The 139107-nt window shown below is 36.1% G+C and overlaps 38 protein-coding genes across 38 annotated transcripts in view; 16 read left to right on the plus strand and 22 right to left on the minus strand.

The window, feature by feature from the left end:
- Positions 1-4354: 4354 nt before the first annotated feature.
- MONOS_13761 (uncharacterized protein) lies at positions 4355-5281 on the minus strand (the record flags this gene model as incomplete). The annotated part of the gene is made up of 1 exon (XM_067866495.1): positions 4355-5281. One exon carries the CDS (start codon positions 5279-5281, stop codon positions 4355-4357), a length of 927 nt encoding a protein of 308 aa, XP_067732584.1.
- A 3168-nt stretch (positions 5282-8449) lies between these two features.
- MONOS_13760 (uncharacterized protein) lies at positions 8450-8689 on the plus strand (the record flags this gene model as incomplete). The annotated part of the gene is made up of 1 exon (XM_067866494.1): positions 8450-8689. One exon carries the CDS (start codon positions 8450-8452, stop codon positions 8687-8689), a length of 240 nt encoding a protein of 79 aa, XP_067732585.1.
- Positions 8690-11240: 2551 nt separating this feature from the next.
- On the minus strand, positions 11241-11960 carry MONOS_13759c1 (uncharacterized protein; the record flags this gene model as incomplete). The annotated part of the gene is made up of 2 exons (XM_067866491.1): positions 11241-11649; positions 11764-11960. 2 exons carry the CDS (start codon positions 11958-11960, stop codon positions 11241-11243), a joined length of 606 nt encoding a protein of 201 aa, XP_067732586.1.
- Positions 11961-19610: 7650 nt separating this feature from the next.
- MONOS_15580 (uncharacterized protein) lies at positions 19611-21140 on the minus strand (the record flags this gene model as incomplete). Its single annotated transcript, XM_067868465.1, has 2 exons — positions 19611-20544; positions 20785-21140. 2 exons carry the CDS (start codon positions 21138-21140, stop codon positions 19611-19613), a joined length of 1290 nt encoding a protein of 429 aa, XP_067732587.1.
- Positions 21141-28222: 7082 nt separating this feature from the next.
- MONOS_17212 (uncharacterized protein) lies at positions 28223-30167 on the minus strand (the record flags this gene model as incomplete). The annotated part of the gene is made up of 1 exon (XM_067870110.1): positions 28223-30167. One exon carries the CDS (start codon positions 30165-30167, stop codon positions 28926-28928), a length of 1242 nt encoding a protein of 413 aa, XP_067732588.1. The 3' UTR covers positions 28223-28925.
- Positions 30168-30659, plus strand: MONOS_15810 (uncharacterized protein; the record flags this gene model as incomplete). The annotated part of the gene is made up of 2 exons (XM_067868710.1): positions 30168-30277; positions 30470-30659. 2 exons carry the CDS (start codon positions 30168-30170, stop codon positions 30657-30659), a joined length of 300 nt encoding a protein of 99 aa, XP_067732589.1.
- A 167-nt stretch (positions 30660-30826) lies between these two features.
- Positions 30827-31546, minus strand: MONOS_15811 (uncharacterized protein; the record flags this gene model as incomplete). Its single annotated transcript, XM_067868711.1, has 1 exon — positions 30827-31546. The coding sequence occupies one exon, from the start codon at positions 31544-31546 to the stop codon at positions 30827-30829; it is 720 nt and encodes a 239-aa protein (XP_067732590.1).
- Positions 31547-33241: 1695 nt separating this feature from the next.
- MONOS_15812 (putative Glycosyltransferase family 25 (LPS biosynthesis protein)) lies at positions 33242-34763 on the plus strand. Its single transcript, XM_067868712.1, has one exon. It carries the CDS (start codon positions 33297-33299, stop codon positions 34146-34148), a length of 852 nt encoding a protein of 283 aa, XP_067732591.1. The 5' UTR covers positions 33242-33296; the 3' UTR covers positions 34149-34763.
- A 3544-nt stretch (positions 34764-38307) lies between these two features.
- On the plus strand, positions 38308-38577 carry MONOS_15813 (uncharacterized protein; the record flags this gene model as incomplete). The annotated part of the gene is made up of 1 exon (XM_067868713.1): positions 38308-38577. The coding sequence occupies one exon, from the start codon at positions 38308-38310 to the stop codon at positions 38575-38577; it is 270 nt and encodes an 89-aa protein (XP_067732592.1).
- An 842-nt stretch (positions 38578-39419) lies between these two features.
- On the plus strand, positions 39420-41015 carry MONOS_15814 (putative mannosyltransferase). Its single transcript, XM_067868714.1, has 2 exons — positions 39420-39466; positions 39573-41015. Exon 2 carries the CDS (start codon positions 39584-39586, stop codon positions 40469-40471), a length of 888 nt encoding a protein of 295 aa, XP_067732593.1. The 5' UTR covers positions 39420-39466; positions 39573-39583; the 3' UTR covers positions 40472-41015.
- Positions 41016-46693: 5678 nt separating this feature from the next.
- On the minus strand, positions 46694-48325 carry MONOS_15879 (uncharacterized protein; the record flags this gene model as incomplete). Its single annotated transcript, XM_067868780.1, has 2 exons — positions 46694-47592; positions 47896-48325. The coding sequence occupies 2 exons, from the start codon at positions 48323-48325 to the stop codon at positions 46694-46696; spliced, it is 1329 nt and encodes a 442-aa protein (XP_067732594.1).
- A 203-nt stretch (positions 48326-48528) lies between these two features.
- Positions 48529-49407, minus strand: MONOS_15880 (putative Reverse transcriptase (RNA-dependent DNA polymerase); the record flags this gene model as incomplete). Its single annotated transcript, XM_067868782.1, has 1 exon — positions 48529-49407. The coding sequence occupies one exon, from the start codon at positions 49405-49407 to the stop codon at positions 48529-48531; it is 879 nt and encodes a 292-aa protein (XP_067732595.1).
- A 659-nt stretch (positions 49408-50066) lies between these two features.
- MONOS_15881 (uncharacterized protein) lies at positions 50067-50798 on the minus strand (the record flags this gene model as incomplete). The annotated part of the gene is made up of 1 exon (XM_067868783.1): positions 50067-50798. One exon carries the CDS (start codon positions 50796-50798, stop codon positions 50067-50069), a length of 732 nt encoding a protein of 243 aa, XP_067732596.1.
- Positions 50799-52734: 1936 nt separating this feature from the next.
- On the minus strand, positions 52735-53406 carry MONOS_17213 (uncharacterized protein; the record flags this gene model as incomplete). Its single annotated transcript, XM_067870111.1, has 4 exons — positions 52735-52854; positions 52898-52924; positions 53171-53250; positions 53310-53406. The coding sequence occupies 4 exons, from the start codon at positions 53404-53406 to the stop codon at positions 52735-52737; spliced, it is 324 nt and encodes a 107-aa protein (XP_067732597.1).
- Positions 53407-55726: 2320 nt separating this feature from the next.
- On the minus strand, positions 55727-56638 carry MONOS_16373 (uncharacterized protein; the record flags this gene model as incomplete). Its single annotated transcript, XM_067869283.1, has 1 exon — positions 55727-56638. One exon carries the CDS (start codon positions 56636-56638, stop codon positions 55727-55729), a length of 912 nt encoding a protein of 303 aa, XP_067732598.1.
- A 390-nt stretch (positions 56639-57028) lies between these two features.
- Positions 57029-58420, minus strand: MONOS_16372 (uncharacterized protein; the record flags this gene model as incomplete). Its single annotated transcript, XM_067869282.1, has 1 exon — positions 57029-58420. One exon carries the CDS (start codon positions 58418-58420, stop codon positions 57029-57031), a length of 1392 nt encoding a protein of 463 aa, XP_067732599.1.
- A 57-nt stretch (positions 58421-58477) lies between these two features.
- Positions 58478-59941, minus strand: MONOS_16371 (uncharacterized protein; the record flags this gene model as incomplete). The annotated part of the gene is made up of 3 exons (XM_067869281.1): positions 58478-58527; positions 59476-59657; positions 59709-59941. 3 exons carry the CDS (start codon positions 59939-59941, stop codon positions 58478-58480), a joined length of 465 nt encoding a protein of 154 aa, XP_067732600.1.
- Positions 59942-62084: 2143 nt separating this feature from the next.
- MONOS_13759c2 (uncharacterized protein) lies at positions 62085-62804 on the plus strand (the record flags this gene model as incomplete). The annotated part of the gene is made up of 2 exons (XM_067866492.1): positions 62085-62281; positions 62396-62804. The coding sequence occupies 2 exons, from the start codon at positions 62085-62087 to the stop codon at positions 62802-62804; spliced, it is 606 nt and encodes a 201-aa protein (XP_067732601.1).
- Positions 62805-68597: 5793 nt separating this feature from the next.
- Positions 68598-70164, minus strand: MONOS_14562 (uncharacterized protein; the record flags this gene model as incomplete). Its single annotated transcript, XM_067867374.1, has 3 exons — positions 68598-69531; positions 69670-69872; positions 70030-70164. The coding sequence occupies 3 exons, from the start codon at positions 70162-70164 to the stop codon at positions 68598-68600; spliced, it is 1272 nt and encodes a 423-aa protein (XP_067732602.1).
- A 62-nt stretch (positions 70165-70226) lies between these two features.
- MONOS_14563 (uncharacterized protein) lies at positions 70227-70472 on the minus strand (the record flags this gene model as incomplete). The annotated part of the gene is made up of 1 exon (XM_067867375.1): positions 70227-70472. One exon carries the CDS (start codon positions 70470-70472, stop codon positions 70227-70229), a length of 246 nt encoding a protein of 81 aa, XP_067732603.1.
- A 3708-nt stretch (positions 70473-74180) lies between these two features.
- On the minus strand, positions 74181-74576 carry MONOS_14564 (uncharacterized protein; the record flags this gene model as incomplete). The annotated part of the gene is made up of 1 exon (XM_067867376.1): positions 74181-74576. The coding sequence occupies one exon, from the start codon at positions 74574-74576 to the stop codon at positions 74181-74183; it is 396 nt and encodes a 131-aa protein (XP_067732604.1).
- Positions 74577-75560: 984 nt separating this feature from the next.
- Positions 75561-76141, minus strand: MONOS_14565 (uncharacterized protein; the record flags this gene model as incomplete). Its single annotated transcript, XM_067867377.1, has 3 exons — positions 75561-75730; positions 75812-75889; positions 76027-76141. 3 exons carry the CDS (start codon positions 76139-76141, stop codon positions 75561-75563), a joined length of 363 nt encoding a protein of 120 aa, XP_067732605.1.
- Positions 76142-78262: 2121 nt separating this feature from the next.
- Positions 78263-78562, plus strand: MONOS_14566 (uncharacterized protein; the record flags this gene model as incomplete). The annotated part of the gene is made up of 1 exon (XM_067867378.1): positions 78263-78562. One exon carries the CDS (start codon positions 78263-78265, stop codon positions 78560-78562), a length of 300 nt encoding a protein of 99 aa, XP_067732606.1.
- A 673-nt stretch (positions 78563-79235) lies between these two features.
- MONOS_14567 (uncharacterized protein) lies at positions 79236-79466 on the plus strand (the record flags this gene model as incomplete). The annotated part of the gene is made up of 1 exon (XM_067867379.1): positions 79236-79466. One exon carries the CDS (start codon positions 79236-79238, stop codon positions 79464-79466), a length of 231 nt encoding a protein of 76 aa, XP_067732607.1.
- Positions 79467-80257: 791 nt separating this feature from the next.
- MONOS_14568 (uncharacterized protein) lies at positions 80258-80533 on the plus strand (the record flags this gene model as incomplete). The annotated part of the gene is made up of 1 exon (XM_067867380.1): positions 80258-80533. One exon carries the CDS (start codon positions 80258-80260, stop codon positions 80531-80533), a length of 276 nt encoding a protein of 91 aa, XP_067732608.1.
- Positions 80534-81381: 848 nt separating this feature from the next.
- MONOS_14569 (uncharacterized protein) lies at positions 81382-81885 on the plus strand (the record flags this gene model as incomplete). The annotated part of the gene is made up of 3 exons (XM_067867381.1): positions 81382-81389; positions 81453-81519; positions 81646-81885. 3 exons carry the CDS (start codon positions 81382-81384, stop codon positions 81883-81885), a joined length of 315 nt encoding a protein of 104 aa, XP_067732609.1.
- Positions 81886-83833: 1948 nt separating this feature from the next.
- Positions 83834-85069, minus strand: MONOS_14570 (uncharacterized protein; the record flags this gene model as incomplete). The annotated part of the gene is made up of 1 exon (XM_067867383.1): positions 83834-85069. The coding sequence occupies one exon, from the start codon at positions 85067-85069 to the stop codon at positions 83993-83995; it is 1077 nt and encodes a 358-aa protein (XP_067732610.1). The 3' UTR covers positions 83834-83992.
- Positions 85070-88271: 3202 nt separating this feature from the next.
- On the plus strand, positions 88272-93868 carry MONOS_17214 (putative NAD-dependent epimerase; the record flags this gene model as incomplete). The annotated part of the gene is made up of 6 exons (XM_067870112.1): positions 88272-88550; positions 88640-88756; positions 88997-89236; positions 89449-91479; positions 91621-92252; positions 92522-93868. 6 exons carry the CDS (start codon positions 88272-88274, stop codon positions 93534-93536), a joined length of 4314 nt encoding a protein of 1437 aa, XP_067732611.1. The 3' UTR covers positions 93537-93868.
- Positions 93869-100273: 6405 nt separating this feature from the next.
- MONOS_14948 (uncharacterized protein) lies at positions 100274-101152 on the plus strand (the record flags this gene model as incomplete). The annotated part of the gene is made up of 1 exon (XM_067867791.1): positions 100274-101152. The coding sequence occupies one exon, from the start codon at positions 100274-100276 to the stop codon at positions 101150-101152; it is 879 nt and encodes a 292-aa protein (XP_067732612.1).
- A 330-nt stretch (positions 101153-101482) lies between these two features.
- On the plus strand, positions 101483-102579 carry MONOS_14949 (uncharacterized protein; the record flags this gene model as incomplete). The annotated part of the gene is made up of 2 exons (XM_067867792.1): positions 101483-101933; positions 102038-102579. The coding sequence occupies 2 exons, from the start codon at positions 101483-101485 to the stop codon at positions 102577-102579; spliced, it is 993 nt and encodes a 330-aa protein (XP_067732613.1).
- A 965-nt stretch (positions 102580-103544) lies between these two features.
- Positions 103545-104009, plus strand: MONOS_14950 (uncharacterized protein; the record flags this gene model as incomplete). Its single annotated transcript, XM_067867794.1, has 1 exon — positions 103545-104009. One exon carries the CDS (start codon positions 103545-103547, stop codon positions 104007-104009), a length of 465 nt encoding a protein of 154 aa, XP_067732614.1.
- Positions 104010-105108: 1099 nt separating this feature from the next.
- MONOS_14951 (uncharacterized protein) lies at positions 105109-105360 on the plus strand (the record flags this gene model as incomplete). The annotated part of the gene is made up of 1 exon (XM_067867795.1): positions 105109-105360. The coding sequence occupies one exon, from the start codon at positions 105109-105111 to the stop codon at positions 105358-105360; it is 252 nt and encodes an 83-aa protein (XP_067732615.1).
- Positions 105361-107050: 1690 nt separating this feature from the next.
- Positions 107051-107936, minus strand: MONOS_14952 (uncharacterized protein; the record flags this gene model as incomplete). The annotated part of the gene is made up of 2 exons (XM_067867796.1): positions 107051-107811; positions 107927-107936. 2 exons carry the CDS (start codon positions 107934-107936, stop codon positions 107051-107053), a joined length of 771 nt encoding a protein of 256 aa, XP_067732616.1.
- A 656-nt stretch (positions 107937-108592) lies between these two features.
- On the plus strand, positions 108593-109337 carry MONOS_17215 (uncharacterized protein; the record flags this gene model as incomplete). The annotated part of the gene is made up of 2 exons (XM_067870113.1): positions 108593-108599; positions 108787-109337. The coding sequence occupies 2 exons, from the start codon at positions 108593-108595 to the stop codon at positions 109335-109337; spliced, it is 558 nt and encodes a 185-aa protein (XP_067732617.1).
- Positions 109338-110787: 1450 nt separating this feature from the next.
- Positions 110788-116024, minus strand: MONOS_17216 (putative NAD-dependent epimerase/dehydratase family protein; the record flags this gene model as incomplete). Its single annotated transcript, XM_067870114.1, has 8 exons — positions 110788-111802; positions 112040-112671; positions 112814-113832; positions 113871-114057; positions 114116-114844; positions 115058-115402; positions 115539-115655; positions 115746-116024. The coding sequence occupies 8 exons, from the start codon at positions 116022-116024 to the stop codon at positions 110788-110790; spliced, it is 4323 nt and encodes a 1440-aa protein (XP_067732618.1).
- Positions 116025-120198: 4174 nt separating this feature from the next.
- MONOS_17217 (uncharacterized protein) lies at positions 120199-120900 on the minus strand (the record flags this gene model as incomplete). Its single annotated transcript, XM_067870115.1, has 1 exon — positions 120199-120900. The coding sequence occupies one exon, from the start codon at positions 120898-120900 to the stop codon at positions 120199-120201; it is 702 nt and encodes a 233-aa protein (XP_067732619.1).
- Positions 120901-128245: 7345 nt separating this feature from the next.
- On the minus strand, positions 128246-129447 carry MONOS_11285 (putative Glycosyltransferase family 25 (LPS biosynthesis protein)). The gene has a single exon (XM_067863802.1). It carries the CDS (start codon positions 129435-129437, stop codon positions 128625-128627), a length of 813 nt encoding a protein of 270 aa, XP_067732620.1. The 5' UTR covers positions 129438-129447; the 3' UTR covers positions 128246-128624.
- Positions 129448-134745: 5298 nt separating this feature from the next.
- The window catches only part of MONOS_11284 (uncharacterized protein), a gene marked incomplete at both ends in the record, with an annotated part of 5928 nt that continues 1566 nt past the window's right edge, over positions 134746-139107 (minus strand). The window contains 3 exons of the mRNA XM_067863801.1: positions 134746-135739; positions 135971-136157; positions 136317-138679. Of these exons, the coding sequence (XP_067732621.1) occupies positions 134746-135739; positions 135971-136157; positions 136317-138679 (3544 nt within the window). The remainder of the gene's footprint in view (positions 135740-135970; positions 136158-136316; positions 138680-139107) is intronic.

A 139107-nucleotide genomic window follows, 5' to 3' on the forward strand; every position in this document is an offset into this window, starting at 1 on the left:
ATTTGCTAAAGTGTATTGAGAAAAAGACATTCTTAAAATTTCCACTTTGAAAAGTAAGTGTGATTTCCCAAGCACTTATGATGACATTTTCTATGCTTTAACTTATTAAAGCAATTAAAATTATTAATTTTTTTGGAAATAAGAAAATATTAATGAACATATTTGACAAAACAGAGCAAGCGATAATAGAGTTTGTCCAATCGTTTTCATTTTGTGAACAGGTTGATTGCACATCACCTCAAATGAATGTGCTTATTGTTCTGTTAAAATTCGTTGCCATAAGATATAAAGCAACTTCTGCAAAAGGAGACGGAATTCAATTAGAATTTATTTATGCTCAATCAATGGTTGACAATTGCTCTTTTCAAAGCTGTTCTTCAGGAAACGATGCAGGTGCAATATACGTCATTGAGCCAAAAACTCAAAGGCAGAAAGAATGCATTATTAATTCGTTCTTTTATAACTGTCAATGCTACGGAGCAATCGATGGGGCGGGGGGAGCAATTATTCATTGGTATCCAACGGACAAAGTCATTGTATCAAATTGTCTGTTTTGCAACAGCTATTCTATGTGTGGAGGTGGAGCTGTTGTACTGTTTGTAACATCAAATAACAATGGAATTTTATTATATTTCTGCTTTTTCCATAATAATACGTGCAGAATAAGTGGACATGATATTATTCTTCAAAATTCTGCTGCAAATAACATCGATTCAACCTGCTACTCCACAAGGAATACATCAAATAGAGTCAGTTTAGATTATTTGAGAATTGTTGATAAAAGCGAATGTCTTCGAAACGATTTTGGAAGAGTCGTGCTTATCTCTTTTTTTCTGTCTCAACAAATGCCTTGACTGTTATGGACTTTGCCTTATTCATGGCTCGGCAAATACAAATAATAATGGTTCAACGCTATTTGATTTCACATAAACAGGAGTAATGGGCAATAACAAACTGAATACATCTTCTGGAAGTGGACAATCAACAGAAACAGCATTTTCAACTGAGCCGGCGAATGTTCAGAAAGAAAAGAAAAGATGGGAAATGTTCGCTAAACAATGATTGTTTCTGTCACGTTATTACTTTTGTGATGTTTTACGAACGAAGCCTTTCGAATTTTTTTGAATTCTTCTTTTATGTGATAGATAGAACAAACATGGAAATACAAAATACCACTTGAAAGGAGGAAATTTACATAAACTATCTCGATGCCTGAAAGCAGAAAATATTAAATCCACCGTATTTCCATTGACACAGCCAGAGTACATTTTTGCCTACAAACACACAATACGAAACACAAAACACTCCAATTTTATCCCTTTCCATTTGCACAATTCCTCGATCTAACACGTCTCATCCGCGGAGCTATCGACGGCGCGCTTTCCTTCATCACAACCGCACCAATTTTAACAAATTAGTTCATCGTCTTTCTATCTCTCTCTCCCTCCCTCTCCCTCTCTGCCAATTACAATTTTCACTCATCAATTATCAATTAGACACGAAGCACCCACTCCCACCGCCTTTATCTTCTCTTTGTTTTTCTCCTTCTTGAAATTTACTGATTTTCCGCATTTCGCCCTTCTCCGTTTTTTTTTTCCTTCCTCTTCCTCTTTTTTTTCTTCCTCCTCTTCTGATTCCACTTCTGCTCCTTCTTCTCAATTTCTTTCGCTCATCTTTGTTATATTCCTCATTCAATTTGCAACCAATATCATCATTACAAGCAAGACTTTCTTAAGCATCCGCTATTTTTCTTCTTATCATTCGTTTTCTTCTTCTGCTGCTGCTTTTCCTTCATCTTCTCCTCTATTTCTTCTTCAATTTGATATAAATCGTGTCATTTCCTTTTGACATGACTGTATTCAACTGAGTTTCGGAATTTTCTCCGGAAAATTTTGAACGGCCACGAACGGGGGAATTTTTTTGGGTGTCTTTTTTTTTTATTTTTATTTTTGAGTTCAATAAATATTTATATCTATCTCTCTCTTTCTCTCATTCGTTCCGTCGTTGCTTGTGACTTAAGAAGGTGCGGAGGAGAAGAAGGAAGCAATCCTTTAGGTGTGAGAAGAATGATGCTGAGTCATAAGACGAAATGGAAGAAGACAAAGATGGTGAAAAGATGATGATTGAACGATTGCTGATTCAGAAGATGAAGCTGCTTTAGAAGAAGAACAAGAGGAAGAGGAAGAGGAAGAGGAAGAAGAATCGATTTTCTACAAATTCATCATCATCTGAATTCACGCACGTTCTTCAATCATCACTTTCTCTCCTTGCTCTTCTTCATCATCTCTTCTTCTTCCTTCACCTTAGCCATCATTCGCACCAATCTATCGATGAATCAGCTTACACAATAAGGCCTTGCCTCATATTCACTTTTCCCTTCAAATGCCCAATCTTATGATTCATGTTCAAACATTTTGCTTTTTCCATCTATCAATGCACTGTCTTAGCTTTATACATTAGAATGATAGGAATTTGCAAGCCGAGGTCATATTATGCACAATGAAATACCAACTAGTTCACACCAACTTGTTATTGAACGACTTTCAACTTTATTTTCTGAGAAAGACCAAGCAGAATAAGATTGAGTAGTCTCTATAACTGCTGCTCTTCCATGTTGCGCTGTGCAACTTGTGAAATTAGATTTCGTGATGTTCACATTTGACAAACATATGCAGCATAATGCTCTACCATGATTTGTATTTGAACATTCGTTGAATGAGCAGGAAGTGATTGCAAGATTTGCATTTGCACAATAAACATGAAGTGCACCGCCATAACTTGATCCACCAGTTGAATCATTCCATTCGCACCATTCAAATTTATGGCTGCTCTCATCAAAAGAAGTCAACCTTTCAAGTCTCTTTCTATCAGTTTTATTTTCCAACATGATCCACAGCAGCATTTGGAAAAGAGCGTGTTTGACGGAGGAAAGATGAGTTGAAGGCAGAGAGAGAGAGTTGGATGAACTGTTGAGAGAGAGGAGAGGATGGCTCCATTGATAGCATTGCGAGAGCATTGGAAGAAAGAGAAAATGTTGCAAAAAGGATCAGGATAAGGGGACAAAGAAGAAGAAAAGAAATGCAAGTTTCTAAGCTGCCACGTAGCATTAAGTGCACTTTTGCAGTTATTCATGTTTTAGACAATGAAATTGTTCGGAGCATTTCACTTTTCCACTTAGCTTTTTTTCTCCAAATTAAAATTGCATCACCTGTGCATTCCACAACAAAAACATATAAATGTCAGTGAAAGGGGCATTCAACTCACAAATTCAATTAATATTAAAAATTTTGCAAGCTTAATTTGACGTTGTTATGTTTCATTTCCAATGAAAAAATAAAAGATAAAAATTCATGAAAACAGTTTTTTAACCAATAAAAGCAACATATGATGCTTCAAAAATTTAAGTCGAATGAAGAATCGCATTTATCAGATGGATTTTTGGTAAGATTTCTTAATTATTATGAATAAACATTCTTCTTTTTAAACAAAACAACTTCAATTGATTAAAATGGGTTTATGGAATTGAAGAAGTTTATTCAAGTTTCATCTAACACAGTGATGAATATTATCGAAATGACACATTTTTTATTTTGAAGAGAATGGTTTCCAAAAGAGTTACAATTTACAATTCTTTGGAATTAAGACTTCACCTGAACAACAACCATGACTTTTGCAATCTTCCACGAGGATAAAGTTATTCTCTTGCAATTTCCCCGATCAAGCGTGAATCTTTGATATCTATGTGCGATTGTATAAAGGAGGAAAAGTGTTGATAGAAGAAGTTGAAAAGCCTTACAACTTGTTTTAATTGTAAAATATTTGCACCTTAATTATCCTTGTTTTCAATTGACTTCGTTCCACTGATGAAACAAGATTAAACATGTTTCATCTGGTAACCTTTCAATGGAACTTGTGTAAGTTGTATCCAAACATTTAGAAATTGTTCACGAAATATTTGAAAGGTATTTGCTTATATTTTGAGTTATTTGCAACTTATTTGGATTCAATTGTTCAAGATGTTGAAATGTATCTTCTCATCAAGAAGGTCTTATACACTTTCTCATTTCAATGTTTTGTTTTTCAAAAAATGAAAATTTATCATTTCACAAAAAGAAGTTTCACTTTTTGGTTAATGTGAGATAAAAAATAAAAGAGAATGGCATAACTGTTTGTTTTCTGAAGTGGCTAATAACTGAAGAAATCAATCGATTTCTTTTGAGGAAAAGAAATAAATAAAAACACGCAAAGTGTCTAATACACTGAAAAATAAATCGAAAAGTTAAATTGGCTTTGAAACGAAATTAAACAATAAGATGATTGAGATTTCTTGCTCCTTGTTTAATGTGCCGTGAAATTAGGATTGTTTTTTAAAATGCCTCTTCTTCCAATTTGAAAATAGAAAAACAATGATAATAAGGCAAATTGCACCTCCAATAATAATCAATATCGGAATTGAAGTTGAAGTTGAAGTTGGAGATGGAGATGGAGATGGAGACGGAGTTGGAGTCGGTTCTATTTCAGGAGCTTCCGTATATCTATAACCAAATATACGAATTTTGTGAGGCACAAAAGGTGAAATCGACACTTCCACATTTTGTACCGTTGGCGTGTTATAAACAGAAATCAACTTTTGTGCTGCTTTTTGTCCGTTCACAATCGCCGTTCGAGTTCTTTCGGCAAGTAATAATTCACATATATCAGTTCCATCAATATACTCTTTGCACGGATTTGGAAAATTTCCTAAAGTGAACAAATCCCACTCTTCGGGCAACTTTTTCATCTTTGAAACGATATCATCAATTGGACGACGTCTGTTTGGATTGTGAGACTGAATCAGAAGAACTGGTTTATCTTGGCCAGTTCTCCTTGCTCTTTCAACAATTTCAAAATTTACTTGTAATTCGCTTTGCCAAATTCCACACTCGTCATATGGTCTTGTTGTGTTTCCCATGAATGATTTTGCTGATTCATAGGTAAATGTTGTGTTTTTGTGTAGTTTTGGCATTGATCGAAAATTTGGATGATCGTTTTGACACAATTTATATAAAAGCTTTCCGTTAACGCCTTCAAATAATTCAAAGGGAACTTCGCTTTGTTCAAGCGCCTTCATAATTTCATTTCTTTCTTCCTTTCCTTTCCATGGAGCAACAATATAAACATCTTGCAATCCAAGTTCTTCAAGTCTATTTGCTATTTTTTGTGATTTTATTCCATCAGTATATTTCCATTTGTATCCTTTGGTTTCAAATGTTGCACACAAAAACAACAAAAATCCAATCATGCAATGAGTTGAAAAATAGACCTTTGGATGTTCTAGTAAAAAGGAAAAAATATCTTAATCAAATTTTTGTGACCCTATTTTTAAAGTTAATTATTTAAAAATTATTTCTTTTCACATGAAGATGGAATATGTTTCAATTGATAAAAATCTATAAAGAATGATTTGAAACAAGTGTTAATATAAAAGATTCGTGGGTGAAGAAAATATAAAATCGTTGAAAATGAAACAATTTGAATCTTTTCTTGTTGCAACTGTTTGAAAAATTGATTTCAATAGATTCAACAAGTTCTGAATGAATAAAATGTTGATGTAGTTAAAACTTGTCTTGCTGTTTTTTTTTGATCAAGCTTCCATCTGAAAAAGAAAATCTATTTCTGAAAATAGAACTTTCCTTAAAATTCATTCTTCGCTAACTTTTAACTACTTTTGATATTTTGAAATTTTTAATTTTTCGTCTTACTTATCCTTAAAAAAAAAAAAAAAAAGTTTTTTTGTTTTATCCAATTATTTTTTTGAGCCATTATATTATTTCTTTAATTTTATTTGTTGAATTCTCATCAATTCCAATCTTTCAAAATGAATTGCAAAACGTTAGTATTATCTCGAAAAACTGTTCAAAATTTTGTTGTATTCACCCAATTATTTTCAGCGAATCACTGAAGGCAGCCCATGAAGTCGTTTGCGTTAAATTCTTAATTTGAGTGAATTTGTATTTCATATCAAAAATCTTAATCATCACGTTCATTGGTGCAAGCAAAAAGAATTTTTTCTTTTCAGTTTTAATTTTTATTTTGATTTTGTTTTTTTTTTTTTTTTTTTTTTTTTTTTTTTTTTTTTTTTGGTGGGAAAGAAGCGTCACTTGCTGGAAATGGTTTTATTTCACAAGAGATTCATTCCATTGAAAGAAAACTGCAGCTCTGAAGAAAACGCTTTTGCTGCTGTCTTCATCATTGCCATTGCCATTGCCATTGCCACTGCTGTTTCGTTTTGGGGAAAATGAAATGCAGATTTTCCTATGTGTTATTTTTTCCCCACTCTTTATGCATCAAATGCGTTATCGCGAATTTTTGACGAGCAATTGAGCACACATTGGAACTTCATGTTGATGATACAGCCCATTAAGAGATCATTTATCTGTCTGAAGACTTTCAACATGTTCTGCTCATGATGATGCCAAGCAAACATAAATGAGATGTCAAAAACTCTGCGATTCATCAGTTGGAAGCTGACAGTCCTTTTCATTTCGAACTTCAAAGACAAGAGCGCGAATTCAACACAACCAAAAAAAGCTAAGTGTTCAGCATAGCAAACTCCACTTTTGTTTTTCAAAGTCATCACAGAAACTCTTTTTTTTCAATCGAAAAATAGGTTTTTAATGTTCATGAGCTTTGTTATTAACTTTTCTGCTTTTGGAATCGCAGTGCCACGGCTTTATCTGAGTTTATCAAACCAAATTGCCTCATTCTTGAAGTCAACTGAGCCCGTGGCAGTTAGATTCAGCTGCCTCAAGCAAAAAGTGGCTAACGAATTTTGTAATGAGCTTTGAGAAGAGAACAAAGCCCAGCTGCAATTGGAAACGCAATTCATTGCAATATTGCGGAAAGCAGGACATTGGGCAATCTTTGCATCTGGCTGTTCCCCATCAACAATCCTTTGCTCTGCCGACTCGATTTCGCATCCCACAAACAGGACGTGAAGCGTCAAACGCTCGCGCTGAATCAAACACGCCGATGCCACAGCAGTCTTTCTTGGTGCACTTTTTGCTGTCCTGTTCGTCAGCTCAGACGTCTTCCGCTGCATGCAGTCCTTTTATATTATCTTCATTATCCTCAAAATCGGGCAAGTGTGATAGAGGATCTCAGTTGCTTTCATTTACCGATGAATAATCGGAATATGTTATGGCAATGGCAAAGACTAAAGTCGATGAAGTGCCAGAATTGATTTTAAAAAAAAGTCGTCTGAACGAAGTGCGATTCAAAAAGTTTTTATTCGAAAGACTATTCAATGCAAGGAGTCGGATTTTGAAGAGAGAAAAAAACCATGGCCCCTGCTCTTCAAACGAGCGAAGCTCCCTCATTTGCGACTCAGAACAAGAAACGAGCATCAGAGGGTTCTGTCCATTGCAAAATGAAAATTGTGATTTCTTTATCATTTCTTGTTCTGTGAACCAGCATGAACAGCGAAGCCAACAAATCCACAATCAGCTTCTCGAGTCGCAGCGAAAATACCAACACATTTGCTGGACTTGCATTGGCAAGGTGGTTGGGCTCAGTTTCTCATCCTCGTGAGGGCTGTTCCTGCACCACAGGTATCAATTGTTGGGGTGTGCGAAATGGATTACGATGCTCATTTCTGTGTTCTTGCTTCTCATTCTTTTTCACCAGCCTTCTTCGATGAACAACAAAAAATTGTCATTTCCATTTCATTCAAATTCTCATCGAATTCAGGGATAAGCCTCGTCTTTTTTTTCTTTTCAGAAGAACAAAAGGGATATTCATTCTATTACAAAATTTAGCCAAATTTAAGTGGCAATAGAGGTGATTTCGAGTCGAAAAAAGCTGATCAGTCGGAGCGAAATCTAAAAAGGAGGACGATTTTGCCTTTTTTTATTTGGAAGCTGAAAGAGGCGCAGATTAAAAAGAAAGAGTATTAGAGCAATTCTTTTATGAAATGAATGAGTTCAAAAATAGCATTCGGCAGGCTACACAACGTCACACGCCTTCAATATATCACAGAAGATGAAATGAGGAGAGGAATAGAAATTTTTAAGAAAACAAATAATCGAAGGATAGTTCAATGAAATAAGGGCGTTTTCAGCGCTCAAAAAAGGTGAAGTGAAAATAGCAAAAGAAATGGATAATTTTGAAGAGCTTGTTGATATTATTGAAGAAAGGAAAAGGGAAGATTCCATTTAGCAACGAGCGGAATTTGCATTTGATGAAAAGGAGAAAATAGATGAAGTAATTTTGAAGAAATGTTTTTCTCTTGTTGATGTTATGCTTTTTGTAAAAATTAAACTTCAAATGAAAAGAATATGAAAGCTTATATATTTTTCTTTGAAATGGAAATGAAAGAATTTATATGAGAACCTGAAAAAATTCATCTTTTCCAGTGATATTAATATTTGGGGCACGGAATGTGAGAGTTTTTGTTGGAGTGAAAGTTGAGATGAGAAGAGAGAGGGAGGCATCGCTGAAGGGAGCAACGCATCCGAGAGCATACTCCACTGTGGCACAGGAGCTTTGCTGTGTTTTGCCACAGGCATCGACATCACTTCCACCATTTGAGACTATTTTATTCTGGTTGATGATTGGAAGCCAGCCATTGTACACAGCGTTATCAGCTGTATTGCTGTTCCACACTCTTTTTACTTGGGTTGTTGAACCAAAATTTTCATATGTGTATTGAGTGATTCTATTTCCATTGAAAAACACATCGTTTCCCCTTCCATTTGTTGCAGTGATGCAATCGAAGAAACAGAATGTGATGAATTTGAACCCGCCCATCCAGGAATAAGTTGAATTGAAGAAAATGGCAGCGCCTCCATAATACGATGAACTTGTCAATTTATTATTGATGAACTGACAATCATTAACCAAAAACTGAGATGGTTTGTTTTGTGGAGGCCAACTGAATGTAAGAGAACCAGCAGAATCACCACCAGAATTTGCGATACACTTGCATTCAGAAAACAAAAATTGGCAAGTTGAGGTCATATTATTGAGCCAGAAATAACAACCGGTTCCACACCTACCAGATATTAAACAATTTTCGAAATTTTTTTCTGAATGGTGATAAACAGAATTTGTTTGCGGATAAGCAGTGTGGACTGCACTACCGCGAGCAGCAGAACAGTTTGTGAAATTAAACTTGACGATATTTACATTTGACAAATATACGATGTATAATGCACCACCAGCATAATCGCCTGTGATCGAACAATTGTTGAATGGGCATAGGTTCAAACGCGTTCCTTTTGCAATTTGCGTTTTTATACGCTCAATTTATAACCAATTAATAGATAATAATTATTTAAAAACTTTTTATGGACCGATTTTTCGAAAAAAATATTTCTTGTTGAAAAAAATGATTTTTGAAAAATGACCCATAAAAACATGAATTTCATAAAAAATTATTCAAATTTAAAAGAAAATGTAATTTTTACACATCAAAAGTGTTTGCATTGTTTAATAGACTTATTTTATTAATTAATTTTCATCATGAAAAAATATAAATCATAAATGAAAAAATTAATTTTATATCTTTGATCTAACCCACAATAAAAATTTTTATATCTTGAAAAATTGATTATTCCGTTTTTGTTAAAATAGAACCAAAAAGTTTGGGATACGTTCACTTTTATATGTTAATATAAGTATGTTATTATATGCGCACTTGTTTAATATTGAAAACAGCTCCTTTTAACAAACAGAAAATCATATTTTTTTTCGTTTGAATGTTTAAAAGCTGCAAAATTCAAATTTCAAAAAAGGTTGCAATGGTTCGATAAATATTAGCAAAACCTCCTTACGAATAAAAAATGATAAATTTATTTGAATCTTTGAAAAACTGACATATACTTTCATTTTTTTTTTAACTTTAAATTCAGAATTTCTCTTTTTAAATGCATTGAAACCGGAAATTATTTGGTTTTATTAATCTTTAAATGTCTCTAAAATCATTTGGAGTTGAGAATAATTGAGAATTTGTTTTTGATAAGTTTATTTTTTTATTCTTTTCACATTTTCGTTGATAATTACATGTTATAGACTTAAATAGAAATGTTTTTTATTAAAACATTGAAAAGCGAGTTTAGGTATTTTTTCTTTGTAATTTTGATATTGTTTTTGAAATAATTCTAAAATGGGACGAAATATTTGACTTCAGGTATATTCATTGAAAAAATATGCACTTTTCATGGACTTTTTGAGAACAAAAAAAACAATAAAAATTGGTCCATTTTTTGACATTCGTGAAATGTTGGAAAACTTTATGTTTTGATTTCAACGATGCCTGTTTGCAGATGTGAGAATCTAATTTATTTTGAAATCCGAGAAAACGAAACAAAGTGATAAGTGAAACAATTTTTTCTTGCTTTGTGCATAAAAAGCTTGAAAGTCCGTATTTTCCCCCAAATGTCTTTTTCAAATATATTAAAATCATCACTTTCTCAAAATTGAAAATAAAACATAAATCGAAAATGAATGAGATATTTAAAAACATGCAGCTCTTTCAAAACGATTAAAAACATTAACAACATAGTGTTTTGAAACAAAACAATTTGTTAATTGCAGTTTCAGCAAAGTGAAGAAGTCTCAATAAATAATGTTAAATGTTTTCTGATGCTATTCTAATTCTTTCTCCACTCATTGTTATTCCACGTTCTGGTGAATTGGTTATTGTTGCGTCTTTCATCAAAACAGAACTCTTCACAACATCCACAAGAGATCCATCCCATTTGCACATCTCCTCTTCTTCATTCAAATGATATTCATTTCTTTCCTTTGAACTCCCATTAAAAAGGCAATTGTCTATTTTCACATCCAAGCATTCACAAATCTCCATCATTCTTCCCTTCTCTTTTGTGCATTGACATTTCACAAAGGAACAGTTCAGCACACTCAATCCTCTTTCAGCTCCATCCATCTTTATCACGCTTCCTTCAATAGCCACTGAAATATTCTCAAACTTCATTTCCTTCATCTCTGCCTTCGCATTCTCCCCAACTCTCACAATTTCCCCCTCACACTCGATATTCAACGTTCTGGTTTCAGCAATTGACACACAAGATTCTCCACAGAATGACTAAGTGGTACAGCTGAATGAATTCCACTGAATGATGTTTCACTCATCTTCAGCTCCCCACTCTCGACATGAAGAATCATGCTCATCATCACAAGATCCATTGCTGACGAGCTGAAAAAGCAACCTGAAATCTCCAATCTCCCATCCTTCTCTTTCACAATGCTTTCCCCATTCTACCCAAACATCTCTCCATCACACTCTCATTCACAAACACAATCACAGCCCCTTCATTTCCCATCTCTTGAATTGTTTCATTAAAATGGACTATCGCCTTCATCTTCTTCATTGACTTCACACTCAAATCTCCAATCACACATCCCTCTCCCATCATCCCTTCCCCATCAATAACAATCATATTCGCAACACTCTTTTCAATGTGCCGAACTCCACACCAAATGCATTGGCATGGCTTCTCCTGTGCACCACACTGCCTGCTGTCACTCCCGTTCACACACACAAACACCTGAGAAGAACAATAGAATGTGATCAGCGGCATCAGATCAACATCATCCCTTTCCTTGTCTGACCCACATATCGAGTTCTCCTCCTTCAGTGCCTCCTGGCTGAAGTCCAGTCCAAACAGTCTTTCATTCAACTGTTACTCAATTGAGTTACACCGAATGAACACATCATTCCCAACGAATGCATCATTCATCACAAATCGGATGTTCTCCAACCTCAACCCAAGTGGTGGCATTTCCGTGTTGGTATTCTTCACTTTCGGATCAAGTGTGTTAATCATCATCCCTCTTCCCCTTCCATTCCCTGTCGAGCACACACACATCCCAAACGTACACCCACTCACTTTCACCTCCGAATCTCCTCTCTTCATCAGCATCTTCATCCCTTCTCTTTCCACACTCCTCTCACTCATTTCTTCGCTGTTATGCATCCTTCCATCACAAATCCATCAACAATCAGTTCTCACCCCTCAATGATTATCACATTGTATAGGATCTTTCCATTGGACAATGCCCCGCTCTCAAATGACACTGAACAGTTTGTGGTTTTGAGTGTTGATGTTGAATGAATGAATGCACTTCTTCTCAGATTCATCTGTCCTTTCACAACAAATGAAAGTCTCCTCATAGTCTGCAAACTCGAACATCCAAAAAGCCATTCTTATGTGAACGATCCTTCATCATTCACTTCCATGTTGCCTCCAATCGCATCCACAAATACACAATCAAATCCATTGTTGATTCCTGCTTCTGAATGGAATGAACATCCAGTTATCACCAATTCTCCATCTCTGTTTGAAATAATTGTTCTGTCCAAGTTGTCAAATCCAGACGCAAGTTGAAGTTGGATATTTGTCAATTCAAGATGATTATCATTTTCCATGAAATATTCCAGTTGACTTCCAATTGCCTTTTCAAAATTCAATATTGATTTCACATTCTCTTCTCCCATCTTCACATTCTTTTTAATCTTATAATTGGATATGTTGAATGGATCTCGAATTATTATGGATTCAGATATCTGAATTGTTTTATTTCCATTCCCCCTTTCCATGTTTTCCATCCATTTCCACATCATTTAGCATGGTTCTTCCTCGCGTCCACATTGCGCAACATCAAATTCACTGTTAGAGTTAAATAAATCAAATTCAAACAATTCTTTTTTTAATGGTAAAAAAAACCAAACTTTTATTTAGTACATGTTTTTATTTCTCAACATTGAGCTATTTTGTGTAAGAAATGTTTAATTTTGCAACATTGATTTATTTAAGCACGCCATGATCGAGCCTAATACAAAAAAATATTTATATACAAAAGAACAAATAAATATTTGCAGGAAAATAGCAAAATAAATATTTATTTGATGAAAAGAACCATACAAAACCTTTTGCGTTCCATTGCTACCAATTTTGAAATTTTAATCTTTCAGCTTAACAACATGGAAGTGAAAATGCATGCGTTTGTGTCACTGATAATAAAAGCTGTTTTCAATATTAAACAAGTGCGCATATAATAACATACTTATATTAACATATAAAAGTGAACGTATCCCAAACTTTTTGGTTCTATTTTAACAAAAACGGAATAATCAATTTTTCAAGATATAAAAATTTTTATTGTGGGTTAGATCAAAGATATAAAATTAATTTTTTCATTTATGATTTATATTTTTTCATGATGAAAATTAATTAATAAAATAAGTCTATTAAACAATGCAAACACTTTTGATGTGTAAAAATTACATTTTCTTTTAAATTTGAATAATTTTTTATGAAATTCATGTTTTTATGGGTCATTTTTCAAAAATCATTTTTTTCAACAAGAAATATTTTTTTCGAAAAATCGGTCCATAAAAAGTTTTTAAATAATTATTATCTATTAATTGGTTATAAATTGAGCGTATAAAAACGCAAATTGCAAAAGGAACGCGTTTGAACCTATGCCAATAAACTATTGCTAAAATTTCTTAAGACTTTTCAAAGCACTATGGATAAAATTTGTTGATAGCATCTGTAATATCTTGTCGTTTTTTTCTCTTATGTCAGTGACTGTCAACGACGGTCAATGACAAATTATAACAAAAATATTCCTCAACTGACATTTTGTGTCAAATAAAATGTATGTTGGTAACTTGATCATCAAAATTAAAAATTTGTATTTTTTCAAAATAAAGAGAATTGTTGTATATTTATTATCATATTAATTATTTTTGTAATTAAGAATTATGAAATCATTATTTATAACCCTTTTTGACAAGTCATAAATATCTTGTCAGTCATTTTGTCATTTTTTCAATTTTCTCTTGTCATGTCACAGAGGTTTATTCGCACCACTCAAAGAGATAGCTATTCAAATCAGTAAAGAACAACCGAGTTAATTTCTCTCTGTTGGTTTCATTTTCAATATATTCAACAGCGGCATTGGCTGAAGAGCGTGTTTGATGGAGGAAAGATGTGTTGAAGGCAGAGAGAGAAGTAGATGAGTTGTTGAGGTTGGGTGGGATGGTACCATCGATGGGGTTACAGGTGTGGATGAAGATGGTTGAGTGGACAGAAAGTGATGAAAGAAGAGAGATGGAGGGGATTGAAATATTATTGATATTGATGTAAGTGGAAATAAAAGAAGTGGTTGAGATTGTTGAGGCGAATGAGTTGAGAGAGTGAGAAGAAAGGGATTGAAGTGAGAGATGGAACGAGAAGGAAATCGAAAAACGAAATATATGCTTTGAAATTGATTGGTTTTATCGATACAAAATTTGCAATTTGCTATATTTAAAAAAAAGATGTTGATCAAACTGTTTCACTTTTCCTTTCAACATTTGTTTTTGCAAAAAAATTGAGCACTGCTTGTGTTTTTGCAATGAAAACAAAAATTGATCGGTTAAATCAATGTTTAACTCAAAATATTTTTTTTATTTTATTATTATTACTATTATTATTATTTGTGTGTGTGTGTGTGTGTGTGTGTGTGTGTGTGTGTGTGTGTGTGTGTGTGTGTGTGTGTGTGTGTGTGTGTGTGTGTGTGTGTGTGTGTGTGTGTGTGTGTGTGTGTGTGTGTGTGTGTGTGTGTGTATTTTCATCTAAAAACAAAAAGATCACATTTGAGAAAATATTTATTTCTGAGAAAACTGAAAACACAAGGTTATCAACAAATTGATATGAAACAAAAATTTTATTCTATTAATTTGTTGGATTAAACACCGTATTGTTCAATATTCATTTATTTCGTCTTTTTTTAATTTTTATTTTTATAGGGTGGTCCTTTTTATTTTGCATATGGAATTAAAAATGAGTTAATAAATAATGGATTATCAAAAATTTTTGATGTGGGGGAAAATATTGACTTTTAAGATTTTTTTGCACAGGGCATTGAAAAATTGCTTCGCTTATAACTTTATTTCGCTTTCTCAGATTTTGAAATAATTTTAATTTTCATATCTGCAAACAGGTTTCGTTGAAATCATAACATAAAGTGTTGAGGCATTTTTCGTATGTCAAAAAAAGAAAACATTTTTATTGTGTTTTTTTATTTCAAAAAGTTTATGAAAAGTGCATAATTTTTCAATGAAAATGAATGATGTGAAATATTTTGCACCATTTTTTCATAAATAAAAAAAATAGTTGTTCAATTTCTCATCTATATTTCGAACATTTTCTTAAAACAAGATATTAATTACTTTCTTTCATTCAGCCAATAATAAACTGATCTCAAAGTTTTGTTATCAAAAAAATACTCAATTTGATAAATATCGAATTATATGTTTAACAATTTTGAATAATAAGTTTCCCGTATTTGAATAACAAATGGACATAAATAAAACAAAAATACATACGTTCATATAAATTTTTTCTAAAAATAAAAATAATTGCACAAATGTTGCTAAACATAGATTACATATTTTCAATCTCCAAGATCAAAAACAACTTCCCATAAAAGCTGAAGAAAACATTTGATTCAATTGAATGAATGTTCGACATAAATGCAAATGAAGCAAGAATCTTTAAAGATCCAAAAAATTAAAAAATCCAACAACAACAAACAAACAGACAGACAGATAGACAGACAGACAGAAAGCGGAGTTCATTAATTTTTGGGAGCCATAAAAAGATATACGGTAAAACACATATAAAATTGATGATCTCACCAAATATTTTATGTTTTTTCGTAATTAAAACTGAACATTAAGGATGAAGTTTCTCAAAACAATAACAATGATAAGAAGAATTTGAAAAAGAGTGTTTTTCATTTTTTGTCTTTATTTTTTCTCAGCTCGTTTGTCAACTTGTATGTATCTTGCAAAGAAAATAGAGTTGAGAATACAAGTTTTGTATTAACAGATGATTTTTTAATTATTTTCATTTCAAAAAATTATGGTACCAATTAAGAAAAATGTTCTTATAAAAAGATGATCATAAGACGTAGTAAAAGAATCTGAAAAGCAATTTTGTTCTTGTTTGCAAAACAAAAAATACATACGAAAATTTTGATTATCTTTTTGTCTATCAGTTTTGAGGCTTTTATTTTTTGTAATCATCCCTTTTTCTGAACGAAAATTTTTCAAAGGTTCGATTTTTCTGAATAGAAACAAATAATTAAAAAGAAAAAACATAATAATTGTTTTAAAAAAACTTCAATTTTTGAGATCATATTCATTAAAAACAAATCTTCAAATGAAATTATGATTTTTCGAAGTTCATTTATCAATATTCAAAGTGAATTCTCTCACCAAACTTTTTGATATTGGGTAATTCTTTTTGAAAAGTTGCAAATGTTTTCTTTTCAAATAAATCAAAAATTTCCTATTTGGCTCAAATTTTCGTTGGCATACACCAAACTTCACTAATATGGAATCTATTTTAGGATAATGCTATTTCACACATTCTAAAGAAGATTCGTAAGTGGATACGAAAATTTGAACAAAATATGAAATTTTTGATTTATTGGAAAATTAAACATTTGCGACTTTTCAAAAAGAATTACCCATGTAGAAAATGTGGATATAAAAATTTTCACATAAATGCATACACATATCATAAATGTTTGCAACGGTGGATACTTTCAATTACTGTGGACAGTTACATTCTCTCAACAACCGTTGACAGTTGTTTTTTGATTATAAACCCAATTATTCACTCAATGAACACAAACTAATATGAATTATAAAAATGACTTATGCAACACAGTGAAATTAAAAACAATTAATCAAAATTTTTGAAGAAACTCGGAAAAAAAAGATTCTCCGAAAAATAATAACAAAAATATTTTTTTCTTGGAGACAAGTTGTTGCATTTTTTTTGTGATTGAAAAGTTTATGTTCATTGAAGGAATAATTGAGTTAATTGAAAAAATGAAACTGCCAACGGTTATTGAGATTTCTCTGCTTTCCACAGTTATAAAAAGTGTCCACCATTATTTTCACAAACAATAATCTTTTTCCTAATAGGCGGACACTTTCCTTATGTCAGGACAGCAGACTTTTCTCATCAGCGAATGATTGTTGAATAAAGATACTTTTCCACATCGCTTGTCAGGTGAATATGAGTACATGAAGCATTCTGAGAATACTTCATTCTTGTTCTTTCAATTTTCAAAATAATAAATTTTGTTTTTCGTAGAATATTGGAAAAACTTATGAGTTCGTGTTTATCCGAAAAACAAAATTAGTTTTTCGAAAAAAAAAAAGAATGCACAAGAATTCATCACTCTTGGAAAACTGCATGTACTCACATTCACCTGACAAGCGATGTGGAAAAGTATCTTTATTCAACAATCATTCGCTACAGAGAAAAGTCTTCTGTCCTGACATTAGGAAAGTGTCTGCCTATTAGGAAAGTGACAAAACAAATATTTTCATCACAAAAAAGAATAAATAACTCAACAAAAATATTTATCTTTGTATTTTGAAAAAATGTTTAAAAAAGATAAAAAATTCCTTTCTAAATTAAAAATCAAATATTGAAAATATCATATTTTTGAGCTATATGTCAAAATTTTTTTGAAAAGTTCCACGACTTTTATTTTGTCCCACAAAAGATCAAAAATGATCAATATATATTGAACATTCCGTACCCATTCTAGTTTGAAAATGTTATTTGTTGTTATTTATTTCGCTTTTAATTGAAAAATAGGATACAAAATTGTTCATATCATATGGGTGATTTTTTTTGACATCATAAAAAAAGATCAAAAATCAAAAAAATTAATTCTATTGTGGTATTTATTGATCAAAGAGTCAAATTGATTTTTCATGTATATTGAGCTTTCATTTCTGTTATATATATTAGTTTTATTTTAATATGCAGAAAATCATACCTTTTTTATACTTTTGGTGAAAAAGAATTTTTAAGATAAAGTTTTTTAAAAATTAGCATAAAGTAAATAAATGAAACTTCAGAAAAAAAATAGAAGTTTTTCAACTTTTCAAACAGTACTTATAAATAAAAATTAAATAGACATATATAACTGTATATAATTTGTTTATTTTAAATTTTATGAAACGTGTTTAATATTTATTGAGCTGAATCATCATTACGAAGTTCATGCTCCAGCAGTTCAGTTCAACGACTTTTAAAGACAATAAGCGAAATGGAGGCACAACAACAAACGATGATAACAATAGAGTCAATCTCGACTTTTCTTTCATAATTCTTCTTATGAAATGATTTCCTAATTTTCTTCTCCATTAGCTGCCCGTCTTTCTTCCGTTTCTACTCCATTTCATTTCAATCCCCCATTTGAAAATGTTGTCCATTTTGACTTCTTTAATCTCCAATGATTTCATAATTAATCTTTCATTGTACAGCTTTATCGCTTCTCAAACGAAAAAATAGAACTTGTGAAGCTTTTTCCGCAAATTCGCTTCGTTCATTTTCTTTATTTTCTTATCCTCTCAGCCATCCCCCTCTTCCTCGACCACTCCTTCATCATCAGTCTCATCTTTTGCAACCTCTGAATATTCAACCTCACCTCCCTCACAAACACCTTCTCCCTCGACTTCTTTAACAGTTCCAACTGCACCATGAACAGCATCATCTTGACGCATAGAAACCAGAAAACTTCCTCAGGCGAACGCTTTCCTTTACGTAAAAATAAGCCTGATCTGTGTGATGGAAGAGGTGACCGAAGGAAGAAGAAGAGGAGGAGGAAGAGGAAGGAGAGGAAGAAGACGATGATGAAAGAGAAGAAGAAAAAGAACAAGAAGAAGAAAGAAGAAAAAGAAAGAAGAAGAAGAAGAAAGAAGAAGAAAGAAGAAGACGAAGTTAGAAAAAGCATATTTTACCAATAAAAATGATAGAAATATTTTTTGTTATTCATTCTATTGCAAGTTACAAACGTATATGTCAATGGAAATGCTGAGGAAGAACAAGAAACAGGAAGATCCTTCAATTTTTGAGCTGACAGAAGCATAGTCTTTCTCATTAATCTCTCAAAATGTTCCGATTCATCAGATTTTGGAAACATTTTCACTTGTCTCTTTCGGAATCTTCGCTTTGAACAAAGGAATATTCAAGTTATTCTCAAACTTTGAGAGATGTTCTTCTTCCACACATTCTATTTGTTCTTCTTTCTTCTTTTTCATCTTTCTTCAAGTGGAGCAGCGTGGAGATCTGCTTCGCCATTCAGGAGGCGAAGAAGCGAAGAGAAAAAGGTGACAGGAGATAATAAGCAATCTTCATCTTCATCATTAGTGCATGCGATTGACCCTTCGTGTGCGAAGGTCTTGTCAGCAACATGCACGTGAGCATCAGTAATTGACGATATCGAAAGGCGGCTGAGGTGAATTTGAGTTGCATGCAGCTGTCGCTGCTGCTATTGTCGCCACGGGTATATGATGTGGTAATTTGCAATATGCTGAGTTAGGTTGTTGCGCATCCCTGCTATGTGATGCTTTGGAAATGCTTTCTGTTTTGCATTAGGAGCAGATTCTTTCGTTGACTGCTTCGATGTGAATTGTATTGGAGAGCAAATATTTGTTCTTCAATGGATGAGAATGAGTTCTTTGAGGTTATAATCTGTTTATCCCTTTGCTGCTTCAATCTGCGATAGTGTTGATGGAGCTTTTGTCATTGCATCCGATGCGTTTTTTTATGACGATAGACTACGAGGTGATTTGGAAAGGGATCACACAATCTTTTGAGAGGAAGAAGCTGAGGAGAGGGCGATGAAGAAGATCGGGTTGACAATGGAGGATGTGGTTCTGTCACCAGCAGCGATTGCTCCTGCAGTACTTGAGGAACAAGAAGAGGCAGAAGAGGATAAGGAGGAAAAAGATGATGAGAAGGAAGAAGATGAAGAAAGAAGAAATGGGAAATAGAAGTGAATGAAGATGATGTGCTTGCAGAAGCAAATGTTGAGAAATTGAATGGCGTTTCAATTATTTTCTGCTGAATCCTTCTTCGGTTTTTGATAACAGACAGAAAATCTGAGCAAAGCGTGGTTAGAATCGTTACAGGCTTATTCTTCTCTTTTGTTGTTTTCATCTTTTCTTTTGCTCCTCTTTCTTTCTGAGCCTTTCTAATGTCTTTGTCAAATCCATCTTCTTCTTCTTCCTCTTCCTCCTCCTCTTCTTCATCTTTCTCATTATCTATACATTTATCTGACAGACGCATTGAACCCTTTTCATCTTTATCACTCACAAACTCATTTGCACTCCTCTTCTCATCCTTCTTCTCTCTCTTCCCTTCCTTCCTCTCCTTCTCATAACCCATCAAAAACCACTTACTTGCCACATGAGCTGTGTGGTTCAGAAGGATGCTCTGCGACTCAAACACATCCCTCGTCGCTGACACGCTGCTGCTTGTCAACGCTTCTCCATTGTCAAATCTGATCTTCCTAAGAATCACACAAAGGATAGGTTGCGACAAGGAAGAAACAGATAAAGGAGAGGAAGAAGGTGATATGTTCGATGTGTTATGGGACTTCTGTGTTAGCGAAGAGGAGTCTGAGGCGGGAGATGATGGAGCATATGGCTTTGGCGGATTTCCCACAACAACAGAACTGATAGACAATTCAGCGTGTCACAAAGGAGAAAAAATAGGAGTCGCAAATATCGAAGAGGTTGTCATATTTTGAGTGCGCAGCTGGGCAGACGAGAGTGAGCTGTCGAATGAGCAGGATATCTGCTACTGTTCATCTTTATCATTATCTCCTTCTTCTCTTCCCCTGTCCCTCCTCCTCCTTACTGCTGCTGCCTGTGCAAACCTTGTGTCGAAAGCATCAATTTGCGATGTTCAAAACTCGTCTTTCTCCTTCGCCTTCGTCTTCGCCTTTGGCTCTTCCAACTGCTTCCCTTTCTTCTGCTCTGAGCTTAACTTGCTCCTGAAATCCACCTTTTTTGCCTCTTCCATTTGAACATGTACTTCATTCTCTTCGCTTCTTGGCGGTATTGTTTCGCGAGAGGATGAACGCAATGTGCCTTGAAGCTCCTTCCCTCTTCCACTGCCATTTCTCGTGAGATGCCAATTCGCCTCATTCACCCTGTTTTGCACAGCCGGAGCGCGGAAGCCGTATGAAGTGCTGAAGCGGAGCGGAATGCGCCTCTGGGGAAGAGGAAAACAGTTCAAATGCACATTCAGTGAAGCTGCAGAATGCATTGATTGCGATGATAGTGATGTTAAGAGAATAGAAACCGAAATAAATAACTTTTGGTTTGAAAAGTTGCTCGACCAAATTGAATGAAATAAATGAATCAGAAGATCAATGTTCTTGTCCATCACGAAGTGAGATGAGGCACAAAAGAAGAATGCAGAGAAGAGATGATTGAGAAATCTGAAATTTGTCGAATGATATTTCTGACGAAGATTACTTGACTTCATATGATGTTATCGAATGAATGCAATGCTTAATTTAACAAGTTTATTTCGCAACGAAATAAAAAACCCAAATTGCAAATATAATGGCTGACGTTATGTTTTTAATCAAAAAAGCTTGATTCCTTCAAAGTCATTTGTCTTCTTTCCGTGACTTCCTCTCCTTTCGCTTCAAAAATAGAAAATGAATACACCTCCCAATTTCTTTTCCTTTCCATTTTTCCATCATCCAATCAGCTCACAATATTCTCTGAAAATATCAATCCCATCCTTTTCTTCATCTTTCCCATTCTCTTCCATAAAATATTCTTCTCCTCTCAAAAAATATCCCTCTTCCTATCAAACACTTCAGAATATTCTTCTTCTTTCCCGCTTTTGACCTCTTTTCCTTTTTTTCAAATTCCATTTCTCCAATCACCAATCAGTCCTCTTTCATCATCTCCAACCACTTCTCTACATATTTACTATATTATCTTCTCCAAATCTCCACCTATTCTTTCTCCACCCCTTGGTCTCAGAATTTCTTTCATTCAAAAGCCCCTCTTGAAATATTAACATTCCATAAAATACTCAACTCCCATCCCCTGCCACAAATAATATTCTTCCATCTCTTCTCTGCCCCATATTCCTCCTGTGCAATGTGTTGATGAGATAGACATCAAATACTTCTTTTGGTGGTTGAGAATATTATTAAAGGAGATGATCATTTCTGAAACAGAAAAATACACCTCTGGACATCCACTGCACTGCAGATGGGCTGAGAAGACCCTCCAATGAGATACACGATGTATTTTGTGGAGATGCATTCAGTGCTGCAATTTGACCATTCTGAGACTGAAATGGTGAGATTGATTTATTTTTGGAATGATGATGGCTGTGGAAATGTGCATGATGGCAAAAAACAGTCGAAGGGCAGTTTGGTATTATTTATTTTTCTATAGATGAATATTTATCTGTTGAATGTTTTTGTGTAGTTTACAGGCAGGAGGTGGAAATGAATGAAAATGAATGAAAGCGGGATTTCTCGTTGTACAAGGTGACCATTGAGAAGGGGCAGCGTATTCATACGGAAAGTGCCAAAGGTGAAAGGATTTGGAAGAAAATTAAAGATATTAAATTTTGAAAAGAACCAGAACGCTTTGAATTGAGAAAGATGGATATAAAACAGCAAACACAAATATGGCACATTTCAGAAAAGCAAGAAATCGATGCATTTGATGGGGAAATGACTTCTGAAAAGAATTGTTGACGAACATGATAATGAAACGCTTGAAAATTGAATGTTTTCGTTTTATATTTTTCGATTTCAACTTATCTTATTCTATTCTTTTTCAATAACATTGTTTTACGAATTTTTGCTTAAGATATTGATTGATGACGTATTGTTATTATTGTTATCATGTTTTATTAACGATTAAGCAAGTATCTTGTTCTATTTATTAAATTCTCGATATTTTCAAATAATTATTTATTTTTTTTTGAAATAAATAACAAAAACAATTGGAAACAAATTAATATCAACAAATAATAAATAATAACTATATATTAATGAATATTATCGTATAATTAAACAAAAATATTTTCTTTTCAACATAACCCTTAATTAAATTTGTTTTTGATCAGACGTCGAAATTTTTTATGATATCAAAAAAAATCACCCATATAAACTTTTAACTTTATTATGAAATACACTAGACCTGTGCGACAAGTGGCTAAATTTGTCAGTAACAGACACAGGTGACCGACAGGTCAATTATTACTGATCACAACCATTATTTTTTTTATTATTTTCATTTTTGGGAGTATTTTTTCGAATATAAAAATAAAATGTTTTAATGATTTTTTTTTCAAATAATTGACAGAATGTTTCATGTTCCAACAAAAATTTCAAATTTTGTTGGAACATGGCAGGAAATATTTGGTTCAACAAAATGAAATAAAGAAAGTAAACTGAAAGAGAAGAAAAGAAATCAATAGAATTTTTATCTTTGTCGAAAATGATCAAAAATATTTGATAAAGAAATATATAATATTTTTTGCAATATTTTTGAAAATTCAATTAATCAAATTTACCAAAATATAATTTTCACTGACATGATCCGTGAAACAAGGAATTAAATATGCCACTGGATGTCACTTCTGTCACTGACAGTCAGTCTTGTCAATGAAATAAACACGCTCAAAAAAGATACAGAACAACAAAATAACTTGCCGAGCTTGTGAAATGTTCAAGATTTCATTTTTTCATCTATTGCAACCATAACTTTTTATTTGATATCTTGTTGTCCTTCTTTTTAAAAGCAAAAAGCATATACATATTCAAAAAATATCTGAAAAATGCATGTGTGAAGACATTTTCTTTAAACGATTGTTTGAAGATGGATATATTTGTCAATTTCATTATTTCATTAATTTTTTTTTGTTTGACTCATTTTTCAATTTTCTTCATGTGATGCGATTTTATCCTTGAAAATGCATATCTTATTTTATTATGAAAACATGTCTTTCTAAGTTTTTGAATGTTCGTTCCGGATCTTTTTCGAAATAAAGGATGAAATTCTTATTTTTTAAATGGAAGAAAAAAGCATTATCAATGACTTAATGGAGCATTTGAACAAGTGATGAAGATAAAAGTGTGTGCAGCCCTTGGACAAAGAAATCGAACAAATTCACTCATATGCAATAAGTGGGCAGAGTTTATTCTATTAGTTGAACAGAAAGCGCTGAATTTTAATCATAAAAATGTGTGTCATTCTAAGAAATTAATGACATAATGATCAATCAATACTTGCTAGGAGAATTCTGATTTTATTATATTTTTTTTTGATTGCTGGAAAATTGATATTTAAACAGAACATTCATTCAACTTCTCAGAATTCTTCACGAATGCAACACGATTCATGTTTGCTTGATATTTTATTCACATAGCTTATCATCCTCGATATAATTTTTCTTTCTTTGCACTCTCCATTCTTATGCAATGTGAAAATAAACAGATTCTATGAAAATAAATGGAAAGATTTAAAGAAATAATTTCAATTGAAAAGAATTGAGAAAAACCAGTATAAAAGAATGAAATTTTTTAAAAGGAGAAGACGAAAGGCAGCTGGAAGTTATGAAAGAAAAATGAAGGATGGAATTCATTATTTTTTCCCCCGAAACGTGGAAGCAACAAATTTCTTGTAGATGTTTACTGAAGAAGAAAAGAATTGCGTGGAATAATCTTCAGAGCAATTTTCTCTATATATTACTGTGATTGGGTTTCACTTCATTCTTTAAAGAAATTATTATAAATAAAAAAACATTCTCAAACCATCAAGCGCATGTTTTCAATTTTGTGAAATGAACAAGAAAGAAGACATTTTTGAGTCAAAAAATAAAATGAAATAGATCTGGTCAAACATTCACAAAATGATAAGAAATTTTCAATAACAAATCATCAATATTATTTTCTTCGTTAAAAAATCGAATCAATTCTCGGATGCAAGCTACGATATCTTCGCATCCTTCTTCTGTCATCTTTTCAAAATACTTCATTTTTGTTTCCTTTCTTTTCTCTTCCTTCATTTTGTCTTTCTCCTCTTCTTTCAATCCACTTGAAATTTTCAAAAAAAACTTCAATCCATTAAATGTCATTCCGTCATCCAACGTTGGCTGCTGAATCCCCTCAAAAACAGCATCAACAGCTCTGCCTTTCAACAGGTCTTCAACTTGCACACCTTCACTTTTTGCTGCTTCAATTATATAAATGCACTGCTAGTTGATTTCTTTGTATTTGATTCTTGATACTCCATGCACTCTTTCAACGCTGCTGAAAGATATAATAAATTCTTCATTCCATGATCAGTAATAGCAAAAATAATCTTCCAATGCCTAAAGCCATCTCATCAAAGCAAGCTCTTCTTTTGTCTCTTTTCCCTCTTTCTCCGCTTCCTTCTCTCTCTTCCAATCCGCACCCTTCACCGACTCTTCCAACTCTCTTTCTCCCTCACGCACAAAATGCAGCTCATTCACAATCACTCCCACAAAGCTGCTGTTATTGAATAATCTTTTGATAAAAAACAGCCAAGCGAACTGATAAGCAAGTTATGTCAGATTGTGATACTCCTGATGATTTGTGTTATCTCATTTAAATACAGCTCTTTTTTGATTTCCCAATCAGAGTCATATAAAAAAAATCAAATCGAAAAATAAGAAATATCAAAAATGAGAAAGAAGTGCTCAAACGTGACATCCAATGTTGCTCAATACCTGCAATGCTATTTCCACTTCATTTTGAATCTCCTCGTTTTCCTCTTTCTTCGATCCAACTTTCAGCAGACTGCGCACACAGACAGAAATCGATTCCAACGAAATTCTTACATTCAGAAAAACACAGCATTCGCTGATATCAACAGGAAGCTTTTCATTTTTCCCATTCTTTTCCTTTTTTTCTTCTTCAATAATCATCTTATGCAATCTTTTGCCCAGAGAAGATCTTTTTAAGAATAGATTCCATACATTTTTCAGCTTGATGCAACATCCAATGTGCTTCAGCAATACAAACGCATTTTCCAAACACATTTCCTTTTCTTCAATCATTTTGTTTATTTTATCAAACGATTCTGCCTTGAAAATGGATCTGAATTCTTCCTTATTCATTCCATGAACAATTTCATTCATTTCTTCGATCTTCTGCTTCTGTTCAGCCTCAGTGCAATGCTCAAGCTCAAGATTCAATTCCGAATAAAAAACAAGGAAAGAAATGCAATAACCATGAATTCAAAAGCAATAATGAATCCAAACCATTGAATTTTTATTTGGAATATATCTTTCGCATTTTCATCATTGATTTCATTCAGGAAACGATATAATTTCTTCATAAATGTTGTATTTGAACATGCTTGGATTTAATGAATTAAAGAAAAGTCGAATCAAAAATTGCTCATGACAACATTTGTGTTAGCACTTCTTATTAAAAGATAAATATGATTCACAACACATTAGTTGTAAAATAATGTTTTATGAATCTGTTCATGTAATAATGGATTGAACGATCAATGATATAAAAAAAGAAATATTTGAAATAAAATTTAATTGAATTGTTTCATGCGAAAAAAGCGATTTTGTGACATAAAAAAATTTTTTTTTTTTTTTTTTTTTTTTTTTTAGTGACCGACAGCAACAAAAATTTGCATGTCGTGTCGCACAGGTCTAAAATACACACTTGCTAGCAACTGCTATCGAGCTATTTGAATCAAGTGAGTTGCATGTTTTGATTTCTTCATTTTCATTTCATCTTTTCGAATATTCTTTATGATTTTATGAACAGGAGCTGAGATTTTTTTATTTTCCTTTTTGAAAGATAAATAATATTTGATTTGCTTGAATAATTGAATTTTTTTAAGAAATTTTCAAACAAGAAAAATACATCAAAACGACACTCGTAACAATCGAAAGATATTCGAAAAGTTGAATGTATTGAGCGATAATAAATGTTATCATCCAGATATGCAACATGAAATGTTATTATTCAAAACAAATCTTCATTGTTACAAACTCAAAAATACAATCTCTTCTCTTATAAAGATTCAAAAAGTTTGTATCAAACAACTTGTTTTCATATCAGCACGTGTTGTTTTCTTCGTCTATTTCACAGTTCTGGAAGCGGAGAAGAGAAGAGAAGAAGGCTGGATGGGACAAGCAGCCAGTATGCTCTTCATCTTCATATACATCATCAGCGCTTGCAATTGATTCTTCATGTGCATCTGTGGTGGAGGCATTATTCACGTTGGAAGCATCGATGGACGACATCCAGAGGCGGCTGCGGATTGTGGTTTCAGATACGACTGTGGTGTTTGCGCAGAACATGCCGCTGTCGCTGCGGATGCTGCGAGTATATGCTGTTTTGCTGCAGGTGGTGCTGCATGGGGATATGTTGTGTGTGTGCCTGCTATGTGGCACTTTTGGAGAAGCTTTCCGTTCCGCAGGAGGCGCAGCTTCCAACTCTTGCAGCTTCTGTGGGAAAGATGTCTGAGAGCAAGAGGTTCTTTTTTTCAGCGGATGCGAATATATTCCCATAGATCTTCGATCTGTTTGACCCGTCGCTGCTGCCGTCTGCGATAGCGCGGCTGGTGCTGCGATCGTCTCAGTCGAGGCTTGCGGTGGTGAAGCTGGACGACGAAGTGAAAGGGCGATGTGTTGCAGTGTATGAAGTGGGGAAAATTGTGGAGAAGAAGGTTGTAGGTGGAGGGGCTGAGGATGGAGGAGGTGGATCTGTCTCCAGCAACGATTGTGCTGGCTGTGCTGGAGGAGCGAAAACAAGTGGAGGAAGGAGAACGATTCAATGGGAGACTCAGAGGAATGTTCGATCATTTCTACAACGAAAAGTTTTATAGAAATGATTATTTCTGTGAAGCTGTTGTAAAAAAATGAGCGAACAATTTGTCAATAATTGAGAAAAAAGACAAATGTGATGAAGAAGCAATGGGAAAAAGTTGTTTGATTTATGCGGAGTGATAAAAAGAAGAGGAGGAAGAGGAGGAAGAGGAGGAAGAGGAGGAAGAGGAGGAAGAGGGAGGAAAAATTGAGTGCACCAGGAAGAAGGAGTGAAGAGGTTGTTCTATCTGGTCGATGGCTGATGAACAGTGTCTTGAACCAAAAAGGCAATCAACGAATGATGCGTGTGCGAATTGCACACGGGCAGACTTTTGATGTGCTGGGCGAGCTGAACATTCCGCTGTCATGAAGTTGTGCTAAGACGCAGGTGAAATGGTGGAGATGCAGCTGAGGAACAAAGCCGAAGAGGAATCTAACTTTGGAGTCGTGCGAGATCCTCGTGCAGCATGGGATAGAGAGTGAAGCAGTGATGAAGCAGGTTATTGTGGAAGACTTGGTAGTTATGTTTATCGTACTTGTTGAGTGACTCGAGTACAAAGCAGAGGAGTACGAGTTTGTGATTGATATCTTTATTAACCAAGTTGAGCTGATCCGCCTTGTGAATGAGCACATTGTGATGAAGTAGCGGAGACTGTGCTGAGGAGTGACAGCGTCTGTTGTGATGGAGCATAGATGATTCTGCGAAGGTGAAGTTTACAACTGAGAAGGAAATTGAAGATGCATGACAGAGCAGAGAAGGAGAAGAAGCAGGAAATGCGAAGGAGATTCTGAGCAATTGTTCAGCGACACTATCAGTGCATGCGTTTGAGGGTGTGTTTGATGGGGCGACTGATGCGGACACGCAGCTTATATGGTTTGGTGAGTGAATGGAAGCAGAGGTGCAGAAGGATCGGAGGCGGATTCATTCAAAAAGTCAGACAAGAGGCTTGGTACAGAAGAAGTGTTTATTTGAGAAGACAGTCAAATGCTGCACAGACGATGGGTTTACGCGGATATGATGCTTCGTACGCCATTTCTAACAGACCAAGCTTTCTCAGCGGTTGTTCCTATGGATGCTTCCATGGCATTGAAGATGGCAGCAGAGGATTTGCATTATAATTCTATTTCTTCTTCTTCTTCGTTGTCGTCGTCAATTTCTATTTTTTTGAGTGTCTGTTCCTTCTTCTCATCCTCCTCATCGTCTCAAATATCTCATCTGTCACATTCCTCTTCTTCTGTCTCTTCATCAGCCTCAGCGCATACATCTCTGGAAGCACCTGCTTTGAACAGTATATCGAATGCATGTGTTCTGACGAGTCGCCCGTTGATGTTTCTTGTTTCATTGGCTTTACGGCATTTGCACAGCTCCATCGACCTCCTCATCTCCTGATGCGACGAATGGGAAGAGTGTGACGAAGGAATTGGTGGATGCACATCATCAAGAGGAGTGGGGGATTTGAACAGACGAGGAGGCGAATAGAAGAAGCGCTTCTGCGACGAGGTGTGTAAAGATGGAGAGTACATGCCAAAGAAAAGCGGCGGCGCATCAGTTGCTGAAGAATAAAGAGGCGCAATAAGAGCAGATGAAAGAGAAGAGGATGAAGTGGTGGAGATGATAGCAGACGAAGTGACTGGAGCTGGCAAGTTTGATGAGGCAGTTGGGGCTGCAACAGCAGCAGATCGTTGGAAGCTTCCTAGATGAACCAAATGAGAAGGATGCAAGGGAGAGCTTGCCTGTGTGAGAGACAACTGCGATGTGGCTGAGGATGTGCGGGTGTGGAAAGAGTTCGTGTTCAAAGAGGAAGACAATGATTGAGATTGAGATTGAGACTGAGACTGAGACTGAGACTGAGACTGAGATGAAGGCTGAGGTTGTCGGGTGAGTGCGGGGCCAGGCGAGGTGGATGTTGACATCTGCTGGATGGTCTGAGAGAAGGAAAGAAGAGCAGAGAAAGAGGAGGAAGCGAGAGATGTTGGAGAAGTCAGAGAGGCCAAGGAAGAAGAAGCAGAGGAAGATAAAGGTGGAAGGGAAGAAGACGAGGACGACGACGAAGAAGATGCAATGGATGTAGTTGAAGATCCCCCAAGCACAATCGTAGGAGCCAATAGTGATGCAGTCACAGAAGACGATGTGTCATCAAAGAACGAGCGAAGCGTGGCTAACGCAAAAGTGGTAGATAATGGAGCGTTTGAGGTGCTTATCTCAGAGAGGAGAGCTGTTGATGAGTGTGTGCGTGCTATTGAAGTGGTTGTTTGAGTGATGGCAGGTGCAGGGAAGACGAGGGCAGTGGCTGAGACAGAGGTAAATGAGGATACTGTTTTTGAAGGAGAAGAAGAAGAAAAAGAAGGAGGAGGAGGAGAAGAAGGAGGAGGAGAAGAAGAAGAAGGAGAAGGAAAGAGAGGAAACAAGGGCTGGAGTTGAATGGCTTGGGAAAACGAATGAAGATGAAGCATATGGTTGCGAAGGAGTTTTTGAATGTTGTGAGCGAAGAGTGGGAGGTGAATGAGGAAGGCTGGAAGACGAGGAAGTTTGTGGAGTTGGAGAAGATGCATGCCGTGCTGATGTTTGCGTGTAATGTGATTATGATGAGCACGACAGTTTCGCAGAGGTCGACATAGGTCGACATAGGTGCTGATGCAAGCGACAGGATCGATCGCGTTGCAAAGTGGCGGTGTGAAAAGGACATAGAGCATTGCACCGGGGCATGATGGCACTCTTACGTAATTTTGTTCGTTACGCTTCTTGCCGAGAAAAGTGTTTGTGGTATATCAAGTGCATTTGATGATTCAGCAGTCGAACGTGTGTTGCAGCAGAGAGTGAGGGCTCATGGTGGGGAGAAAGCAGAACGGATGGTGCTGGAGGCAGAGTGGAGAGACAGGGGATATATGTCGCAGGATGCGGAGAAAGAAGTGCTGCTTGAGTTTCTGGAGTCGAAGAATCTCTAAAGAAAAGATATGGACTTGTTGATGATTTTATGGTAGTTAAAGGAGAAGAGCGCATCTGAAATTGTGGTTTTGATACTGTTGGATGCATGGAGGATTATGCTGTGGCGTAAATGCATGAGACAATTATGGTGAAAGGGAGGCAAGTGTGTTGGAGTTTCGCCATCTGATCAATGTGCATATTTTTGTGTTTGGAATTGAAGAAGAAGAGATGATGATGAAGAGAGAATGAAAATGGAGCGAAGAAAAAGGGATGACGGAAGAGATAAGATGAGTTTCGATAATTCCGTTTCAACACTTGCTTTTATCAAAGCTGAATTGGATGTTGAACTTGAATCAGAAACTGTCCAACCACTTTGATCATCATTTCCTTTGATTTCGTTTTCCTGTCTAGCAAAGTTAAGCTCATCACTCATCACAATCATTTCATTCACAACAACTTTTTTTGTTCCTGTTTGCCTTGTGAGAGAGCGCTTCATTGTCAAACAGGGGAATTGAACAATTCCACAATGTGAGTGATCAGATGCCTCGGTGCTTCTCATATATATTTCTTCTGGAGTGGGAAGGAGATAGATGCACAGAGGGATAGCCCCGCTGGTGTTTCCGTTGTAGTATCCTCGCACTCTGTCAACAGAATCCAAAGAATCTGTCACGCATGTGATGTTTTCTGATTTTGCAGTTTCTTCCAGATTGGGTGAAATGACAAAGATATCTCTTTTCCATTTGGCTGTGTTTGTTCCAAATGAGGAAGAAATGAGGAAATTGGGATTTTCATTCAACAGCTGGAGAAAAATTCCTCCGCTAAGTCCGTTGGATAAAGAACAAAAGCATCCATCAAAATTGAAGCCTTTCACTTTCACTTCATTTCCATTCCCAACACACAGCATCATCGACCCTCCGTTGGCTGATTTTGAGCTTCCGCATCTGAAAATGTTTTCGAAATCATATCTTTGTCTATAATGAAATTGAAAAAACAAATGTTGGCTATCAACTGCGAACTATTCAATAAAAAAAGCATGATTGAATAATAAATAAAAATTAAATATTTTTTGTTTAAATAAAATACTAACCACTAAATTTATCAAATTTTAAGATGCATCGTATATGTGTGTTCTATTATTGCAATCATGTTGAGTTCAGGCTCATAAAGCAAAAGAAAAATGCTATTCAAATGAAATTTTGAATTAACATTGAAAATCAAGTTTATCAGGATAAAGAATCGAAACGCACCTTGTTTATTGCATTTATTAGCAATTGCAAAGTGGTTCAATCAAGTGAAACTCTTTTTCATTGAAAAAATGATACTTTGATTTTTATCAAAAAATTTGATATATTATTTTTTGCTTTGAAAATTTTCTTCTTTGAAAGAAGTTTGCTATGAACTTGCTTACAATATTCTGCAACAAACATTTTTTAATGAAAATAATGGAAACGGATTGAAAATAATTTAACAACCATGGGTCAAATTTTTGATCTGATGTCACTTTTCAAAAAAATTTTGACATATGGGTAATTATTATTGAAAATTAATTTTCTCTGTCAAAAATTTCTGCTTGAGGTTTCTATTTGAATATTGATTAATGAACGTCGAAATGTCATATCTTCTTTTGAAGATTATTTTTTCATGAATATAATCTGAAGCATTATCTTTTAAAACAACATCAATGCATTTTTCTTTTTAACAAATAAAACCTCTCCAAAAAAAAAAAAAAAAAAAAAAAAAAAATTTTGAAGAATCGACACGTAGAAAAAATTGATGATTTCAAAAATAATCGGCATGATTTTCGATCATGGCATCTTACTGATCAACAACAAAACTTATTCAAAAATAATCTAAGGAATCCTTTTATTTTTCTAATATCTCTTTATATATGTTGAAACTGTTAAAGATTTTGAAGAAACTCACCCATCACATGTTCTCATAAAGTGAATAATCGTGGAAAACGCAGCTTTCAAATGTTATTAGAAAACTGCATTGTTTCCAAAACAAATAAATGAAAGTTTGCAATAAAGATACAATTTAATACGCTGATTAAAACGCTAGGAACGTCTGTCATTGTGTTTTCACTAAAGTCAAAAAAATATCATTTTTATTTTCACATTTTTCATAGGACAAAAGTTAAATTGAATAAATCTTAAAATTAATGGATGAGGATTGTGGTTCTGCTTCAAACCCTGGAGTATTTTAAATACAGAAATTCATGCAATTCACTTTTTCTTATTTCAACATTATCATTTCATCATCTGATAAAAAAAATAAAAAAATAAATAAAATTAACAAAAATTTTCAATTCAAAAGATTTATACAGGGAATGATCTATTAGATGCCGAGATCGTCAGTTGTGCCAAATAATCACCCATATCTTAATAACAATCTCTCTCTCTCTCTCTTTTTTTTTTTTTTTTTTTTTTAATATTTGATATTTGATTCGACAACGCTAATGTTTGTTTGAACAAACATCCTCTTATCCAATAAGCAAGGAGTTTTTTTGAATGAATTTAGATCAATAAAAAATAAATATTTTAATCAAATTATATTATCAACATATTCTGTTCGATCAAATATGCAATTTGTCATTTCATTTTTTCATTTTCATTTTCATTTGCTTTTTCTTTTAATAATTTGTAATTCATATCAGTATGAAAGCTACTACTTACAAAGCATTAAAAGTTATGCTTGCAGCTTTGTTCGGCGCATGCTCGATCATTGCTTTTATTTCCGTTTTATTGATTCATTATTTGCTTGAACAACAAAAACAATCTGCACTATCTCTTGAACAATGGAAAAAAAAGATTGCAAATATGCGCACTATTGTTATAAATTTGGAACGAAGACCTGATAGGAAAAATTTTATGATGTCTCAGCTGAAAGATACACAGCTTAAGTACGAATTCTTTCCAGCTATTGATGGAAAACTTCTAAATTCATCTGACTGCATAAACGAAAGACTTTCATTTTTGAGTCGAATACATCCTCGGACGAAATTCAATTTTACTGAAGCTTGCGAAACATTGGGTCCATATTTCTGGCAATATGGAGTTATTGGTTGCTGGCAAAGCCATCTTCAAATATATTTTGACATCGTTGAAAGGTCAAAACAAACTGGAATGGATGAGCCTGTTCTTATTTTTGAAGATGATGCAAATGTTCCTTCAAATTTGACACAAATACTACCTCAGTTGATGCCTCAACTCCCAGATGATTGGGATGCATTTTTCTTGGGAAGACATTATCACGTCTGTTCCGTAAATGTGACAAAAGACTTGTGCAAACTTGATTTTTTCTTCGGCACTCACGCTTATATTTTGAACGGAGCAAAGTCAGCAGAAAAGATTATAAGTATATCCAACACTGAAATGATTCAATTTGCAGATGTTGCATGGTTGTCGTATACCGGAGGCTATTTAAATTTCTATACTGTGAGTGGAGATCAAATCGTTAAGCAAGACGATGAAGTTAGGAAGGTCAGTGATGTTTTGTTTTATGGATAGTTATCCCTATTATTTATTTCCTTTTAATTTCTTTTCCACTTCAAAAGAAAGAAGAGATGTTTTTTAGGTTTCTTGTGGAATGTTGAGTTTGTCGAAGGACATTCGTTTCATTAGTTTTTTATATAAGGATTTTGCTTTTAATTAGTGAATAAAATATTCTTTTTGATTTATTCAGTTCTTCAATGTTTGTATTGGAAATTTGTGAGTACTCTTTTTCAAGTTATGCTTCAATAATCTTGTATTGTCTTCAACTTATTTAAAAGAATTTGGGCAGATTTTATTGGACCCGGTTTTATATATGTATTTATTTGGAGTTAACTTCACAGTCACACAAAATTAAATATTTGAGTTTTCTTTTTGAAAAAAAACTGTAGATAGAAAAAACATTAACTTCCATGATAATAACGGAAGCAGTGACTTTTTTGACTTCAGCAAAAGAAAAACCACGATTTATCTGTATTTCTTTATTTCAAAACAAATTGTTTTTTTATTTCTTTAAGAAGCATAATTTTTATTAAACAAAACAGTGCCTTTTTGTGATTATTCAGCTTTTGTTTCCTTGTGGCAGACATGAACCTTGTCGAAATGTTTAAAGACTGCATTGCGAATAAAGAACATGATTTCTCTCTTTTTTTTCAAATAAAATTTTTATCAAATTATTTTGAACACAATTACCCTGTTTAGGCTGTTTGAATAAAAGAATGATTTTTTATTAATCAACAAAAGTCGATAACAACTATCCCTTTTGCAAAAAACATTTTATAAATAAAAAAGTTTCCAAAAAGAACGTTTTCTGTTGAAAGGATATTTCTTCAATTTTTGTGGCCTTCAATCGAATTACGAAAAGGTCACTTGAATATCTATCTTCGTAATTCGTTCTTTCCCAGAAAAACCAAACTTAATTCTGGATTTGCAATTTTCAGGAGAAAATCGACCTTCTCGCTTCATTTGAAAGTTACTTAATCTGTCTCAGTGATTTATGTTATATTCCATGAAAGAATATTGCAATGCTTGCTTTGAATCCCAGAATTTCCTTTCTGTTGGCAAAGACACTCAAGCTCATTGAAATATTATCCAAAAGCAATGAAGCAGATTGAATAATATTTTCATGTGAAAGGATTACTACTGGAACTGAGGATGCTTGAATTCTAGTAATTTGCTCAAAAGTTATATTCTGAAGTTATCTTCCTTGTCTTCTTTTTCATTTTTCTGTTTGACTTGTGAATAAAGGAAAACAGAAGCATCTCAACTTTGAGATTTTTTCAAATAAATGGAAAATCGCATTTTCCACAATTATCAAATCAGATGAACTGAAAATGGAAGAAAATGAAGGGGAGATACAATTAATTGATATTTTGATAACAACTAATAAGTCTTTGCACATTGAAATTCAAAATTCTTTGGGCAGATGTTATCCTTTCTATTTCGCTTCGAAGTCATCACTCAACATTGAATTAGCACTTCTTTCTTTCATCCGCTGTCCATACGATTGATGCAACATTTGACAGCCAGCCACAGGATTGCTGCATTCAGCAACTTCATCAACCCAAGTGGCGGGACGCTTTGCCAGTGAGGAAAAAAAAAGGATATATTTTGTCGCAAAGTCAATCGTAATGTTGTTCTCCAGGCAGTTTGAAAAGAATAACTCATATTGCACACACAACAGCTCTCTCTTGCGGAACGGCTGCACTGGTTCAAAGCTGCACGTCGGCTCGAGAGAGACAGAAACATGAATGTGCAGAGGTTCCAGTCAAGCCAGACACCAGCTGAGGATGCAAGTTCCAAGCTCGTGTTCCACCTGGTGTGCAGAGACAGAGCAGCGTGCAGACTCAGAAGAAGTCAGAGGTAGAGCAGTTGCAGAACGTTCAGAGTGAAAAGAGGAAGATGCTTATGCAAAGCAGCAGTGTCTGTGCTTCTCTGAAGGAGGAAGTTTCCAGATGCTATTCAGAGACCTCTTGCAGGAGAAGCGATATCCACTGGAAAGCCGAATGCTATGCCAGTGGAGCTGCAGAAAGATCCTCCGCACACATCAGCAGCGCCTGCTTCATGAGATAAAATTATTTCATGTGAAAAAAAAAATATTTTCTGGAAAGAGAAAGAGGCGGACAAATGTGGGAGAAGCCTTTTGAAAGCAAAGGAACTTGCAGATGATGAAATGTCTGTGTGAAAAGCCATTGTTTTTCCGATATATTGCAATCTCCAAGATTGAATTTGAGTGAAAGGAAAGAGGAGACAGATGACGAAAAATGAAGAAGAAATGCTGGGGAAAGGAAACAAACACAATTTCCAGATTGAATTGAAGTGAATTTTAACGATCATGATGATGGTGATATTGCTTCATCATTGTTGCATTTTTGAGAATTGGAGAAGAACTTTCACATCGAAAACAATTATGAAAACAAATAACTTTTTTGGAAAAGGGAAATGAAAATATATTCACTGGAAACATTGTCAATAAAAGTGACGGATTCGAAAGAAAGGCACTTTCCAAACAAACAAGGATTTGTTGCTCGACAACTGAAGTGAAAGATCAAGAAAGCTATTTGAAGATCAGAATGTTAATGCGAATCTGAATGAAGTTGAAGCTGAAGCCGAAGATGCTGAAGAAGGAAAAGAAGACAAAGAAAATGATGAAGATGAAGAAACCGAAGAAGCTGATTTTTTGGAAGAACAAGATTTTGAAGTGGTTGGCGAACAACGCGAAGGCGAAGATGATTACGAAGAAGGCAAAGAAGATACAATTTATTCGAGCAATACAAACAGCTGGCAAAAAAAACTCATCAACTTTTTCTTTCTTTCTTTTATCGCTCTTCAAACATATTTCCCTTCATCATCATCAACGCTCAAGACATCTGCGTGCTTGCATCATATCTTGGCTAGCAATTCGCTTCGAATGATCGGGTTCAAATTCAACATGTTTGCTGGCTCCAATGATGCTCCCAACACATTTTGCGATTTTGAAGGAAATGATGCTGCCAAAACACAATCTGATGGGGTTTGATTGATCCGCGAAAGAGATGCTTGAAATTCGCTTCATGAACCTCAAATGCAAAGAATACGAAGAAGACGAAGAAGAAATTCGAGAAATTCCGATTTCTCATTCGTTCCAGATAGCTTTGTTAATTAAAATGTCAATCTCAATAATCATTTCTTGGAAGATTCTTTGAACGTTTGGCCTCATGAAATTGCGGTAATTGCACAATATACGACCGGCTTGGATATTTCATGAAAATGTTCATTGAGAAATAATATAAACACATACACGATTTGAAACGTGTCAATCAATGCGGAAACTCACAAAAAAAATAAAATTGAAATCAGCAAATACAAATATGTCTTGTGGGAATGATCATATTCTTTGATCAACACATTTTCTAAATAACAATTGTTTTCAATAAAAATGGAAGATCATGAAATGAAAATACATCATCTGAACAAGATGTTCCACAGCACTGATGATACATGGGATTGGTTTCAAAGGGATGTTTTGGATGCAAGGTACAAAGAGTGCAGACAATGCAGAAGAGAAATGTGTTTATATAAAAGAAATCCTAACTCAAGACAATGGAGATGCTTCAGATGTGATAGAACAATTAGTTTGCTTTCAGGTTTATCCATTGAAAATCAAAAAGTGGGATTGAACAAAATCATGCACATTTTGTTATATAAATGGATTAAATTATCTATCACACAAACCTCTCTTCTTCTTGGAATTCATAGAAATACTGTAGGTTTTTATTATTCTTTGGCTGCAGCTTCCATGTCCAAAATTGCAGTGAATTCATTTGAACCACTGGGAGGTCTGAATTCTATCGTAGAAATAGACTAGGCGATTTTGCACAAAAGGAAATTTCACAAAGGACGTTTAAAAAAGCAAATTTGGTTATTTGGAGCAGTCCAACGAAATTTAGAGGGAAAACAAGGAAAATTTTTCATTGTTCGTGTTCCAAATAGGAAAAAAAACACACTAATACCTATCATCAAAGCCAATATTTTGCCTGGAACGACAATTCATAGCGATGAATGGAAAGCATATGCCTCTCTGGAAGAGATAGGGTATACACATAAAACTGTTTGTCACAAGTATCACTTTCGTGATCCAGAAAGCGAAATTTGTACGAACATGATTGAAGGCATTTGGAGTCAGTTTCGCAGGGAAATGCCAAAAAATGGTATTAGAGAAAAATTTATTGACGATTACATATCCTCATTTGTTTTCAGCAAGACAAGAGAGCTATCATTTGTGGAAACTGTCAAAGCTATTTGCAGATACAAACCAGAAGAGTTTATTGAAGAAGAGGAGGAAGACAATGAAGAAGATGACGACGAAGAAGACGTTCCTGTCATGTTGACTGAAGATGAAGCAACTTCTGATAATTCTTTGGAAGTGAGTGACGGAGCTGAACATTCTGAATATGAGCCAGAATAAACAAGAAACAATTTCTTTCACTCATCATAATTTTTTCACATCATTCGTTTCATAATAAATACTGAAAAACAAAATTTTTTATCTTTTTCTTTAGGCAAATGGGATTTTGATCATTTTTTTTGTAATTAAAAATCTTCACATTTCCGCAAGGAATCTGCAAAAAAAATTACACGAGAATGATATAATGTATCATGTATTTGCTATATAAAACAGAATTTCAAACGGTCGTATATTGTGCAATAACCGAAATTGCTGTTGAAGCCAATCACTTCAAGCCAATGACAGAAACAACCATCGTCAAAATCCATTTCTGCTCGCTTGAAGAGCAAAGGGAAAGAAGTCAGATGAACGACAAATCTCGTATTTGGGCTTCTCTTCTTTTGATGGATTCCCTTTTGAATCTGCAACAACACATTCTGCCTGAAAAATCAGACCCATCGGAAATGAATGCTTCCAGATGGAGCAGTGCTTTGGAAGAATTTGATGTGCGATGCGAGACAAGTTCTGCAACTGGGACGATTTTTTCTCGAATTCGAATGCACATTTTCACATTTGGCAGAAATTCTGCTTTTTGTGCCTTTGAGCGAGGTTTGCTCATCATGCTTGGAATATCGCTTATTTTTCTGTTTCAACTTGGCATTTCCACAAAAGCTTCTGTTTGTGTGGAATTGTTGAAAATCAATTTTTTTCTGATTTGACACATAATTTTTCTTTCTCTTTTGATGATCTTTTGTTCTTAATAAATAAATGAGCCATTTTCATTTTTGGGTTTTCCACATACATATATTTGTCGATCAAAAGAAGTTTTTGAAATTTTGATTTTGGAGCAAGTTATGCATGAGATCAAATAAAATCGTTCTCTAAATCTTCAGCCCCAGCTGCTTGGGAAGTGTGCTTTGTTTCATTTTGTCCTGTCAGATTGATATGTGATTTTGTCAATGCTTTTATTAAATGCATAAATTTGAACACATTTTCAATTTTATTTCAAATAACAGCGTTTTCTTGGATGTGCCTGCTTATGTTTATTCCTTTTTTCTGTTCTGTAGCTGCACTGGTTGAGGAAGGATATGCCATGAAAACAGATGCGCATGCTCAGGATGACGACTCGTATGAAGTTCCAAAAATCATCTGGCTTTATTGGGAAGGAGAAATGAATCCGGAAGTGCGCTTTCTTTTGCACAACTTGAAGGAAAAAGTCAAGAATTTCACTCCTATATTTATCACAGATTCGACGCTAAGTTTGTATTTGGATCGAAAAACACTTACATCCGAATTGAAGAAACTTCCTTTGGCGAATCAAGCTGATTTTATTCGCTTTTCGTTGCTTTACAAGTATGGAGGTGTGTGGATGGATGCAACGACATATATTTGCAATGAAACTATTTTAGAAGACTTTCATCGAAATTTGACAAAGGCTAAAGCAGATGTGCTTGCCTTCAATACCCATTGGTCTCCCGCATATCATATCGAACTTGGGTTTATGATGGCACCTAAGGGAAGCCCGCTTCTTGGAAAAGTCTTGGAAGAATTCAAGATTATGTTGCCTATGGGACGTTTATCATACATGAAAGATCGAATTTATGGTGGAGTGGAAATTAAAAGTCCCGATATCCACCAATTTGGTTCGGATCCGGAGCATGATTACTGGGGGACTTATTTCATAGCTTATGTTTGCATGCAAACAGTTGTCCAGCGCGATTACAAAGGAAAGCCAAATGCCATTCTTATGGATTCGGAAGATTATTTTTACAAACTGAATATTGGTTGCAATTGGAATACCAAGTGTATTGCGGATAGGTGGGAAAACGATCCAGAAGTGCGGCAGTATCCAATCACAAAGTTTTATTCTGGAACAAGAGGGATTGTGAAATTCCCGGAAGTTGATGTTATTTAGATTAATTGTTATGCTATGTTTTGTTATTTTTCAAAATAACAGTCAGTTATGCTTGTATTTATCTTTTTTTAAATTCAATAAGTGATTGCCGTATTTATATTCCTTCCTTTTTTCACTGTTTGTGAGAGATTAATTAATCAATCAAACACACATCTTTTTTTGAAAACTTTTTATTTTATTTTGTTTTGTTTTCCTTTCATGATTCTTTTTGTATAAACATTTCGTCCAATAATCAGATAAATAGCAAATTTTTGAAAAATGAAATAAAATGTTTGCATTTATGTGATTCTTTTAATATTGCAATTGCAATTTCTCTTTGACAATTTTCCTCAGTATCATTTTTTGTGTTGTGTTTTTTCAAATGGAAAATTCTTTTTTTATGCTCACAAACAACAACAAAAATCAATCAGCTCATAAGTTTTTCAATAATTAATTTCAATTATTTTTTCAGTTAATTGTTCTCAGTCTTTGCTTCAATTATAATTTTTGTGAATCATGTTTGACGAATTTTTGAAAAGCAGTTGAAAGACAATTCTATTTTCAATCACTTTTTTCTTTTCTTTTCTTTTCTTTTGACTCGTGGACAAAGTGAACAGAAGTATCTCAGCTTTGATTTTTTCTTTTGATCATTGGAAAATCGTATTTTCCACGAATCATCTTCCAGCTTCACCACCACATGCTTGGATTGCTTTGATCGCCACACCAGCTGCGTTATTAATGATGGCAGCACAGACAAATCAAACAGATCAAAGAATGGTAAAAATGCATTTACATCAGTTGCTGTTAAATATTCTCTTGCTCCCCGTCTTCGTTCCCTTTAACGCTGTTTGTGAAGAAAGAAGCTGAAACAGCTGAACTGAAAGCATAGCCAAAAGTGCGTCAATACAAACTCACGCACAACATCCCCATACAACACAACCAGCTGTGTAACGCCATATCCCTCGAAGCATCTGCAGCGCCCGCTGCAACAGCAGCGGCAACAAAAGCAGCAGCAGCAGCTACAATCTGCATGTGCTGCATATACACCCCAGCTGCCTCAGACACCACAATCAGCAGCCGCCTCTCGATGTCTTCTATTTCTTCTGCAGATCTGCATGCTGCTCCAGTTGAAAAAGAAGAAGACGGCAAAGAAGAAGAAGTCTATGACGTTGACAAAAATGGAAACGATTGTGAATGTTCATCTCCAGCTGGTACTTATCTTCGCATCCTGACTGGAGAAGCAGACCAGTGGGCTGTTTCAGTTAAAGAAGAAGAAGAGGAAGAAGAGGAAGAAGATGATGATGAGATGGAAGAAGAAGAAGAAGAAGAAGAAGAAGAAGAAGAAGAAGAAGAAGAAGAAGAAGAAGAAGAAGAAGAAAAAGAAGGAGAAGAAGGAGGAGAAGGAGAAAGAATGGAAGATTACAACAGAACTGGTTGTGAAGAGGAAGAAAGTTATGTAACTGTTCTAACTGCTCCGTCGGCTTCAGCTTCTTCCTCAAATAACATGAGTTTAAATACAAATCAGATGGAAGATTCTGCAGGTTCAGTATCTTCTTTCTTTTCGGCTTTCTTCTTCTTCTTCTTCTTTTACAAATTCAATTTCATTAATGCCTCTTCTTCTTCCTCTTCCACTTTTTGTTTGCTTTTCAAAGATTCTCACTCCTGAAACAAACAAAAAAATCAGCTACAAACAGCGCTTGGCGTTCAATCTGAATTTAAAAGCGAAACTTCAGATGCACAGCTGATGGCTGAGCTGAAGGAGAAATTGATGTCTTTTTGCGTATTTTGCAGACATTCTCTTTGGAAGTGCTGAAGACAAGCTGCATGGAAATGTCCGCCTTGTGCCGACGGTTGGGACGACTTTCACAAATTCGATTATCCGTACATGAAGAAAGTGGATATGGAAGGAGAAAAAGATGACAATGAAGAAGGAGAAGGTGAAAAAGAAGAAGACTATGTTGATGATGGTAATGTTCATGAGTGAGAAGTAGAAGTAGAAATTGAAGTTGAAGAAGAAGAAGAAGAAGAAAAACAAGAAGAAAAACAAGAAGAAAAACAAGAAGAAAAACAAGAAGACGAGAATGACAGTGATTATGATATGGAAAAGGATAAGAAATGTTATTTTCTGAGGAAATTTTTGTTGTTGTTTGTTAGAGAGAAATATACAAATACATTTTGCTTATCTTTCTCTTTATCTTTTCCATTTTTTCCCTCTCTTTTTCACAATTTTCCTCATCTCCATTCATTTTTTTCCTTCTTTCTTCAACTTTATCAGTTCAATCTTTTCTCTCCATCTCTCTTTTCTCTGTCAAAATTCTATCCCTCTTTGCACAAATCATCTGTTTGCTATTTTCCTTCTTTCTCCTTTTCCTTTGATCCTTTTCTTTTGCTCCTTTTCCTTTGCTTCTTTTCCTTCTCCTTTGCTTCTTCTGCTGAAATCCTCAAAACCCCACGTGTTTTCATTTTTGAACCACATCCAGAGAATTATAAATGCTGCAGAAATATTTCCCTTCATTTAATTGTCCCCGTTTTCATTTTATCTTTCTGCTTCTTTTTCTTCTCATTCACTCAATTCATTTTTCTCTCTGGAGATTCCCCTTTTCAGAGCATCTTTTTGGTATTTTGAAGATAAAATTTATCCAAACGTTTTCTTCATCTTATCTCAAAGCGAATATTTTGGTGCAATACTTTTCTCTTCTTTCTCTGTATCTTTTCTTCTTTTCTTCTTTTCCTCTGTGTCATTCCGTTTTCTTCTTTCCAACTTCTTCTTTCTTTCTTTTTCTCTCTTTCTCTTTCTCTTTCTTTCTCCAATGGCATGATTCTCTCTTTCTCTTTCCAGAATTGTTCGGTTCTCCCTCTTTCTTCTTTAATTGTTATTCTTTCCTCCATTACCACTCATAGCAACTTTTCTTTTCCACAATCACTTTTTTCCTTATTTTCCAGTCAATTGCTGCATCTTCTCTCCGTTTTCTCTTCTCCTTTTGGAAATCCTCCTATTTTTGATTCCAATTCAAAGTTTCTGGAATCCATTTCACATTTTATTCATCCTATTCTGCTAATTGCATCAAAATTGTGAGCCTTGCCATAAAATCTTCCAGTTGCATATTTCCATCAAACAGTTTTCTGAAATGACAAAGAAAGATAAATAACATGAAAATTTTGTTGCTTTTTTGAATGTGAATGCCCAGCCAGCCCATCAGCCCCAACAAATAAGTCGCTTCTGCCAAACACTCTCAACAAATAAGCCAAACAAACTGCTTTTTCTCCCTTTCAAGCTCATGTCAAGCATTGTAAGGCTATGCATCACACAAACCAGATGGTAGAAGTCACGAATATCATCATTGAATGTAATGCAAATATGAACAATCTCATAAACTTCTGAATCTTTCGCGAAATGCAAAGAAGGCGTTTCTTTCTATGGCATTCCTGTTCATAGTCATTCTGTATTCATTCAAATATCACCTTTAAATAAAAATGAATGAAATAAAAAAAGTCAAACCATCTTTTTGGCCTCGAAATATTTTCCCATCTCCAATGCACTTGAAATGATCAATCCAGCAGTCTTCCTTGTTCTCCAAAATTGCCTCTTGCCACATTTTAAAAAAAAGAAAACTGGTCAATAAATGGCTGGCATAGATCGTCATCGAAAGCAGAGAATTCTTTATGAACCCGATTATGAAGTAAAGTGAAAGTTCACATAATCCAAATAAACAAGAAATCAACTCTTTTTTATTGATTTATTCAATGCCAAGTCTTCGCTGATGGCATGCCAGTAGGATTCATGCAAAATGCAAATGAGATTGTAATTGAGGACTGCTGAGTGCTTCGTTCTGTTCGCTTCCTCCATTGTCCAACCCCCAATTCCCTTTCCTTTTCCACAAAACCAACCTCCCAATAAAAAAATCACACAAAACAAGTCCTGCGCAAAAGATATGCCGAGTGAAACACATTTCCCACAAAATAAACAAGCCGTTGAATTCAATCCTACAGAAACATTCTACTCGCTTTTTCTGCATCTTGCTTGAGTTATTTTTCATTCAAAATCTTGCAGTCGATGTTACACCATATGTTTTGCAATATATTTATAAGTCTAAATATATGCAATTTCCCCTATCAATTTCCTTTTTGCAAGCAATCGTTGCAAACAGCCATCCGCTCCTCCTTCTGTTAACAAAATCCATGCCCTTCTGCAGTGCTATATCTCGCATGAGCGCATTTGTAATCGTGGTTCTAAGCACTTAAACACGCCCTTATTGCAGACAATCACCAATATAAAATCTTCACTTATAAAATTATAGGTTGTTAACCCTTATTTATTTGTTCAAAAACTAGATTATTTTGTTTCACAGATTAACTTGTTTTGAGACAAAAATCATTTATGACAAAAGAGGTTTCGAAACCTACATTATTTAAAAAATTTTGATTTGGTTTTTTTAATTCTATTGATTCTATTGCACCACAAATATTTCGAAAATGAATTTATTAACTGTTTTGAATTCAATTCGCAATTTTGCAGTCACCTTCAAAAATACAAATGTTTATAGGTTTGCAACGTTTTATAAGAAATAGTTTGTTTTAAAAATGAATGAATGTTTTTTCTCTTTTGATTTTTTCACTTTTTTTTGAGAAACTTTCACGGCTGGAACAATTCACTGAAAAAGAACAGAAACAGAAAATCGTTGAAATGAATGAAATACTTGATGAAATGAATAAAGAAGAAATTAAGGATATTTTCAGCAAAGAACTGTTCAATGAAATACATAAAATGATTGAAGAAAAGAAATTGTCGATGGGAAATGCAATTTTGCTGCTGAAGCACATTGGATATTTGCGAACCTCGAGAAGAATGTTTATTTGTGGCTTTGAAGAATCTTCATTGGGCAAAAGATTTGAAAATAGGATTTTTAACGAGAATAAGAAAAAAGAAGGAAAGAACGAAAAGCTTCTTGGTGATCTTTGCGAATGCTTATTTTTGCTTGCAGGCATGTTTTCTTCGGAATTGTTTTCAATCTGTGTACCCTGCCTGTTGAAATTTGCCTTGAAGAAAGATGAAGACGAGGAAATTCAAAAAGAAGTTGAAATGGCTTAACTGGCTTTGAGCAATATTGTTTTAAGTGTATGTTTATTTCTATTTCATTTTTGAAGTTATTGATTTTTTCCGATTTTTATTAGGAAGTGCCAAAAGAACTGCATTTGAATGAAATCAAAGAGATAATCCAATATTATCAAGAGCATCACAACCTCACTCGACTTGCCTATCAGTCTGCTTGGGACTTTTTGATTTTCAGATTGGTCAATGATGAAAGCTTGGATGAAGTGATTGCGAATGAGCTGCATTTTGGAAGAGAGTCAACAAAAGAACTGGAAGTGCTAACAAGAAATGTGGATTGGAAGAGGAAAGAAGAAGAAATGAAAAAAGAAGAAGCGAATGAAGTGCTTGTAATCACGGGATGGACGAAAACAACAAAGTCCTATTTTTCATGTTGTCAATTGCGGAATGAAGAATTTGTAGGGCTTCTTGGAAGCATTGTTCAGATATATCGAACAGCGAAGGATAATTACGAAGAAATTAGATACTGGTGCGTTTTTTCCTTGAGAAATGCCGCAGGTAACGGATTTGTACCAGTTGATGACTTGCTGAAAGGAGGAGCAACCAATACTGTTTTGGAGGAGATGCAGCAACGAACATTGAAAGATAAAATGGCAAGAGAAAACTTGCATTTCTTTTTGAGTGTTTCAGAAAGATTGAAAGAAGAGAAAAAAGATGAAAAGGCAGAAGCAGAAAGAAAGAAAACCAAAAGGAAGGTGCTTGAAAAGATAGAAGAAGAAGGATACGAGGATATCATCACAAGTTTTCATGGAACTTTTTGTTTGCTGAGCAGAAAACACTATCCTCTTTTGTCGTTGGATGTTTCAGTTTATTTTGTAAACGTTTAGCCAAATTCTTTTCATTTGGCTTTGTTTCTCAAATTTTCAATTTTTCTTTTTTTCATCATTTCACTGACGCCAAAGATCATTCAAAATGAAAAGCTTTCATTCAAGTTATTAATTTTATAAGCATAATTTAGTTAACAAACAAATAAATAAATGCAAAAATCAAATTCTCCTTTATGGATGGGCATTTATTCAGCATATAAATATTCTTTGTGAATGAGCGAACGATTGAAAGAAATTTCATTTTGAAAAAGAAAATATGAAATTCACTTTCTTCTCTTCGATCTGAGAGTTTGTAGTAATTGGGATTTATGGATAACTTTCTGAATTTTCTCTTTCCATCATTTCTTTTCGTCTCTGTGATCTTGTTCGAATAATAAACTGGATGCATTTTTCTTCGATGATTTCATTTTCGTTTTTAACATTTTCATTGTTCGTGGCATTTGATTGCTTTTCGTGGATAGATTGAGACTCATTATCATCTGGTTCTTCAATACGGTCTGGTTGTGAGATCTCTTCTCTTGCTTTCTCTGTTTCATGGCCTTCTGGCATACTTGATTGTTGATTGATGGGAATAATGGAATCCTTTTCGTCTGGTGTGGATGTGGATGGAGGAATTGTGGAAGGCTGTTGAATTGTTTCATTTGCCTCCTGATTCGATGAAATTATCTGTGCCATCTTGTTTGATATGTTGGATTTGAAATAATGCTTTATCACTGTGTTGCTTCTGGGGGATAATCTTGCGAATTTTGCCACCTGTTCGACTGGGGTTCCCGCCATTGTTAAGGCTGATATAGAGGCATGTTTCAAGGTGTATGGGCTGTTGTTCGAAGGGATTCTTGCATATTTCATCATTTCGCTGGCTGCTTTTCGTATTGCACGGGCCTTCATTGGATCATATGTTGAAGAGCTCAGAAATAGTTTATTGGCAGTTGGATTGTGAATTTTCACCCGATCCCATTGATCTTTAACGGCTGTTGCTGGACATATCAAACTTTCCTTGCTGAGGAATGGGATGACAATGTTGCTTCTTTCAAGTCCACTTTTGAGTGATGCATTCAGGTTAATTGATTGCTTATCTATTTCTGATTCCTTTAGATTAATTCTTTCCAGTTCTGTGAAGCGGCACGCAGAGAACATCATGCACAAACAAATTGTTTTCTTCGTAAGCTGTGAGAATGACAAATTTTCGTTCTTTCCAATCGTTTCTATATACGTGAATAGTTGTTGAGGGTTTTTACATATAATCTTGTCTCTTTTTCTTTCTGCATTCCGATCTCCTGAATGATCTAAACAGGATTGAAATCAAGGTGTTCTCCCCAAGTGATTTTCCGTATAATACTGATGTTAGGAAGGAAATTGCAGATCTGACAATTCTCAATAAAAAGCTTTCATTCCGTTGTTTTTCAAGGCGACAAACACATCCAAGCATCTTTTTTGCCAAATCTGAAATTTTGAAGGGATGTCTTTGAATTTCAACTGATCCCATCCGTCTTTGAAATGTGTGAAACCACAAGTGTATCCCATCCATGTGGCACTTGCGACACTGTTTTTGCACTCTTCGGCTTGTTCATGTGACATGCTTCTTGATGCCAAAATCTCATTCCACCACGATTCTCCCTTTTCGGTTATGGATTGATTACGCATATCCTCAGTCTCCCTGGAGGAAGCGTTGCATTCATTAGCTTCATCTATCTTCCTTCCCTGATTATCTCCTCCGTTCTCCTCCATGTCCAAGAGATGTGATTTGTGTTGTTCAGAAGTGGTTCCCATTTCTGACCCTTCTAATCGGGAAGAAGAAGGAGAACTCGAGCTCTCTCCATCGCTGCTTTTCGGATCACTGCTGGAATCAGAGGAACTGGTAGATGCGCAAGAACCGTCTCGTTTCTCCATGAAATTTGTAACCCGTCTTGACTTTGATTGCTTCCCTGCCCGCACCATTTCGTTGATTTTGAGTTTTCTTTTGTTGCGAAGGCATCGAGTGTGATGCGCATCTGAAGCTGATTGGGGATCTCTTCGAGTGCTTCTTGTTCAACTTCGTAATCTCCTCCTTTAACCAATCTCGATAGTCCATCTGCTCTGACGTTTCTCTCTCCGGAAATATGTTGAGCTTTCACAACAACTTTCAGCGCTTGGGTTTGATTTCACATTTTCTTCTGAAGGGTTCTGAGATTCGGACCCGCTCCCCTTCGATTCAGATTGCAAACTGCTGTTGTGTTGTCTGATCGAATAAGCAGATTTCCTATTTCTTGATTTCGAACGGAATTTGAGAAATGCGCGATGACTTGATTTATTGCGAATAGCTCTCTGTAATTGGAACTTTGGTTTCTAATTGGAGGTGGAAGAGGTTTGTGAAAGTCCAGCATTTGATTGTTGATTTTTTGTGTTGAGCCCATGGCAAACCCTGATGCATCTGTCGTAAGAATTGCTTCTGGTCGAAACACAGGATTCAATTTCCTTGGTTGGTTCTCTTTCAGCCTTTCGCTCCACTTCCAGAGGCAATTTGTTATCGATGCTTTCACGCGCATTTTTCCTTTCCATCCATTCAGACTCAAAGCTTTGTTTGGGAGTTTGTACAGTTGTGACAAATTCAGGGAGGCTTCTTGATACACGAATCTGGTTGCATTCAGTTTCCCTATCAACGAGGCAATCTTCTTTATCGAAACAACTCTTTTGTACTGGGAAATCCTCCTCCATTTCTTGCGATCTTTCATCAGCTCAACTCTCTTCGATTCCTTCATCAGTAATACACACTGATTGGTATCCCATTGGAAGCCCAAAAATTTGAACTGCTGACTTGGAATTAAATGACATTTTTCTGAATTGACTAATAGTCCCAATTTGTTGAACATCAATAGGGTTTTCTCCACAATAATATTGATTTCCTGTGGGTGTGAATGAAGAAGAACAATATCGTCCAGGTATGCAATTGTTCTCACACCCCATTCCTCCCTCATGTATTTTAGGACTTTTCTCATCACTTTTGTGAACGTTCGAGGAGCATCTTTGAATCCGAAAGGCATTCCGTGGAAAGCGTAGTATCTTCTTTTGAAAACGAACGAAAGGAATGGCGATAATTCTTAGCTGATTTTTATAAGATAATAAGCTTGGCTAAAGTCCATCGTGACTGTGTAATCCTTTTCTTGTATGATTTTCTCCACTGTTCTGTGGTCTTCTTGCTTGTAATAAATCGTCTTGATTGAATTATTGAGTCTTCGGCAATCCACGATTTGCCTCCAGCCACCGTCTTTCTTTCTGATAACAAACACTGGATTCAAATGCTTCACATCCTTCTCCTGAATCGGCTTGATGATATTTGTTTCCAGTTGCTTCTTGATCATCTCTGAAAAGGCTTGTTGGGCTTCTTGACTCTGATGCTCCAAAGGGTTGAATACTCCTGTTTTCTTGAGTGATTCCTTCGAGGCTTTGCTCCTCCATACTGGGATTACTCCTTTCCCAATAATTCGTGATCCTCCAATTTTTTCCCATTCTTCTCGAAATAAACAAGTTCTTCCTCCAACCATTGCCTCTTGTCGGACTTCTTCGGGCTGTTGAATGCTGTTCGTTTCTTCTATTGGAATTTTCGTTCCCCTGATTGTCTTCTTATAGCGAAACCTGAAGCTCTTGTCCGCAGCCGGCTTTGGTTTTGTTATCTTGACAACCAGGGAGCTGCTTGAAAAAATCACTTGCTTACTGATCTTCTGGTTGGAATTGTTCTGACTCTTATCGAACTTCTTCTCACAGGCCAACTTGTTGTTTGCAGCTTGAATTGTTGACTCTTTTCTGTTTTTCTCCATTCTTCAAGAACTTCTGATTGCCTTTGAGTAAGAAGACTGGTAGCTGCACTCTCCTTCATCTGTGCAGCTGCCCTAAAGCCGAATCTTCCTTGAATTCTTACAGTTCTTGCTTCCTTCGGAGCTTTTGAAACTAATAAAATTGTATCTGCAATTGATCCTTTTTCGTCATCTTTTTCTTTTAATTTCGCATGTGTGTAAAGCAGAATTTTAATGGCCGGATATAGAAACGCTTCAGTTCGCTCGCCTGCCTTATCCAATGCGTCGTTCATCCAATTATCTGTTCTCGAAGCTGCAGGAGGGGCCTTTGGCAGAAATGGACTTAAATCATCTTCCTTCAGGTCAATAATAAGATCTTCCAAATATCTTTCTGGTAAATCCATATCATATAAGCTGCAATCCGGATCTCTGAGAAATATTGTTTTAAAACGATTTTCCAGAAGCAAACAATCCTCGCCATGGCTTTCTTTTGCTTCTGAAGCTCCCGGGATCTGTTGGGAAAATTCAGAACTGGAATGAGAAATCATACTCGAAAATATCTCTCCCGGAGGTCCATTTGACATCATCAATGTGGTAGAATTCAACGCGGGTCCAGTGCTGAGTGGAGAGCTATGGAGCATTCTTTTTTCAGATTCTCCGTGACTGACCCTTAAGTGATACTCTCAGATCGAAGAGAAGAAAGTGAATGAATGTTTTCTTGCAAGTCAAAATGCTTGCGTTTTGATTAGTCGCAAAAATCACGATTATATTGAAATATATATTTTTAGAAAGAAAAAAAAATTAATTTGAATGCAAACGTTCTCATAATTAATTATTTTTGGTGTAATTGTAAAATAAATATCATGTGAAGCCATCTTAAAAATCAGAATATGAAAATAAGAAAGAAGAAGAAGAAGAAGAAGAAGAAGAAGAAGAAGAAGAAGAAGAAGAAGAAGAAGAAGAAGGAGAAGAAGGAGGAGAAGGAGAAAGAATGGAAGATTACAACAGAACTGGTTGTGAAGAGGAAGAAAGTTATGTAACTGTTCTAACTGCTCCGTCGGCTTCAGCTTCTTCCTCAAATAACATGAGTTTAAATACAAATCAGATGGAAGATTCTGCAGGTTCAGTATCTTCTTTCTTTTCGGCTTTCTTCTTCTTCTTCTTCTTTTACAAATTCAATTTCATTAATGCCTCTTCTTCTTCCTCTTCCACTTTTTGTTTGCTTTTCAAAGATTCTCACTCCTGAAACAAACAAAAAAATCAGCTACAAACAGCGCTTGGCGTTCAATCTGAATTTAAAAGCGAAACTTCAGATGCACAGCTGATGGCTGAGCTGAAGGAGAAATTGATGTCTTTTTGCGTATTTTGCAGACATTCTCTTTGGAAGTGCTGAAGACAAGCTGCATGGAAATGTCCGCCTTGTGCCGACGGTTGGGACGACTTTCACAAATTCGATTATCCGTACATGAAGAAAGTGGATATGGAAGGAGAAAAAGATGACAATGAAGAAGGAGAAGGTGAAAAAGAAGAAGAAGAAGAAGAAGAAGATAATAATAATAATAATAATAATAATAATAATAATAATAATAATAATAATAATAATAATAATAATGATAATGATGATAATGATGAAGAAGAAGAAGAAGAAGAAGAAGATGATGATGATGAATGAATGAATGAATGAATGAAGGTGTTAACTTTCATGTCTTTCATCAGATGATTTTGTTGAGAGACAAATGAGAAGATCAATTCAGAATTGGTGAGCGCTGCAGTTGCTGTCATCTGCTCAATCATCTGGCCAAAATGACAAATTCACAGCAACCTTCATTCTCTTTGCAGACATTTCAATGAAGGCACAAATGTTTGCCTATCCAATCTCAAAAGCTGAAAGTCTGTGAAACTCCAATTTCAAATGAAAAACGGATCCGAAAGTTTTATTTTTTTGTTGAGTCCTCTTGCCTCTCTTCATTTCCCTTTCGATAATTGAAAAATAAAATAAAAATAAAATAAAATAAAATAAAATAAAAAATAAAAAATAAAAAATAAAAAATAAAATAAAATAAAATAAAATAAAATAAAATAAAATAAAATAAAATAAAATAAAATGCATTTTCAACATTCGCTTAAAGTATCAATTCTCAAACAAATTTCTTTGTTTCCATTTCATTTCTCCGGCAATCTCTGATTCAGATATCAAATGCAAAGATATTCTATAAGACGATATGAATCATGATAATGTAGAAAAAGCTGCGTGAAATGTTGATGCATTTGAAGCAAATGTAGAAAATGACGACGAATGAATTGCATGAAATGGTAAATTGTTGAAGTTCGAAAATTGAGAAGATGAGAGCCAATTGATGTCAACGGAGAAATTCATTAAAATTCTCTTCTTCTTTCCTTTTTTTCTTCTTCTGCCGAGGAGAAACCTCTGAATCCTTTTCACTTTCAGCTCAATCTCTTTCCCTCTCTTTAGCAAAGAGTAGGAAATATTGAGTAATCTCTTTTTCATTTCATCTCTTAAGCTTTCAATTCCCCTTCTCTAACAAAAAATCATCTTTCCTCAAAAATAATTCTTTGTCAAAGCCCAACGCCAGGCATCTTCGAAATATCTTGAATTTCATCTGTCTGTCTGTATTTTTCTTCCCCACTTTTCTTTTTCTTCTTCAAAGCCAGCTTATCTTTCGCTCTATCAACTTCCTGAACTAAAAATAATCGCTTCAAAAAAATAACAACAGCTAACCTTATAAACATTTTTAAAGGCAATTTTCTGTTTAATATTGAATTGGCAACTGCTTTCTTCAATTCAATTTCATTATTCCTTCGATTTTGAATTGTTCCATCATCTAATTCGCTTATTATCCTTTTCAGATGTCATTTCTCCCTCAAAGGAGTCGAGTTCCGACTTTTCGAGGAAAAGAAATTCCTATAATTTCTATTAAATTCCATTTTGTTTCAACGAAAAACAAAACAAAATTCAACACCGTCAAGCATCTTCTTCTTGAACAGAAGATACTGCACAAATTTTCCTCACTCGAAATTCTGCACTGAAAGGTGGATGCAGCCATTTATAAAAAAATGTCATGTTTCTGGTTCCTGAAATGATGGTGAACGGAGACATCTTTAAAATGAATAGGAGTTATATAAGGGCATACGTGATGTTGTGTCTATCAATAATTTATAACTGTAACTGTTTGGTCGCACATGAATGAAAAACAACGCATCAATTAACCAAAACGAATATGTCGTCATCAACGAAACATAAAGTTACAGGAAAAAATTGTTCTTATGATGACGATATATTTCATTCGTCAATTTTTCATTCAAACAGGGAATATTTTTGTTCCAAGAAAACGATACGATCAATTCATCCATTACAGCAAATTGAAGAAGAAAAAGATTTTTTTTTCTTTCATTAAAAATTGCCAAAATGTTAACACGAGATGAAACGGTGTGAATTCATAGATTTTTGTGATTGTTTTGTGTTTTTATTTTCCATCTGCTTCTTCTATTCGATCATACACGAATTCAATGTGAATGATAAAAATGCTGTTGTTTTCTGGTACATTATTTCTTTAAAACACAGACGGAATTCAACACAAAAAAATTCACTGGTTTGCAGATATTGTTATGCTTGAATCCTTGATTGTTGAGGTTTTATTTTATTATTTATATTTGTTTGAAGAGTTGCTTTCTGAGCTTGAAGATTGCAATGATAACGAGCAGAAGCAAAAAATCATTGAAATGAATGAACTTATGGACGAAATGGAAAGTATGAATTCAGATCAATATTAAGAATCGAGCAATTCGAAAAAATTCAGAAAATGATTGATGAAAAGAAAATGAATTTTGGAAATGTGATTCTGCTTTTGAAGCACATTGGCTATTGTGAAATGTTAAAGCGCACATCCAACTCAAATTTTGGAAATTCTTCATTGGGAAAAAGTTTTGCCGAAATGATTATTTTTGAAAATGAGAAAAAAGAAGAAAAGAATGAAAAACTTTTGGCTGACCTTTGCAAATGCTATACAATGCTCAGTTATCATAACCTTAGAAAGGAATTGCTTTCAATTTGTCTGTCTAGCCTTTTGAAAGCAGCTTTGAACAAAGATGATAGTGAGGAGACTCGAAAAGAAGTGGAAATTGCTTTGCTAGCATTGAGCAACATTGAAGGATATCATGTGTGCTCTTTTTCTCTTTCTTTTTGTATTTTTGTATTTTTGTATTTTTCTTTTCTTTTTTCTTTTTCTTTCTTTTTTTTTAACAGAAAATAGAAAAGAAGCCGTATTTAGAAGAAATGAAAGAAATGATCTAATATCATCAGAATTATCGAAACCTTTCCTGCCTTTCCTATCAGTCGGCTTGGAAATTTTTAATTTTCAGATTACTCAAAAACAGACATTTGGAAGATAATATTGTGGATGCAACGCATTTTGCGAGAGAGGCAACAAAAGAATTGGAAGCGCTGAATAAATGTGTGGATTGGAAAAGAAAAGAAGAAGCGAATGAAGTGCTGGTATTCAGGAGATGGATTTAAACAATTGAGATTTATTTTCGCTATTGTCAATTGCAGACTGAAGAATATGTTTGTCTTTTCATCAGAATTGTTCAGATATATCGAGTTGCAAGAGAAAACAAAAGTGAAATAAGCGATTGGTGCATTCATTCCTTGAGAGAAGCAACTGAAAGAAGAATTGTGAAAATTTAAGCTTTTTTGAAAAGTGGTGCTATTGATGCTGTTTTTGAGGAAATTCAGCAACAGACAGTGGATGACGGAATGATATTTGATTGCTTGGAATTTTTTGAGAACATTTCAAGTAAATTGAAAGAAAAGAAGAAAGATGACAGGGAAGAAGCGAAAAGAAAGGCTATAAAAAAAGAGTATTTGGAAAAGATGGAAGAAGAAGGATACGAAGATATTATCACAAGCTTTCAAGAAATTATTGATTTCCTTGACTTAGGATTCCATTATTAATCGTTTGAGATTTCTGATTATTTTGTTCATTCTTGAGAAAGTGAAATGCACTTCACTTTGTAACTCAAAAAATATCTTTAATTTTTTATATTTTTCAAAACGCAATTTTGCAAGCATTTGAGTATTTTTAGTCTTTTTTCAACACACTTTGGAAAGCAGCAAAGCAAAGAAAGAAGGAAGGAAGGAATCACAAATGGTTGTTTCAAATATTTGGTATTCTTGAAGAAGAGGGAAAAAAGTTGAATTATGTTTTAAAGAAATAAAAAAATACTCTCTTTATTGGATTTGAAATGCGAAAAAAATCAAATTCAAAAGACGAAGAAAGTTGATTAAAAAAGAAAGTGGAGAATCAATTCCTTCTCTTTTTGAGAGACGCCACATTCTATGGGTCAGTCGCCCATTTGTGTGTTTTGGTGAATTGGATAAAAAACCGCTTTACGCTTATAAAACCAAAAAGCGCAAAGAGAAGGAACAACAAAAACATCAACAGTTTTGAAAACAGAACCTCAAAGGGTGGGAGTGTAAACGGTGGTGGGCAAAGGAAGGAATTGATTCTCCACTTTCTTTTTTAATTAAAGTGCATAAGCACCTTAATTATCAAGAAAGTGTTTCATCAATTCCTTCTCTTTTTGAGAGAATCAATAAGTTGGATGATGAAGCCATCATTACTACCACAGTGTGCGTCTTCTTTGCGTTGTTTCTCTCTTCCTCCTTTTTTGCTTGTGATTTTGTTCGAATAATGAATTGTTCTCCAAGTGACTTCTGTTCCTCCATCTCCTCATCAGGCTCGTCTACTCTGGAAGGGAATTCAACAGAATTTTTAGCTTCTTCCTCACTCAAACCTGGCTTCATCAGGCGCTTCTTATCCCTCAGAACCATCCCAGATTCCATTTCTCGTCTCTCCTTTTTGTTCTTCTGGTCTCTGTCTGGTCTGACGCACATCTTGACACCATTTTCTGCACACGGATTGTTTGCTAACTCTTCACTGGGAACATTCATTGTTGAGGCAATCACTTTCCCCAAGGTTGAAGCTAGATTGGCCTTCACATAATGCTTCACCAAAGTGTCTGTTCTAGGGGAAAGACGGGCAAACTTCGCAATCTGAGTTGGTGGAATTCCAGACATCGTTAGCGTTGAAAGCGTTGCAGCATTTATTGAATAAGGAGTGAAATGGCCTGGAATTCCTGCTTCTTTCAACGTCTCCTTTGCCAATCGTCTAATACCTTTCACTGTAAGAGGATGAAAAGTTTCGGTATTTAAAAACAATTTATTTCCATCTGGTTTTCTTTTCTTTATCTCTTCCCACAAAACTTGAATGGCCGAAGCTGGGCAAATTGAAGGGTTTTCATTTAAAAAAGGAACTGCAATCTCTGTTCGATTAAGCGATGTTTTTAGCCTTGTGTCTAGATATATTCCTTCCTGCTCGAATCTGGATCGTTCCATATTTACTCTTTCCAATTCTGTAAACCTGCACGCAGTGAATAACATGGTGAGCACAATGGCTTTCATTGTCAGATGTTAGAAACTCAAGCTTTGATTTTCTCCAAGATTAGAAAAGAATGTCAGAATGGTCTTCGGATTCCAAATTTCTTGAATCTTCTTCTTTCTTGTCATCTCCGTTCTTCTAAACCCTCTGATCAATATTTTTATTATCGGAATATCCCCAAAATTTGTGTTGTAAACCAAGCTTGTGAAGAATGAGACCGCTGAGCGGATAAGTTGCAAACATGACAGTTTCATTCCATTGTCTTTGAGTGTAATGAAAATACTCGAACATCGAGCGGCCAACTCGTGAATATCCTCTGGAATTATGCCCATATCACTCTTTTCCCACTGTTCTCCAAAATGCGCGAAGCCGAATAAATATCCATCCTACGTCGACTGAGCAATTCTCGATTTTCACTCCTCTTCCAATGAAACTGGGAAAGATCTCTCTTCCAACACCCTTTTCCACCAGCTCTCGCCTTTCTCTCTGGTGGATTGATCAATATGACTCTCAATCTGCCTGGAGGGAGACATGCACCTGTGTTTGTCATTGATGGCCCCTTTCTCAACACTGTTCTCAGACTCCTCCATTCGAATGTCCGATGATGTGTCTTCTCCAATAATACATCCCAGTTCTGCCCCTTCCAGTTCGGCAGGAGTAATACTACTGGTGCTCTCTCCTTCTGGGCCTTCCGAATCGTCATCGGAATCAGTGGAATTGGGGGGTGTGCCAGAACGCACTCGTTCTTCCATGGATAGGCCAGACCGTCTTCTCCCAATGGGCTTCCTATTCCGCACCAACGCTCGACCTTGTGGTTGTGTTGAGCTGCAAAGGCGTCCAGTGTCGGAGTAACTTGAAGCACCTCCAGAATCTGAGAGAGATCTTCGTCCGTAATGCTGTAGTCTCCTGCTCTTTCCAGGTGGGACAAAGCATCGGCTCTTGTGTTCTGCAATCCGGGGAGATGAACTGCTTTCAGGACTATTTTCAATTTCTCCTTCAATGTTTATATCCTTTTGAGTGTCGGGCGAAGATTCCTTCCTGCATTCCATCTGTTCACGTTGAAAACAACTGCTGAGTTGTCTGAACGAAGTTGCAACTGTGAAATCCGATTCTCTGCTAGGATTGGTGCAAAATGTGTTAGGGCAAGTTCCACAGCTTTTAGTTCTCTGAAGTTGGATGATTGGTTTTTCACCGCGAATGGAAAACGACTGTGACAATCTAGTGACATTCTGTTTAGTCTGAGGGTTGCTCCCCAGGAGCTTTCTGATGCATCTGTGGTTAGAACTGCTTCTGGAATAAACACTGGAGTTAGTCTGCGTCTGGGGTTCTTCATCAACATCCATCTCCATTTTCTTATCTGCAGGAGGATTGACGCATTCAGCTTCATCATTCCATCCCATCCGCCTGTCGTAACTCCTTTCTGCAACAATTTGTAGATGGATTGGAGGTGTAAAGATGCGTCTGAAAGAACGAAGCGCGTTGCACTGAGCTTTCCCACGAATGATGCGAAATCCTTCACTCTGACGGTCTTGGCTCTTAAACACCTTCTCTCCCACGAGCGACACAGTTCTCTCAGTGCCTTTTTTCTTTCCTCCGTAAGGCAAACATCGAAGCTGGTTGTGTTCCATTCGAATCCCAGGAAACTGAACTGCGAACTCGGTATGAGGTTGCACTTCTTCTTGTTTATCAGCAGACCGAGACTTTCCAAAAATACGATTATCTCCTGTATTATGTTCTTCAAGATTTGCTGAATTTGATGCAGCAAAAGAAGGTCGTCCAAATAGGCAATGACTCTGACATCCCATCTTCTTCTTATCTCCGCTGTCACCTCCTCATTATATGTGTGAACAGGCGCGGTGCATCTACAAAGCCGAAAGGCATGCCTTTGAAGGAGTTGTCTTTTCCCATGAATCTGAAAGCAAGATAGGGAATTAGTTCTCTTGAAACTGGAATTATATAATAAGCTTGTTCCAAGTCTAGGGATACTGCGTAATCTTTCCGACTTATTAGTCGTTCAACTGTTTTTTCTCCGTCGCACTTGAAATGTGTTTTTTTCACCACTGCATTTTGTCTCCAACAATCGAGAATTTGTCTCCAGTTGCCTGACTTCTTTTGAATGAGAAATACATTGTTTCTGTGTTTGACCTCCCTCTGCTCCATTGGAATAACAACTCCTGTTCTTTACTGTTCTTCTAATATTTTCTTGAATTCCTGGACATTTTGTTGGTTGAGAAGACACGCTCCATCTTTGAACTGGGCTCTGCTGAGAGCTTTCCTGGACTGCTTGCTTTTCCACATGGCCTGCACTCCATTGCTTATCAATTTCTCTCCTCCGATTCGCTTCCATGCTGAGAGAAACAAAGCGGTTCTCCCTCCAATGTGCCTCCTCTGCTCTGTTTCCTTGTGAACTGGACCTAAAATTGTTGACGCACCCCTGGTCTCCTGCTCCAACTGCTCTGGTTCCTCCTTCTTCCGAATTGATGTCTTCTTGTGGGGGCTGAGGACCGGGGGTATCTCCGAAAAAACCGTGTATTTGTGTGAGAAATGGGATAACTAAATCTTCTTTGAAGTGTTCCTGGTTGTTCTCTAACAGGAGCCTGAACACGTGTAATAGGAAGTGCCGGTCTCTGGAAGCCTCTCTCTCGCTTGGCTTCCTGCCTTGTTTCTTTGAGAATCAGTTCCTGTCTCTCTGTGAGAATTCCCGTTGAAGCGTCTGTGCTCATCGCTGTGGCAGCCCTGAAACCAAACCTGACTTGAATTCGAACCGTTCGTGCCTCTTGAAGAGCCCTGGTAATCATTATCAAGATGTCAGCTAGCCTTTCTTTTGCACCTTCACTTGAAGTCGGTATCTCGGCTAAACCTATGAGCGCAGCTTTTATCGCCTGGAAAAGAAAAATCTCCACCTTGAAACCCGCCTGATCTAATGCGTCGTTAATCCAGTTTTCTGTTCTCTTGGCAGTGGGCGGTTCAAGCGATAACAACGGGCTAAAATCCTGTGTCTTGTACTCCTCAACAACATCTTGAACGGATCTAGGGGAAATCCTTAGATCAAAAATTGAAATATTCGGCGTTTGTCCGAAAATGTCCTCAAACTCCTGACAAATAAGTTGGGATATGTCTAACACATCATCATTCTCCTTTCTGTCAGCTGAAGGGGTCAACTCCTGTGCTAAACCTTCCGATGAAGAAGGTGAAAAAATTGAAGAGGAAGAAAAGATGTTAGGTTGTGACAAGGTCCCTGGTTGGCTTTGCGCCCCACTGTGCTGCATTGCAGAATCAGCCGACGGAGTAAGTCCAACAATCGGAGGGAATTGCGAAGCAGACATCATTGATCAAATGTGGCGACTGACCCATAGATTGTGGCGTCTCTCAAAAAGAGAAGGAATTGATGAAACACTTTCTTGATTATTAAGGTGCTTATGCACTTTAATTATCGAAAAAACAACATCAACTTTTCTTGAAAACAGAAAAAAGAACAGGTATTTTGTTCAAATCAAATGAAGTGGAAAGATGGAAGCACAAAATGAATCAAAAAGCCAACGGATCAGCAACAAACAAAATAATCACCAATGAATGGAACCAACTTACAGGCAAAGCTTTGTTTTGTAATCTTGCGACAACTGAACTGATGATACAATCTTCGTATACTTCTTCTTCCATCTTTTCAAGCACTTTCCTTTTCAACTCTTTTCTTTTCGCTTCATCACTTTCTATTTCTCTTTTGCTTCTCAATCTTTCGCAAAGGATTCTGAAAAAATTCAAGCAATCCGGAGTTTGTTTATCGAACACATGTGATTGTGTAATCTCTTCTAAAGCAATATCAACAGCTTGCTTTCCAACAAGTCTTCAATCTTCACAGCTCTATTTTTTGCTGCTTTGCTCAATGGATAAATGCATTGATCACAAATTCCTCGATAATTCTCCTTTGCTGCTCGAAATGGCATAGGTTCAAACGCGTTCCTTTTGCAATTTGCGTTTTTATACGCTCAATTTATAACCAATTAATAGATAATAATTATTTAAAAACTTTTTATGGACCGATTTTTCGAAAAAAATATTTCTTGTTGAAAAAAATGATTTTTGAAAAATGACCCATAAAAACATGAATTTCATAAAAAATTATTCAAATTTAAAAGAAAATGTAATTTTTACACATCAAAAGTGTTTGCATTGTTTAATAGACTTATTTTATTAATTAATTTTCATCATTAACAATATAAATCATAAATAAAAAATTTAATTAAATATCTTTGATCTAACCCACAATAAAAATTTTTATATCTTGAAAAATTGATTATTCCGTTTTTGTTAAAATAGAACCAAAAAGTTTGGGATACGTTCACTTTTATATGTTAATATAAGTATGTTATTATATGCGCACTTGTTTAATATTGAAAACAGCTTTTATTATCAGTGACACAAACGCATGCATTTTCACTTCCATGTTGTTAAGCTGAAAGATTAAAATTTCAAAATTGGTAGCAATGGAACGCAAAAGGTTTTGTATGGTTCTTTTCATCAAATAAATATTTATTTTGCTATTTTCCTGCAAATATTTATTTGTTCTTTTGTATATAAATATTTTTTTGTATTAGGCTCGATCATGGCGTGCTTAAATAAATCAATGTTGCAAAATTAAACATTTCTTACACAAAATAGCTCAATGTTGAGAAATAAAAACATGTACTAAATAAAAGTTTGGTTTTTTTTACCATTAAAAAAAGAATTGTTTGAATTTGATTTATTTAACTCTAACAGTGAATTTGATGTTGCGCAATGTGGACGCGAGGAAGAACCATGCTAAATGATGTGGAAATGGATGGAAAACATGGAAAGGGGGAATGGAAATAAAACAATTCAGATATCTGAATCCATAATAATTCGAGATCCATTCAACATATCCAATTATAAGATTAAAAAGAATGTGAAGATGGGAGAAGAGAATGTGAAATCAATATTGAATTTTGAAAAGGCAATTGGAAGTCAACTGGAATATTTCATGGAAAATGATAATCATCTTGAATTGACAAATATCCAACTTCAACTTGCGTCTGGATTTGACAACTTGGACAGAACAATTATTTCAAACAGAGATGGAGAATTGGTGATAACTGGATGTTCATTCCATTCAGAAGCAGGAATCAACAATGGATTTGATTGTGTATTTGTGGATGCGATTGGAGGCAACATGGAAGTGAATGATGAAGGATCGTTCACATAAGAATGGCTTTTTGGATGTTCGAGTTTGCAGACTATGAGGAGACTTTCATTTGTTGTGAAAGGACAGATGAATCTGAGAAGAAGTGCATTCATTCATTCAACATCAACACTCAAAACCACAAACTGTTCAGTGTCATTTGAGAGCGGGGCATTGTCCAATGGAAAGATCCTATACAATGTGATAATCATTGAGGGGTGAGAACTGATTGTTGATGGATTTGTGATGGAAGGATGCATAACAGCGAAGAAATGAGTGAGAGGAGTGTGGAAAGAGAAGGGATGAAGATGCTGATGAAGAGAGGAGATTCGGAGGTGAAAGTGAGTGGGTGTACGTTTGGGATGTGTGTGTGCTCGACAGGGAATGGAAGGGGAAGAGGGATGATGATTAACACACTTGATCCGAAAGTGAAGAATACCAACACGGAAATGCCACCACTTGGGTTGAGGTTGGAGAACATCCGATTTGTGATGAATGATGCATTCATTGGGAATGATGTGTTCATTCGGTGTAACTCAATTGAGTAACAGTTGAATGAAAGACTGTTTGGACTGGACTTCAGCCAGGAGGCACTGAAGGAGGAGAACTCGATATGTGGGTCAGACAAGGAAAGGGATGATGTTGATCTGATGCCGCTGATCACATTCTATTGTTCTTCTCAGGTGTTTGTGTGTGTGAACGGGAGTGACAGCAGGCAGTGTGGTGCACAGGAGAAGCCATGCCAATGCATTTGGTGTGGAGTTCGGCACATTGAAAAGAGTGTTGCGAATATGATTGTTATTGATGGGGAAGGGATGATGGGAGAGGGATGTGTGATTGGAGATTTGAGTGTGAAGTCAATGAAGAAGATGAAGGCGATAGTCCATTTTAATGAAACAATTCAAGAGATGGGAAATGAAGGGGCTGTGATTGTGTTTGTGAATGAGAGTGTGATGGAGAGATGTTTGGGTAGAATGGGGAAAGCATTGTGAAAGAGAAGGATGGGAGATTGGAGATTTCAGGTTGCTTTTTCAGCTCGTCAGCAATGGATCTTGTGATGATGAGCATGATTCTTCATGTCGAGAGTGGGGAGCTGAAGATGAGTGAAACATCATTCAGTGGAATTCATTCAGCTGTACCACTTAGTCATTCTGTGGAGAATCTTGTGTGTCAATTGCTGAAACCAGAACGTTGAATATCGAGTGTGAGGGGGAAATTGTGAGAGTTGGGGAGAATGCGAAGGCAGAGATGAAGGAAATGATGTTTGAGAATATTTCAGTGGCTATTGAAGGAAGCGTGATAAAGATGGATGGAGCTGAAAGAGGATTGAGTGTGCTGAACTGTTCCTTTGTGAAATGTCAATGCACAAAAGAGAATGGAAGAATGATGGAGATTTGTGAATGCTTGGATGTGAAAATAGACAATTGCCTTTTTAATGGGAGTTCAAAGGAAAGAAATGAATATCATTTGAATGAAGAAGAGGAGATGTGCAAATGGGATGGATCTCTTGTGGATGTTGTGAAGAGTTCTGTTTTGATGAAAGACGCAACAATAACCAATTCACCAGAACGTGGAATAACAATGAGTGGAGAAAGAATTAGAATAGCATCAGAAAACATTTAACATTATTTATTGAGACTTCTTCACTTTGCTGAAACTGCAATTAACAAATTGTTTTGTTTCAAAACACTATGTTGTTAATGTTTTTAATCGTTTTGAAAGAGCTGCATGTTTTTAAATATCTCATTCATTTTCGATTTATGTTTTATTTTCAATTTTGAGAAAGTGATGATTTTAATATATTTGAAAAAGACATTTGGGGGAAAATACGGACTTTCAAGCTTTTTATGCACAAAGCAAGAAAAAATTGTTTCACTTATCACTTTGTTTCGTTTTCTCGGATTTCAAAATAAATTAGATTCTCACATCTGCAAACAGGCATCGTTGAAATCAAAACATAAAGTTTTCCAACATTTCACGAATGTCAAAAAATGGACCAATTTTTATTGTTTTTTTTTGTTCTCAAAAAGTCCATGAAAAGTGCATATTTTTTCAATGAATATACCTGAAGTCAAATATTTCGTCCCATTTTAGAATTATTTCAAAAACAATATCAAAATTACAAAGAAAAAATACCTAAACTCGCTTTTCAATGTTTTAATAAAAAACATTTCTATTTAAGTCTATAACATGTAATTATCAACGAAAATGTGAAAAGAATAAAAAAATAAACTTATCAAAAACAAATTCTCAATTATTCTCAACTCCAAATGATTTTAGAGACATTTAAAGATTAATAAAACCAAATAATTTCCGGTTTCAATGCATTTAAAAAGAGAAATTCTGAATTTAAAGTTAAAAAAAAAATGAAAGTATATGTCAGTTTTTCAAAGATTCAAATAAATTTATCATTTTTTATTCGTAAGGAGGTTTTGCTAATATTTATCGAACCATTGCAACCTTTTTTGAAATTTGAATTTTGCAGCTTTTAAACATTCAAACGAAAAAAAATATGATTTTCTGTTTGTTAAAAGGAGCTGTTTTCAATATTAAACAAGTGCGCATATAATAACATACTTATATTAACATATAAAAGTGAACGTATCCCAAACTTTTTGGTTCTATTTTAACAAAAACGGAATAATCAATTTTTCAAGATATAAAAATTTTTATTGTGGGTTAGATCAAAGATATAAAATTAATTTTTTCATTTATGATTTATATTTTTTCATGATGAAAATTAATTAATAAAATAAGTCTATTAAACAATGCAAACACTTTTGATGTGTAAAAATTACATTTTCTTTTAAATTTGAATAATTTTTTATGAAATTCATGTTTTTATGGGTCATTTTTCAAAAATCATTTTTTTCAACAAGAAATATTTTTTTCGAAAAATCGGTCCATAAAAAGTTTTTAAATAATTATTATCTATTAATTGGTTATAAATTGAGCGTATAAAAACGCAAATTGCAAAAGGAACGAGTTTGAACCTATGCCCTCGAAATATCTGAACAATGCTTGTGATAAGCTCAGCTAATTCTTTATTCGGCAATCTGCAATCAGAAAAGAAAGAACCAATCATATCAAGCCATCTCATCAAAGCAAGCTCTTCCAGAGTCTTTTTCCCCCCTTCCTCCCCTCTTTTTCTCTTCCAATCCACACATTTCCTCAGTTCTTCCAGTTCTCTTGATGCTTCTCTGGCAAAATGCAGCTCATTCGCAATTAAGTTTTCCAAGCTTTTGTCTTTGTGTTATCGATTAATCAAAAATTCCCAAGCGCACTGATGAGCAAGTTGAGTGTGATCGTGATGCTCCTGGTGATTTTTGATGATTTCTGTCATCTTATCCAAGAAAAGTTCTTGTTCCACTTTCTGATGAAAAATAAGGAGGAAAAAATAAATCTCATCAAAAATGGGAAATAGAAATGCTCATTCAGTTCCATCATCAATGTAACTTGAACATGATAAAGCCAGTTCCACTTCTTTTTGTGTTTCCTCGTTTTCCTCTTTCTTCAATGCAACTTTCAGAAGGCAAGACAAGCAAATTGAAAGCAATTTCGAATCGAACTGGTTGCCAAGCAAAAGATAGCTTTGGCGCAGATCAACAATTTGCAATTCAGTGAATTATTAAATTCAAGGAGCAGGTTTGCTCAACAATAATGATGAGATAATAGTACGTTTAATGGGTGGTTTGAAATCTGATTTCGCTTCAACTCAAATTCAAAGGAGAAGTTTGATGTCATTAAGTTTCATAGATCAACAACCAATGAGAAGCTTACACGTGGATGGTGAGGAAAAGGAATTTGATCTTCTTTCAATGATGGAAAAAGTTCAAAAAATAATTGAAGAGTTATACAAGAGCTGAGCCTGAATTTCATCATCAAGGATAATAGATTGTGTACAGATAAGAAAGGAAAAGAGAGAGAGAGAGAGCGGAAAAAGAGAAGCTCTCGGTCAAGATCATTTTCTTCGGAATATGGATCAAGTTATAAAAGTTGCATGCCACAGAAAAAACACAGACAACTCCAATGGAACATTCGCGCATCCCCTCGGACCAAGTGTTTTGATGGAGAGGTGGATAGTAATTGGGATTCCGAGGAGGAGGAAGAGGAAGAGGAAAACCTAGACTTTGCAAAAAAAATCCAAGCAAATGGCTGTCACTTCGAAAGCAGATGGGAGGGCACTGGAAGTTTATCAAGTTATGCAAGTCATTTTCTGTGAGAATAAGCGAGGACAGTCTAAATGGGATATAATCACATCGGTTTTAGCATGACTTTTTGCGACTATATCCAATTGCGATTACACTCAATTTCGTTTTTAATAGAAAATAATTAATTACCATTGGTGCCAAACCCTGAACCTGGTGCCAAACCCGGAACTGGCAAATATTTGTGTAATTTGAAAAAAATAATAACTTATTGCAAACAAAGAACGAAGAGCTCTCATTCAAAATTTGACTATGCCTATTATTATTTATTTATATTTTTTTTAATCAAAAACGCTAATACATTCGTATTCATAAAAATTGTTTAATTCATCAATTATCCAAAAATAAATATTGTAAACAAGATAACAATAAAAATAAAATATCATATCACGATTTGTTTTATATATGTGAATAAAAAATCAATATGTGTTAAAAAATATTTGTGATTCACATGACAAAATAATTTTTTCACATTTGATCATAACCATAAGAATGTGAAAAGTTATTGGCAAGCTCAACCACAACTTGCGAGAGAGGTTTGCATTAAATATTTCAAGAAGCCTTTAATAACAATTTATCTTTCTTTTAATTTACAACTATAATTTTATGAATACGTCTGCCAGATACCTGTTTTGTCTCAAGCATGCTTTTTTTGGTAGCAGACGTTCCAAAAGAAAAGGTTACAGTCTGTTATTTTTGGAATGAAATTTATTCTATTATTGTTTGTTATGCATCACTTTTAAAAGCTTCAAAAACGGGGCTATAACTGCAGTGTTTAATATATATTTTTTAAAGTTTGTTGGTATTTAATTTGTTCAATGATAAGCCAAACTTTGTTTATATGGTATTTATACTAATGACTTACTGTAGTTAATATTTTGATTCAAATAAATACATATTCAGCTATTAATTAAGTTGATATTATTTATTAAAATTTGTTCAATTCTTTCTATGTTCAATTATCGTACTCGATCTACAATAAAATTTCTTGTGCATTTTCTCAATACATTATGTTTGTTGGTGTTTTATTTCAAAATTCTTTATTTTCACAAAAATATACGATGCATTTATTTAAACAATATTTGTGTAATTTTATTTTATTTATATGATTCAAAGTAGTATTTTTTAAACTTCGAACAATATGTCATTTATAATTTTATAAATCAAGATAATATCCAATAATTAGATGAATTGTGAATAGAATTTTTCTATTTGAATAGATTCAACTTATTTGAATGAACTGGGTTTTTCTAAAATGAAGTCATGTTATTTAAAATGGTTGAAGTGACACTTGAATAAAGTGCGATACACTTAAATAAATAATTCATAAAAAAATAGTGAACACTTATTATAATATTTTTGTGTTTTATCTTTCACTTTATCAACAAAAAAATTGAAAAATCTTAAAAACTGAGATTCTTCTTTATTCTTAAACAATATTAGATATATGTTTAAAGAAAAATTTATTTGACAAACAGAGGTAGAAATGAATGCAAATTTCAATTTGTTATCATTATTTTATTCCATTCCAACTTTTATGTTTTTCATTTGATCTCTGTATAATTAAATATAAAAAAACAAAAATTTGTTTCTATTGATGTTCGTGGAGTGATCCACACCAACAAAGCGTATAATTCTGAAGCGCTCAGTCGAGTCGACAGGTTGATGCAGCTTTCATCTTTGCTACTTTCTCCGTTAAGAAGATATATTCTATTTTCATTAATCGATTTATTTCACAAAGCCTCTCAATATTCTTCTTCACTGCATTCTTCTCCTCTCTCCTCCAATGAGCATCAAATGATGTCTATGTCATTATCATCTCAACTTCCTTTGGATTTTTCTTTATGATATCGTTAAAAATCTCCTTGCATTTTTTCGCTTCTTCTTTTGCCCTCCTCCATCAAATAGTTGCTACGGTATGTACCACAAGTACAATTAATAATGTCACAACGAATAAAACTTTAACAACCAATGTCATCATTGATTTTCCAACCTTTCCTCCTTCAACAATTCTTTCATCTCCTTTTGATTGAAGTTTTCTTCTGTTTTCAGAATGAATGAATCAGTTGAGGCTTGAAATTCAGTCCTTCCAAATAAGATCTTCACGGACACTTCTGTTGCCTCAAACGCAGTTGTAATAATTGAGGCTGGAATAGCTGTGTGAAACTCTGTTTCTCCTACAAACTCCTCTGACTGCAGCGGATACGACTGGAGATTGTGAACCGAACCATCTGATGAATCAATCTGGAGAGCAAAGCCACAGGGAAGAAACTCTAAACCAGCAAGATTAATGACAAGGGTGCCACCCTACTGGCGAGATTTCACTGAAGTCAGCTGCAGAATGAAGAACGGAGAGACTCTTTCTGAAGCAATTCCAGAAAGACTGCATCCCAAGTTCAAAACCCAAAGTGATGAGTTCTCTTTTAAGCCATCTCCGCCTTTCAGACTTTGAATGAACAGTAGTGCATGGCCAGAGCACGCGATGCTACTCCTTACGGATAGATGGCCAGCTTCGTTCGGGCTGTTATTAGCAAACAATATAAATAGCATGGAGATGCTTCCACCAGAGATCGACAGTCATATCTTGGACAAATTGGTAATTGTGATGTCTTTAATTGCTACCGAGCAATTGAGAAGATCAACCATCGATCCGCTCCACTGGTATAGCTCTTCTGATCGCTTGTCGTTCGTTCTCAGCTCTGACGCGCTTGCTGCACCGTCGAATACGCACAAAAACATGCAAGTATCTGTCAAATCTGTCAACGCCGCAATGCAACATTTTTTATACGAAGAAGCACACATTTTGTTCGAGCATTTCTTCAACTCCAGCAACAAAGACAAAGATGAGACAGCCAAACAGTACGGGCCAAGCGAATCTCGGGTTATGTTTTGTAATGAAGAGTGTTTCGACCGAGATGCTGAGTCATTCGACGTCACGCTCACTGAGCACCCATCACCAAACATGGTGTTAGAAACAGCCAAGAAATTCATCTCAACATCCGAATCTTGGCATTCAACAGAAACCAACGATTCACTTGAAACGTGAGTATCATCGAATTCCAAATGAATGCCTTGGATGTTTGAATGCCCTCCAGAACCGTCTGAGGAAAACACAATCACGCTTGATCCATTCTGAGTGCCTCTCATCTGAATGTTCTGGAGCTGGCAGTCTTTGCAGTTGCGAAGAATGAGGCCTGATCGCTGAGCGCTGCAATTGGATGCACGCACCGGCTGCATGGACAGCTTTGCCAGATCGTGGAAATCCATTAGCACTCCAGATATAACATCTGTGAAATTCAGAAATGCACACGAGAAATATTGCTCACGACTTGCTGCCAGGCATGAAGAACTGAAATGGAGGCCAGCAAAAGTGCAGTCAAAAATCGTCAATCTTCCACAGCTCATTTCAATAATAGAGCAATTCAGTTCAATTTCAGATCCTCCACCAGAAGCTTCTTGAGCAAATATTGTATCGTCAATCAACAAGTTGACATCAGCAAGCGACAGCAACCTCAAATGCGTAGAAGAAAAAGCGCTTCAAAATGAAAACGTCAGATATTTTATTTTCACTGTCGACGAATACGAAAGGAGACTTCCCCTCTTGATTTCGATGATGAGGTTCATTAGAATATCCCCTCCTATGCCTTACGGATCCAGCTGCTCGATTGAGACATCGCTTGTGCTTGCTTCTCCAGACACCACAGCGCGCTTGTCGATCAGCAAATTGCTGTAAACTGAATGAATGACGTGGGGCAGCGCAACATTCAGCGAAATGCATGGTTCGTTCATTGCACCACACTGCCGCGAATCAGACGCGTTGTCCGCTGTTGAAGACGCAAATATCTTCTCGCTCTGATACACAACCACAAGCAGCAACAGATCTTCCTCGTCATAATAATTCTGTGCTATTCATCCCCACATGGCAAACTCCCGAACAAACTGTGCTCTGAAATCGAGCTGGAACAGCTCCGCCCCGATTTGAGCTAAAACATTCGCACATTTCACATACACGTCTCTTCCCCTTCAAGCTTTGTTCTCCATGAATGTGGTGTTTTTCAACAAGAAAGGAAGCAGCCCATCGCTCGCAATTGATGAGCAATCCAGGAACATCGCGCCTCCTCTTCCAGTCGCTGAGCAGAAGCATCCAGAGATCGAACAAAAGTTGCAGTGGAACAACGAGCCTTCGCTCAATTTCATGGCAATGCATCAGCCATTCTCACTCAGGCTGCTTCCGCTGCTCTTGATCGACGTGTTTTGGACAAGCACGCAGGAAGGCTCGCTTCTACAGCAGCTGATGATCGACGGCTCAGAAGTAGCACTTTGGCGAAGCGAGAAAAGCGTGCAGCATTTCAGGTGCACTATTGGACTGTCACCTTCATTCATTTCTTGTGTCCCGTCTTGCAATTCCGTTAGTGCCAACACAGCTTCAATGCTTCCGAACATCAGCTCCATATTGATCGTCGAGACATTCGTCAAGTCAACGCTGTTACCATTCAATGCGTTGTGTATGCGATCTTTTGTTTTGATGGTTTGATTGAGCAGAGCAGAATTTCGCATGTTCCAGACAGGCAGACAACGATGAAACAAGAAATGCTTGTGTGAGAAGCTCGTCCAAATAGAAAGAGAAAAGCGGTTGAACTTTATTCATTATTCAATGAAATAATGAAGACTCATTAGTTTGTTTTTTATCTTTTTTTAAAAAATTATATCAATTTCTAATATTATCCGATAATTTTTTTTCACAAGTCCTTTAATGTTTTCGAATCAATTAAAGTTCAAAAACAAGTTGTTTATGTATGTGTTGATGCAATACATTTTATAAATCTGAATAATTTCAATTCACTTATTTTGCGCAAATAAAATGTTTCTTTTCATTTCATAATTCGTGGAATTCTTCTTTTCATCAATTTTTAAAACTGTTAAAGCATGTGGATTACATTCACAAAAGGTTTAACAATCAAAGAATGTGATGTTGATGCGTTTTAAATTATGTATTGGTGACAAAGAATTTATTCAGTTTTTAAAATATTTTGATCCTTTTGATCTTTGAAGGAATTTGTTGAAAACAACAAAAATCATTTCCAGAATAACATAATTATTATGCAAATAATATTTGAAAGTTTTTGCAATCAATTTTATAGACATAAAAAATATTTGTTTAATAAATTAATTTTCGTAACTCAAATGAACTCAGTCTATCTCAAATGAACTCGGTTTATTCAAATGAACTTGATCTATTCGAATAAACATGAGTTCATTTGAATAAGCCTGGTTTATTTTAATAAAAAAAATCTATTCAAAATTCATCTTTTGATGTTAAACATTATCATTTTTTCAATTTATTTAATTTTCAAATTTTTAAACTGTATTTCTTTGAAGAGAAATTCATTAACATGAGGAAAAAACAATATATGTTGATTGAATAAAACAAGTTAATATTTATATATGTAATGAAATAGAACAAACAAATAAAAAAAGAATTATGAAATGTCAAAATTTTTTTGAAAAGTAACATCAGATCAAAAATCTGACCCATGGAAGTTAATTATTATTCATCCCGTTTCCATAATTCAAATGATAAAATCAAACTATCATAACAATGTTTATTGGTTCGTTGCAGACTTCTTTGAGAGATGAAATATTTAAAAACAAAAAATAATATATCCAATTTTTTGATCAAAATAAAAATTTCAGTTTTTGAATATGAAACAGTTTTATAAGCTTGGATTATTTTGCAACAGCTGGTTCATGAAGTACGCAATGTGCGTTTTAATCCTTTTCAAGAAAATATTTATATTTTGACAATTATTTGAATTTAAAATTAATCAGGATTTTGCATTGAACATCCTTGACATTAACATTTTTTAGATGCAAAGCCAGCTCACACAAGTTTGTGAAAGCTGAGATTAATGATTTAAAGTTTATATTCTATTTTTAATCATTTTTATTTTTCTTGTTTCGAACTCACAAAATCATCTTTTTCTTTTTTATTCTCTGCTATAGAGCAGTTGAAATCTCAATATAATCGATCAAGAACAATAAATGCTTTTTTTTGTTGCCTTGTTTCGTTCGAAAGAGCATTGGAGGCAGCAATAAAGAGTCATGTTATAACAAATTCCAAATTGAACAAGTTTGTGATGCCATTTTCACATAAAAGAAGTGAAACTATTTTGTTTCCCTTTAGCTGGCTAAGAATTGCTAACGCTGAAAAATTGCTTGTTCACAAAAAATGAAGAAAGCGTTGAAGAAATAATGAATGATGGTCTGAATATAACAGATAGAATCATAGTTCAATTGCAGTTTGTGTCAATTCAATCACTCGACTTTTCAAGAGCTATTCTTTATGTGCCGACATCCATGATTTTGAACATCAAAAAGCTGATGACGAAGACTTTTCAAGTGGATAAAAAAAGCGGATTGAGCTTTTCAAAGAATTCAAATGGAGAAAATGAAAGAAGCAATGAAGCTGAATAAGATATATTTATTGAATGGAGCATATTCGAAGAAGTCATCCAGAAAATAACTAAAAGTGTACAGCACAATCAGCTTGAGCTTTCACTCTCTCGAGTTCCCATCTTCTGCACTTGACTGCCTATACTCGGCCATCGAGCGCTGTCATGCCATTTTCGCCACATCTGCAAACATCAGGATCGAGTGCCTCGATTTCCTCTTCAGCCAATCCTTTTCGCACACAGGCAGTGCTGTTGTGCACTGTACCGATGACCACCTCTCGCTATTTCTCACTCTCCTTTGTCTTATCTACCTTATTATCTTTTTCGCCAGCTGCACAACCAATGCTCCTCAACTACGTTGTAAGTGCAGTCGAACGAATTTATTTGATTGTCGCCACCTGTACAGCATAGCGCACAAATACATTTCTCAGTGAAATGTTGAATGCATACGACGGCGTCTGTTTGCAAAGCACTTCCAGAACAATGCTCTGTGTCTTCGCAGCGCATCCAGTTTGAAGTGGGATCGATCATCCTGGAATTTGCATCAGCACCTCCACCGACCTCTTCACTCTGATCGTGTTATTCAGTTCCACATCACACACACATACAAACCCGGCTCGCATCTTCTCCCACTTCGCATGCTTCATCACCTTCCGCTTTTTCTCATTTTCCTCTCACATTTCGCTCACATCATACACAAACTCTTTTACAGCCATCTGCTTCATCTCCGCTCGTTTCTTCAAACCATTCAACTCCAACTCTTGTCTTCTCTCTTTCATTTCTTTCTCCTTCTCCTTCCCCTCCTTCGAATGCTATCTCATACACAAACATCACCTCTTCTGTATTTTTGCTCCAAATCAGTGAACTTCTTCTTCCTCAGCTCATCTCAAATTCCTTCTCCCTACAAGCCGGACATAAATAAATGTTATTCATCACACCAGTAAAAACCTTTTACGCAAACGAATCGGAACATTCAATAGCAATTGCAGACACTTTTCTAAAATCCCTCGCACACACACTCGCATCGCTGAACACCCACTCCCACACATTCCCAAACAGATTCCGCACATTATCAAGTCAGCAGCTCAATCAGCGCAGAATGAGAAGACGTCATGCGATGATATTTGTTCTCTTTATATCCTTTAGTGTTCTCCATCTTCTGTATCTTTGCAACTTGCACTATCTCTTCTTTTTCCTCTGCACCACCTTCATCACCATCTACAAAAGAACCTCGAAAACCACATGAAGAAAAGAAGAAGTTAATCCATTTTGAACAACCTCTTATTCCATCTTCATCACCATCGATATGACCTTCATTTCCATTGGCATTGCAACCTGAAGATATTATTGAATAGCCTCAAAGAAATAGCTTCTAATGTCAGATTACCAAAGAGGCAAAGCCCCAGTATTGATCATCCTCTGAATTGCATTAGATTGTATCAGCATTCTCAGCCTCACCCCTGCCCCTGCTCCTGCACTTGCACTTGCCGTGCCAATCATCGGCATTATCATTCTTTCTCCAGGCCTTGCTCCTTTCTCCATCTTCCCCATCTGCCCCATCAGCCCTTGAACATCTGTTGCACCCCCCCAGCATACGCAGGATCAGCTTCAGCTCGTCTTTGTTCCGGATGAAGCACCCGCTCATAGTGCGCGTGTATTTCAGCTGCACATCGTTGAAGACAATCTTCTGCATGCCAGGAGGAATCCCTTATTTCTTCTGCACAAGCTCCTTCAGCTCCTCCACAGTAGTCTCCTTCGTCACACTCACTCGAATTATCTTCCCTTGCATCGTCCTCACATGCACTACCATCTTCCCCAAATCCCCTCCTTCTTTGAATTCTCGTCCCGATACCCCTTTCACACTGCTCTTTCTTCCTCTTTCTTCTTCTTCTTCTGCCTCAATGAAACCCCCAACATCCAGTCCCGATCGAAGCACTGTCTCAAACGCCTTCTCCTCTTCTTTCTCGTCTCTTTCTTGCGACTTCAGCTGCACTTCAGTTTTCTCCACCAGCGCCATACGCCTCCTCATACTCCTCTCCAGTAATTCTTCGCCTTCTGCACCAGCTTCATAAGCCTTTCCAGCACAAACACTTGCTCCATGCATTCAGCCTCGCAAACAAAGCTGGCTCTGAATATTCATCAAACAGCCCCATGTCACACGTGCACAGCAAATGATGGTCAGCCACCATCTTCTCCTTTTTGCTCGCTAAACTCGGACGAATTGCTTTCGCAAAGAATTTCAGCACATTTTTGGGCAGTAGAATATGAGCTCCTCACACACAATTTCGCTGTATCGATCACAAAGCTCTCGGAATTTCTTCTTCCTCTCTTCTTCTTTCTCTTCATCCTCATCCTCATCCTCATCCTCATCCTCCTCAACCAACTTGTACAGCTCCTCAAATACATTACACCACTCATCAAATGCACTCACATTTGCATCAAATCCCTCGTTCTTCTTTGCCTACGCCTTCTTCATGCACTTCAGCAGATGAAGAATTCCTCCAAAGCAACTGAAGCTTTCATATGAAGATGCCGAAAGATCTTTTATCTTCTGCGTCGAAACACATTTCGAAAGATTTGCTTTCTTCAATGACACTCCTCCTGTCTTCTTCCCATTTAAACTGGCGCATTTACATTTGCATCTTGATGGTGTTGATAAAGATGATTTCATTTACTCCTCCATCTCCTTCTCCTTCTCCTCTTCCCATAGTTTTCATTCTCCTGTAGAACAGACTCAGATCCACCTTTTCCACCTCCGCCACCACATGCTCATCGTCTTTCGTTTCCACTGTCACATTACTCTACACATTTTCTGTATTCACCTCCGTCGAAATAACCGCACGCCTCCTTTTCCCTTCCCCTGGTGCTTATTTCAGCACAACTGTTGTCATCTTCCCCAAAAAGTCGATGTTTTTCCAGTTTAAAACTCTTCTCCTCCAGTTCAACGCTGCTCCCATTCATTCTTCAATCACTCTGTTCATCTTCTTCTTCATTCTCTTCCTCGCCATCATGTCTGTCAAAATCTCCGCTGGCTGCTCCTCCGCAGATCGTGTCCAATGCAACTGTGTTCGCATCCTTCCTTTAAGTCTCATTCGTCACAACCACATGCATCAGTGCAGACTGCGAATCCATAGCATTCCTTAGCTGTGCAGCTGACGTCTGACTTCGCTGGATGAATTCTTGCTGTGTACCCAGCCTCTTTTTTGATGTATTGAACGAGCACGGCCCTCTCGCCTTCTGCACCTCTACCTGTCTCCCCTCATGCAACAGCGTTAGCGGCATCTCAGCATCAAAAGCGCGATCAAGCACACTCACAAAAGATTGCACTCGCATCATTACCTTGCAATTGCTCATAATCTCCTCTTATTTCCTGCTTCTGCTCCTTCTCTGGTATCCATGTCATCTCAACGCACTCCACTTTTTTAACACAACATTTTCCCTATCATCAATGTGTCATTCTAACCTTCTCTGACACTCCATTGCACAGCTTGTGCATGTTCTGCAAGAAGCATGAAAAGCATGGAGAATCAGCTCCTTCCAATCGATGCAGATACCACAACCAAACTCGCGCTCCTCTGCTTTGTGCACGAATCGTTCGGCAAGTCTGCAAAACTCGTCTGCCAAGTCTTCAGCAATCGCCTGCTTCATCACTGCAGCCACTTGATGCATATGGAACCAAAATCTTACACAGCTCCAACACTGAGTGCCTCTTCGATATTGTGCTTCTGCTGTATCTCCACCCGTTGATCCACACCGCTGTACAACTTCTTGGAAGCAGCATGTTCAACTCATCCAATATAGCCTCCGCTTGTTCATCTGCAAATCACCACCACATCATCCACAGGGTCACGTTTCGGATTAGTCCACAGCTCGTCAGCTCTCCACCAGATGAAACAACAACGAGTATTTAACCCTTCTGCTTGAATTCTTCTTCAACTCCTTCTTCCTCCGACTTTTCTCGCTCCTCCAGCACCACTAGCGCAATTGCCGCTTTCAGAAAAATAGCATCATCTATCACCTTCCCAGCAGCCTCCACTATTTCCCCCACAATCTCCGCCACTTCACACGCTGAAACGCCTCGCCAATTGCTTCGTCGTGCAGCTTCACAACTGAATATTTCAATTGATACGATCACCTTGAATGCAGCGACGGGTAAAACAGATCGTAGATCAACTGGAACGCAATCACTTCCGCCACAAAGATCCGCTAGCTCCCCGACTTAATGCACTCCAATTCTCAAGATACAGAAGCGGCTCCACTTGGGGAACTGAAAGCACCACACTCGCACCACAACATTCCCACAAATAGTCAACAAAGTGCTATTTCCATGGCATTTGCTGTGCATGCACACTTGCGACTTTAAGCATCACAACCCCAAAGTTCATTTCAAAATCATTGTTAGACTCTTATCCCGATTATTTTGATTCAGCTGCAGCAGATACATCTGAAAGATCAATCAATTCTTTTATCAACCAATGTTATAACAACAGTGAAAATGGATGTGACTCAAAAAAATTTTTTTTGTAACCAAAAATGAGAAATTTTTTAAACCTTCATCATAAAAATGTGACGTTAGTAAAACATAATATTCTGTCTGATATTTTTGTGATTGGATTTTTAATTGTTTTTTGAACACACCTGTAAATATCTAGTACAAATTTTTCTTCCATGAATTGATGTATTTTGTAATGAAAAATACAAAAAAAAAACACAAAACAACAAAATTTATCTTCGATTCTCATTCCAACAAGTGAAAATGACAAATTTTTCGTTTCTATTCAGAAAATCAAACGAATATTCAAAATAATGAAATGAAAAAGAAGAAAACAAATGAATATTATTAATTAAACACAGATAAATAGAAAAAGGATGTTCACCAACGCTTATTCGATGAAATACATAAATGTTGATGAAACATTTGCAAATTAGAAATTCAATTATTGTTGATAGGAACAAAAAAAGATAACAAAATAATAAACAATATATAAAATGGGAACGGAATGATCAACAAAATCTGATCATTTTTGATCTTTTGTGGGACAAAATTAAAGTCGAGAAACTTTTCAAAAAATTTTTGACAAATGGGTCATTCTTTATGAAAAGTCGCAAACGTTTAACTGATCTGAAAATCAGATCAAAAATGATCAAAAAATGTTGATCATTCCGTTACCATTATATATTGCAAAAAATTATTCAATTGAGTTTTATCACCTATCCCCAAATATTGCGTTTCATTGAAACAAATTTCATATATTATTTTTACTGTTTAATCATATTTATGTTATTAAATATTATTGTCTTGTTTTTTTGAAGCAACTGAATAATTTGTTTATATTTCTATGTTTTCATTTCAACTGTTCGTATTACACGTTTTGATTTTTTGAACAGAAACTCCTTTTCAATTATTTTCCTATGTTAAATAACAGATAGATTTTCACTTGTTTTAATTTGAATATTTTGAAAAGAAATTATTAAATAGGAAATTTTCATCTATTCTTTCCTCATTGAAAATAAAAGAAATTCAAAAAGTTGTTTTCACAAAGCAATTTTAAGTTTTATTATAAATAAATAATTGACAACTGCAATTTCTTGTATTTAATGTCCTTTTATAAAAAATTCAAAAAAGAAATGATATCTCATGTTTTGAATCAAAACATGAATTGTGTCTTAAATAGCTTTCAACTTTTCATTTTCTTTTTTTTCTCATCTATTTTTTCTCATTTCAATTTCCTTCTAAAATAAATTCTGTTCCTTTTTTTCAATCAAATCAAGATAGATGAGATTTCGGTGATGATTGACGTTTCTAATTTGAACAAGGATGTTGTGTTTGTGCCACGAAAGACACTGCAATTTTGTGTGATGAGTTGCATCAAAAAGCTTCTTGTGGGAGTGGAAGCGATTCAATTGTCTCTTCGCTCAGCGCCTTTGTCTTCTTCGTCTTCTTCTAGTGGAGCAGCACGCAGATCTTCTTTATCATTCCTGGGTCCAATAAGAGAAGAGAAGAAGGTGACAGAAAATGCTCAGTTATTTGCATCTTCGTCTGCAGGTGCAATTTACCCTTCAGATGCCTCGAAGGTGGAGGCTTCATAAACGCTTGAAGCAGCATCGATGAATGGAATCGAGAGGAGGCTGAGGATAGTTGTGAAGAAAACAGCTGAGCTGCAAATGCTGCATGGTTATGAGGATGCAGCTGTTCCTGTCGCTGAGGATGTTGTATATGCTGCGAGGTTTCAGTGTTGGCTTTCAGTGCTCTGCTGAAGAGAACGTGCTGTGTCCGTTCAATGTGAAATATTTTTCATTCTTCTTGTAGCTTTGCTCCCGTCACTTGAGGATTTACCGAGAAAGAAGTCGTCGAAGAAGCTGTTATTAACAGCGGTTGATGTGGATGCGTTCCTGCCAATCCGCAATACTCCTGTCCATCGCTGGCTTCATTGGTCATTGAATGGCTGGAGAACCGATAGAAGCAGTCGAGACAAGCGGAGTGATGAAGCTGTGCAACAAAATGAGGAGGTGAATGGTTGCAGTGAATGAAGCAGGAGAGTTTGCGGAGAAGGCGCTGGAGGCGGTGGGGCAGAGGGGCTGATGATGGAAGATGTCGTTCTGTCGCCTGCAGCGATAGTGCTGAATTTGCTGGAAGAAAGAAAAGAAGAAGAAGAAGTTGGAAAAGGAAAAGGAGGCGAAGCGGATGAGCGGGCTGACAGAGCAGATGAAGGAGAAGGCCAATATCTTCTTTTTCTTCAGGATTATTTCGAAGCTAAGCTAGATGTTCAATGCAGAGGTGAAGCAGGTGAAGGAGCTGCATGAGCAGCTGGCAGCAATGAAGGAGAAGAATGAACTTTTGGATGTGGTGATTTTGAAGGAAAAGTTAAGATTGCAGCATGACGAAGTTGTGGGTGTGGACAGCGCTGTTACGCTGGTGAGATCGGGATTGAAGCTTGCCACGTCTTCTTCGTCGGTTTCTGTGTGTGGCAGGATGGCTCCGTCTTCAGCTTAGTTGATCTTGCCTTCGGGGCTGCGTGAAAAGCACCACGAAAAGTTTTCCTCGAGTATCGGAGATGGTAGTGCTGTGATGCTTGGCCCGAATCCAAGCTTGAAGGAGCTTTCTGTGAAAGTGGAGAGTCTGGCAAGTGTAGCGAGAGAGGCAAATTGTGGTGATGGAGGAGGAGACTGAAGTGAAGGAACAAAGTCAGAGACAAGCAAGAGGTTGGAGAAGAACAGTGCTGAGGCCAGTGTTGGTGGTGAATGTGGAGGAGGAGTGGATGAAACTGTGAGACAGAAGAGTAGCAAAATGGAGAATGAATAGAAGATGCTAATTGCGTTGTCGAAATTGCAGAAGCAGATGATAAGCATGCAGAAGGCGCTGATCAATGAGGTGATTGTAAAGCAGCAGATGTCGTTTGCGCAAAAGAAGCAGGAATAGATGAATATTTAAGCTTCGTTTGAAGAGGTTGCTTAATGAACTCCCGGAAAGGTGAAGAAGCTGGAAGAACAGGTGGTGCAAGTGGACTTTGGCGGGATCAGGGAAGGCGGGGCAGAGGAGAAAGGGGGGAGAGGGATGGATGGGGCGGGGAGGAGGAGGAGGAGGAACAGAAGCGGAGGGGGAGAATACGAGGAGGCAGAGGAGGGGGGAAAGGCAGTAGAAAGTAATGCAATAGCGCTATATGGGATTCCGTTGTTTCAGCACAACGATCCGAAGAGAGAGAGGGGGATGATTGGATGTAAACTGTGGTTCAAACAGTAGCAAAGAAAAATGAAGGGAAGGCGAATGTTGTGCAGTGACTGTTCATGCTTCTTGAGCATATGACAGACAGCAGAGAACGTGAAGAGTCGGAGTGGCTTGTGACTTCGCCTGGTGGATTGAGGGCAGGGATGTCTGGAGCAAATGGTGTGCCTTTGCAGGCGGGATCGATGGCGATGGAGTGGCTGACGAGCGCAGTATCTGTTTGGCTGGAACAAGAAAAGTGTAAATCAGTACATATACTTCGGGTTCCACACTCGCGGCGGTGGTCTGTGCAGATGGAGCGTTTGTTGAAGTTGCTGAAGATAGGTCTGCGGTCGTAGCTAATGTGGAAGCTGTCGAGGATCCGGGGGTGATGCGGAGACATTATTTCAGCAGATCTTTAAATGGGTGAGGGCGTGCAGAGGCAGGAATTTGGTGACTTTGTGCACGTGTAGCTGAGGGTGAGGCACGCAGCGCAGAAGAAGAGCGAGGAAGAACTATTAAAGATAATCTTAATTGTAGAGCTGTTTCTAAATGACTTTGCAAATGTGCAGTTGTTATGGAAGCTTGTGTGGGAGGAGTGCAAAGGAGACAAGTTGTGGTTTTCATGACAACTGCAAAGTGCTGCTTGAAGGGGTGCTGCCGCAGCAGCCGGTGGAGGAGAGCGAGAACTTCCTGATGGTGACGTTCCGGGTGTGCCGGAAGTGCATCAACACGGTGCTTGAAGGGGCGTCGGAGAAGAAGATCAAGAAGATTTTTTGGGGAGTTTGATGGGATACAGTCTGAGAAGACGTATGCAGATGCCTCAATGTTTATGGTGTTTCTGCTGAATAACTTCAGGTAAGAAGCAGCTTCCTGATATTTGCGATGAAGCTGACAAGTTACAGCCTTTTCAGCAGTATTTGAATTATGCGATTGTGAAGGCGGCAAGATGGTGTTGGTCAACTTGGAGCAGGAGTTTCATTCGGTATCGAAGGTGACGTGTGAATTGTTTGGGCTGAAGCAACAAGTGTGGATTGTACAGTCGGTGGAAGAGAAGAAAGAATAGCGGTAGGTGTAGTTCCATATTGTGCGGCTGCTGGAAGGGATGGTGAGGCTGCAGCTGTGGAGGATGTGCAGTCGATGGTGAAGAAAAAAGAAGGACAGTGTGTGCTTGTGCACTTCGTGAGAGATGAAGTTACACAAGAAAATGGCATTGTAGATGGAGAGAAAGAAAAATTTTTCAATAATTCATCAACATCTGTTTCTTCATTGCTAAAGAAAACAAATACTGAATGAAAGCGATGAAGATGAACAATGCGCTCCAATTATTTGGTGGATATTGGATGTTATCAACCATCAAATCACCAATAGAATATTTTCATCAGCGTTTTTATCTCGTCGTAACCTTCTTCTTTTCCCTCTTTTCCTTCTTTCTTCAATGACATTCGATTATTTTTGGAGAATTTGAGAGAAGAAGGAGAGTGAGAAGAAGGAGTTAGAAGAAGAAGAGGAGGAGGAAGAGGAAGAGGAAGAGGATGAGGATGAGGAAGAGGAAGAGGAAGATGAGGAAGAAGAGGAAGAAGAGGAAGAAGAGGAAGAAGAGGAAGATGAGGAAGATGAGGAAGATGAGGAAGATGAGGAAGAAGAGGAAGAAGAGGAAGGGAAGCCAAAAGAATTGAAGCTACTTACGAATTCCTTGAGCAATTCTTGAATGATGAGCTTCCAAAAGAAACTGTTCCTGAAGTTGAGCTGTTAATCACAAGGACACATCATAAGGACATCTTCACTCTATCTGAAACAACTCAAATAAATACAATCCTTCCACAATTGCTAAGTTTGAATTAATAAGTGGTTGATGCAATTTATTTCAGTTTCATGCATGTAATTTCTATCTCATTTCCATTTAGCAGAAAAGATGGCTTCTTGAATGAATGGAACTTTATTGTGTAGTTGTCAACATGAAGAATTCCATTTTCTATCTTCAGCAACATTGAATTGAGAGCAATAGGCTGAATCATATTAGCTTCACAAATAGAAGAAACGTTTACAAATGAAAGAGAAAGCTGGCCATTTGCTTTTTGAATGATTAAACTTCCAGAATAAGAAAAAAACCGAACAAAGTTGAATTTTACACTTTCGATCCGAACATTCTCTGAGGTTGCAATGAGATTTCCCATATTGCCATCGATTGTTGAGTTCAGATGCACTGAAGCAGCTGACTGAGATTGCAACGAGTGGAAAATCACATCCTTCGCTTAGCATTCCACGTTCACGATTGTTTCCCCCGAAACTAACAGCTGAGAATACGATGAAGGAATAATGTGTTGCACTCCCTGATTCAATGATCGACAAGGCATGTTGAACTCTCCACATTGCTCGCTGTTTGTGTCATTACCTGCAACTGAAGAAACAAATATTGCATCGCTCTGGTATTTTTAACAACCCTCAACAAAAGATCTTCCTTCCTCACAAATGGGTCTAAAGTTCAGCCCCACATCGCCATTTATGTCATGTTAGGCTCTCCGTTATTAGCTACGAATTTGTCAAGTATAAAAAATGAATAATTTTACAACAATTATTAAATATAACATTCATATAAAAGCTAAATGAAAACCTTTTGATATGTATAATTTTCATCTTTATCAAACTTGTGGGAGTAATCTACGCATAATTTCAAATTCCAGGCACATTCTGTGCAATGAAAATTTTAAATCAGATAAGAATTTGATTTATCTACGAATCTCAAATTTTTGATGAAAGAAAATCGATAAAACCCTTGCACATTGATGAATCAACAATTGTAAAGTTGTTCAATCAAGTGAAACTCTTTTTCATTGAAAAAATGATATTTCAATAGATTAAATGTGAAATATTTGAAAAATTTTGAAATAATGAAGTTATTTCGAAATAACTTACAAATTTCGAGTTTTTCGAAGGTTTTTTGAGTTTTACTAATTCTTTTGAAAAAAAGTCAGTCTTATTGAGTATTCACAAATGAAGTTTTATTGTTTTTTCTGACTTGTTGCTATTAATTGTCATTCTTTTTTTAGTTTGTTTCACTTTGTTTATGTTTGTATTCTGATACAAATACTAAATTGTTGATCTTCAGTATCACATAACAAATTATTTTTTTATTATTTAATCATTTCTGTCGTTTTGAAAAGCATCAAAAGAAACATGCATGAGGTTAAAAATTTGTTTTTTGTTGTTTTATTCGAGGCCATGAAATTAAAAACTGTTAACTCGTTTATTGGAGAGAATTTGCCTTCTTTTTAATATTCTTTATTTCAACATCAGTCCTTTGAATAACTACATAAATTTTGATATGTGATTACTATTAAAACATCGTTGTGCTTTATTAATAAACTTTTCATTTCATGATTGCTAATTTTATGAGAATATTTTTGACATTTATTCTTTTTAATATTTTTCTTATATATACCGTGTATATAAAAAATATAAGTAAAATTGATTTTACAGTGATATGTTATTCTATATAAAAAAGAATTGTTGAAGATCATTAATAAATTTCACAATAAAGTCATATTTTTGATTAAAAATGTTGTACTATTTGATATCTTTCTTCTGTTTAATTTTTAATAAAAAAATTAAACAAAATATATCTTCTCCATTCTTTAACAAAAAATGATCGAGTTTAACAGTTGAGATTTTTGCAGTTTTTAGTTGATCAATTGAGTTTCTTCAAATCAGAAAAAAAAGTTCTTTTTGTGGTCAATTTCTTTCTCTATTCAAATCAAATAACATCAAATATTAAAAAGACAAAAATTTATAGCAGAATCGCCTCTCTCCAATGAACATTAATTCTGCCACTCCTTTGCTCTTGTGCTCCGCATGGCAAATGACTTTCCTGCTTCCACTGCCTTTGCTGCAACCACACCATCTCCGCTCGTAAACTTCACATTCTTCGCCTTAACATTCTCTAGCACGCTATCTCCCAATATTATCAACGATAAGAACAATACAAATGAAGAGACTGAAAAAGATTGATCAAGCTCAGAGAACAATGATTTTGAAATATTCTTTTTTGTGATCTCCACACCAATCATTGATAGCTGCGACAACGGCACCTTTAACACTGATGAATATATCGCATTCACTGAAGAAACACTTGTTGTAATCACAACATCATCCAACGAGAGTGACCCACTCCCACCAGATAACACAACCACATTCGGAGAAGAACTTGAATTTGAATTGCAATCAACTTTTATGTGCAATAAACTCATACGGCCTGTTGACACACTGAACAGCGCTCCTGCTGCTGATGATGATGAAGAAAGTGCTCCTGTTTCAATCGAACTCTCCGTCCTCCCTTTCCCAATTACTGAAATCTTCTTTCCCTCAATATCAATTGTTGCTGTCTCACTTGTGTGATCCCCTTCCATCAGTGTGACTGACAGGCTCACCTGGATCACGCTCCGACTGACTGCAACACAAATGGTTCTGCATGCACTTGACTCATCCAGTCCACATAACTCTTCTGTGCTTCCTCCACTCACAGCCACAAATCGATTGAGAATCCCTCTTTTCAGCCAATTCCACTTTTCGGTGTGCTTGTGGATCCAATTAGTACCATCATAGTGTTCATAAAACATTCTCCTATCATCAGCATTTGTTGTATAGCATTCTTTGAACGGATTCCCTGACTCTAAATAAAGACTGTAATGATCTGCATATGCAATGTCGTGACCATATGGAACATTGGCCAAACATTTGCATTCATGGAAGAAGAGGAAATAGCAATAAATTGTTTCATTTGGCGCTGTTTGTTTTGCTGGCTCCAAATGAAATCCGCCTCCCCTTGTCATTGCAGAACATGAAATAAACTGAATGCTCCTCATTTTGAACGCAGCTGGAACAGTGTGACAAAACATTCCTCCACCATAATTATTTGTTAGTAAGTTTGAAGTCAATGAGCATGCAAATACACGGGTATCCTCCACTTTGTTATTTTTTGTTTAAACTCGCGCTCTGAGTTAAAATCGGAAAAAAGCATTTCCTATTTATTTTTGAAAAACAAAATTCGAAAACAAACATAAGGAAAAAAAGAAATAAATTAACAAGCAATAAACTTTGCATTTGCCTATGAATAATTGTTGCAATGTGAATCTGTGCAGCGATCGAGAATCAACATTAAATCATTTCTGAGATGATTCAAATATGAATTGCAATGAAATTTACTCCAAAGAAAATATATTTGTTATTTGCTTCATTAACAGTCATTGCTATAAACAATCGTTATGAGCCTTATAAATTGAAAAATTGAACTGTTGATTTCAAAAGATCATTTGGAAGATTTTATGGGTGACAAAAAATGAAAGAAATAAGTGTATTTTTCGAAATTTTCCGTATTTTCCGTTTGGCTTTCACTTGAATGATCGCAAAAAGTTATATAATCATCATTTCATTTATAAAATAAACTCTAATGAAGCTATTCGAATTTCATTTTAATTCAGATTTTTTCAAACGATTTGACAATTTCACCCATTGCTTTCACAAATATTGTACTTATTCATAAATGTGACATTGAAATGAGAATATTAGAAAATTTTCATTAAATCGAATTATCACATTTAAAAAAATCATTGTGGTTTTGAAAACTCAAAATAAGTCAGTCTTACTGAGAATAACTTGGTTATTTTGAAATAAGTGGATTAATTCAAAATAACCCATATAAAACTTGAAATAAATTTTTATTTCAAAATATTTTTTTATTTCAAAATTCATCTAATTTTGATCAACAAATTTGATACATAATTTTTTGAAAAAAAACACATCTTCTCATAAAGAAGTTTGTTATAAGCAAACAAACATCATTGTGAAAGTTCGATATTTTCATTTGTGTAATGGGAACGGAGTGTTTTATATTAACTTTCATGGGATGAATTTTTGATCTGTAGCGACTTTTCAAAAAGAATTACCCAAATATTATACTAAAAAATACTCAAAAATTGATTAAGAAATTGCATCGTATATTTTTGTGAAAATAAAGAATTTTGAAATAAAACACCAACAAACATAATGTATTGAGAAAATGCACAAGAAATTTTATTGTAGATCGAGTACGATAATTGAACATAGAAAGAATTGAACAAATTTTAATAAATAATATCAACTTAATTAATAGCTGAATATGTATTTATTTGAATCAAAATATTAACTACAGTAAGTCATTAGTATAAATACCATATAAACAAAGTTTGGCTTATCATTGAACAAATTAAATACCAACAAACTTTAAAAAATATATATTAAACACTGCAGTTATAGCCCCGTTTTTGAAGCTTTTAAAAGTGATGCATAACAAACAATAATAGAATAAATTTCATTCCAAAAATAACAGACTGTAACCTTTTCTTTTGGAACGTCTGCTACCAAAAAAAGCATGCTTGAGACAAAACAGGTATCTGGCAGACGTATTCATAAAATTATAGTTGTAAATTAAAAGAAAGATAAATTGTTATTAAAGGCTTCTTGAAATATTTAATGCAAACCTCTCTCGCAAGTTGTGGTTGAGCTTGCCAATAACTTTTCACATTCTTATGGTTATGATCAAATGTGAAAAAATTATTTTGTCATGTGAATCACAAATATTTTTTAACACATATTGATTTTTTATTCACATATATAAAACAAATCGTGATATGATATTTTATTTTTATTGTTATCTTGTTTACAATATTTATTTTTGGATAATTGATGAATTAAACAATTTTTATGAATACGAATGTATTAGCGTTTTTGATTAAAAAAAATATAAATAAATAATAATAGGCATAGTCAAATTTTGAATGAGAGCTCTTCGTTCTTTGTTTGCAATAAGTTATTATTTTTTTCAAATTACACAAATATTTGCCAGTTCCGGGTTTGGCACCAGGTTCAGGGTTTGGCACCAATGGTAATTAATTATGGTTCAATTTCTATTTTTTTTTTTTTTTTGATATTCTTCACAACGACACTTTTTTCAACATCAACAACAATTTTTTTATAAATACACATAATTCAGTTTTATTAAAAAATCTTTTAGAAATATTGAAAAATCGATATTATATGATCAAAAATTCAATTTTTCAATGAAAAATGAACCCATTAAGAGACAAAATGCAATTTTATATATTTGGTCCTGTGATTATATGCAATGAAAAATAAATGGAAATAAATTCAAAAAATGTTATAATAAACAAATGTGTTTGTGCTCGATGTGATTATTTCCTGTTTTGACTGTATTGTTTTTTGGGTGTAGATTTCAATAGTCTTTTTGTCACAATCTTGAAAATAATCATTGACATGTGAAATACATCACAGCTATAACAGTAGCTTATGCACAAGATGAAAGAAAGATGAAGATATCTTTGTACGGTATTGTTTCTTCTCAGTGATCATTTGAAACCAATCACAACAAAACTTCACACAAAAATTATCAACATCCAAAATATTATTTCAATAACAATTACCCACATATCTTTCAAACAGTCCAAAGTGAGTTATTCATTTTGAACACTAACTTTTGATATTGGTGATTGTCTGTTTTGATGAATGAATGATTCTGTCAAAATTCACAAAAATCAGATTTTTCATTATCACCTCTGAAAGATATGAGAATTTTTGATGAAAATGTTTCTTTTCACTGTTGTGTTTATTGATTCCCATTGAAAATGCGGGATGCCCAACTATTGTGATGGTTCCAAATTTGGGACGAAATTTTTGGTTTTTGAAAAATAATAAGGATTTGTTCACAACTTTTTCTGCAATTATTTCATAATAAATCTTCTGTAACAATGAAAAAAATTCAGAAAAATTCAAAAGTTGAGAAAAAAATTATAGGAAATATTGTGTGGAACAAAATTGGAAAAGGATAAAATTTTATCCCAATTTGTTTTGAACAGATACTCCTAAAATGGGCATGATCAAATCAGATTTTTGATTGAATCTTCTTATTTCCGATTTGACGATGAATAAAGAACTTTCGAGCGAATTCTACAAAGCATTTGGAGAGCATCCGCAGAATTATTTGTCCTTGCCATTTCCAGTTCAGCTTGGGTGTGCTTGTGTTTTTGTGCTTTTGTTGTTGTTGAAATGGTGTTTTGTGGATTGGAACCTGGACTTCGAAGAGAAACTTCGTTTTTGCCGGCATTTGCGTCGAAGCCTCGAAACGTGATTCTTGTGGACTGCTTCCTCGAAGCGGTGTTTTCGAAAAACAGAGTTAAAGATGCATCATGTGATTGCGCAATTGATTGCCGCGGTGCTTTGGAAAAGGAGTATTTTGAAAGAGCGTTGGGATTGGTGCAGAGGCATTTTCCGCACAAAAAACTTGGGGCTTCATTCAAAATATACACACGAAATAAAATGCCGATGGTTTCGAATTTGATTTCATTATTTTTGTTATTATTGATGAAGTTTTATCTTTGGCATTTTTTTTTTTTTTTTTTTGAAATGTCTGTTAGGAAAAGATGGAGATTTCGAAAGAGCTTTTGCTGTTGGCAGCGATTTTGACAGTGCTGGAAGTTAATTCGCTGGCAGCTTCTATTTGTTCGATAAAGGAGATGCTGCTGAGTGCAATGGTATGTGTTTATTGTTTCATTCTATTCTTTCTTTATTTGTTAAAAAAATAATTTTTTTATAAATATTTTTGTGAATCATTGGGTGAATTTTATTGTTTGATATTAAAATTTGCACAACCTCAAATTTTGACTGAAGCCAAGATCTCGCCAAGGCGAAGGGGTTGCTGCGTATTTGAGCGCGCTTTTTGTAGGGTGCCAGAATGTTGTTGTGCATCTTCCGTCATTTGATTCATCGCGAAGCGAAACTCGCATCCGCTTGTTTACCCGCTCACCGAGAATATTGTTCGCTGTGGAGGGCAAAGCAAATGTGAGGAATCGAAGGCGGAGGATTCGTGTGGGGCAGTGTTGAGCGGCGGTGCAACTGGACGCAGCAGATGGCTGTTCCGGATTGGAAAAGAGGCAGAGTTGGAGAAGGACGAAGTTGAGAAGCTTCGAATTGTTCAATTTAGCGCAGAGCTTACGTTCCTTCTTGTTAAATATGTATGTTGGGGTTTTGAGAATAATTATGTGATTATTATTTTGTGATTATCAAACTTTTTTCTTTTCTATCTATCTTTCTTTTTATTTGTGTGTGTGTGTGTGTGTGTGTGTGTGTGTGTGTGTGATTTCATTTTTTTTTAAAATGCAAATGATGATTTTTGGTGTGTTATTCATTTATTTTTGTGAATATGTGTGGATGTGAAAATGAGTAGAACTTGCATGAGAAACATTACCCCAGGCTTCTGCTGAACGAGATGACGCACCCGGGCACGCTGACTGAGCAGAATACACAAAGAGAAGGAGGGATGGATGTGATATGGGAAGCGGTGGAGGAAATGAAGAAGAAAGTGAAAGGAGCAGAATTCTCAATAGAAGAGAAGGAAAAGAAAGGAAAAGAAGGAGATGAAAAGGGCTGTGTTGCAACGATTGGAGCAGTGAAGGCAGCGTATCCGTTGCTTGGAACACTGATTGATGAGCTTGTTGAGCAATATCTGGGGAAGGAACAAAAATTGCCATTGGAGTCTTCATCTGTTTTGTCTTCGTTGGATCTGATAAATCCGTTTGTCTACTGCATGAAGAACTGTGCAAGAGATGCGTGGCTGCCTGTGAGTGCATTGCCGTGGACTGGGGTTGAAAAGAATGGAAAAGCAGAAAAAGGGATTTGTTTGTGTGAATCGGTCAGATGTTGTGGCGGGAAGGAGTTTCATTGGCCGGGAATTCCGCAGAAGACTGAGAAGAAACAAGAAGAATGTGCTTTCTTCTTTCTGGAGGGGAGTTGCGTATACAAAGTGGAGGCTGTGAAGGATGGGGGCAATGGATGCAGCGTGGAAACGGCGGGGAAAGCGAGTTCGGAAGGAAAAGAACGGAGTTCCTCGAGTTGTGGTTCAGAAAATGAGGTGTTCCCTCTTTCGTCTGGGATTTGTGTTGCACCGCTTTCACTGGTTGAGATTGTTTCGAAAAAGATGACAGAATTTTCTGAATGGAATCAGAAACTGACAGATTTTTCTTCTGCTTCTGCTTCTGCTTCTGCTTCTGCTTCTGCTTCTGCTTCTGCTTCTGCTTCTGCTCCTTCGGGTTCTTCGGGTTCTTCCACTTTTCATTCGCTCGTTTATTCTCTGTGCCAAACATTCACAAAGGATGAGCCTGATCTCAAGTCGGTCAAAACAGATGCCACTGCTCTTTTAGGTATGATTGAGAGGATTCTACCTGCTGAGCGCCAAAAGCGAGGCTTTTTTGATTCGCTGAGGGAATTGCGTGCGGCTGTGAATACGCTGCGCTTGCCTTCATGTGTGTGTGCGCGGGGAAACGATTGCAGCGGAAAAGAAGGCGAAAGAAAAGCCGAGAAGGAAGAGAAGGAAGAGAAGGAAGAGAAGGAGAATGGCAAACAACAGGAAAGGGAAGCGATTAAGAAGGAATCGGAGTCGTTGGCCTTCTTGCTCCGCCCCATACCGCCTCCTTCTTTATTCCTCCCAGCTTCGCTTTTGACTTCTTCTGTTGATAATGAGAGCGTGTCTGTTGCGCAGTCGTCCTCAATTGAGTCAAGCGATCCGCCAAAAATTGCGCTTGTGACAGGAGCAGCTGGCTTTATTGGGTCTTGGGTGTGCCACAGACTTCTGATGAGCGGGGTTGCTGTGATTGCAGTTGACTCGCTGAATGATTTTTATTCATCGTCAATCAAGGAACATGCGATTGCAAGGCTGGAAGAAGTGGCTCGTGCGGTTGGAGGGAAGAGATGGAAAGAAGAGAGAGGAGGAGAAAAGAAAGAGGCAGGAAGTGAAGACAGCAACGGAACAGGGGTTATATCGCTTTTGACGAATTTTGTGTTCATTTACCACGATTTGCGAGACAAAGAAGGATTTCACGCGAAAATTGAAAAAGCATACAAATATGTCACTGGAGTGAAATGTCCTGTTTCAGAGGACAAAGCGAATGACAATAGCCAGATTCATTCAGAATCGAAAACGAAAGTGCGCATTCCGTATATTGTTCATCTGGCAGCGCGTGCTGGTGTTCGGTCGTCGATGCTGTATCCGGAGCTTTTCAGATCAGAAAATGTGTTGACGACACAAAATGTGTTTGAGCTGGCTGTGGGAGACTGGAGCGATGGGAAGAGAGGAGAAGGGTGGGGCACACAGAGCATTGTGTATGCCTCTTCAAGTTCTGTGTATGGAAAGATGAAAGACGGACTTTGTGCAGAGCATCTTTGCGTTGGGCCACCTGAATGCATATACGCGGATACAAAAGTGTGAAGAGATGTGTGAGTGAGAAAGTTGAATGCTTTTGTATATTTATTTGTGGTTGTAAGATAACTTGAGGATATTGTTGAGTCTTTTTTCATTTTTCATTTTTCATTTTTGCATTCTTCCTTCCTTGTTTCACAAAAGGTTGAAAACGAAAGGCAAGCCGCTGAATTTATATCGAAATTAACCCACACTCCCATGATATCAACAACAGCGCCTCCTTCTCCTCCCGTGTCCACATTCATTCCATCTTCAGTGCTTGCGCACTCGCCAATTCCACCTGTCTTCACAGGGCTCCGATTTTTCACTGTTGATGGCGAGGTGCTGGGCAGCTCGGCAATGGGGCGGATTGACATGGCGATTCCCTGCTTCACTCGGATGCTGCATTCAGAAGGGAAGGAGAAAGTGACGATGTATGGGGACGGGTCGTTCAGAAGGGATTATACGAATGTGAGGGACATTGTGGATGGAATATGCCTGAGCTTGGACAGAGCAGAGCGATTGAGGAGCCAGATGAGAAAAGAGAAAGAATTGGCGCTCTCGAAAGAAAGAAGTGCAGAAGAAGAGAAAAGCGAGAAAACGAGTTTGACTACGGGTTTGTCTGGCAGTTCGTCAGTTGCAGTGGAAGACTTGCTGAGAGTGTTCAATTTGGGAGAGGACCATTCGACTTCTGTGAGGCAGCTTATTGTTCAATTAGCGAAGGAAATGGGGATGTTCAGCAAGGAGACGATTTCAGCTATTAAAGAGAAAGTGAAGCACGAAGTGACTGAAGAAGAGTTTGCATTCATTTATTTGCTTGATTGTTGTTCATGAGAATATTTAATATTTGGGGAATGGGCATATATGTATATTCCCATTTGAATATCAAAAAATCTTTTTTTTTTTTTTTTTTTTTTTTTTTTTTTTTTTTTTTTTTTTTTTTTTTTTTTTTTTTTATTTTTTTGTGTTTTTGTTTCCTTTCATTCGGTGTTATTTCATCTGGGAAAACGAATGCACTGTATTTTTTTTTTTTTTTCATTTATGAAATGAATGTCTGATTTTTTAGTTTGCTGCAATATCTTCTCGAACGGGAATATGTTGCTTCTGTTACGCCGCCTCCAGGTGATATTCCGATCTGCATCACATCTCTCACGCGATCCCGTTCAGAGTTGCGTTATTCGCCAACTTTTTCAATGGATGAGAATTTGCATGCATGCGTTCATGATACGTTCAATGAAAAGGTGTATGAGAGTTCGATATTTGCTCACAGACAGACAAGTTGCAATTCGAAAGGAAAAGGGAGTGAATGGCTTAGTGCCAATAACTGTTCTCATTCTGGTGAAGAATGCACAGAGCTGTCTCTGCATCCATCTAATTGTTGCACGTTGAATTGTTTGTTGGCAACGCTTGCATCTCTTAAATCCTTCTTTTCCTCGCATCTCCTGAACCAAATTAACCTCTTTTTGTCCCTTCCTCTTCCGCAGCAGACAACGATCCTTTCTTCTTTCCTGCTGCGCTTTGGTCTGAACACGCACCAGGCTCATCCTTCGTCAAAGGAGCCCGCTTTCCTGCCAATTGCAGAGCTATCTGCTGTTGAAGAGCACGCATTGCTTGGATGGGATGGAAAGCGTGTTAAGGTTCTGGGAGAGGCTGGAAATGAGGCGGAGAAAGCTGAAGATGGACAGTTGAGCTATTCAAAGCAGCTGGAGAAGATTGGAAAGGGGAAAGCAAGAGGGTCATATGGAGGTGCAGGGTTGTTTTATTTGAATCCTTTGTTTGTTCCTGGAGAAGGGGAGGAAGAAGGGAAGAAGAGCGGGTCACAATCGGAGATCAGTTGCCCATCTACAAGAAAGAATGAGGATATGAACACAGAAAAATGTGAAAGTGTATTTGTGGACAAAGCACATCTTTTCACTCTGGGAGACTTTGTGTTTTTGGCATGTGTGTTTGAGCAAATGTGGGTTGAATGCAATGGGATTGAAGGTAACGTTGCTGGGGAAGCGAAGCAGGCGCTTCTCGAAATGGTGGTTGAAGCTTTCAATAGAATGCTTCAGCTTATTTATCAGGTTGCTAATAAATAATTCCTTCAAATGAAAGAACAGAAATTGACACACTCGTTAATTGGGTATTTATAACTCGAAATATCTATCTATTTATTTATTTTGACAATTAAAGTTTGAGAGATTTAGTTTCTGTTGATCTTTATTTTAATGTTTGCTTTTATATTTAAAGTTAAGCACAATCCTTTTGTTGGATTGCACAAACAATCAAGTTATGCCTGTCAAATTTGATTTTTTTCCCCTCCCCTTTTTAATCTGTCAATGGCAAATTGACAAACGAGTCAATTTTGCTTGTCATTTCTCATATATTTTTTTCAAAGGTTCTTTCCTTTAATTTCAAAAACTTGAATATGCTGTTTCATTAATGCAATATGAGGAACTTGTGAAGTTTTTTATTCTTGACAAATTTTGATTGGATTTGTCGCAAAGCGTCAGATGTGGAAATTGAATTGACACAATTTTTGAAATAGGGTGGTTTTTTTATCCGGACTTTTTTTATCCGGACAAAAATTTAAAATTAAAATATCTCAACAAATATTCAATATTAATTTAGGCATAAACATACAAAACGCGTACCAAAAATTTTCACTAAATAATAACAACGGAAGTTCTGTTTTATGATTCTGTTAATATTCACTTCGTAACATCTTGCGAAAAGTGATGTGAGTGAAAAAAGATCAAAAAATATTTTCGCAAAAAATTTATAAAAATTATTATGTTTATGGTTCAAATTCCGAGGAATCTTCTCCTGTTCCAACTCCAAAAGGATCTGAATCCTCGCTTTCTGATTTTAAAAGTTCTTCTTCAGTATCCTCTTCATCTCTAATTCCTAAAAGGTCATTTATATCAGGAATTTCTTCGTTTTCATCAACTTCATCATCATCAATTTCCAATTCAAATTCATCTTCAGATTGAAAATTTATTACTTTTTCGATGAATTCTCCGTAGGAAAGTGAACCTGATCTTTTAACAATGAACGTTGCAAGCACTCCAGGAATAAACCGCTCTCTCACTCCATATCTTGGAAAAAAAGATCGCAAATGTGCCCACATTCCTTCGATAGAGTTCGTATTGGCTTTTGTAACGGGGTCAACGTAATGACGTTTGTGGCAGACGGTTTGGTGGGTGTAACCAATTTCTCCTAAACAAGTGTATGCTTTCCACTCGTCGCTGATTATTGTTGTTCCTTCTTTGATTATATTTTTAATTATAGGGATTAATGTCTCTTTTTTCGATTAGGCACAATGACCACAAATTTTTTCCTAATTCTTCTTCACTTTTTCGTTCGACAGCTCCAAATATCCACATCTATTTTTTCAGCTTTCCTAATTCAAAAAATAGTTATTTTCACAACAAATAAATTAATATAAATGTTTTCAATATTAATATACGATGTTAAAACCTTTTTTGTATTTCCGTCTCCTCCATGCGGCTTCATCAATTTCTACTATTTTGCCTGCCCCTCCAATTTTTTCATTTCTGTAATTTAAGTGATTTCACGCAGTCGACCTTGCAACGCTTGTCCAGTACCCAATCGTCATTTGAGATACATTTAACATCATGCCAATTTGCCAATCTTTGATTTCAAGCCAAAACATCAAAAGAATCATCATCACAGTGGAAATAGGGGTATAAGTGTAACAAAATACCTCCTTCAATTTAACGATTTTTCACATAAAAATAAAAATGAAATAAATGACATAAAAAAGCAACACTTTTGGGTGGAGCAGTTTTTTGAGATATCAAAAAAATTTTTTATCTAAAAAATTTTTGTGATCAATCCCATAATAAAATTTTCATATTTATCTTTAGAGTTTTCAATGCGAATGCTTTTGAATTGAAGATCATACAGCATATTGATCAAAACAATTTATAAAAAGAAGCAAAATGTTTGTGTATTTTCTCCTTTTTTATCTCTTTTGAAACATATTTTTATTATGTTTTTATTTGTTGAAAGTTTCCATATGCTTCTTGTTCATTTTTTTTTAAACTGTTAGAATTAATTTCAATTGTATGAAAAAATGCTCTTTTTTGTATTATATGTTTATACTTTTGTTATACAGTGAAATTAACAGAATGCTCTTTAAAACGCAAAAAACAAAATAGAAAAGCTTTGTGGATCGAGAAAAATAATCTGACCATTTTCTAGGGTTTTTTATAAGCATTGGTCCAGGTAATGTTGAAATGATTAAAAGAAATGTGTCACATGAAAAATATTTACAGAATTTATGTTTTATTTTGTTATTTTAGCGCTTATATTGAACAATCAAAAAGAAATTTCTTTCTTGTTTTTTCGTTTAATTCCAATAAACAGAGCTTTAAAAAAATTATTGAATGAAAACTTTTACTAATTTATTATCGTTGGATAAATCTGTGAATATTTTTTATTGAGTTGATAAGATTAAAAATTCATGAATTTGATATCTTTTTTATTTTCTCGTAATAAAAGGTGCGTTTTCAATGACAAATAATTCATTGGTAGTTGATGGAGTTTTATCAAAACAGCGCTTGCGGAAGATGATTAATTTGCAACCAGTTTCAACTTTGTTAATGTGGAATTTTTTGTTCAAACAAAAATGAAGTATGTATTCGGTCTTCAAAATAAACCATGTGAATGGTGTTTCTGCTTTTGCTTCTGCTGTTTATCTGCTGATTGAAAAAGATGCATCTCCTCATCTGCTGATACCTTGCTATCGCTGGTACCTTCTTAAAACTTTTTCAGCAGTTGAATGACCAGCATTGTGTTAAAGAAATTGTTGAATATGCACAGTGTTCACTTTTCTCTCAGATCAACATCCAACAGTTTCAGCGCTTTTTTATAGTGGAAAACTTTGACTCTGCTCATGGAATGATGGAATACGAAATACTTCTACTGTGATGGCACATGTGCACCACTGACAAATTGCTTATGCGTCTGGGATGAAATTCTCGACTAGAGGATATTTTCTTTTGATGGCTCTGCATGAGAAGGTTTGACAGTGGCTGCAGGTGTCGAGAAGATGAACGAAGAAAGCAAGACGACAGTATCTGGTAATGAAATTGCTGCTGCTGTACTTGGAAAAATACTTGCATTAAAGAAGAGGAAGAAGAGAAAAAAAAAGAAGAAAAAGAGAAATTGGAAAAAGGATTATGAAATTTCGTCTGAAGAAACAAGAAAAAGAAATGAATAGAAATGAACCATCAAACTTGGAGTTATCAGCTGTTCCGCAATTCCACTCTTTTTATTGTTTTGGTTGTTGAGTCGCATTGTTGGAAATGATGCTGCTTCAATTAAAGAATGCATCATTTGCTCTGCAATTAGTGGCGGTGTTGCCATCGAAAAAGAAGAAAAAGATGAATCTAATACTATTCATCCAAAAATATGGAGGAAGGAAACATATCGCTGCACCATTATAGGAAGTTGAATTTGATGTCAATTTGATATTTTCAAATTGGCAATCATTAACCAGAAATTTTGTTGACTTGTTTTGTGGAGGATAATTGAATGTGAGAGAACCAGTAGAATCACCACCTGAATTTGAGATGCATTTGCATATGGAAAATTAGAATTGAAAATTTGTATTATCATGTCCAAAAGCAAAATATCAACAAGTTCCACACCAATCAGCTATTTTGCAATGCTCCACTCTGTTTTCTGAGAAGGTCCAATCAGAATTTGGTTGTGAATGGTTAACGAACGCTATTTTTCCATGAACAGCAGAATCGGTCTCGTATTAAAAATAGACAGTAAAGACATTAATAAAATATATATAAAACACAGTTCCACTTTATGGAAAAAATACATTGCATCAAAAATAGAAAGTGACGGCGCAATTTTAACATATAAATACACAAAAAAATATGTTTCAAAAGAGATAAAAAAGGAGAAAATACACAAACATTTTGCTTCTTTTTATAAATTGTTTTGATCAATATGCTGTATGATCTTCAATTCAAAAGCATTCGCATTGAAAACTCTAAAGATAAATATGAAAATTTTATTATGGGATTGATCACAAAAATTTTTTAGATAAAAAATTTTTTTGATATCTCAAAAAACTGCTCCACCCAAAAGTGTTGCTTTTTTATGTCATTTATTTCATTTTTATTTTTATGTGAAAAATCGTTAAATTGAAGGAGGTATTTTGTTACACTTATACCCCTATTTCCACTGTGATGATGATTCTTTTGATGTTTTGGCTTGAAATCAAAGATTGGCAAATTGGCATGATGTTAAATGTATCTCAAATGACGATTGGGTACTGGACAAGCGTTGCAAGGTCGACTGCGTGAAATCACTTAAATTACAGAAATGAAAAAATTGGAGGGGCAGGCAAAATAGTAGAAATTGATGAAGCCGCATGGAGGAGACGGAAATACAAAAAAGGTTTTAACATCGTATATTAATATTGAAAACATTTATATTAATTTATTTGTTGTGAAAATAACTATTTTTTGAATTAGGAAAGCTGAAAAAATAGATGTGGATATTTGGAGCTGTCGAACGAAAAAGTGAAGAAGAATTAGGAAAAAAATTTGTGGTCATTGTGCCTAATCGAAAAAAAGAGACATTAATCCCTATAATTAAAAATATAATCAAAGAAGGAACAACAATAATCAGCGACGAGTGGAAAGCATACACTTGTTTAGGAGAAATTGGTTACACCCACCAAACCGTCTGCCACAAACGTCATTACGTTGACCCCGTTACAAAAGCCAATACGAACTCTATCGAAGGAATGTGGGCACATTTGCGATCTTTTTTTCCAAGATATGGAGTGAGAGAGCGGTTTATTCCTGGAGTGCTTGCAACGTTCATTGTTAAAAGATCAGGTTCACTTTCCTACGGAGAATTCATCGAAAAAGTAATAAATTTTCAATCTGAAGATGAATTTGAATTGGAAATTGATGATGATGAAGTTGATGAAAACGAAGAAATTCCTGATATAAATGACCTTTTAGGAATTAGAGATGAAGAGGATACTGAAGAAGAACTTTTAAAATCAGAAAGCGAGGATTCAGATCCTTTTGGAGTTGGAACAGGAGAAGATTCCTCGGAATTTGAACCATAAACATAATAATTTTTATAAATTTTTTGCGAAAATATTTTTTGATCTTTTTTCACTCACATCACTTTTCGCAAGATGTTACGAAGTGAATATTAACAGAATCATAAAACAGAACTTCCGTTGTTATTATTTAGTGAAAATTTTTGGTACGCGTTTTGTATGTTTATGCCTAAATTAATATTGAATATTTGTTGAGATATTTTAATTTTAAATTTTTGTCCGGATAAAAAAAGTCCGGATAAAAAAACCACCCTATTTCAAAAATTGTGTCAATTCAATTTCCACATCTGACGCTTTGCGACAAATCCAATCAAAATTTGTCAAGAATAAAAAACTTCACAAGTTCCTCATATTGCATTAATGAAACAGCATATGTCAAAATTTTTTTGAAAAGTGACATCAGATCAAAAATTTGTCCCATGGAAGTTAATTTTTTATCAAACAGTTTCCATAATTCTTATGAAAAAAACAAACTTTCACAATAATGTTTGTTGGTTTATTGCAAATTTCTAGATGAGAAAAAATATTTTGTAGCAAAAAATTATATATTCTGTTTTGTGATCAAAATTCAAATAGCTGATAAACAATAAATATTCTTTTTCTTTTCTTTGTCCATGTTGGAATTACTGAGTTCAAAAATGCTCAAGGTATATCATGAATCAATTTTTATCGAAATTTAAGTATTCTGTTGATGTTTCTAATTTAAATTTGAACTGAAATTTGCAATGCATGGAACAAATAATTATATTTCATTCTCCAAATAGAGCTTCCACATGTTCAAGTGAGCTATGAAACAGGAGCTTTCAAGCAAATAAGCGATTTTTGTTGCAGCAGACGTTGTGCAATTTCTGGTAATTACTGCGCATTTGATTGAGAAGGAGCTGATTGGCGGCCAAACGAAGAAGCTGAAGAGATCAATGGCTGAAAGACAGATGAACAAAATGAATATCAACGAAAAGAAAATCGAAGACGAAGACAAAGCTTACAGCGCATCAATGAAAAAGGCAAAGGAAAACAAAAAGAAAAAAGACGGAATAAACACAGCAGCAGCAGAAGAAGAAGAAAAAGAAACAGAGGATGATCAGATATATGTGCCACTCAAGTCACTTTCGATATAAACTGTGCTGCGTTTGCAGAGGGAGTCCCAGATACATTCGGAAGATGCTTCGTCTTCAGGGGAAGAAAAAGGAATGCAAAATGACTCAAATGGAAATAACGAAGCTATTCTACCTGCAAGTTCTAATGGAATGGCTGCCTTCATCGCATTATCAGAAAAAATATAACAACGCACAGATGACGAATCCAAGAAAGCCGAAAATGTGGATGAAGCATCAAAGCGTTTAGCTCATTCCAATGAAATATTCTCAAATTACCAAATTTTTTCTGATCTGGTTGTGAATTTGGCACGACAACAGGCGAAAGAGTCGCCTGTTTTCAATCTGCTCTCTTTGATGACTGAAAGAGTGAGCAGAAATGAAGATGATGATATATTAAATATTGATCAATTAGAACAATCTAATCCATCTGAACAGATATCTTCTTCATCATCCTCTTCATTCTCTTCATCCTCCTCATCCTCCTCCTCATTGCAATCACCATCATCATCATAAAAAGATAAGTTCGTCATAAGAAATTAATCCAGCTTCTTCATCAACAAACATCCACACAGCACCAGATGACATTCGACCAACACCTTTGATTCCTTCTAATATGCTAATTTCTCACGCATTTTCATATGGCGCACATTTCGATCCAAAATATGAAATATCATTTGCTCATAATTTCATCTTTTTGGTATGGAGAAAAGGAGAAAACTTCACTGAAAGATTAATGTTTGTGAATGCTCAAATTTTCCATTCTTTTGAGAACGAACAAACAAGAGGCGACATCATCCATAGAGAAGAGACAACTGATAACGAGAACATTGAGCACACTGAGAACACAACAGCAGAAGACACTTCTTTTGATGAAGCAACAGGAAATGAAGGAAATAAAGGAAATCCATCAAATGAAAACAATGTGAGAGAAGGAAGTGCTTTGATTGCAGCTATTCGGAGAGAAGTTGAACAGAGAGGAGTGAGAAGCAATGCAAACACTCAGAATGACATTACTCACAATGCAGCAGGCAGCATACCAAATGTGACATACCACGTTCTATCAATACTTGCTCGCTCTGTGATTATGTTTACAGACATTTCTAATTTTGTTATTTCTTTGGAGATTATGAACAACACAAGCCAGTTGGTCACAACAAATTTGAAGGAGATTTGCCCTTTTTTCAATTCAGATTCAGATGAAGATTCAAATGCAACAACATCACTGACAACGACGATGGCAACATCATCATCAACTTATTCATCCACTTCTGCACATTCTCCTTCATCGTCATCTTCAATAGCAGACTTGTCATACAGCATTCCACAAGAAATATTCTCGTCAGCTGCAGATGTTGTGCATTTCTTCCTGTTTAGCTACTCCTCTTCATCCTCTTTCGAAGGAATGCCTCTTCTTTTCAATGGTTCAAATGCTCAAGAGACTCATTTCCTGCTATTTGAGGCGAGAAAAACAATGCTTCGAATTATGCAGTAGCAGACAAAACTGCTTGTGATGAGAAAAGATAAAATACTGAATGAGATGCAGATGCTGAATGAAGGGTTCAAATAAGTTGATTTGAGTGATGTGCTCCGTATTCGATGGACAAAAGAAAAGGAAGAATTGGAAAGAGCCATTCCATCAAATGCGATTTTGAGAGACTTCGTCAAAGTAAAGCTTGTCCAACTGCAATTCTTGTTTGAACTTAATTCTGCTGACAAATGGAGATGCACAGATGTTCCCAAAAATGTGATCCCAAAACTGATAAAGCTGATTCGCTTGCTTCATTTTCAGCTTTCCTTGATTCGCAGAAGTATTGGCATTGTTATGTATGTTCTTGTGCACATTACAACAGACAACTTGGGTGTGTCTCTGCTGAAGATGTCTGAATACTCAGAAATGACAGGCGCTCTGATGATGGCACAAGGCAGAGACTACAAATGGTTTTGCGAAATATCCTCAGAGTGGGCAAAAGCGAAGACAGAAATGAAAACAAGGAGGAGCACTTTGCAGACGAACAGAAACGATGAAGGAAAAGGCACTCTTGGCGAGTCAAACGAAGCGCCACAGAATGAGAAAGCCGCATCTTCAGGTGGAAAAAGTGTGCATTCAGAAAAAGTGTCTGAAGCATTATTAAAAGCAAATGTTGCGTTGTTGTTGATGGATCTGACACAAAAAGAGAAAGATGCATTCAAATACGAAAGGAAAGATTGTATCAGGTTCCAGGTGCTGATTCATGTTCACCCAAAGTCATTCTCTCACCTTCCGTATTTAACATGTTTGACTATCCAATTGATGCATACGCGATTGAGATATCGTCATCAATGCTCATAGAACAAGGAAAAAGAGTATCATATTTTGAGGCCACTCTCATTTTGATAGTGTCAATCATCACTTTCATCCATATTATGAGGAGCATGGGAGCGAATATCGAAGGACTCCCAAATGACCAAACAGAAGACGAAGAAAACAACAACCAACAAGATGGAAACGAAGAAGTCTACAGGCATTATCATAAAGACGAATCGAGAGAAGAAGGAGTTGGAGTTGGAGTTGGAGAAGGAGGAGAAGGAGTATTTGAAGAGGGAGCTTTCGAAGACAAAATAGAAGAAGAAAGGCAGATAGGAAGAGAAAGACATGGAGAAGAAGAACGAGCGAAAAGGAGAAGCAAAGAAGCCGTCGGAAATGAAGATGGCTTCAGAATTGAAATAAAGCCTCAACAACAACCACACAAAGAAGTCGAATACAAAGAAGAAAAAAAAATGCGACTTGTATTGAAGGCTCTACTGTTCTGTGGACCAGCGATCTTTACGATTTATAACACAACATACTCACTATCGACAAGAAAACTTAGCAGAGTCGAATTCTTCAGTTGCGGCCGAAGCGTTTCAAACTCTTTCAGAGATACAACACAAGTTGTCTGAAAATAAGCGTGAGGAAAAAGTCAACAAGAAGGCAACGAAAATGCTTTAACATCTTTCATTGAAGCAGAAAAGAATGAGATAAAACAGCTTTTTTGCAACTGGAGAAGAAAGTTTTATATTGTCGAACCTGTTGTTGGGAATACAGAAGCTGAAGTGATGAAATACACAAGCGAGTGAGATCAACGTTATACAGAAAGAGAAAAAGAAAGAGAAAGGAAAAGAAAGAGAACTGGATTTGATTTGGATTCATTTTTGGCATTTCAAACAGGCAATGTGAGTCATTTTGACAATATAACATAGAGAGAAAGAAGATGTATAATGTGTGAAGGAAAGGTGCTTCAAGTTGTTTGCCGCAAAGTTGATGAGCCTCCAGTGTCAACAATACGTGAAACCAATATGAAAAAATTGCAGGAACACTTAATTAAAAAGAGAAAGAAAAAAAATGAACAAAAGTTGACGAATATTAAAAATAAACTTTCGAGCAGGTTTTTTGGTTCACAAAAGAAGTCATATGAAGACGATGAAGTGAAATCCTCTTGCAGATTTGCACTTGCAAACGAAGAGGTTTCAGAATAATGTGCGAATAATTATGGTCAGATTCCAACAAAAGAATACATACAAGAGCTAACAAAAATAAGTGCAATACATCCCACTGTTCAGAATCAGAGCAGAGGTTACTATGAAATCCACAGATTCACTCGCTCGCCTGATTCTTCACCTTCTGGGTATGTCTGCGATTTTATCATTCCTGTTCTTACGGCTGATCCTCGCCCTACATTCTGTTATGTGCTTTTTACTCTTCCGCTTTCTATTTCTGAGGTTCTTTCTTCGAAGATATCGTGTAGAGCCGATCATCAAAGAAATTGTTAAGCTTTCTTCGAAGATCACTGTTTGTAAATAAAAGTGGATCGATACAAATTCAAACGAAGAGATGAATTGCAATTGAAAGAACATGTTCACAAAGCATGCAATATCAAAAGAAGAAGAAGAAGAAGATGGAATTAAAGAGAAAGAATATTCGAGAAATACAACAAAAGTTGCGACTATTGAATCGACGGATTGAATGGCTTGCAGATACTCCAAAAAGAGCAGAAGAGGAGTTGGAAAGCCCACTCAGAGCGAAACGATGGCTAAAAGAGATTGTGGAAGGAGAGTACATCGCAGCAAAGGCGATGAAGTTGACTGTTCCACTTCATCCTGGAGCGTATTGGTGCACGGAAACAGAAGCCGAAGCCTGGGAGTGGATCAAAGATGCTGCGAAAGAGAAGCACATATCGTTGGACGATCGCGTTTCAATCACAGAATTCTTTTCTATCAATTCGGATCATTGCTTCTTTGAACGTTTGACTGAACTTCAAACACTGACTAAGTTTCTCATAGGAATGTTTAAGCCGGTGAGGATTTTCGGAAAAATATTGAATGGAGAGTAGAGAATAAAATGATGGGAGATGTTTGAAAGGCTGAAGGAGCTGAAAGAAAACAGAGAGACAATTCAGCGTGTTGTCAAAAGAAGACAAGAATGGACAATGCGACGAGCAATGCAAAAAGAGGCAGAAAGAATAAAGGACCAAGACAGAATGACGTGGGGTTATTAGCACCCTCTCAAAAAAGAGCACAAAGTGTTGATCCGCATGCAGATACCAGCGAGCTTTGATCAAAAGCTCAAGGTTCTCAACTCTCTTACTTTTGAACAGAAGCAAAAGTTGTATCGGTGGCCGAACCGAACGACAAAGATATCAGAAGAAAAAGCATGACAAAGCAGTAATTCGGAAGTTCAAACGAGAAAAGCTGCGAGAGATTAAGGATCGTCTCAGCAAAAAGACATTTTTGACACGATTGGAGAGGAAAGACGAGGAGAAAAAGGAGTTGGACAACTTGAACCATCTTCTGAAGCAAAAAGCAGCACATCTCAAATACCAGAAACAAGAAGAAAAGAATTCCTTCCTGAAGACAATTGACAAATTTTTGAATGGAAGCCAAAGAGGTCGCAGCGAGATGCTTGAAACACAAGCTCTTTTTTCATTAAAAAGAAGGATTAGTTCGAAGGTGAAGAATATCAATTACTCTGTCTTCGTCATCGTCAGCATCCATGTCGCCATCTCTGGTCCTTTCACCTTATTCCTCCTCTTTAAATTCAGAGTCTCCTTTCAGTCATTCATCTGCTCATCCGCTTTTTTTGTCGCCTCATCGTTTGCGATGCCATCACCACCACATCCACTTTCATCATCCCAAAAATCACGGAAAGAGCACACAGAAAACTTAAAATTCTGTATTTAATGCAAAGAAAGCTGTTTCCCCAGAAGAGAAATCGAAACGGAAGCAAATTCCAAAAGCGAAGAACCTAATTTCACCATCTTTGGAAAAGGAGAAGTTTAATAGCGATGAAAGAGACAACCAAATTACATCGAATGAAGAAACTAGCTTTGCTTGGAAGATCTTCCATGCTCAATTTATTGGATCGCAATTCATTATCACCTTCATCTTCATACTCATCATACACTTCTCCTTCTCGCTCATTCTCAACTAGCTATGAGTCCACTTCGTCCATCTGTTCCACTCGTTCGTGTGTTGAGCTTCCGTGGAAGGAGGCTGCAGAGTATTCAAAGTCAGACGAAGAATGGATACTCCATGTACGACATGTCAGAAAGATGGAGAAGAGAATATCCAACAGGCAGCAAAAATAGCAGAGCTGGACAGAAAACAAGAACTGAAAAGAAGACTGAGCGGGAAGCTCAGAAAGGAGCAGAGACTTCTCTTAAATGGATGCAGCATGTGAGCTAGCTCTGCAAGATCAATGACAACATAAGAATAAAGATGAAGATAAAAGAAGAGCGGAGGAAACCTATTTCCGGAGAAGCTAAAGCAGAGGTAAAGAAAGCGATTGATGGACTGAAGCGACAAAAAGAAGAAATGCAGAAGGAACACACTTCAATCGAAAAACAGCGCTCGAAATTGATTGATCAAATTGTTGAGCTGAGAAAGAGAATCAACAAACTATCTTTGTCAACTTCTTTAAAGAAAGAGCCTTATGAAAAGAAGATGATGAAAGTGGAACAAAAAATCCTAAAAAAGACAAGGAGTTGTGAAGAAGAAATTAACCGAGAAATGAATGAAAAGCAAACAAAAAGCAATTTTGCTTAAAACGATAAAAAAAAGCTATCAAAAATTCAACCAGAAGACACTACAAATTTTATTCCTCTTGCAACAATTGCCAGCACTTTGGATTCATAAAAGAAGGAAGAAAAGGTTGCAAAAGCCGAAAACGATTACAAAAAAGATGAAACAAAAACAGATAGAAAGCCAAAAGATGAATTGGAAGAAAATAAAGAAGACACTGAGCTCAAAGAAAAAGAACTATCAAAGCAAACTGAGGAGGAAAAGGGAAATGAGGAAAGCTCAATTCTTAGCAACGGGGATCTGTTAACATCACAACAAACTCAGAAAGAGCCTGAAGAGCAAATATTAGTGAAGACCTATGAAGTTTTTATCGAAGAAGCCACGAGCATAGTGAGCACAGCTACCCAATCAGAATTCATTGAAATAATAGGCACAAGTTTGAAGACTTCGAAGCGTTCATCGACGTCTCCAAAAGACAACGAGGAAGACGACGATGATAACCTTCCATTTTCTCGTCTGTGAAATGGAACAGCCTCTCCGCGAACGAGGCTGTATCCTTCGTCCTGCCTCACATCTTCTATTGTCGCTTCAATGAATCGCAGCAACGATTACGTTTCTCCATCAACACAGGCATCCTTCTTCTCTGCTCTCTCAACGCTGATTTCTGAGCTGCGCAGCGAATACCCTTCTCCACCGCGTTCACGCTCGCCCAGAAAGCCCTTCCTCCTTCTCCTCCATCGCCCCCCTTCTTGAATTATTTGAAATCACAAAGACACAGAGAAAGAAGATCTGGACTCGGAAAAGGGTCAAAGCGGCTCGAAAGAGCAGCAGAAAGGCTGTTGGAGATGATGAGCGAGCGGCTTCGCACTGAATCAAGAGGGAATCTGTAAAAAGGAACAAAAGAAAGCTGAGTCAGCTGAAGAAGATTCTGGATGAAGGTGAATAGGGGAACAAGAGAGACAACGGTCTGAGCGACAGGATTTGGCAAATGGCGATGAAGATGGACTAGATGGGGAGAAGCAGAATTCATCACCATTGGAAAAGAAACAACAGTGACGACTGCTATTCAGGCGGAGACTTGGACGGAGACTTGGATGAGATTGAAATGCTGTGGAAAATTAGGCAGTTGGAGTTGGATCGTTTACGAGATAATCAAAAAGAAGGTTCGTTAACAGATAGCGAACAAATCGAGAAAGACAGAAGATTATGATGAAAATTTATAATTGGTTGAATTATTTGAACAATTGTTTATAAGACGATAAACATTTGAAATGGAAAAAATAAATAAATAAAGTTGCAAGTCGATGCGTGTTGTCAAAATCTGATGAACTCAAAATGTCTGCAATGATACTAATTAAGTGGAACTGGAACCATTATCTTCTTCATCTTCATAATCTTCTTCATCATCATTGTCTTCTTCATTATCTTTTTCTTCTTCTTCTTCGTCTTCATCTTCGTCTTCATCTTTGTCTTCATCTTCGTCTTCATCTTCATCTTCATCTTCGTCTTCGTCTTCTTCATCAGAAAGAATAACAGCTTCCTTCCTTCTTTCATCATCTTCAACATCCCACCTGCAAACATTATTTGGATGATTGAAACTTTGTTCTTCACTTGATTCTTCACTTTCTTCTGTTGTTTCATCTTTTCTTCCAAATAATTCCGATCTTGTATGCTTTTGTTTCTCTCCTTCAAATCTGCCTTGAATTAGAGAAAGTGTCTGTTTCCCAGTTGGAACAGACACGCAAGAATACTTCTTGCTTGTAACTTGCTTTTGTCTTCTCTCGAAGGAAACAGCAACCCTCACTTCACTCCATCTTGTATTCTCTTCTTCGTTGAATGGAGCAGCGAAAATTCTTCCTTCTTCGCTGCTCCATAAAAGATTTAATTTTAAATCTTTAACCCTCAGCTTCGGTGAGACTCTCACCTGAAGCCGAGGGGAGTATGGGAGGAAGTGCCTAATGATGGAGGCACTTCCTATCTCATCTGTTGATGAGCTGAATCTTTTTTTAAAAAAAGAGATTAGCTCATCAACAGATGAGATGTCCTCTCGAGAGTTCTGTGCTTCTCTCGAGAGGACCCCAAACTCTCCATCAACCTCGCTTTTTCCGTGTCCTTCTGCAAAGAAGGAAAGCGAGGTTGATGAGAATTTCTTGAAAATGGAAGATGTGGGATGGAGCACGAAGTGGAGGAATGCTCCATTTCGAAAGTGTGGACCGCAATCAGCCCACACTTTCAGGCATGATCCTGAGTGGAAGTGTGTTTTGGAAATGATGTTTGAAAGAGAGACTTGAAGACAATCAATTGCGTATCTACTGTCTTTTGATAAAACAGTGGAAAAAAAGTGAAAACATTCTTTTTCTATTGTTTTGTTTTGAGTAAAATACGCAATTATCCCAAGGTGGGAAATTTCTTTCTTTTTATAGAAATCTCTGCTTATTTGCGTTTGTTTGATGGGGAGTGTCCAGTTTTGTTTGAAATCAAGCAAAACCAGTACCTCCCCATCCTTCAGCTGATCTGAACAATTATGGAAACATTTTCTTTGCTTTTTTTGAATAATTTCATGAATATTCAAAGTGTGTAATTCATCTTTTTCTTTCTTTGATAATGAATGAGTTTTCATTCTATTTTCCAAACATTCCTTTCTATAGCACAAATTGCAATAATCTGTTCTCTTTTTTGATTTTTTAATATGTCTTGTCATCTTGAAGAATGTTGAAAAACTCATTTTTACACCTATTTCTTTCATCATTTGTTTCCATAACTCGCGTTTGGTTCCAAAATAAATTCTTTCTTCATTTTCAAACCACATATTTCTTCTCAATGGCATTTTATGATCGAATTTGTTATAAACATTTAATTCAAATAATTTCTTGTTGTGGTTTATTAATTGTGATAAATGTTTTGTTTCAAAATCGCTTGTGTTATCGATTGAATCTTCACATTGAATATTAACTTCTAATCTACCATCTTTATCATATATTACAGAATGCTGAATGTTACATATATCATTGTTTATCAAATGATTTAAAACATATTCATTATGCACCCGTACATTGTTTAGAATACAATAATCTAATGAACAATTTGAAGATGAAAACGAGTGGGGAGTGAGGGGAGAGGTGGAGGAAGATGGGGAAGATGATGAAAATGAGTGGGGAGTGAGGGGAGAGGTGGAGGAAGATGGGGAAGATGATGAAAATGAGTGGGGAGTGAGGGGAGAGGTGGAGGAAGATGGGGAAGATGATGAAAATGAGTGGGGAGTGAGGGGAGAGGTGGAGGAAGATGGGGAAGATGATGAAAATGAGTGGGGAGTGAGGGGAGAGGTGGAGGAAGATGGGGAAGATGATGAAAATGAGTGGGGAGTGAGGGGAGAGGTGGAGGAAGATGGGGAAGATGATGAAAATGAGTGGGGAGTGAGGGGAGAGGTGGAGGAAGATGGGGAAGATGATGAAAATGAGTGGGGAGTGAGGGGAGAGGTGGAGGAAGATGGGGAAGATGATGAAAATGAGTGGGGAGTGAGGGGAGAGGTGGAGGAAGATGGGGAAGATGATGAAAATGAGTGGGGAGTGAGGGGAGAGGTGGAGGAAGATGGGGAAGATGATGAAAATGAGTGGGGAGTGAGGGGAGAGGTGGAGGAATAGGAGAAAATTGGTGTTGAAGAATGGAAATTGGATGGAGATGAAGAGATTGATAAATTAAATGGATGAAGTATTTGATGAATTTTGTCAGTGAAATTGTTTGAATGGATTGGTGATGATGAATGATTTATGTTTTGTGTATTTTCTGATGTCTGAATAAAAATTTTGTTTAAATTATATATTATTATATTTATGTCAATTATTTGAGAAACAAACGTGAATGTGTTTTGTTTTATTGAATGATTTTTCTGATTTCCTGTTTTTAACTGTGAAATATTTTATTGACATAGGTTTGCTGTTTTGTATTTCTTTTGCTTCTTTTTGCATGTTGCAAATGAAATCTTCTGAAGTGTTCGTTGTTGTTTTATTTGTCAGAAAATTCATGTCATCATCACTTAAATGATCCACAATTTTGTCTCTTTTTTTCAACGAAGACTGACAACTTTCCGTGGTGTGCTCTTTCAGCCACCATTCACAAAACAAAAAAGAATACAATGATAAAGCTAATATATTTATTAAAAAAACGATTAAAAAAACAAAATGATCAAACGTCTTTTTGTCTTTGGTAGAGAGGGTTTTGATGAATGACAAATCGAATAACCATTCATCCTAAGCATTTTTTTTGCATGTTTAATTTGATTGATAGAACAATTCCATCCGGCTTTTAATAAATCGCAACTTTCAACTGCATTCAGGAATGTTTGCAACAAAAGCGTTTTGTTTTTCTTATCAAAAATATCAAATAGAAATCCGGCGTAAAGCAAAATTTTATTGAATTTCTCTTTGTTAATAAGAAAAAATGATAAATGATAAATATGTTTCTAAATATATTATTTCTACCATTTAATATTTCATTGAAATATTGCAGAACTTCTTTTCCTTTAAAAGAATGTTCCAAGTAATACAACAATAAGATATTTTCTTCGTTTTTAGATATTTGCTTTAAATAAATATCGAGTTGATCACAAATTTGCGATTTTCGACTTGGTGATAATTCTGAAAATGTCATTTTTTGTTTCTTTAAATATTATAATGGTAATATTCCTCTTTTAATTTTGTGATCATTTTTGATCTTTTGTGGGACAAAATTAAAGTCGTGGAACTTTTCAAAAAAATTTAGACATATTCAAGTTTTTGAAATTAAAGGAAAGAACCTTTGAAAAAAATATATGAGAAATGACAAGCAAAATTGACTCGTTTGTCAATTTGCCATTGACAGATTAAAAAGGGGAGGGGAAAAAAATCAAATTTGACAGGCATAACTTGATTGTTTGTGCAATCCAACAAAAGGATTGTGCTTAACTTTAAATATAAAAGCAAACATTAAAATAAAGATCAACAGAAACTAAATCTCTCAAACTTTAATTGTCAAAATAAATAAATAGATAGATATTTCGAGTTATAAATACCCAATTAACGAGTGTGTCAATTTCTGTTCTTTCATTTGAAGGAATTATTTATTAGCAACCTGATAAATAAGCTGAAGCATTCTATTGAAAGCTTCAACCACCATTTCGAGAAGCGCCTGCTTCGCTTCCCCAGCAACGTTACCTTCAATCCCATTGCATTCAACCCACATTTGCTCAAACACACATGCCAAAAACACAAAGTCTCCCAGAGTGAAAAGATGTGCTTTGTCCACAAATACACTTTCACATTTTTCTGTGTTCATATCCTCATTCTTTCTTGTAGATGGGCAACTGATCTCCGATTGTGACCCGCTCTTCTTCCCTTCTTCCTCCCCTTCTCCAGGAACAAACAAAGGATTCAAATAAAACAACCCTGCACCTCCATATGACCCTCTTGCTTTCCCCTTTCCAATCTTCTCCAGCTGCTTTGAATAGCTCAACTGTCCATCTTCAGCTTTCTCCGCCTCATTTCCAGCCTCTCCCAGAACCTTAACACGCTTTCCATCCCATCCAAGCAATGCGTGCTCTTCAACAGCAGATAGCTCTGCAATTGGCAGGAAAGCGGGCTCCTTTGACGAAGGATGAGCCTGGTGCGTGTTCAGACCAAAGCGCAGCAGGAAAGAAGAAAGGATCGTTGTCTGCTGCGGAAGAGGAAGGGACAAAAAGAGGTTAATTTGGTTCAGGAGATGCGAGGAAAAGAAGGATTTAAGAGATGCAAGCGTTGCCAACAAACAATTCAACGTGCAACAATTAGATGGATGCAGAGACAGCTCTGTGCATTCTTCACCAGAATGAGAACAGTTATTGGCACTAAGCCATTCACTCCCTTTTCCTTTCGAATTGCAACTTGTCTGTCTGTGAGCAAATATCGAACTCTCATACACCTTTTCATTGAACGTATCATGAACGCATGCATGCAAATTCTCATCCATTGAAAAAGTTGGCGAATAACGCAACTCTGAACGGGATCGCGTGAGAGATGTGATGCAGATCGGAATATCACCTGGAGGCGGCGTAACAGAAGCAACATATTCCCGCTCGAGAAGATATTGCAGCAAACTAAAAAATCAGACATTCATTTCATAAATGAAAAAAAAAAAATACAGTGCATTCGTTTTCCCAGATGAAATAACACCGAATGAAAGGAAACAAAAAACACAAAAAATAAAAAAAAAAAAAAAAAAAAAAAAAAAAAAAAGATTTTTTGATATTCAAATGGGAATATACATATATGCCCATTCCCCAAATATTAAATATTCTCATGAACAACAATCAAGCAAATAAATGAATGCAAACTCTTCTTCAGTCACTTCGTGCTTCACTTTCTCTTTAATAGCTGAAATCGTCTCCTTGCTGAACATCCCCATTTCCTTCGCTAATTGAACAATAAGCTGCCTCACAGAAGTCGAATGGTCCTCTCCCAAATTGAACACTCTCAGCAAGTCTTCCACTGCAACTGACGAACTGCCAGACAAACCCGTAGTCAAACTCGTTTTCTCGCTTTTCTCTTCTTCTGCACTTCTTTCTTTCGAGAGCGCCAATTCTTTCTCTTTTCTCATCTGGCTCCTCAATCGCTCTGCTCTGTCCAAGCTCAGGCATATTCCATCCACAATGTCCCTCACATTCGTATAATCCCTTCTGAACGACCCGTCCCCATACATCGTCACTTTCTCCTTCCCTTCTGAATGCAGCATCCGAGTGAAGCAGGGAATCGCCATGTCAATCCGCCCCATTGCCGAGCTGCCCAGCACCTCGCCATCAACAGTGAAAAATCGGAGCCCTGTGAAGACAGGTGGAATTGGCGAGTGCGCAAGCACTGAAGATGGAATGAATGTGGACACGGGAGGAGAAGGAGGCGCTGTTGTTGATATCATGGGAGTGTGGGTTAATTTCGATATAAATTCAGCGGCTTGCCTTTCGTTTTCAACCTTTTGTGAAACAAGGAAGGAAGAATGCAAAAATGAAAAATGAAAAATGAAAAAAAGACTCAACAATATCCTCAAGTTATCTTACAACCACAAATAAATATACAAAAGCATTCAACTTTCTCACTCACACATCTCTTCACACTTTTGTATCCGCGTATATGCATTCAGGTGGCCCAACGCAAAGATGCTCTGCACAAAGTCCGTCTTTCATCTTTCCATACACAGAACTTGAAGAGGCATACACAATGCTCTGTGTGCCCCACCCTTCTCCTCTCTTCCCATCGCTCCAGTCTCCCACAGCCAGCTCAAACACATTTTGTGTCGTCAACACATTTTCTGATCTGAAAAGCTCCGGATACAGCATCGACGACCGAACACCAGCACGCGCTGCCAGATGAACAATATACGGAATGCGCACTTTCGTTTTCGATTCTGAATGAATCTGGCTATTGTCATTCGCTTTGTCCTCTGAAACAGGACATTTCACTCCAGTGACATATTTGTATGCTTTTTCAATTTTCGCGTGAAATCCTTCTTTGTCTCGCAAATCGTGGTAAATGAACACAAAATTCGTCAAAAGCGATATAACCCCTGTTCCGTTGCTGTCTTCACTTCCTGCCTCTTTCTTTTCTCCTCCTCTCTCTTCTTTCCATCTCTTCCCTCCAACCGCACGAGCCACTTCTTCCAGCCTTGCAATCGCATGTTCCTTGATTGACGATGAATAAAAATCATTCAGCGAGTCAACTGCAATCACAGCAACCCCGCTCATCAGAAGTCTGTGGCACACCCAAGACCCAATAAAGCCAGCTGCTCCTGTCACAAGCGCAATTTTTGGCGGATCGCTTGACTCAATTGAGGACGACTGCGCAACAGACACGCTCTCATTATCAACAGAAGAAGTCAAAAGCGAAGCTGGGAGGAATAAAGAAGGAGGCGGTATGGGGCGGAGCAAGAAGGCCAACGACTCCGATTCCTTCTTAATCGCTTCCCTTTCCTGTTGTTTGCCATTCTCCTTCTCTTCCTTCTCTTCCTTCTCTTCCTTCTCGGCTTTTCTTTCGCCTTCTTTTCCGCTGCAATCGTTTCCCCGCGCACACACACATGAAGGCAAGCGCAGCGCATTCACAGCCGCACGCAATTCCCTCAGCGAATCAAAAAGCCTCGCTTTTGGCGCTCAGCAGGTAGAATCCTCTCAATCATACCTAAAAGAGCAGTGGCATCTGTTTTGACCGACTTGAGATCAGGCTCATCCTTTGTGAATGTTTGGCACAGAGAATAAACGAGCGAATGAAAAGTGGAAGAACCCGAAGAACCCGAAGGAGCAGAAGCAGAAGCAGAAGCAGAAGCAGAAGCAGAAGCAGAAGCAGAAGCAGAAGCAGAAGAAAAAATCTGTCAGTTTCTGATTCCATTCAGAAAATTCTGTCATCTTTTTCGAAACAATCTCAACCAGTGAAAGCGGTGCAACACAAATCCCAGACGAAAGAGGGAACACCTCATTTTCTGAACCACAACTCGAGGAACTCCGTTCTTTTCCTTCCGAACTCGCTTTCCCCGCCGTTTCCACGCTGCATCCATTGCCCCCATCCTTCACAGCCTCCACTTTGTATACGCAACTCCCCTCCAGAAAGAAGAAAGCACATTCTTCTTGTTTCTTCTCAGTCTTCTGCGGAATTCCCGGCCAATGAAACTCCTTCCCGCCACAACATCTGACCGATTCACACAAACAAATCCCTTTTTCTGCTTTTCCATTCTTTTCAACCCCAGTCCACGGCAATGCACTCACAGGCAGCCACGCATCTCTTGCACAGTTCTTCATGCAGTAGACAAACGGATTTATCAGATCCAACGAAGACAAAACAGATGAAGACTCCAATGGCAATTTTTGTTCCTTCCCCAGATATTGCTCAACAAGCTCATCAATCAGTGTTCCAAGCAACGGATACGCTGCCTTCACTGCTCCAATCGTTGCAACACAGCCCTTTTCATCTCCTTCTTTTCCTTTCTTTTCCTTCTCTTCTATTGAGAATTCTGCTCCTTTCACTTTCTTCTTCATTTCCTCCACCGCTTCCCATATCACATCCATCCCTCCTTCTCTTTGTGTATTCTGCTCAGTCAGCGTGCCCGGGTGCGTCATCTCGTTCAGCAGAAGCCTGGGGTAATGTTTCTCATGCAAGTTCTACTCATTTTCACATCCACACATATTCACAAAAATAAATGAATAACACACCAAAAATCATCATTTGCATTTTAAAAAAAAATGAAATCACACACACACACACACACACACACACACACACACACAAATAAAAAAGAAAGATAGATAGAAAAGAAAAAAGTTTGATAATCACAAAATAATAATCACATAATTATTCTCAAAACCCCAACATACATATTTAACAAGAAGGAACGTAAGCTCTGCGCTAAATTGAACAATTCGAAGCTTCTCAACTTCGTCCTTCTCCAACTCTGCCTCTTTTCCAATCCGGAACAGCCATCTGCTGCGTCCAGTTGCACCGCCGCTCAACACTGCCCCACACGAATCCTCCGCCTTCGATTCCTCACATTTGCTTTGCCCTCCACAGCGAACAATATTCTCGGTGAGCGGGTAAACAAGCGGATGCGAGTTTTCGCTTCGCGATGAATCAAATGACGGAAGATGCACAACAACATTCTGGCACCCTACAAAAAGCGCGCTCAAATACGCAGCAACCCCTTCGCCTTGGCGAGATCTTGGCTTCAGTCAAAATTTGAGGTTGTGCAAATTTTAATATCAAACAATAAAATTCACCCAATGATTCACAAAAATATTTATAAAAAAATTATTTTTTTAACAAATAAAGAAAGAATAGAATGAAACAATAAACACATACCATTGCACTCAGCAGCATCTCCTTTATCGAACAAATAGAAGCTGCCAGCGAATTAACTTCCAGCACTGTCAAAATCGCTGCCAACAGCAAAAGCTCTTTCGAAATCTCCATCTTTTCCTAACAGACATTTCAAAAAAAAAAAAAAAAAAAATGCCAAAGATAAAACTTCATCAATAATAACAAAAATAATGAAATCAAATTCGAAACCATCGGCATTTTATTTCGTGTGTATATTTTGAATGAAGCCCCAAGTTTTTTGTGCGGAAAATGCCTCTGCACCAATCCCAACGCTCTTTCAAAATACTCCTTTTCCAAAGCACCGCGGCAATCAATTGCGCAATCACATGATGCATCTTTAACTCTGTTTTTCGAAAACACCGCTTCGAGGAAGCAGTCCACAAGAATCACGTTTCGAGGCTTCGACGCAAATGCCGGCAAAAACGAAGTTTCTCTTCGAAGTCCAGGTTCCAATCCACAAAACACCATTTCAACAACAACAAAAGCACAAAAACACAAGCACACCCAAGCTGAACTGGAAATGGCAAGGACAAATAATTCTGCGGATGCTCTCCAAATGCTTTGTAGAATTCGCTCGAAAGTTCTTTATTCATCGTCAAATCGGAAATAAGAAGATTCAATCAAAAATCTGATTTGATCATGCCCATTTTAGGAGTATCTGTTCAAAACAAATTGGGATAAAATTTTATCCTTTTCCAATTTTGTTCCACACAATATTTCCTATAATTTTTTTCTCAACTTTTGAATTTTTCTGAATTTTTTTCATTGTTACAGAAGATTTATTATGAAATAATTGCAGAAAAAGTTGTGAACAAATCCTTATTATTTTTCAAAAAACCAAAAATTTCGTCCCAAATTTGGAACCATCACAATAGTTGGGCATCCCGCATTTTCAATGGGAATCAATAAACACAACAGTGAAAAGAAACATTTTCATCAAAAATTCTCATATCTTTCAGAGGTGATAATGAAAAATCTGATTTTTGTGAATTTTGACAGAATCATTCATTCATCAAAACAGACAATCACCAATATCAAAAGTTAGTGTTCAAAATGAATAACTCACTTTGGACTGTTTGAAAGATATGTGGGTAATTGTTATTGAAATAATATTTTGGATGTTGATAATTTTTGTGTGAAGTTTTGTTGTGATTGGTTTCAAATGATCACTGAGAAGAAACAATACCGTACAAAGATATCTTCATCTTTCTTTCATCTTGTGCATAAGCTACTGTTATAGCTGTGATGTATTTCACATGTCAATGATTATTTTCAAGATTGTGACAAAAAGACTATTGAAATCTACACCCAAAAAACAATACAGTCAAAACAGGAAATAATCACATCGAGCACAAACACATTTGTTTATTATAACATTTTTTGAATTTATTTCCATTTATTTTTCATTGCATGTAATCACAGGACCAAATATATAAAATTGCATTTTGTCTCTTAATGGGTTCATTTTTGGAGATATGATATTTCAAATATAGATCCAACCGGACCGGATCAGTGATATTGATTTATTTATCCATGCTACTGCGATACACGATATTTCAATAAAAAGTTATAGAAGAGCTGTGGTATGAGATTTATGGACAGCAGCATTGCTTTTGTTTCATTGTTTATTGTGAGGTGATGTGCAATGTCTATGAACAATTATATAAATAAATGATGGAATACAGTACTATAGTCTTTGTTATTGATAAATCGTGAATGCATAAGTAGTTTGATAAATTAATGATGAGGAAACTGATGTATATGTCCGGTCGATCTATATTTGAAATATCATATCTCCAGGAAAATTGATAGTTTTAACCATGTTTTAAGTCAATAAGTGTTATCAGCATTGTGAATTGACATGTGTGAATTGACATGCGTGTATTGAAAAAATTATTATCAATATTTTTCTTATATCAAAGTTTAAAAAGTTGATGGGAAGAAAGAAGATATATGCAACTGTTGAAGAAGTAAAGGAAGCACAACAGAGACAGATAAAACAGTATCAGGAAAGATGAAAGCAACAAACAAAGTATTACAAAGAACATGTGTCTGAGAAACAGAAGAATATGTATAAATTTTTTTGAAAAGTTCCACGACTTTTATTTTGTCCCACAAAAGATCAAAAATGATCAATATATATTGAACATTCCGTACCCATTCTAGTTTGAAAATGTTATTTGTTGTTATTTATTTCGCTTTTAATTGAAAAATAGGATACAAAATTGTTCATATCATATAAACTTTTAACTTTATTATGAAATACACACTTGCTAGCAACTGCTATCGAGCTATTTGAATCAAGTGAGTTGCATGTTTTGATTTCTTCATTTTCATTTCATCTTTTCGAATATTCTTTATGATTTTATGAACAGGAGCTGAGATTTTTTTATTTTCCTTTTTGAAAGATAAATAATATTTGATTTGCTTGAATAATTGAATTTTTTTAAGAAATTTTCAAACAAGAAAAACTCATCAAAACGACACTCGTAACAATCGAAAGATATTCGAAAAGTTGAATGTATTGAGCGATAATAAATGTTATCATCCAGATATGCAACATGAAATGTTATTATTCAAAACAAATCTTCATTGTTACAAACTCAAAAATACAATCTCTTCTCTTATAAAGATTCAAAAAGTTTGTATCAAACAACTTGTTTTCATATCAGCACGTGTTGTTTTCTTCGTCTATTTCACAGTTCTGGAAGCGGAGAAGAGAAGAGAAGAAGGCTGGATGGGACAAGCAGCCAGTATGCTCTTCATCTTCATATACATCATCAGCGCTTGCAATTGATTCTTCATGTGCATCTGTGGTGGAGGCATTATTCACGTTGGAAGCATCGATGGACGACATCCAGAGGCGGCTGCGGATTGTGGTTTCAGATACGACTGTGGTGTTTGCGCAGAACATGCCGCTGTCGCTGCGGATGCTGCGAGTATATGCTGTTTTGCTGCAGGTGGTGCTGCATGGGGATATGTTGTGTGTGTGCCTGCTATGTGGCACTTTTGGAGAAGCTTTCCGTTCCGCAGGAGGCGCAGCTTCCAACTCTTGCAGCTTCTGTGGGAAAGATGTCTGAGAGCAAGAGGTTCTTTTTTTCAGCGGATGCGAATATATTCCCATAGATCTTCGATCTGTTTGACCCGTCGCTGCTGCCGTCTGCGATAGCGCGGCTGGTGCTGCGATCGTCTCAGTCGAGGCTTGCGGTGGTGAAGCTGGACGACGAAGTGAAAGGGCGATGTGTTGCAGTGTATGAAGTGGGGAAAATTGTGGAGAAGAAGGTTGTAGGTGGAGGGGCTGAGGATGGAGGAGGTGGATCTGTCTCCAGCAACGATTGTGCTGGCTGTGCTGGAGGAGCGAAAACAAGTGGAGGAAGGAGAACGATTCAATGGGAGACTCAGAGGAATGTTCGATCATTTCTACAACGAAAAGTTTTATAGAAATGATTATTTCTGTGAAGCTGATGTTAAAAAATGAGCGAACAATTTGTCAATAATTGAGAAAAAAGACAAATGTGATGAAGAAGCAATGGGAAAAAGTTGTTTGATTTATGCGGAGTGATAAAAAGAAGAGGAGGAAGAGGAGGAAGAGGAGGAAGAGGAGGAAGAGGAGGAAGAGGAGGAAGAGGGAGGAAAAATTGAGTGCACCAGGAAGAAGGAGTGAAGAGGTTGTTCTATCTGGTCGATGGCTGATGAACAGTGTCTTGAACCAAAAAGGCAATCAACGAATGATGCGTGTGCGAATTGCACACGGGCAGACTTTTGATGTGCTGGGCGAGCTGAACATTCCGCTGTCATGAAGTTGTGCTAAGACGCAGGTGAAATGGTGGAGATGCAGCTGAGGAACAAAGCCGAAGAGGAATCTAACTTTGGAGTCGTGCGAGATCCTCGTGCAGCATGGGATAGAGAGTGAAGCAGTGATGAAGCAGGTTATTGTGGAAGACTTGGTAGTTATGTTTATCGTACTTGTTGAGTGACTCGAGTACAAAGCAGAGGAGTACGAGTTTGTGATTGATATCTTTATTAACCAAGTTGAGCTGATCCGCCTTGCGAATGAGCACATTGTGATGAAGTAGCGGAGACTGTGCTGAGGAGTGACAGCGTCTGTTGTGATGGAGCATAGATGATTCTGCGAAGGTGAAGTTTACAACTGAGAAGGAAATTGAAGATGCATGACAGAGCAGAGAAGGAGAAGAAGCAGGAAATGCGAAGGAGATTCTGAGCAATTGTTCAGCGACACTATCAGTGCATGCGTTTGAGGGTGTGTTTGATGGGGCGACTGATGCGGACACGCAGCTTATATGGTTTGGTGAGTGAATGGAAGCAGAGGTGCAGAAGGATCGGAGGCGGATTCATTCAAAAAGTCAGACAAGAGGCTTGGTACAGAAGAAGTGTTTATTTGAGAAGACAGTTAAATGCTGCACAGACGATGGGTTTACGCGGATATGATGCTTCGTACGCCATTTCTAACAGACCAAGCTTTCTCAGCGGTTGTTCCTATGGATGCTTCCATGGCATTGAAGATGGCAGCAGAGGATTTGCATTATAATTCTATTTCTTCTTCTTCTTCGTTGTCGTCGTCAATTTCTATTTTTTTGAGTGTCTGTTCCTTCTTCTCATCCTCCTCATCGTCTCAAATATCTCATCTGTCACATTCCTCTTCTTCTGTCTCTTCATCAGCCTCAGCGCATACATCTCTGGAAGCACCTGCTTTGAACAGTATATCGAATGCATGTGTTCTGACGAGTCGCCCGTTGATGTTTCTTGTTTCATTGGCTTTACGGCATTTGCACAGCTCCATCGACCTCCTCATCTCCTGATGCGACGAATGGGAAGAGTGTGACGAAGGAATTGGTGGATGCACATCATCAAGAGGAGTGGGGGATTTGAACAGACGAGGAGGCGAATAGAAGAAGCGCTTCTGCGACGAGGTGTGTAAAGATGGAGAGTACATGCCAAAGAAAAGCGGCGGCGCATCAGTTGCTGAAGAATAAAGAGGCGCAATAAGAGCAGATGAAAGAGAAGAGGATGAAGTGGTGGAGATGATAGCAGACGAAGTGACTGGAGCTGGCAAGTTTGATGAGGCAGTTGGGGCTGCAACAGCAGCAGATCGTTGGAAGCTTCCTAGATGAACCAAATGAGAAGGATGCAAGGGAGAGCTTGCCTGTGTGAGAGACAACTGCGATGTGGCTGAGGATGTGCGGGTGTGGAAAGAGTTCGTGTTCAAAGAGGAAGACAATGATTGAGATTGAGATTGAGACTGAGACTGAGACTGAGACTGAGACTGAGATGAAGGCTGAGGTTGTCGGGTGAGTGCGGGGCCAGGCGAGGTGGATGTTGACATCTGCTGGATGGTCTGAGAGAAGGAAAGAAGAGCAGAGAAAGAGGAGGAAGCGAGAGATGTTGGAGAAGTCAGAGAGGCCAAGGAAGAAGAAGCAGAGGAAGATAAAGGTGGAAGGGAAGAAGACGAGGACGACGACGAAGAAGATGCAATGGATGTAGTTGAAGATCCCCCAAGCACAATCGTAGGAGCCAATAGTGATGCAGTCACAGAAGACGATGTGTCATCAAAGAACGAGCGAAGCGTGGCTAATGCAAAAGTGGTAGATAATGGAGCGTTTGAGGTGCTTATCTCAGAGAGGAGAGCTGTTGATGAGTGTGTGCGTGCTATTGAAGTGGTTGTTTGAGTGATGGCAGGTGCAGGGAAGACGAGGGCAGTGGCTGAGACAGATGAAAATGAGGATACTGTTTATGAAGGAGAAGAAGAAGAAAAAGAAGGAGGAGGAGGAAGAAGAGGAAGAAGAGGAAGAATTTGAAGCAGAAGAAGAAGAAAGCAATTTTTGGAAAGATTTTTCGACAGATTTTCCATCTTCATCAACAATCACAAAAAGATAAGTGTCATCTTCTGCATCTGAAGAAGAAGAGGGAAAAGAAGAGAAGGTAGAGGAAGAGGAAGAGAAAGAGGAAGAGAAAGAGAAAGAGGGAAAGGAAGAGGGAAAGGAAGAGGGAAAGGAAGAGGGAAAGGAAGAAGAAGATGAGGGAAAAGAAGATAATAAACAATTATTATTTTTTTCTATATTCTTCTTTTCCATTTTAGAAGAAGAACATTCATCAATATTGTTGTGAAGATTGGGAAAAGGCAAAAGTTCCATTGTAATTAGAGCAGAAAGGAAAGGCTTTGATGGAGGAAGAAGAGAAGAAAAGGGAGAAGAAGAAGGAAGAGAGGAAGAAGGAATTGGAGGAAGAGAAGATGAGGAAAAAGAGAAAGAAGAAGGAAGAGGAGAAGGAAATGAAGAAGGAGGAGGAAAAGAAGGAGGAATGTTTGTAAAAGGAGAAGCATGACTAAAGGAAAGGAGAGTTATATTAGAAGAAGAAGAAGAAGAGAAAGAAAAAGAAGATGACGATGGTAATAAAAAATTTGTTGCTATTGCAAATGAAGAAGAAGAGGGATAAGAAATGTTTGAAGAAAAAGAGAAAAAGGAGAAAGAGGAGGAAAAAAAAGGAAATGAAGAAGAAGAGGAAGAAGGAAGAGGAGGATGAGGAATGAAGAAATCAACAGGAGCTGTTGAAGAAGCAATTGGAGTGTTTTGTGTGAGAGAAAGAGGAGGAATAAAAGAAGAAGAAGAGGAAGAAGAAGGAAAAGAAGAAGAAGAAGTATTTGAAAAAGAATAAGAATTATAAGCATTTGAATCAGAAGAAAAAGGAGGAGGAGGAAAAGAAGAAGAAGAAGCAATTTAATCAGAAGAAGAAGCAGAAGAAGAAGAAGAAAAAGAAGAGGAGGAGGTGGTGGTGGTGATGATAGTGGAAGGAGAAGACGAGGGAGAGCATGGCTGAGATATTGGATATGAAGAAGAAGAAGAAGAAAAGAGGATCAAGAAGAAGCAGTTGAGTGCGAAGACAATTCAACTCCGATCGAAGCGCACACTCTGCCCTACAGCAGGGAGGCTATGTCTGAGTCCCCGAATACACTCCTCAGCCACGGGTTCGACTTTTTGCTTTCCAAATCCGATTTGAAAGAGAGCAAAAGCAAAACTTCAACCATTTACTCCTTCTTATTTATCCCAGGAGCAACGATGGTGTAAAAGCCATTTGTCGTGAAGTTCTCTTCATCATTATCACCATTCTTTTCATTCCCATTCATCTTGTACTCTTCTTCATTCACTTCACTTTCCCTCCTTTTCCCCTCGTCTTCTCCCTCTTCTCCATCCTCTCCATCCTCTCCATCTTCTACATTCTCCTCTTCCTTTCCTCATCTGTCGCACGCTCCTCCACTCGCTTTGCAACCATCTGCCTCTCTGATGGATTCGTCTGACAGTGTTACAAAGATGATGAAACTGCCTGATGGTATAGGCGAAGTTGATGTCTCATCTTCCATTCGACTCTGAAAGCTGATAATGGTGAGTGTGGAGAAGAGGGAATAAAAGAGAGAAAGCGAAATGATTAATCTTTGCCAAAAAGAGTGAGGTGGAGGAAGAGGAAGTTGAAGAAAGAGGTTGCTTTTTGAAATCATTATGTTTCATTTCAATAGAAGCGCTGATGATTGAATGCTCATATTGAAGTGAACTCCCAACATTGCATTCATTAAAAGCTGAGGATGAAGGTGAAGAAGGAAAAGAAGGAAAAGATGTGGATGAATGGAATGGATCTGAACGAAAATAAAATTGGAAATTTGAAGACGAATGAGGATGCTGATGCGTATTCAATGCTATCTCTTTTAATCAAAACTTTGAAAACTTTTGTGACAGCAAAGAAGATAACATTTACAGCTTTTCTTTTTTCCTCTCAGACTTTTTCAACTCGTTTTTCTTGTGGAATAAGAAGAGGAAGAGTATCTCCTTCATTGGATAGCCCAGACTGTTGTTCAGGTTCAGCAAACGAGTCATATAAATCATCTCCAACAATGTGAACGATTTATTTATTTATTTATTTATTTATTTATTTATTTATTTATTTATTTATTTATTTTTATAATTTTTTTTTTGTATAAATTTGTTTTTTAATTCTGAAAAGACGGAAAAAGTTTATTATGTTTCTTTTTTATCAAACACATATACACTTATTCTTTTTCTTCGCCTTCATTTGTTGTTTTAATAATTCCATTTTCCTCTTTTTCAACAATTTTAATTTCAAACGTTTATTCTATTTTTTGTTTCAGTGAAAAAAGTTGAAATTGAATCTTTTGATTGAAAAATTGAATTCAGTCGATAAAAAAACAGAAAATGCTATGAAAAGAGAAGATACCATTTTTGCAGTTGAGAAGATAATTGATAATTGAATAGATGAATTGTGAAATATAAAAATATTTCAAAATTATTGGGTTATATCCAAATCAGAAGATTTTATAATGATTAATTACCCTTGGTGGAAAACCCGGTAGTTTGTGGAAAACCCGGTAGTTTGATATTTTCAAAAGTTGGTATTAAAAGGAAATAATTGCATATTTGATGGCTACAGCTTAAAATATCGAAAAAGGTTTCAAACCAGATGAGTTTTTTAAACAATAACTGCAAATTATTCTTCAAATAATATTATTAACCTTTTTGAGACCAATTGGAACTTTGTTTTGTATTCAAATAAAGAGTGCTTTTTAACTGAAATAAAAATAGATAAAAATCCACACTAAACTTTTTGTGTCATTGCAACTACTTGTTACAATTTATCCCCTCATTTCTTCAAGATTTAATAAATTCATTCGTTGATCTGATGTATTATAATGGAAACTTCTGAAAGTTTATCTTCTAATCACCTCAACCGATTAATTGCATCCTCTGATTACCGCTTGCTTTCATCGCCTTCTAAAAAAATATTTGAAATAAAAAAGAAATATACAGTTTCGTGGAAGACAGCAGTGGGATCGCATGCCATCTCCAATGGAGCTTGGGAAAGGGGAATGGCTGCGTTGAAGGCAAAGCGCCAAATTGGTATATCGGGTCGGCCTTCGATTATATCGAAAAAACAACTTGAAACTGTGGAAAATCAAGTTATTGCTCTTCTTTCGGAACAAAAGATTATCAGACTAAAAGATATTCATTCCATGGTTATGAAAATTATTTTTTTCTTATTTTTCAATTTTGACTTTTATAGATTCAGGAGGTTTTGAATGCAGATCGTGAAAGTGGAGAAGAAAGAAAAGAAGTGAATTCCAAATATGCATATGATTTAATAAATAGGAGTGAAGTTTTAAAGGCAAGTATATCTAGACCCATGGAAATTGCTAAAATCCGTGCGCAATCACCAGAAACAATTCGTGAATGGTTCCTTAAGTTGTATTCCATTATAACAACGAACAACATTGATTTGACAGACATTCACAATTTTGATGAATCCTCTGTTCGAATTGGAGAAGGAACAGAAAAGCTTATTGTTTGCCTCAAAAACCAAACGCCACCTTCTTTTCCGATATTACCAAAAACGGAAAATGCAACTTTATGTGTTCACATTTGTCCCAACGTGTCTCATCTTCCACATATATTAATACACCCACGAAAAAAGATACCACAAGAGTTTTCTTTTTTATCATCTTTCAATATATTATATGTTGGTTCTTCATTAGGTTGGATAAATTCGGAAAAATTTCGATTCATCATGATTCAGAAATGGTTTCCTTTGATTTCCGATAAACTGAAAGTGTCCCAATCAAAAAAGGCTCTTCTTTTATTAGGCAATCACAGATCTCACCACGATCCAGAAGTTATTGCTTTTGCAGAAAAAAACAATATTATCATCGAATTTTTACCACCTAACATGACACACCTTCTCCAACCTTGCGACAATTGCGTGTTCTCCAGATTCAAACAAGTTTTACAGAACTCTTTTGTTGCGCCCTCGCATTTTACAACTTCTTCGTATCGAAAAGCTTTGGCTGATGTTCTGCCAGAAGCATTATCAGCAGCAACGTCTCCTTCAACGATAAAAACAGCATTTCTAAATACAGGAGTTTATCCAGTGGCAGCTGCACCGGTGCTTTCTCGTGTGAGTGGTTCCCCTGTTCGTCAGAAAAAATCATCTTCAGATAATTTATCTTCAAATAACTTAAAGCAAAGTTTGTTTGGAGATTTTTCTCCAAAAGAAAAACGAAAATTGAAAGTGGAAAAGCAAGAAAAGTTGTCGACAGAAATGGATGAAATAGAAAAAATGGATGAAAAACTTGTTTTTTCAGAAGAAAAAGAAAAGGATGGACAGAATGAAACAGAAGAGTTAACAAAGGTGGTGAAAAGGAAGGTGAGACTCAGGAGAAAAAGAATGGATGATGATTTTATGTATGGAAACGAAATGAGCTATATATTTGAGGAAGATAAAGAAACTGAGGCATTTGAACGCAATTCAAAAAATTCACCATGCAAGCGAAGAAAAGTCGACGATGAGTCTTAATCCGTGGACAATAATGAAACGATTTTATTTTTTTGAATGTTATTTCATTTTTTTGCATTGAAAGAGAACTTATTTTAAATATTGGATTGATTTGTCCTTTATTATAACATTTCACAAATGCAAAAATATATGATAATACATTTTGATTTGTTTCTTTTTTGTTTAATTCAATTATTAAACTTTTCAAACATCTTGCAAAACGTAAACCAAAATGTACAAAAAATATTGAGTGGAAATAAATGTTAAAAAAAAACAGCGCCAATTTTGAGTCCACAACTACCGGGTTTTCCACAAACTACCAGGTTTTCCACCAAGGGTACATGAAAGTTATTTTTAATTTAATAATCATTTCACTGTTTTTAAAAAAGGAAAAGAAGTCTTTCAAGAAATACATTTTTGATAATATCAAATGATATATAAAAAGTGTATTGAAATATTCGTAAAGCAATAATTGATTCGTTTTTGTTTTCTCTCACATTAACATAATACTTCAAAGCACTCGTAATTTATTTCTTCAACATTTGCATGGAATTAAAGTTAATGTGTTGTGAAAGCTTGCAATAAAATTATTAAATTTTTTTCACAACCTTTCAAATGCCTTCTTTTTCAATTTTTTCTTTTCGCTTCTTTTTTTTCATCATCTTCCTCTTCTTTCAATTTCCTTGAAATTGCAGTAAAAAATTCCAAGCTTTCATATGTTGTCATATCATTCAACGTTGGCAGCTGTATCCCCTCCAAAACAGCATCAACAGCTGCACATTTTAGAAATCCTTCAACGTTCACGCTTCTATTTTCTGATGCTTTTCTCAAGGAATAAATTTACAAGCAGCAAATATCTCCATTATTCCCTTTTGATGCTCTAAGCACCTGAACAATGCTGCCAGTTAGTTCAGCAAGTACTTTATTCCGCAATATGTTTGAGTCTAAGAAATAAAAAAATTCCTTGAACCATCTCTCGATTACAAGCTCTTCTTTCGTTTCTTTTCCCATTTCCTCTTCTTTCTCTCTCTTCCAGTCGATACACTTTGACAGATATTCTAATTCTTTTGTTGACTCTCTTGCAAAATGAAGCTCATCTGCAATCAATTCTTCCAAGCTTTTGTCAGTGTGCAATCTGTAAATCAAAAACTGCCAAGCAGACTGATAGGCCAGTCGCGTCAAATTTCTATGCTCCTGATAATGCAGGATTATTTCGATCATTTCATTCAAATTCTGTTCTCTTTTTATTTTTTTTTAAAAAAAATCGGAAAAAATCAATAAAATTAAAAGTTAAATAGCAATGCTCAAACGTAACTCCCAAAATTGCTTTAAGCCAAAAAAAGATATTTCCACTTCCTTTAAAGTCTCTTAGCGATGCTCTTTGTTAAAGGAAATTTGTAGTTTATATTAAGTGTTTTGTGCACAATCATTTCAATCATCCAATTTAGAAAACAATTCTGAAATGTTTTAAATACAGAGAAGAAATGAAATAAACAAGAATTCAAAAAAGAAGCAATCGCAAACAAGTATGATTTTCAATTACAGATTTCTCCTGCATGTTTACAAGAATGAATCATTTTTTAAAATGAACATTTTCATCATTAATATTGAATGAGCGAATCTTTGGATATAAGAAAATTGAGTAGAATAATAACTTAAAAAAGCACAAAACTTTCACTGTACTTTCACTTGCTTTGAGTATTGGATATAATAAATAAGGTGTTTAAATGAAATATTTTATTTTTATATTTATTTGTGATATTATGGTATATAAATGAACTTTTTTTCATTCTCAATTAATGCGAAAGATTTTTGGACAATAAAAATGTTTCATATAAATTTATTAAGTTATACTAATTTATAATTTTGATTCAATTCCTTTTCTTTTCTTTTCACTTAATTCTTTGCTTTAAACTGGATTAAAATGATTTTTTTTGAAAATCATCATGTGACTTAAAGCATATTTAAAGATTTTTATAATGATTAATATATGTATTTCATATGTTGTGTGTCTTTCATTAAGTCAAAATTTGAATAGTTTCGAAGTCGAAAAATTAAATTGAATAATTATGATTTCAAAAATATTGTGCCATATTGTTCCTATTAATTTAAAAATGTTTCATTTTTTCCAAAAAATAATGTTTACAACGATTTTTTAGGGTATCGATCTAATAGACTATCCATGGAATCATCTTTAAACAGTTTTTAATACTGTTACAGTGATCTTCACAAAAATTTGTTCACAGTCGAACACTATGCTCTTGTCTCTTTCTTTTTCTTTTAACAAAATTTTTGTTCTTTTTTGAATGGGCAAACTTAATTTCATAAAACATAACTAACTTCGGTTAAGCTAACTTTATTTGAATGAAATGTGCTTGAAAAAATATTTCAATGAATGATATGCGAATAACTTTCAAAATTCATAAAACCTTTTAAGTTTTACGATTCTCTATTAAAAAGAGAAAAGATAAATTACCAATATAATCGTGGAGAATTGAGATTGATAAACAAATAAATTAATAAATAAATCTGTTTGTTCATCAATTTTTCAATAAATAATAAAATGAAATTTTTATGCACTGAATGTCTTCTGAAAAGCTAACTCTCCTTCCCCAAGACCTGTGCGCTGTAAATGTCAATAGATAAATATTCCATCGAATTTTTTGGGCTAATAAATTGGAAATTTTTGATTAAAATCTTCTTCCAGATGATTGGCTTTTAAACTCTAATATCGCTTTTAATCCCGAGGTTTTTATTCTCTTCTACAAGCTGTTTGCCTTTTGCAGTATAGAAATTTAAATAACCCCCTGTGTACGACAACCAAACCACGTCAATATGTTGAATCATTTCAGTGTTGGATATACTTATAATCTTTTCAGCTGCCTTTGCCCCGTTCAATATATATCCATAAGCACCCCAGAACATATCAAGTCTGCACAAGTCTTTAGACACAACTGCGGAGCAGTTTTGATGATGTCTTCCCAAGAAAAGTCCATCCCAATCATCTGGGAGTTGAGGCATCAAACGAGAAAGTGTTGGAACCAAATTCGAAGGAACATTTGCATCATCTTCGAGAATAAGAACAGGTCCATCGACGCCAGTTTTCTTTGCTCTTTCAATGATGTCAAAGAAAACTTGAAGATGACTTTGCCAGCAACCAACAACACCATAAAGCTTAAAATATGGACCCAATGTTTCGCAAGCTTTTGTAAAATTGAATTTCGTCCGAGGATGCATTCGACTCAAAAATGAAAGTCTTTCGTTTGTGCAGTCAGATGAGTTCAGAAGCTTCCCGTCGACTCCAGGAAAGAATTCGAACGGAAGCTTTGCTTTTCTAAGCTGAGAAGAAGCATGAAGCCTTCTATCGATTCTTCGTTCCAAATTTATAACATACACTCGTTTCATATTCATATCTTTTAATAATTCTTCTGCGGATAGTGCAGATTGTTCCGATAGATTTGAGATGAAATAAATCAAAATCAAAGAAATAAAAGCAATGATCATGCATGCTCCGATCAACGCTGCAAGCATAACTTGATGTGATTTGTAAGAAGTAGCTTTCATGTCAATATATTTGACAAAATAAAATTAAATGAACAAAAGAAAATTAAATAAAGATAAATAGCATATTCGATCAAATTGAAAATTGAATTTCAAATCATTCTTCCTAAAGTTTCCTCTGAACATGTTCAGGAGATGAGTCAACAAAAAAAATTAAAAATAAGTCAAAATGATGCCCACCAGAAGTGTTTCAATCAAATTGGTAAAAAAAACACTTCTCGTGAATAGTGGAATTTAAGAGCACTTCAACAGAATGTATCATTTTTTTTTTCTTTGCAAGTGTCATGCAAAGGTGTGCTAAATGTTGAGCTCTTTGGTTCATCATCCGAAACACTTCGATTTTGTCCAAAGATTCCTCATTTGATGAAAATGCATTTTACCCAACAAATGCTCCACAAGAACAAAAAACATTTAATGATCCTCCGCCACACAGCGATATTTTACCAGAAACTTTGCTGAAAGAAGATGGTTCATCCCAATCATTTGCTTCGCGTTTTTTCACAAAGGAAAAGGATACAAGCAACATTTAAGAAAAGCAAGGAAAGAATAAAAATGTTCAAAAGAATGCACGCGTCACATTTGCACATTCAGCTTGAAGTGGGAAATTTTCTTGAGAAGATAGATCTTGCAGATTTTGACTGGATCGAAGACGAATTGGTTCTGCTAGTGCTATTTTTCCAGGTCTTGAGTTGGTGAAAGGAGTGGTCAGTGATTCGTTGCAAAAAAAGAAAAAGCTTGAATGGAATTATCTCCAGTTATTTGTTCAAGAGCAGCTCCACAGTGTTATTCGAACTGTTTTTTCTTGCAGTCAGAAAAGAAAAGATGTGGATGATTGTCAAAATGTGCTTCCAAAAGAAACAAAAGGGCAAATGATTCAAGAGGTGAAGCCTGGAACTGTGTTGGGATCCAAATGCATTGAGCGACGACTGCAGCCAACTCGCCGGGGTGATGCTGTGGCTTGCTGTGCAAACATTTTTCTTTCGATTCTGACTTCGCATTGACCAGCACTTGACCGCATCTGCAGGGCTATTCCACTCCTCAAAAGCATATTGGCCTCTGCCTTTCAAATGAAGAATGCTCAAGCACTCAGAATTCATAATATGGCAATGCCATTTCCTCCTCAACAAATCAATCGCGTCTGCAGGATTCCCTTTTCCTTCGCCTCCTCCTTCTTCTTCTGATTTTCCATATATTTCAAATTCTTCTTCTGCAATTTGATATCCTCCATTTTTCCAAACACATTCTTCCTCACAGAAATCTCCAGAGCCTTTCATCAATCTGCCATTTCCACTCGCATTGCCACCTGGAAATTCATTGTTCGGATTGCATTCACTAAAGCCGCTGTCCAATGTGTTCTCCTTTTCACTTTTCTTTTTTCTCTTTCTCTTTTCTTTTCCCTCTCTTCCTCTCTTCATTCCTTCCTTCCTTTCTCTCTCTCTCTCTCTCTCTTCTCGCTGTTTCTCTTTGTTTTCTCTCACTCGCTCGCTCGCTCTCCACAATCCTTAACACAATCATTCGAAGAAGACAATGAAGATGAGACAAAGATATGGTTGGACTAGAATCAGCCAAGCCTTCAACTGTCTGTGAAAATTTTGCACAAGTCTCTTATGCTCCTCCTTCTTGGTTCAACTCAGAGGAATCTGCCCTCTTCTCTCTCTTCTCTTCTATCTTTTCTTTTCTTTTCTTTTCTCTTCTCTTCTCTTCTCTTCTCTTCTCTTCTCTTCTCTTCTCTTCTCTTCTCTTCTCTTCTCTTCTCTTCTCTTCTCTTAACTCTTTTCTTTCTCCTCCTTTTTCGTTAAATTTTCTATTAATTTCTTTTTGTGTCTCTTCTTCTTCTTCTTCTTCTTTTAATTTGACATGTTTCATGTCATTTCAAATTGACATGTATGAATTAAAACTGAGTCGCGGAATATTCAAACTGAGAAGAAATGTGACGAAAGAGGGAATTTATTTTGGTATTTATTGAAGATGAAGAAGACAATTGGCAAATTGAAGTAGACGAAATGTGGCTGCCAAGGAAGGAAGGGTTGCTCATCTTTCTGTGCTTGAAGGACATGGCTTTTCGTCCTGCGTGATTGAAAGGAATCAAAAATCAACGAGATTGCGGATGAGGAAGATAAACCCTGATGAAAACGAAGAGAATGAGTTGGCTGTGCTTCAACAGCGAAGAGGAAGATGGATGGAAAGGTTGGCATTCGCTTATCAACACTCACGATGCAGATGACAATGCTTCTGAAATGCCTTCTCTGATGCTCAACGCACAAAATTCAAAGAACCATGACAAACATAGAAGCTGGATGAAACAACGACTTTGTTGAAAAACAAACGATGAAAACAAAAACCATCAAATTCTCTTTCATCAGATGTGGCGACATAGAAAGCAAACTTCGATGAAAATCTCCTTGCTTGCGAAAAATGGCTGTCCCTTCGAAGAATGAAATTCAAGTGCTGCTGGCCTGAATGTTGTTCGACTGCAAGCTAATATTCGATAATTGGATGTCTCGTAGTTGGCGTTTCTCCACTCTTTTGAAGCAAAAGCGGAATCAGAAATAGAATTTAGTAGCTTTCCATATCTGCTCAGAGCAGTCCGTGAAACAGGAAAGCCTTATAAATAAAACCGATATTTTGGGGTTCTTTTTTTCCATTGAATTCTTGCCTTTTTTTTGCGATAGATATCCATCTTTTGATATTGCCAGTCACTTTCCTTGCCAAAAAATTGTTCCACTGCATTATGCCCCCAAATGCTATATAATATTGTGCAGATTTTGTCCTTCACTGAATTCCATCCACTTTTTGTCTTCATTTTATAATATAACAGTTGAATTTGTTTTCACCTCTTGCTCCAAAAAAAATCATGAAAATCATGTATCTTCCGTAACTTCATTTATTTTCCAATGCCTATATAATAATCTGCTCCATTCTCATCGTATTGCTCCACAAAGCGGAGATTGGCCATTTCAACAATAACTCACATTCCTGCACTTTGGAGAGGACACAGACGGAAATATCTTCACAATCAATTGGGCAATATAAGTTGCATACAACATCATTTTTGTGTAATTGATGAAATTGTTGCATTCCCCTTGGCCATCCAATTGACAAAAATCAAAGGTCAGAATTCCAATAATATTGCATCTCCACCATTTCTTGTTGTCACACAGGAAATAATATTTCAAATTCTGCAGGTTATGTTCACTCACGGATTTCTCATTCTGTGAATGGAATATTCCGTTCTTTCGAATCTGATGATCATGTAATCCATTACAACAAACAAGAAAAAGATTTTCTTTTTCTTCATAAAACATTGCCAAAATGTTAACACGAGATGAAACGGTGTGAATTCATAGATTTTTGTGATTGTTTTGTGTTTTTATTTTCCATCTGCTTCTTCTATTCGATCATACACGAATTCAATGTGAATGATAAAAATGCTGTTGTTTTCTGGTACATTATTTCTTTAAAACACAGACGGAATTCAACACAAAAAAATTCACTGGTTTGCAGATATTGTTATGCTTGAATCCTTGATTGTTGAGGTTTTATTTTATTATTTATATTTGTTTGAAGAGTTGCTTTCTGAGCTTGAAGATTGCAATGATAACGAGCAGAAGCAAAAAATCATTGAAATGAATGAACTTATGGACGAAATGGAAAGTATGAATTCAGATCAATATTAAGAATCGAGCAATTCGAAAAAATTCAGAAAATGATTGATGAAAAGAAAATGAATTTTGGAAATGTGATTCTGCTTTTGAAGCACATTGGCTATTGTGAAATGTTAAAGCGCACATCCAACTCAAATTTTGGAAATTCTTCATTGGGAAAAAGTTTTGCCGAAATGATTATTTTTGAAAATGAGAAAAAAGAAGAAAAGAATGAAAAACTTTTGGCTGACCTTTGCAAATGCTATACAATGCTCAGTTATCATAACCTTAGAAAGGAATTGCTTTCAATTTGTCTGTCTAGCCTTTTGAAAGCAGCTTTGAACAAAGATGATAGTGAGGAGACTCGAAAAGAAGTGGAACTGGCTTTATCATGTTCAAGTTACATTGATGATGGAACTGAATGAGCATTTCTATTTCCCATTTTTGATGAGATTTATTTTTTCCTCCTTATTTTTCATCAGAAAGTGGAACAAGAACTTTTCTTGGATAAGATGACAGAAATCATCAAAAATCACCAGGAGCATCACGATCACACTCAACTTGCTCATCAGTGCGCTTGGGAATTTTTGATTAATCGATAACACAAAGACAAAAGCTTGGAAAACTTAATTGCGAATGAGCTGCATTTTGCCAGAGAAGCATCAAGAGAACTGGAAGAACTGAGGAAATGTGTGGATTGGAAGAGAAAAAGAGGGGAGGAAGGGGGGAAAAAGACTCTGGAAGAGCTTGCTTTGATGAGATGGCTTGATATGATTGGTTCTTTCTTTTCTGATTGCAGATTGCCGAATAAAGAATTAGCTGAGCTTATCACAATCATTGTTCAGATATTTCGAGCAGCAAAGGAGAATTATCGAGGAATTTGTGATCAGTGCATTTATCCATTGAGCAAAGCAGCAAAAAATAGAGCTGTGAAGATTGAAGACTTGTTGGAAAGCAAGCTGTTGATATTGCTTTAGAAGAGATTACACAATCACATGTGTTCGATAAACAAACTCCGGATTGCTTGAATTTTTTCAGAATCCTTTGCGAAAGATTGAGAAGCAAAAGAGAAATAGAAAGTGATGAAGCGAAAAGAAAAGAGTTGAAAAGGAAAGTGCTTGAAAAGATGGAAGAAGAAGTATACGAAGATTGTATCATCAGTTCAGTTGTCGCAAGATTACAAAACAAAGCTTTGCCTGTAAGTTGGTTCCATTCATTGGTGATTATTTTGTTTGTTGCTGATCCGTTGGCTTTTTGATTCATTTTGTGCTTTCATCTTTCCACTTCATTTGATTTGAACAAAATACCTGTTCTTTTTTCTGTTTTCAAGAAAAGTTGATGTTATTTTTTCGAAAATCAACTTTCTTCGTCTTTTGAATTTGATTTTTTTCGCATTTCAAATCCAATAAAGAGAGTATTTTTTTATTTCTTTAAAACATATTTCAACTTTTTTCCCTCTTCTTCAAGAATACTAAATATTTGAAACAACCATTTGTGATTCCTTCCTTCCTTCTTTCTTTGCTTTGCTGCTTTCCAAAGTGTGTTGAAAAAAGACAAAGAAAAAAAAATAAAAAGAAAAAAAAGAAAAAAGAAAAAAGAAAAAAAGAAAAAAATAAACAGTACATTTTTCAGCTCTATTGAAGAATCAAATTCACTCCTCTTGAAAAGGCTCTTGAATCTGAAGGAATATCAATCTGTTTTGTGGTTGTTCCGTAATCAGAAACATAGCTTGAGATATTTGTATTCTCCTCTTTTCTCCTCATCCCCCTCTGAAAGTCTGAATTTACCGAACTTAAAAGACTCTTCCTTTCTTCGTATTCAGTTAGCAGCATCTTCTTCTTCCACCATCGCCGAACAAAAAACAATGCCACTGCAAACCCAACACCAACAACTGCAGCAGAAACAGCAATCATTATAATCATCGTCATGTCGTCAACCACACCAGAATTATTTCCTTCACTCACGCGCAAAGGAATTGTTGTCAAATCTTTGTTGAATGCATTTTTAGTTGAAAACTTCGGCACAACATACTCATCTGATCCATCAGCACGCTCCATGGCATCAAGAGGAAATATCGCACAAACTGCATTCTCATTGCTGCAGTTCAATTTATTTGTCACTGCAATTTCTGCCAATTCGTCTGTGAATTTTCCGGCATTAGTCTGGTTTGCGAGCAGCACCATCAAAAGATTGTAATTCAGAAGACATTCTCCTGTCAGAGTCACTTCATATCCCTCTCCACTTTTCGCACTTGAAATACTTACCGGCTGAGGTGTAAACAGACTCGACATCATATCAGAGGTAAACCCAACAAGCGAGCAGTTGTTGTTTTCTATCCAGAAACTGTCCGGAAGTTCCTCTGTGATTTTTTCTTCCCTACGACTGCTTTGCGCGTCAATTCTTGATTTTTCACTTTCGATTTTGGATTCAAAATTTATTGAGCTTCCAGCGCCTCTTATAAGCTCAATAGCACCTTTATCATCATTTTCCTGTGCTGTGTCGCTTTTGCATATAATGTTGTGAGCAACTCTCGGAAATGCCTCGAATTCAACAGAGTTCCCTTTAAACGATCCAGGATCGATAGACAGATAGCTGTTTTCAGTGTAAATATCTCCCTCAAGCTTTGTTCTGAATGTAGTATTTCGCACAAAAACAGAACAATCAACGAAGCTCAAAAAAGAGCTGCTCCATTCACAAATATCGTTTTCAGAGTTTTCTTGTACTTCGTCAGCAGAAGAAAGAATTTCCTTAATTAAAAAGCTGCAACCTGTTATTTCAACACAGCTACATCTATTTGCAGCCAAAAAGAAGCCTTTTCCAGAGATATGCGAATTGAAGGAGACGTTTGTGTTAACGAACTTAAGAGGAACATGAAGAGGAATCGAAGATTTCTCATCGTGCGATGAAGTGTTCAGATTTATATAAGAAGATGATGATGTCTGACGAATTGAAGATATGTTTGAGGAGTAGGATGTTGTTGAAAAAAGTGAAGTGGATTCTGTGAAGTGGTTATGAGTACTGCTTTCATATGAACTCTTTTCCTTCGCTGAAAACAAAATCAGCGATTTTTGATCATTTACAGTTATGTTGTTTAAGCTGCATTCATTCAACTGCAGATTCACTTTGCTTTCGTCGACCAGCTCGGAACAGTCAATGAAAAAAGATTCGCTTCTAAATAGAACTTTATTAAGATTCATCAAAGTACATAAGAGCGTTCCTGCTTCAATTTTGAATGTAGTAGGAATGATCATTAGTTCATTTAAAGATGAGATGGTACAGCGTTCAATTCCAAATGTTCCCTCATCATCAATAAGAAAGAGACAGCTCACAGGCAAATTGGCAGTGATCTTGATGTTCGTGTTATTCATTCTGCAATTTCCTTTGATAACCACATGAATATCCATTTGTTCATTACATTTGCAAAGTTTTGATTTTTGTTTAATTCCCTGCCTTTTATTTACTTCCTGTTCGCTTTTTTCAAATAACAGTCCAGCTCTATCTGCTTCTCCTTCCACAGAAAGTGAATTCCACGTAACAGAATCGAAGATTGAAGGCTCTCCAACAATACGAAGTGTGAGATGCTCATCTTTGTCTTCATCTCCAAAGATTTGCATCTTTCGAATGAAATCTGGAATACGCTGAAAGGGAATTAAAACTTTCTGTGAAATTGAAGGTGTTGGAGATGTCAAATGTGTCATCGCATAATTCACCGTGCTGCAAGGATCGTCTTTGCTTCCACAGAAAAAGATGTCCCAACCACTTTCCTGCTTTCCATATCCATCGCTTATGCGCTGTGAATTATTGCTAGATGAATGTGAAGAAAAGGTTGAAGTTTGCTCAGTTCGACAGTTCTTTACCGAGCTATCATATCCGCTAACATAAATATTTGAATTTCGATATGTTAAAAACTCCAGATAATCAACAACTTTTCCTTCTTCTTCGCTTTCAGCCTCAATCGAGTTCTGTTCTTTCCAAAGTGGATGATAAAAATTGATACCAAATTTCTCTGATTCTTTTTTGTTTGAGACGTTTGGACATCTGATGAAGATGTCGCGCCCGATATTCGCCTTGTTCTGAAACAAAGCAACTTCCTGAAACGCAAAAGGAAAAGTCTGCGAATGAAATGCCAAATAAACTGCTCCTCCTTTTGTTTCCTTCTCATGAAGTTGTGTGTCAAGACCATCATTGCAAAAGGTGCAATTTTTGAATAATAGCTCGGAACTCTCTTCAGGTTCATCGTCTTCATAAATTGTTGAAGAATATTTTCCATCACGCTTTTTCTCTCTCCAGTGAATGCATCCGCCATAAGGCTCAAAATCATCGGGACTCATAAACCCACTTAACGATGAGTTGTGCAATTCGAGCTTTTGTCGAGCGCTTTCTCTGCTTCGAAGAAGTAGTCCTCCCAAAATTTCTTCTGCGTTTCCAGAAGATCTCTCTGAATCTGTCAGATCATTCATTTTGATGAACGACAAATTCGATATCAAAATATTTAGAACACGCTGCTCGCTCATCTTTTCTTTTTCGCTGGATTTATTTGGAGAAACGGAGATCATGTCGTGTTTAATCTTCACATTTTCTAATGAAACATCATTCAACTGCAACAAATCTGCATCAGGTACAATGTTGAACAAAGCTGTAGTGATCAAAGTCTTATCCCCTTTAATGCTCAGATTATCAAAAGTCACGTCTCCTCCTTCAATGTTAAAAAGCAAATAGTCAATGGACTGTTCTTCTGTTATTGAAGAAAAGGAAATAATCATTTTTATCCACAACGAAGCACCTCTGATAACAGTAATAGCATTCTTTGTGTTGCTTGTCATTGGATGCAACACAAGATTAAGTCCTTCGAATTTTACACTTCCGTTTAACAAGATTACTTCTCTCCAGCTGCTGCTGTATTTAACGTTCACTTCCACTTTCCCTGCAATCCCTAGTTCGGTCGACGAGCAGATTTCTGCCTTCTCCAAAATAGAAGGCAGCGTCAGATACGCAAGGTCTACAACAATCAACCTGCGAGGCTCGTCAAGATGAGCCCATCCATATGATAAAGAACGGCACGGGAGATTGAAAGTTCCACAGCGTGCAAAATCTACTCCTCGAGATGAAGAAACAAATATCGTTGAGTTGCTATAAACAGAAAGAAATTCTTTAATACTGATGCCTTCTCTAGAATACCAAATATCAAAGCATCCAATTTGAGTTCCATCAACAGATTCGTCAACAAAGCTGAATATCCTTTGGATGTTAAAATCGAGCAAGGAGTGTGTAAAAATCTGCACATCTCGATATTTTTTGGCAGAATTATTGAAAAATGATAATTGGTCCAAAATTAATGATGCATCTTTCAAAATGCTTATTGACAATGCACCTCCGCTTTCAACAGCAGAACATGATTTAAATGAGCTGTTTGTAATTGCAAAGTATGTTCTATCATACAATGAACAGTCAACAAATCCACCAGATTGCGTTACAGTTGTTATCAAATTTGAAGTGACATTTCTAACAGCAACATAATTTGATTGATAAAACGCTCCTTTAAATAATACAGAACTTTCAAAATTGGTGCTGATATTTTGAAAAGCGCAATCGAGAATAGTTAGTTTTTTTGCTCCGGAAGTACAAAGAATGGAATTCATTGTACCAGCTGGTATGTCACAAAAAACACTTCCAATAATTGAGAGAGATGCAAAATTGTCCAAATTGAAAAAATGAAACCATTCAAATGTCGCTTGTGAAGATAACGTTTCATGAGCAAATGAATATCCTCCGATATTGTGAGATGGCTTGCTTTCACTGTCATACTTAAAGACTATGTGATCAAAAAAAACTGTTGAAGGGCTTTCATAATTTGTTGTGAAAAAAATAGAATTATATGGATACATCTCCATTTTTGGACACAAAATAGTCAGATTCATCACTTTGAACGTGGTGTCTGAAAGAATAAAAACTGTTTTAAATAGCACATCAAAATTATAAGTTCCGATCGAAATTAT

Source organism: Monocercomonoides exilis (genome assembly GCF_001643675.1).
Source record: "Monocercomonoides exilis strain PA203 chromosome Unknown scaffold9-1957334, whole genome shotgun sequence".
Taxonomy (NCBI): Eukaryota; Preaxostyla; order Oxymonadida; family Polymastigidae; genus Monocercomonoides; species Monocercomonoides exilis.

Bases quoted from the DNA above. Each gene is read 5' to 3' on its own strand.
- MONOS_15812 (XM_067868712.1), top strand. From the start codon at position 33,297: ATGAAAGCTACTACTTACAAAGCATTAAAAGTTATGCTTGCAGCTTTG.
- MONOS_11285 (XM_067863802.1), bottom strand. From the start codon at position 129,437: ATGCTTGCAGCGTTGATCGGAGCATGCATGATCATTGCTTTTATTTCT.
- MONOS_15814 (XM_067868714.1), top strand. From the start codon at position 39,584: ATGTGCCTGCTTATGTTTATTCCTTTTTTCTGTTCTGTAGCTGCACTG.